We start from the raw sequence: 141,926 nt of genomic DNA on the forward strand, positions 1-141,926 counted from the left end.
AATCCCATGTTTCAACAGAATTATTAAGATCAAGGCTGAACACTTCCGATCTTACTGCGCCGCCCCAACTTGCCAAATGTGCACCTCTCAACCGCCATTCGCAGCTCTGCAGCGCTGCCCGTCGGTCACGCAACTCAACTGCTGAAAGAAACAAGCCAAAAAGCATCAAAACAAAAACCAGTTCTTCAGTGACCGTCACTTGGATCACAAGATTCGACAAGTAAAATTCGTGAACAATCGGGAGGCTGTCTTTCCCGAGGCCAGCCCTGCTTTCGTCGTGTTTGCCTATCGAGCGGTCACGCAGATCGAAATGTATCGACTGGTTTCAAGGCGCAAATGAACATTGGTGCGAATCGGACATCTGCCCAATCGAAACAGCGGTCGTCGCAGAGCAAACTTGAAGGCGTGAGATCATGAAAGTGAATGTTAGAGTCGGCAATGCCGCAGGAAAGTTTCCATGAAATTGAAAGAAGAAAGGAAAGGCGGCCGATTGACTGTGGAAGGAAGCAAAAGTGGGGAAAACAGGCTGGTTTGAACTGTCCAACATCAAGTGCTGGATTTGAAGGAATGGATAGGTTTTTGCCAGCAACAAAAAATATTTCTTTCTTGTGCAAAAGATTGATTTCTTGCTGCATTCTATTAGTGTATGTGGCAGAGAACAAAAGAGGTTAACGAAACTATACTGCAGCTCGTATTCAAACCAAACTTGCTGCGACCGCAACGCAGAGTATCAAACAGTGTCCGATCAAGGCGACGCGCATCAGGTGAGGCAGTCATGCCCGAACAACAGCAATGTCGCGCCCGGTGCTGCTTGGTGAAGAAGAATGTTTGGTGATGAGGACAAAATCGCAAACATTTTAAATGCTGGCAGCGGTGGGATTCGAACCCACGCACCCGCAGAGACTGGAGCCTAAATCCAGCGCCTTCGACCGCTCGGCCACGCTACCACCTGCCAGAAGTTTGCGTTCAGAATCTGATATCTGGTGAGTGGAATGTGGTTTTCTTGCATTTTGACCTTTGAGTCGAGGATTTTCCACTGAAAAAATCAAATAAATGGGCTTTCTGAGCAATATTCATGCGACGAGATGGCCGAGTGTTTGAGGTGATGGATTCCTAATCCATTGTACTCTGCACGCATGGTTTTGTATCTCATCCGCGCCATTATTGCATTTTCCGTTTGATGTGTTGGTTCCTTCCTCATATTCAACCAGAAGTCTTGGGACTCGCTCCAATCCGAAGCTACGGTGGATGAATTTTGCGTTGCTCGCTGAACTCTGCTCAAATCAGCAAGGTCCTGATTGGCACACGGAGCTGTTGCGAGTGTCAGATGTGAAGAACGTGAAGTCTCAATAAAGTGCACAACGACGCCCCGGTGAAGCGAGTATCTGTCCACAGATACGACCTGACCTGATGAGTGTTGCCAACAGTTTGTGGATTTACTTTTGAGCTATCACTACAGCCGTTTTCCTGACAACCTGAAACTTTCCTCAAGAGCGCTGCTTCAAGCACAACTTTCTTGTGCTCTTCTCACACACAACATCGCTCTTTAATTTCCGACACACGCGCTTTAAAATCTGGCTTATCCGCACACAGTTTCCTGCGCCACGAAAATTTGAAAGACCTTTTGCTCTTGGCCTGTAATCGCGACTTGTTCGCCACAGGCGCTCTTTACATTTATCCTCTACTCGATTCAATCGCATGTTTCAACAGAATTATTAAGATCAAGGCGGAACACTTCCGATCTTACTGCGCCGCCCCAACTTGCCAAATGTGCACTTCTCAACCGCCATTCGCAGCTCTGCAGCGCTTCCCGTCGGTCACGCAACTCAACTGCTGAAAGAAACAAGCCAAAAAGCATCAAAACAAAAACCAGTTCTTCAGTGACCATCACTTGGATCTCAAGATTCGACAAGTAAAATTCGTGAACAATCGGGCGGCTGTGTTTCCCGAGACCAGCCCTACTTTCGTTGTGTTTGTCTGTCGAGCGGTCACGCAGATCGAAATGTATCGACTGGTTTCAAGGCGCAAATGAACATTGGTGCGAATCGGACATCTGCCCAATAGAAACAGCGGTCGTCGCAGAGCAAACTTGAAGGCGTGAGATCATGAAAGTGAATGTTAGAGTCGGCAATGCCGCAGGAAAGTTTCCATGAAATGTAAGGAAGAAAGGAAAGGCGGCCGATTGACTGTGGAAGGAAACAAAAGTGGTGAAAACAGGCGAGTTTGAACTGTGGTGCATCAAGTACAGGCATGTGAGAGTGCTGGATTTGAAGGAATGGAATGGTTTTTGCCAGCAACAAAAAATATTTATTTCTTGTGCAAAAGATTGATTTCTTGCTGCATTCTATTAGTGTATGTGGCAGAGAACAAAAGAGGTAAACGAAACTCTACTCTAGCACGTATTCAAACCAAACTTGCTGCGACCACAACGCAGAGTATGGACCAGGATACGATCAAGGCGACGCGCAACAGGTGGGGCAGTCATGCCCCAACAACAGCAATGTCGCGTACGGGACTGCTTTGAAAAGAAGGATGTTTGTTGCTGAGGAAAAAATAGCAAGAACTTTAATTGCTGGCAGCGGTGGGAGCACCGACCTGTGGGGAACATTACTGCACACCTCCCTCCAATCCGAAAAACAACCGTTCATCACTCGTCTCTGGTACCTGTTACTGAGGCAATTTTGTATTCATGTTGCTACTGCTCCTTTTATTCTATGGGTATCAACATTGATGACAAGGCTATCATAAGGCACTTTATCAAACGCCTTTTGAAAATTTATATGCACCACATCAATCGCATTGCCCTCAGCATCCTTCTCCGTTATCTCATCAAAAATTCTATCAAGTTATTTCAAAACGGTTTGCCTTTAACAAAAGGACAAATTTATACAAGGAGTTCGAGCCTCATTGATTGAGGCTGGGAACTGCCCACGAACAGGGATGGGATTCCAGGTGCCTTTTATTCGTTTCCCCAACAGTTACAAACGAAAGGGACAAAAGTTCGAATTCCTCCAAGATTTGAATTCGAATCGCTACATTTAAAGTTCAGAGTGCTCAACATTACACCATGGAGCCCATTGATTAAAACAAGTGGCCCCCTCCCTTTAAAGATACTGGGCTCCTTTATCAGCATCGCCATGGCGCTGCATCATTGACTTCACGAGGCTCATGGCAAATCTCTGCCATCAGCAAAACTGCAAGCACTGGTCAAACCCAACCTGCCATTTTGGCTCCGCTCTTTCTCATCCACACTTTCAGCTTCCCAACGTTCCCCTCTGATAAGAATAGATGATTCTCCAATCACACAGCTAATGTCAAATCCACCGGTTCCCTCGTTGCTGCTTCTGTTTCACACTGCTCAGCGCAGCTCGACTTGTTGGTTAATCAGTGCATAAAGATTGCAAGGCACTGATGCATGAAGTTCGGGGTGAAATGAAAAGAGCTCGATCCTCACTGATTGAAGCTGCGAACTCCCCACCAACAGCGATTGGATTCCAAGTGCTTTTTCCTTGTTTGCCCTCAATTTGTAAATGAATTGGACAAACTTCGAGGTTTAATAGATAGTTGAATTTGGATCGCTGGAATCCAAGTCCTGAATGTTTACCATTGCACGATGGAAATTAACTCACATCTTTAATTGGGACCCACCAGTCAAAGACACTTAGCTCTTTTCTTAGCACTGCCATCATGCCACATCACTGACACCTCGAGGCTGCCAACAAACCTCTCCCATCATGAAAACTGCAACTTCTTGCAAAGAAAATGTAAACATTGCCCGAGGACATGATCCAAGCAATGCCTGCCTTTCAAGAAACAATGCTTTAAATTTCGACATGCTTGACTGCTGAATTCAGATCACAAAGAAAAGTTCAGCAAACACCATTCTTTGGTGCAGTGAAACTCAGCATTAAACAAAATACAACTTTCTCTTCTGCTGATTTGCGAAAGCAAAAGTCCGGTTGAGCTTTTGAACAGAAACCGATTGAAGCAACTGGAACCTCATTGATTGAGGCAGCAACTTCCCACCAGCAGGGAGTGGATTCCAACTGCATTTTATTTTTTCGCCCTGCAGTTGCAAACGAATGGGACATAAACAAATCAGGTTCTACCGAGATTCGAACTCTGATCACGAGATTCAGTGTCGAGAGTGCTCACCATTGCACCATGGAACCCATTTGTTAATGAAAGCCGCACCCTCCATCCAAAGACATTTGGCTCTTTTCTGAGCACTGCCATGTCGCTGCATCACTGACTTCTCGAGATTGTTGCCAACCATCTCCCATCAGTAAAACTGCAAGACATTGACAATTCCAAACTGCCACTTTGACTCGGCCCTTTCTCATCTCTTCCATCAGTTTCGACCCTTTTCCGTCTGCTTCGTATCGATGCTCAGCCAATCACACAGCTATTAGTCAAACCTGTCGCTTCCCTCGTCACTGCTTCTCTTTCAATCTGCTCAGCGCAGCTCCGATTCCAGTCTTGCCGGATAATCTGTGAATAAATATTGCAAGGCACTGATGCATGAAGATTGGCGTAAAACAAAATGTAACCTTTGGGCGAGGACACGATCCAAGCAATGCCTGCATTTCAAGAGACAGTGCTTTGAATTTCCACATTTTGCCTGCTGAATGCAGATTGTAAAGAAAAATTCAGCAAACTCCGTTTTTTGGTGCAGTGAAGCGCAGCGTTGCACATCATGCAACTTTGTCTTCTGAAGATTTAGGAAAGCAAAAGACAGGCTGAGCTTACAGACTCATAGAAAGGTGACAGCACGGAAGTCGGCCGTTCGGCGTATCGAGTCCTGCCAGCTCCATGCAAAAGCAATCCAGCCAATCCCACAATGTTGGAGGGGAGTTCACAGCTTCAATCAGTGAGGAGTCTTACAAAACCAGATTCCAGTCGAACAGCTTTATTGGATGAACAAGCTTGGTGTTGTCAGACTCCTCACATTTGTCCACCCCAGTCCATCACCGGCATCTCCACATCAATCAGTGAGGATCTAGCTATTTTCTTTTCACCCCGAACTTCATGCATCAGTGCCTTGCATTGTTTATGCACTGATTATCCAACAAGACGAGCTGCGTTGAGCAGTGTGAAACAGAAGCAGCAACGAGGGAACCGATGCATTTGCCAGTCGCTGTGTGATTGGCTAATCATCTATACTTATCAGAGGGGAAAGTGGGGAACCTGAAAGTATGGATGAGAAAGGGCGGAGCCAAAATGGCAGGTTGCGATTGACCAGTGCTTGCAGTTTTGCTGATGGCAGAGGTTTGCCTGTTGCCTCGTGCAGTCAATGATGCAGCGCCATGGCGATGCTGCTAAAGGAGCCAGTATCTTTGAAGGGAGGGGGCCGCCTATTTTAATCAATGGGTTCCATGTTGTAATGGTGAGCACTTCGGACGTTGAATCCAGCGATCCGAGTTCAAATCTCGGTGGAGCCTCAACTTTTGTCCCATTTGTTTGTCACTTTTGCGGAAACAAATTTCAGACACCTGGAATCCCATCCCTTTTTGTGGGCAGTTCGCAGCCTCAATCAATGAGGCTCGAGCTCCTTGTATAAATTTGGCCTTTTGTTGAAGGCAAATCTTATTGAATTTACTTGATAGAGTGTTTGATGAGTTGACGGAGAGGATTGATGAGGGCAATGCGATTGATGTGGTGTATATAAACTTTGAAAAGGCGTTTGATAAAGTGACTTTTCATCGCCTTGTCATCAAGATTGATACCCATAGAATAAAAGGAGCAGTAGCAACATGAATACAAAATTGCCTCCGGAACAGGAACCAGAGTGGAGTGATGAACGGTTGTTTTTTTCGGATCGGAGGGAGGTGTACAGTAATGTTCCCCACAGGTCGGTGCTCGCACCACTGCCCTTTTTGATAATTATTGATGACTTGGACTTGGGTGTACAGGGAACAATTTCCAAATTTGCAGATGACACAAACCTTGGAAGGAAAGTCAACATTGAGGTGGATAGTGATAGACTTCAAGAGGACATAGAAATTTAACGCAGAAAAATGCAAGCTGATACATCTCGGTAGGAAGAACGAGGAGAAGCAATATAAATTAGAGGGCTCAATTCGATAATGGGTGCAGGAACAGAGCGGTTTGGGGGTCTTTGTGCACAAATCGTTGAATGTAAGCGAGGCATGCTGAAAAAGCGGTTCAAAAAAGCATACGGAATCCTGGGCTTTATAAATAGAGACAAAGTGTACGAAAGCACGGAATTCATGATGAACCTTTATAAAACATCAGTTCGACCACAACTGGAATATTGTGTCCAGAGCTGGGCACCGCACTTTTGGAAAAATGTGAAGGCCTAAGAGAGGGTGCAGAAAAGATGAACGAGAATGATTCCAGGGATGAGGGACTTTAGTTACGTGGATAGACTGGAGAAGCTGGGGTTATTTTTCTTGGAACAGAGAAGATTGAGAGGAGATTTGATAGAGGTATTTAAAATCATGAGGGCTATTGACAGAATGGGTGGAGACAAACTGTTCCGATTGGCGGAAAGGTCAAGAACCAGAGGACACAGATTTAAGGTGACTGGCAAACGAATCAAAGGTGACTTGAGGAAAAACTTTTTTTTACACAGTGAGTGTTTAGGATCTGGAATGCACTGCCAGTGGTCGTGGTGGAGGCAGATTCAATCGTTGCTTTCAAGAGGAAACTGTAGAAATAATTTAAAGGAAAACATGCCGAGGGCGACGGGAATATGGCGAGGGAGTGGGATTGGCTGGATTCCTTTTGCATAGAGCTGGCAGGACTCGAAGGGCCGATCGGCCTACTTCGGTGCTGTAACCTTTCTATGAGTCTATTAGCTCAGGCTGTCTTTTGCTTTCCTAAATCTTCAGAAGACAAAGTTGCTTTGTGTGCAATGCTGCGCTTCACTGCACCAAAAAATGGTGTTTGCTGAACATTTCTTTGCAATCTGCATTCAGCAGGCAAACTTGCAGAAATCCAAAGCACTGTCTCTTGAAATGCAGGCATTGCTTGGATCGTGCCCTCGCACAAAGTTTACATTTTGTTTTACGCCAATCTTCACGCATATACCAAGAAAAGCAGTGGTACCAGCACCAACTACACGGCATCTACAACGTTGTCCAACGCCTCTAGATTGAAGCGGGATCACTTTTCCCTCGAAAACCAGCAACCCTGATGTTAAAATCATCTGCCAGATGAAGCCGCGATTTCAACACGGAGACACTGGGCCAGAGTAAAGTTCAGTTAATGTGATTGCCGAGTGGCAAGGGAGTCAAAGGAAATGGGGAAAAGGCGGAACAGTGGAGTTGAGGTAAAAATCAGATCCGCCATGATCTCATTAAATGGCGGGGCTCACAGGGCCAAATGGCCAAATCCTGCTCCAATCTCGTATGGTCTTATCTTCGGATGGTGATGGGAGGGTGGATTTGGAACTCCTGTGCGGCTGCTTTGCGCAGGTAACACGACTGGTTACAAACTAAACCATTCATTCACCGAGCTAAAGTTTGAGGTTGCAGCGACAAGAACCTGATGACATTAATTAAAGAAAACTAATGAAACTCTGTGAATGATGAATAATTGTTGTAATCGCCATTGATCATCCGATAACTTTCTGCTGCAGACTGACAGAAACACTGACATGGACACTGGGTGACAGTGAAATTTTAATCAGTTTCAACAACTACAAATACAACGCGCATTTATATCGCGCATTTAGTGTAGCAAAACGTCCCAAGGCGCTTCACTGGAACTTTATTGAACAACATTTGACACCGAGTCACATCAGGAGCTATTAGAAGCAAAATACTGCGCATGCTGGAAATCTGAACTAAAAATAGAAAATGCTGAAAAGACTCCACAATTCAGGCAGCGTCTGTCGAGAGAGAAACAGAGTTAACGTTAAGGTCGATGACCCTTCGTCAGAAATGGAAAAAGTTGAAGATTACATAGTTTTTAAGCAACTACAGAGCCAGGAACAGGGCTGGGGGTGGAGGGAGAAGGGAGGAAAGAACATAAGGGAAGGTCCCTGATAGGCTGGAGGGCAGGGGTGATTCAAAAATAAAAGGGGTCATGGTGCAAGAAGGGTAGTATTGGGAAAATTAAAGAAACAAATGATGGGTCTCTTGGAGCTGTAAATGGCACCATTAGAAACAACACTTGCTCTCCGAAAAAAATGGGAGCAATGGTTATGAGCTCAAATTATTGAAATCAGTGTTGACTTCAAAAGGTTGTAAAGAGACTAATCGAAAGATTAGGTGCTGTTTCTCGATCTTCCGTTGAGCTTCATTGGAGCAGTGACTGAGGCCGAGGACAGAGATGTCAGAGTGGGAGTGAGACGGGGAATAAAAATGGCAAACGACCAGCAGGTGTGGGTCAAGCTTGCGGACCGAGCAGAAGTGTTCAGCAAAACGGTCACCCAATCTGCGTTTGGTCGACCAACTGGAGAGGTGGCCGCATTGCGAGCAGCGAATACTGTATAGTAAATTGAAAGAAGTAAAAGTAAATCACTGTTTCACTGAGAAGCAATGTTTGGGGCCGTGATAGGTGGGGAAGGAGGAGGTGAACATAAGAACATAAGAAAAAGCAGCAGGAGTAGGCCAATCGGCCCCTCGAGCCTGTTCCGCCATTCAATAAGATCATGGCTGATCTGATCCTAACCTCAAATTTAAATTCATGTCCAATTTCCTGCCGGCTCCCCGTAACCCATAATTCCCTTTACTTCTTGGAAACTGTCTGTTTCTGTTTTAAATTTATTTAACGAATTAGCTTCCACAGCTTCCTGGGGCAGAAAATTCCACCGACCTACCACCCTCTGAGTGAACAAGTTTCTCCTCATCTCAGTTTTAAAAGAGCAGCCCCTTATTCTAAGATTATGCCCACTAGTTCTAGTTTCACCCATCCTTGGGAACATCCTTACCGCATCCACCCGATCAAGCTCCTTCACAATCTTATATGTTTCAATATGATCGCCTCTCATTCTTCTGAACTCCAATGAGTAGAGTCCCAATCAACTCAACCTCTCCTCATATGTTCGCCCCCTCATCCCCGGGATTAACCGAGTGAACCTTCTTTGTACTGCCTCGAGAGCAAGTATGTCTTTTCTTAAGCATGGACACCAAAACTGTATGCAGTATTCCAGGTGCGGTCTCACTAATACCTTATACAGCTGCAGCAATGCCTCCCTGTTATTATATTCTTTCCCTCTCGCAATAAAAGCCAACATTCCGTTGGCCTTCTTGATCACCTGCTGCACCTGCATACTAACTTTTTGATTGTCTTGCAATAGGACCCCCAGATCCCTTTGTACTGCAGTACTTTCCAGTTTCTTGCCATTAAGATAATAACTGGCTTTCTGATATTTACTGCTAAAGTGCATAACCTCACATTTTCCAATATTGTATTGAATCTGCCAAATCTCCACCCACTCACCCAGTCTGTCCACATTCCCTTGCAGATTTTTTTGTCCTCCTCACTCTCTACTTTCCCTCCCATCTTTGTATCATCTGCAAACTTTGATATGTTACACTCGGTCCCCTCCTCCAAATCGTTAATATAGATTGGATAGAGTTGGGGACCCAGCACCGACACCTGCGGAACAACACTGGCTACTGGTTACCAGTCCGAGAATGAACCATTTATCCCAACTCTCTGCTTCCTGTTAGATAACCAATCCTCCACCCATGCCAGAATATTTCCCCCAATCCAGTGATTCTTTATCTTGAGCAATAATCTTTTATGTGGCACCTTGTCGAATGCCTTCTGAAAGTCTGAATACACTACGTCCACTGGTTCCCCATTATCCACCCTGTAGGTTATGTCCTCAAAGAACTCAAGCAAATTTGTCAGACATGACTTCCCCTTCATAAAGCAATGCTGACTTTGTCCTATTAAATTATGTTTATCCAAATGTTCCGCTACTGTCTCCTTAATAATAGACTCCAAAATTTTACCCACCACAGATGTTAGGTCTATAATTTCTCGCCTTCTGCCTACTACCCTTTTTAAGTAATGGTCTTACTTTAGCAGTTTTCCAATCTGCCGGCACCTTTGCCGAGTCCAGAGAATTTTGGAAAATTATTACCAAAGCATCCACAATCCCCACTGTCACTTTCCTCAAGGCCCTCGGATGTAAGCCATCAGGTCCAGGGGATTTATCCGCCTTGAGTCCCATTAATTTACTTAGTACCAATTCCTTAGTGATTTTAATCGTATTCAGCTCCTCCCCGTCGAGAGCCCCCTTTTGATCCAGTGTTGGGATATTCTTGGTGTCCTCTACCGTAAAGACTGAAACAAAATATTTGTTCAGCATTTTTGCCATCTCCATGTATCCCACCATTAATTTTCCGGTCTCATCCTCTACGTTTGCATTAGCCACCCTTTTTCTTTTTATATAACGATTGAAAATCTTGCTATCTGTTTTAATATTTTTTGCTGATTTATTTTCATAATCTATCGTCCCTTTCTTAATCAATCCTTTAGTTACTTTTTGCTGTCTTTTGAAGACTTCCCAATCTTCTGTCCTCCCACTCAGTTTGGCTACCTTATATGTCCTTGTTTTTAGTCGGATACTATCCTTAATTTCTTTACTCAGCCACGGATGGCTGTTATTTATTTTACACCCTTTTTTCCTCAGTGGAATATATTTTTTTGAAAGTTGTAAAATAACCCCTTAAATGAACACCACTGCTCATGTACCGTCTTACCCTTTAATCTATTTTCCCAGTCCACTTTAATCAATTCCGCTCTCATACCATCATAGTCTCCTTTATTCAAGCTCAGTACGCTTGTTTGAGAACCAACCTTCTCACCCTCGAATTGGAAATGGAATGTTACCATGTTATGGTCACTCATTCCAAGGGGATCCTTAACTAGGACATTATTAATTAATCCTAGCTCATTACACAGGACCAGGTCCAAGGTTGCTTGCCCCCTTGTAGGGTCAGTAACATACTGCTCAAGAAATCCATCCCTAATACACTCAATAAACTCTTCCTCAAGCCTGCCCTGCCCAATTAGACTTGTCCAGTTAATATGATGGTTAAAATCCCCCATAATTATAGCTGTTCCATTATTACTTGCCCCGACTATTTCCTGATTAATACTTCTTCCAGCAGAGTTGCAACTATTCGGAGGCCTATTTACTACGCCCACTAGTTTTCTTTTCCCCTTATTATTCATTATCTCTACCCAAACTGTTTCATTGTCCTGATCCTTTGTCCCAATATCATTTCTCTGTAATACAGTGATTTCTTCCTTTATTAACATAGCCACCCCACCTGCCCTTCCATCCTGCCTGTCTTTCCTGATAGTCAAATACCCTGGCATATTTAATTCCCAGTTGTTGTCACACTCCAGCCATGTTTCTGTAATGGCCACAAGATTATACCCAAATGTAGTTATTTGTGCCGTTAACTCATCCATTTTGTCACGAATGCTCCATGTATTCAGATAAAGAACTTTCAAATATGTTTTGTTACACTTTGTTTCTGCTTGTTCCTTTTTTAACACTTTACCTTTTACTCCATACCTTCTGTCCCTTTCTTCTGTCTCCCTGCTCAGGTTCCAACCCCCTGCCACAGCTTTGATGCTGGGTTAATCGCCTTACGCCTTCTAGTTTTTATTTTATCTGTCGTGCCTAAAGTACACTTTCTTTCCGCTGCTCTCCGCTTTTCCCTTTCACTTGTTCTTGAACAACTGTTTGTACTATTTCTATTGTAGATTTCCCCTGGGTCTTCCCCTCTCTTGCTGCTCTCAACTTTATTCTCTTCTGACTCCCCGCTCAGGTTCCCATGCCCCTGCCACTCTCGTTTAAACATTCCCCAACAGCACCAGCAAACAGCCCCGCGAGTACATTGGTCCCGGTCCTGCTCGGGTGTAACCCGTCACGCTGGCAGAGGTCCCACCTTCCCCAGAACCGGTCCAAATGTCCCAGGAATCTAAATCCCTCCCTCCTACGCCATCCCTGCAGCCACGCATTCATGCTGTCGATTCTCCTGTTTCTCTTCTCACTGGCACGTGGCACCGGCAATAAACCTGAGATCACAACCTTTGAAGTCCTGCTTTTTAATTTATCTCCTAACTCCTTAAATTCACCTTGCAAGACCTCATCCCTTCTTTTACAAATGTCGTTGGTACCAATATGGACCACGACTACTGTCTGTTCACCCTCCCCCTCCAGAATGACCTGCAGCCGCTCCGTGACATCCTTGACCCTAGCACCAGGGAGGCAACATACCATCCTTGTGTCACGTTTGCCGCCTCAGAAAAGCCTATCTGTTCCCCTTACAATTGAATCCCCAATCACTATAGCCCTGCCACTCTTCTTCCTCCCATCCTGTTGCATCTCCTGTACTTGCATGGAAAGGTGCTGTGGGAGGAGGGCGGGTTTTGGGGGTGATGGAAGAGTGGACCAGCGTGTCGACGAGAGAGCAGTCACTTGAGAATGTTGAAAGGGGAGTGGAGGGGACGATGTGTTTGGTGGTGGGATTGTGCTGCAGGTGGTTGAAATGGGGGAGGATGGTATGTTGAATGTGGAGGCTGGTGGTGTGGAAAGGAAGGACAAGAGGAACCCTATCATGGTTCTGGGAGGGAGAGGGTGAGGGCAGAAGTGGAGGAACTGGGACGGACACGGTCAAGGGCCTGTTAACTTGAGTGGAGGGGAATTATCGGTAGAGGAAAAAGGAAGATATTTCGGAAGCACTGGTTTGGAAGGTGGCATCGTGAGAACAGATGTGAAGGAGACGGAGAAACTGGGAGAAGGGAAAAGAGTCCTTCCAGGAAGCGGGGTTGGAGGATGTGTAATCAAGGTAGCTGTGAGGGTCGGTGGGCTTATAGTTGACATTGGTTGACAGCCTATCCCTGGAAATGTAGATAGAGAAGTCGAGGAAGGGAAGGGACGATTCGGAGATGGACCGTGTGAAGGCGAGGGAAGGGTGGAAATTGGAAGCAATGTTCATGACATTTCCCAGTTCGGGGTTAGAGCAGGAAACGGCATTGAAACAGTCATCAATGCACCAGAAAAAGAGGTGAGGGAGGGGACCTGAGTCGGACTGGAACAAATGATCTTCCTCATATCCAACAAAAACAGGAAGGCATAGCTAGGACCCATAGAGGAGCCCATAGCAACACCTTTTATTTGGAGGAAATGAGTGGAGTCAAAGGAGACGTTGTTCAACGTAAGAACAAGTTCAGCCAGGCGGAAGGTGGTGGTGGATGGGGATCGGCTGGGCCTTCGTTTAAGGAAAAGGCCTGGGGCCCACAAGCCGTCCTGGTGAGAGGTGGATGTGCAGACGGACTGGACGTCCATGGTAAAAAGGAGAAAGTTAGGTCTCGGGAAAATAAACTGTTTAAGTGGTGGAGGGTGTCGGAAGAGTCGCGGGTTTTGGGACTGTGAGGTTGGAGGCCGTGGGTGGAAGATCTCCAGAGGAGATGAGGACAGTGAAGGTCTGGGAAACTATGGCTTGGTGTTCGGTGGTGGGATCACGGTCCAGGGGAAGGTAAGAGGGGGTATCGGAGAGTTGGCGTTCAGCCTCCGCAAGGGAGAGGTCTGTTCGCCTCATAACGATAACAGCGACACCCTTGTCAGCAGGTTTAATGACAATGTCAGGGTTGGACCTGAGAGAACGGAGTGCTGCAAGTTCAGAGGGAAGTAGATCATAGTAAATGAGGGGAGCAGAGAAATTGACACTGCCGATGTATTGCCGGCAGTTCCCAATGATAAGATCAAGTGAGGGGAAGAGGATAGAGGGAGGGGTCCAGGTGCACCGAGAATTGTGGAGATGGGAGCAAGGGTCCGCTGTGCGGAGGGAAGACTCCTGGCCAAAGAAATGGGCGCGGATGTGAAGGCCACCGAAGAAGAGCTCAGCATAATATCTTGCTCGAAACTCATTGAGTTGGGGCGTATGAGGATGACGCAGAGGCTTTTACTGAGGACTGACGTTCGGTTTCAGAGAGGGGAAGATCAGAGGGAAGAATGAAAATACGACAAAGAGATTGGAGGGAGGGATGGGGTCAGAGGAAAGTGAAGGGGAAGAAGAATCGGGAGGGGTGTGAATCGCATGTTCGTCGGAATAGACTGGAGGAGTGGAGAGAAAATAGAGACGGAATAGGAAGAAATTGGTTCCGTGGGACAAGAACTGGGTGAGACAATGGATCTACCAGGCCAGTCCTGTTTGTAGATCTTAGGAAGGAGGTAGAACTGGGCTGTGCAGGGTTTGGGGACTGTGAGGTTGGAGGCCGTGGGTGCAAGATCTCCAGAGGAGATGAGGACAGTGACGGTCTGGGAAACTATGGCTTGATGTTCGGTGGTGGGATCACGGTCCAGGGGAAGGTAAGAGGAGGTATCAGAGAGTTGGCGTTCAGCCTCCGCAAGGGAGAGGTCTGTTCGCCTCGTAACGATAACAGCGACACCCTTGTCAGCAGGTTTAATGACAATGTCAGGGTTGGACCTGAGAGAACGGAATGCTGCAAGTTCAGAGGGAAGTAGATCATAGTGAGTGAGGGTAGCAGAGAAATTGAGACTGCCGATGTCTTGCCGGCAGTTCCCAATGATAAGATTAAGTGAGGGGAAGAGGATAGAGGGAGGGGTCCAGGTGCACCGAGAATTGTGGAGATGGGAGCAAGGGTCCGCTGTGCGGAGGGAAGACTCCTGGCCAAAGAAATGGGCGCGGATGTGAAGGCCACCGAAGAAGAGCTCAGCATAATATCTTGCTCGAAACTCATTGAGTTGGGGCGTATGAGGATGACGCAGAGGCATTTACTGAGGACTGACGTTCAGTTTCAGAGAGGGGAAGATCAGATGGAAGAATGAAAATACGACAATGAGATTGGAGGGAGGGATGGGGTCAGAGGAAAGTGAAGGGGAAGAAGAATCAGGAGGGGTGTGAATCGCATGTTTCAACAGAACTATTAAGATCAAGGCGGAACACTTCCGATCTGACTGCGCCGCGCCAACTTGCCAAATGTGCACCTCTCAACCGCCATTCACAGCTCTGTCGCGCTGCCCGTCGGTCACGCAACTCAACTGCTGAAAGAAAAAAGCGAAAAAGCATCAAAACAAAAACCAGTTCTTCAGTTACCATCACCTGGATCACAAGATTCGACAAGTAAAATTCGTAAAGAATCGGGCGGCTGTCTTTCCCGAGGCCAATCCTGCTTTCGTCGTGTTTGTCTGTCGAGCGGTCACGCAGATCGAAATGTATCGACCGGTTTCATGGCGCAAATGAACATTGGTGCGAATCGCACATCTGCCCAAAAGAAACAGCGGTCGTCGCAGAACAAAATTAAAAACGTGAGACCATGAAAGTGAATGTTAGAGTCGGTAATGTGTCGGAAATCTTCCATGAAATGAAGTGAATAAAGTGAAGGATCAAGAAAGTGCACAATTACGCCCCGGTAAAGCGAGTATCTGTCCACAGATAATACCTGACCTGCAGAGTGTTGCCAGCAGTTTCTGGATTTATTTTTGAGCTTTCACTATAGCCGTTTTCCTGACAACTTGAAACTTTACTCAAGGGCGCAGCTTCAAGCACAACTTTCTTGAGCTCTACTCACACACAACATCGCTCTTTACTTTCCGACACACTCGCTTTAAAATCTGGCTTATCCGCACACAGCTTCCTGCGCCACGAAAATTTGAAACACCTTTCGCTCTTGGCCTGCAATCGCTCCTTTTTCGCCACAGGCGCTCTTTACATTTATCCTCTACTCGATTCAATCCCATGTTTAAACAGAACTATTAAGATCAAGGCGGAATACTTCCGATCTTCCTGGGCCGCCCCAACTTGCCAAATGTGCACCTCTCAACCGCCACTCGCAGCTCTGTCGCGCTGCCCGTCGGTCACGCAACTCAACTGCTGAAAGAAAAAATCCAAAAAGCATCAAAACAAAATCCAGTTCTTCAGTTACCATCACCTGGATCACAAGATTCGACAAGTAAAATTCGTGAACAATCGGGCGGCTGTCTTTCCAGAGGCCAGCCCTGCTTTCATCGTGTTTGTCTGTCGAGCGGTCACGCAGATCGAAATGTGTCGACTGGTTTCAAGGCGCAAATGAACATTGGTGCGAATCGGACATCTGCCCAATAGAAACAGTGGTCACAGCAGAACAAATTTAAACGCGTGAGATCATGAAAGTGAATGCTGGAGTCGGCAATGCCGCAGGATAGTTTCCATGAAGTGGAAGGAAGAAAGGAAAGGCGGCATATTGGCTGTGGAAGGAAGAAAAAGTGGGGAAAACAGGCCAGTTTGAACTGTGGAGCATCAAGTACAGGCATGTGCGCGTGCTGGATTTGAAGGAATGGTTAGGTTTTTGCCAGCAACAAAAAATATTTCTTTTTTGTGCAAAAGATTGATTTCTTGCTGCATTCTATTAGTGTATGTGGTAGAGAACAAAAGAGGTAATCGAAACTATACTGCAGCTCGTATTCAAACCGAACAAACTGCGACCTCAACGCAGAGAATGGACGAGGATACGATCAAGGCGAAGCGCATCAGGTGGGGCAGTGATGCCCGAACAACAGCAATGTCGCGCCCGGTGCTGCTTGGAAAAGAAGGATGTTTGGTGATGACGAAAATATAGCAAGTACTTTACATGTTGGCAGCGGTGGGATTCGAACCCACGCCCCCGAAGAGACTGGAGCCTAAATCCAGCGCCTTAGACCGCTCGGCCACGCTACCACGTGTCAAATCTCTGCCTTCAGAATCTGATATCTGGTGATTGAAATGTGGTTTTCTTGCATTTTGACGTTTGAGTCGAGGATTTTCCATTGAACGAATCAAATTAATGGACTTTCTGAACAATATTCATGCGACGGGGTGGCCGAGTGTTTGAGGTGATGGATTCCTAATCCATTGTGCTCTGCACGCATGGTTTTGTATCTCATTCGCGCCATTATTGCATTTACCGTTTGATGCGTCGCTTCCTTCCTGAAATTCAACCAGATGTCTTGGGCCTCGCTCCAATCCGAAGCCACGGTGGATGAATTTTGCATTGCTCGCTGATCTCTGCTCAAATCAGCAAGGAAAAATTGGTGCAAGGAGGTGTTGCGAGTGTAAGATGTGAATAACGTGAAGGATCAAGAAAGTGCACAATTACGCCCCGGTAAAGCGAGTATCTGTCCACAGATAATACCTGACCTGCAGAGTGTTGCCAGCAGTTTCTGGATTTATTTTTGAGCTTTCACTATAGCCGTTTTCCTGACAACTTGAAACTTTACTCAAGGGCGCAGCTTCAAGCACAACTTTCTTGAGCTCTACTCACACACAACATCGCTCTTTACTTTCCGACACACTCGCTTTAAAATCTGGCTTATCCGCACACAGCTTCCTGCGCCACGAAAATTTGAAACACCTTTCGCTCTTGGCCTGCAATCGCTCCTTTTTCGCCACAGGCGCTCTTTACATTTATCCTCTACTCGATTCAATCCCATGTTTAAACAGAACTATTAAGATCAAGGCGGAATACTTCCGATCTTCCTGGGCCGCCCCAACTTGCCAAATGTGCACCTCTCAACCGCCACTCGCAGCTCTGTCGCGCTGCCCGTCGGTCACGCAACTCAACTGCTGAAAGAAAAAATCCAAAAAGCATCAAAACAAAATCCAGTTCTTCAGTTACCATCACCTGGATCACAAGATTCGACAAGTAAAATTCGTGAACAATCGGGCGGCTGTCTTTCCAGAGGCCAGCCCTGCTTTCATCGTGTTTGTCTGTCGAGCGGTCACGCAGATCGAAATGTGTCGACTGGTTTCAAGGCGCAAATGAACATTGGTGCGAATCGGACATCTGCCCAATAGAAACAGTGGTCACAGCAGAACAAATTTAAACGCGTGAGATCATGAAAGTGAATGCTGGAGTCGGCAATGCCGCAGGATAGTTTCCATGAAGTGGAAGGAAGAAAGGAAAGGCGGCATATTGGCTGTGGAAGGAAGAAAAAGTGGGGAAAACAGGCCAGTTTGAACTGTGGAGCATCAAGTACAGGCATGTGCGAGTGCTGGATTTGAAGGAATGGTTAGGTTTTTGCCAGCAACAAAAAATATTTCTTTTTTGTGCAAAAGATTGATTTCTTGCTGCATTCTATTAGTGTATGTGGTAGAGAACAAAAGAGGTAATCGAAACTATACTGCAGCTCGTATTCAAACCGAACAAACTGCGACCTCAACGCAGAGAATGGACGAGGATACGATCAAGGCGAAGCGCATCAGGTGGGGCAGTGATGCCCGAACAACAGCAATGTCGCGCCCGGTGCTGCTTGGAAAAGAAGGATGTTTGGTGATGAGAAAAAAATAGCAAGCACTTTGCACACTGGCAGCGGTGGGATTCGAACCCACGCCCCCGAAGAGACTGGAGCCTAAATCCAGCGCCTTAGACCGCTCGGCCACGCTACCACGTGTCAAAGCTCTGCCTTCAGAATCTGATATCTGGTGATTGAAATGTGGTTTTCTTGCATTTTGACGTTTGAGTCGAGGATTTTACATTGAACGAATCAAATTAATGGACTTTCTGAACAATATTCATGCGACGGGGTGGCCGAGTGTTTGAGGTGATGGATTCCTAATCCATTGTGCTCTGCACGCATGGTTTTGTATCTCATTCGCGCCATTATTGCATTTACCGTTTGATGCGTCGCTTCCTTCCTGAAATTCAACCAGATGTCTTGGGCCTCGCTCCAATCCGAAGCCACGGTGGATGAATTTTGCATTGCTCGCTGATCTCTGCTCAAATCAGCAAGGAAAAATTGGTGCAAGGAGGTGTTGCGAGTGTAAGATGTGAATAACGTGAAGGATCAAGAAAGTGCACAATTACGCCCCGGTAAAGCGAGTATCTGTCCACAGATAATACCTGACCTGCTGAGTGTTGCCAGCAGTTTCTCGTTTTTTTTTGAGCTTTCACTATAGCCGTTTTCCTGACAACTTGAAACTTTACTCAAGGGCGCAGCTTCAAGCACAACTTTCTTGAGCTGTACTCACACACAACATCGCTCTTTACTTTCCGACACACTCGCTGTAAAATCTGACTTATCCGCACACAGCTTCCTGCGCCACGAAAATTTGAAACACCTTTCGCTCTTGGCCTGCAATCGCTGCTTTTTCGCCACAGGCGCTCTTTACATTTATCCTCTACTCGATTCAATCCCATGTTTAAACAGAACTATTAAGATCAAGGCGGAATACTTCCGATCTTCCTGGGCCGCCCCAACTTGCCAAATGTGCACCTCTCAACCGCCACTCGCAGCTCTGTAGCGCTGCCCGTCGTTCACGCAACTCAACTGCTGAAAGAAAAAATCCAAAAAGCATCAAAACAAAATCCAGTTCTTCAGTTACCATCACCTGGATCACAAGATTCGACAAGTAAAATTCGTGAACAATCGGGCGGCTGTCTTTCCAGAGGCCAGCCCTGCTTTCATCGTGTTTGTCTGTCGAGCGGTCACGCAGATCGAAATGTGTCGACTGGTTTCAAGGCGCAAATGAACATTGGTGCGAATCGGACATCTGCCCAATAGAAACAGTGGTCACAGCAGAACAAATTTAAACGCGTGAGATCATGAAAGTGAATGCTGGAGTCGGCAATGCCGCAGGATAGTTTCCATGAAGTGGAAGGAAGAAAGGAAAGGCGGCATATTGGCTGTGGAAGGAAGAAAAAGTGGGGAAAACAGGCCAGTTTGAACTGTGGAGCATCAAGTACAGGCATGTGAGAGTGCTGGATTTGAAGGAATGGTTCGGTTTTTGCCAGCAACAAAAAATATTTCTTTTTTGTGCAAAAGATTGATTTCTTGCTGCATTCTATTAGTGTATGTGGTAGAGAACAAAAGAGGTAATCGAAACTATACTGTAGCTCGTATTCAAACCGAACAAACTGCGACCTCAACGCAGAGCATGGACGAGGATACGATCAAGGCGAAGCGCATCAGGTGGGGCAGTCATGCCCGAACAACAGCAATGTCGCGCCCGGTGCTGCTTGGAAAAGAAGGATGTTTGGTGATGAGGAAAAAATAGCAAGCACTTTACACACTGGCAGCGGTGGGATTCGAACCCACGGCCCCGAAGAGACTGGAGCCTAAATCCAGCGCCTTGGACCGCTCGGCCACGCTCCCACGTGTCAAAGCTCTGCCTTCAGAATCTGATATCTGGTGATTGAAATGTGGTTTTCTTGCATTTTGACCTTTGAGTCGAGGATTTTCCATTGAACGAATCAAATAAATGGACTTTCTGAACAATATTCATGCGACGAGGTGGCCGAGTGTTTGAGGTGATGGATTCCAAATCCATTGTGCTCTGCACGCATGGTTTTGTATCTCATTCGCGCCATTATTGCATTTACCGTTTGATGCGTCGCTTCCTTCCTGAAATTCAACCAGATGTCTTGGGCCTCGCTCCAATCCGAAGCCACGGTGGATGAATTTTGCATTGCTCGCTGATCTCTGCTCAAATCAGCAAGGAAAAATTGGTGCACGGAGGTGTTGCGAGTGTAAGATGTGAATAACGTGAAGGATCAAGAAAGTGCACAATTACGCCCCGGTAAAGCGAGTATCTGTCCACAGATAATACCTGACCTGCTGAGTGTTGCCAGCAGTTTCTCGTTTTTTTTTGAGTTTTCACTATAGCCGTTTTCCTGACAACTTGAAACTTTACTCAAGGGCGCAGCTTCAAGCACAACTTTCTTGAGCTCTACTCACACACAACATCGCTCTTTACTTTCCGACACACTCGCTGTAAAATCTGACTTATCCGCACACAGCTTCCTGCGCCACGAAAATTTGAAACACCTTTCGCTCTTGGCCTGCGATCGCTGCTTTTTCGCCACAGGCGCTCTTTACATTTATCCTCTACTCGATTCAATCCCATGTTTAAACAGAACTATTAAGATCAAGGCGGAATACTTCCGATCTTCCTGGGCCGCCCCAACTTGCCAAATGTGCACCTCTCAACCGCCACTCGCAGCTCTGTAGCGCTGCCCGTCGGTCACGCAACTCAACTGCTGAAAGAAAAAATCCAAAAAGCATCAAAACAAAATCCAGTTCTTCAGTTACCATCACCTGGATCACAAGATTCGACAAGTAAAATTCGTGAACAATCGGGCGGCTGTCTTTCCAGAGGCCAGCCCTGCTTTCATCGTGTTTGTCTGTCGAGCGGTCACGCAGATCGAAATGTGTCGACTGGTTTCAAGGCGCAAATGAACATTGGTGCGAATCGGACATCTGCCCAATAGAAACAGTGGTCACAGCAGAACAAATTTAAACGCGTGAGATCATGAAAGTGAATGCTGGAGTCGGCAATGCCGCAGGATAGTTTCCATGAAGTGGAAGGAAGAAAGGAAAGGCGGCATATTGGCTGTGGAAGGAAGAAAAAGTGGGGAAACAGGCCAGTTTGAACTGTGGAGCATCAAGTACAGGCATGTGAGAGTGCTGGATTTGAAGGAATGGTTCGGTTTTTGCCAGCAACAAAAAATATTTCTTTTTTGTGCAAAAGATTGATTTCTTGCTGCATTCTATTAGTGTATGTGGTAGAGAACAAAAGAGGTAATCGAAACTATACTGTAGCTCGTATTCAAAACGAACAAACTGCGACCTCAACGCAGAGCATGGACGAGGAGACGATCAAGGCGAAGCGCATCAGGTGGGGCAGTCATGGCCGAACAACAGCAATGTCGCGCCCGGTGCTGCTTGGAAAAGAAGGATGTTTGGTGATGACGAAAATATAGCAAGCACTTTACATGTTGGCAGCGGTGGGATTCGAACCCACGCCCCCGAAGAGACTGGAGCCTTAATCCAGCGCCTTAGACCGCTCGGCCACGCTACCACGTGTCAAATCTCTGCCTTCAGAATCTGATATCTGGTGATTGAAATGTGGTTTTCTTGCATTTTGACCTTTGATTCGAGGATTTTCCATTGAACGAATCAAATAAATGGACTTTCTGAGCAATATTCATGCGACGAGGTGGCCGAGTGTTTGAGGTGATGGATTCCTAATCCATTGTGCTCTGCACGCATGGTTTTGTATCTCATTCGCGCCATTATTGCATTTTCCGTTTGATACGTCGCTTCCTTCCTGAAATTCAACCAGATGTCTTGGGCCTCGCTCCAATCCGAAGCCATGGTGGATGAATTTTGCATTGCTCGCTGATCTCTGCTCAAATCAGCAAGGAAAAATTGGTGCACGGAGGTGTTGCGAGTGTAAGATGTGAATAACGTGAAGGATCAAGAAAGTGCACAATTACGCCCCGGTAAAGCGAGTATCTGTCCACAGATAATACCTGACCTGCTGAGTGTTGCCAGCAGTTTCTCGTTTTTTTTTGAGCTTTCACTATAGCCGTTTTCCTGACAACTTGAAACTTTACTCAAGGGCGCAGCTTCAAGCACAACTTTCTTGAGCTCTACTCACACACAACATCGCTCTTTACTTTCCGACACACTCGCTGTAAAATCTGACTTATCCGCACACAGCTTCCTGCGCCACGAAAATTTGAAACACCTTTCGCTCTTGGCCTGCAATCGCTGCTTTTTCGCCACAGGCGCTCTTTACATTTATCCTCTACTCGATTCAATCCCATGTTTAAACAGAACTATTAAGATCAAGGCGGAATACTTCCGATCTTCCTGGGCCGCCCCAACTTGCCAAATGTGCACCTCTCAACCGCCACTCGCAGCTCTGTAGCGCTGCCCGTCGGTCACGCAACTCAACTGCTGAAAGAAAAAATCCAAAAAGCATCAAAACAAAATCCAGTTCTTCAGTTACCATCACCTGGATCACAAGATTCGACAAGTAAAATTCGTGAACAATCGGGCGGCTGTCTTTCCAGAGGCCAGCCCTGCTTTCATCGTGTTTCTCTGTCGAGCGGTCACGCAGATCGAAATGTGTCGACTGGTTTCAAGGCGCAAATGAACATTGGTGCGAATCGGACATCTGCCCAATAGAAACAGTGGTCACAGCAGAACAAATTTAAACGCGTGAGATCATGAAAGTGAATGCTGGAGTCGGCAATGCCGCAGGAAAGTTTCCATGAAGTGGAAGGAAGAAAGGAAAGGCGGCATATTGGCTGTGGAAGGAAGAAAAAGTTGGGAAAACAGGCCAGTTTGAACTGTGGAGCATCAAGTACAGGCATGTGAGAGTGCTGGATTTGAAGGAATGGTTCGGTTTTTGCCAGCAACAAAAAATATTTCTTTTTTGTGCAAAAGATTGATTTCTTGCTGCATTCTATTAGTGTATGTGGTAGAGAACAAAAGAGGTAATCGAAACTATACTGTAGCTCGTATTCAAACCGAACAAACTGCGACCTCAACGCAGAGCATGGACGAGGATACGATCAAGGCGAAGCGCATCAGGTGGGGCAGTCATGCCCGAACAACAGCAATGTCGCGCCCGGTGCTGCTTGGAAAAGAAGGATGTTTGGTGATGAGGAAAAAATAGCAAGCACTTTACACGTTGGCAGCGGTGGGACTCGAACCCACGCCCCCGAAGAGACTGGAGCCTTAATCCAGCGCCTTAGACCGCTCGGCCACGCTACCACGTGTCAAAGCTCTGCCTTCAGAATCTGATATCTGGTGATTGAAATGTGGTTTTCTTGCATTTTGACCTTTGAGTCGAGGATTTTCCATTGAACGAATCAAATAAATGGACTTTCTGAGCAATATTCATGCGACGAGGTGGCCGAGTGTTTGAGGTGATGGATTCCTAATCCATTGTGCTCTGCACGCATGGTTTTGTATCTCATTCGCGCCATTATTGCATTTTCCGTTTGATACGTCGCTTCCTTCCTGAAATTCAACCAGATGTCTTGGGCCTCGCTCCAATCCGAAGCCACGGTGGATGAATTTTGCATTGCTCGCTGATCTCTGCTCAAATCAGCAAGGAAAAATTGGTGCACGGAGGTGTTGCGAGTGTAAGATGTGAATAACGTGAAGGATCAAGAAAGTGCACAATTACGCCCCGGTAAAGCGAGTATCTGTCCACAGATAATACCTGACCTGCAGAGTGTTGCCAGCAGTTTCTGGATTTATTTTTGAGCTTTCACTATAGCCGTTTTCCTGACAACTTGAAACTTTACTCAAGGGCGCAGCTTCAAGCACAACTTTCTTGAGCTCTACTCACACACAACATCGCTCTTTACTTTCCGACACACTCGCTTTAAAATCTGGCTTATCCGCACACAGCTTCCTGCGCCACGAAAATTTGAAACACCTTTCGCTCTTGGCCAGCAATCGCTCCTTTTTCGCCACAGGCGCTCTTTACATTTATCCTCTACTCGATTCAATCCCATGTTTAAACAGAACTATTAAGATCAAGGCGGAATACTTCCGATCTTCCTGGGCCGCCCCAACTTGCCAAATGTGCACCTCTCAACCGCCACTCGCAGCTCTGTCGCGCTGCCCGTCGGTCACGCAACTCAACTGCTGAAAGAAAAAATCCAAAAAGCATCAAAACAAAATCCAGTTCTTCAGTTACCATCACCTGGATCACAAGATTCGACAAGTAAAATTCGTGAACAATCGGGCGGCTGTCTTTCCAGAGGCCAGCCCTGCTTTCATCGTGTTTGTCTGTCGAGCGGTCACGCAGATCGAAATGTGTCGACTGGTTTCAAGGCGCAAATGAACATTGGTGCGAATCGGACATCTGCCCAATAGAAACAGTGGTCACAGCAGAACAAATTTAAACGCGTGAGATCATGAAAGTGAATGCTGGAGTCGGCAATGCCGCAGGATAGTTTCCATGAAGTGGAAGGAAGAAAGGAAAGGCGGCATATTGGCTGTGGAAGGAAGAAAAAGTTGGGAAAACAGGCCAGTTTGAACTGTGGAGCATCAAGTACAGGCATGTGAGAGTGCTGGATTTGAAGGAATGGTTCGGTTTTTGCCAGCAACAAAAAATATTTCTTTTTTGTGCAAAAGATTGATTTCTTGCTGCATTCTATTAGTGTATGTGGTAGAGAGCAAAAGAGGTAATCGAAACTATACTGTCGCTCGTATTCAAACCGAACAAACTGCGACCTCAACGCAGAGCATGGACGAGGATACGATCAAGGCGAAGCGCATCAGGTGGGGCAGTCATGCCCGAACAACAGCAATGTCGCGCCCGGTGCTGCTTGGAAAAGAAGGATGTTTGGTGATGAGGAAAAAATAGCAAGCACTTTACACGCTGGCAGCGGTGGGATTCGAACCCACGCCCCCGAAGAGACTGGAGCCTTAATCCAGCGCCTTAGACCGCTCGGCCACGCTACCACGTGTCAAAGCTCTGCCTTCAGAATCTGATATCTGGTGATTGAAATGTGGTTTTCTTGCATTTTGACCCTTGAGTCGAGGATTTTCCATTGAACGAATCAAATAAATGGTCTTTCTGAGCAATATTCATGCGACGAGGTGGCCGAGTGTTTGAGGTGATGGATTCCTAATCCATTGTGCTCTGCACGCATGGTTTTGTATCTCATCCGCGCCATTATTGCATTTACCGTTTGATGCGTCGCTTCCTTCCTGAAATTCAACCAGATGTCTTGGGCCTCGCTCCAATCCGAAGCCACGGTGGATGAATTTTGCATTGCTCGCTGATCTCTGCTCAAATCAGCAAGGAAAAATTGGTGCACGGAGGTGTTGCGAGTGTAAGATGTGAATAACGTGAAGGATCAAGAAAGTGCACAATGACGCCCCGGTAAAGCGAGTATCTGTCCACAGATAATACCTGACCTGCTGAGTGTTGCCAGCAGTTTCTGGATTTATTTTTGAGCTTTCACTATAGCCGTTTTCCTGACAACTTGAAACTTTACTCAAGGGCGCAGCTTCAAGCACAACTTTCTCGAGCTCTACTCACACACAACATCGCTCTTTACTTTCCGACACACTCGCTTTAAAATCTGGCTTATCCGCACACAGCTTCCTGCGCCACGAAAATTTGAAACACCTTTCGCTCTTGGCCTGCAATCGCTCCTTTTTCGCCACAGGCGCTCTTTACATTTATCGTCTACTCGATTCAATCCCATGTTTAAACAGAAATATTAAGATCAAGGCGGAATACTTCCGATCTTCCTGGGCCCCCCCAACTTGCCACATGTGCACCTCTCAACCGCCACTCGCAGCTCTGTCGCGCTGCCCGTCGGTCACGCAACTCAACTGCTGAAAGAAAAAATACAAAAAGCATCAAAACAAAATCCAGTTCTTCAGTTACCATCACCTGGATCACAAGATTCGACAAGTAAAATTCATGAACAATCGGGCGGCTGTCTTTCCAAAGGCCAGCCCTGCTTTCATCGTGTTTGTCTGTCGAGCGGTCACGCAGATCGAAATGTGTCGACTGGTTTCAAGGCGCAAATGAACATTGGTGCGAATCGGACATCTGCCCAATAGAAACAGTGGTCACAGCAGAACAAATTTAAACGCGTGAGATCATGAAAGTGAATGCTGGAGTCGGCAATGCCGCAGGATAGTTTCCATGAAGTGGAAGGAAGAAAGGAAAGGCGGCATATTGGCTGTGGAAGGAAGAAAAAGTGGGGAAAACAGGCCAGTTTGAACTGTGGAGCATCAAGTACAGGCATGTGAGAGTGCTGGATTTGAAGGAATGGTTCGGTTTTTGCCAGCAGCAAAAAATATTTCTTTTTTGTGCAAAAGATTGATTTCTTGCTGCATTCTATTAGTGTATGTGGTAGAGAACAAAAGAGGTAATCGAAACTATACTGTAGCTCGTATTCAAACCGAACAAACTGCGACCTCAACGCAGAGCATGGACGAGGATACGATCAAGGCGAAGCGCATCAGGTGGGGCAGTCATGCCCGAACAACAGCAATGTCGCGCCCGGTGCTGCTTGGAAAAGAAGGATGTTTGGTGATGAGGAAAAAATAGCACGCACTTTACACGCTGGCAGCGGTGGGATTCCAAACTACGCCCCCGAAGAAACTGGAGCCTTAATCCAGCGCCTTAGACCGCTCGGCCACGCTACCACGTGTCAAAGCTCTGCCTTCAGAATCTGATATCTGGTGATTGAAATGTGGTTTTCTTGCATTTTGACCTTTGAGTCGAGGATTTTCCATTGAACGAATCAAATAAATGGTCTTTCTGAGCAATATTCATGCGACGAGGTGGCCGAGTGTTTGAGGTGATGGATTCCTGATCCATTGTGCTCTGCACGCATGGTTTTGTATCTCATCCGCGCCATTATTGCATTTACCGTTTGATGTGTCGCTTCCTTCCTGAAATTCAACCAGATGTCTTGGGCCTCGCTCCAATCCGAAGCCACGGTGGATGAATTTTGCATTGCTCGCTGATCTCTGCTCAAATCAGCAAGGAAAAATTGGTGCACGGAGGTGTTGCGAGTGTAAGATGTGAATAACGTGAAGGATCAAGAAAGTGCACAATGACGCCCCGGTAAAGCGAGTATCTATCCACAGATAATACCTGACCTGCTGAGTGTTGCCAGCAGTTTCTGGATTTATTTTTGAGCTTTCATTATAGCCGTTTTCCTGACAACTTGAAACTTTACTCAAGGGCGCAGCTTCAAGCACAACTTTCTTGAGCTCTACTCACACACAACATCGCTCTTTACTTTCCGACACACTCGCTTTAAAATCTGGCTTATCCGCACACAGCTTCCTGCGCCACGAAAATTTGAAACACCTTTTGCTCTTGGCCAGCAATCGCTCCTTTTTCGCCACAGGCGCTCTTTACATTTATCCTCTACTCGATTCAATCCCATGTTTAAACAGAACTATTAAGATCAAGGCGGAATACTTCCGATCTTCCTGGGCCGCCCCAACTTGCCAAATGTGCACCTCTCAACCGCCACTCGCAGCTCTGTCGCGCTGCCCGTCGGTCACGCAACTCAACTGCTGAAAGAAAAAATCCAAAAAGCATCAAAACAAAATCCAGTTCTTCAGTTACCATCACCTGGATCACAAGATTCGACAAGTAAAATTCGTGAACAATCGGGCGGCTGTCTTTCCAGAGGCCAGCCCTGCTTTCATCGTGTTTGTCTGTCGAGCGGTCACGCAGATCGAAATGTGTCGACTGGTTTCAAGGCGCAAATGAACATTGGTGCGAATCGGACATCTGCCCAATAGAAACAGTGGTCACAGCAGAACAAATTTAAACGCGTGAGATCATGAAAGTGAATGCTGGAGTCGGCAATGCCGCAGGATAGTTTCCATGAAGTGGAAGGAAGAAAGGAAAGGCGGCATATTGGCTGTGGAAGGAAGAAAAAGTTGGGAAAACAGGCCAGTTTGAACTGTGGAGCATCAAGTACAGGCATGTGAGAGTGCTGGATTTGAAAGAATGGTTCGGTTTTGGCCAGCAACAAAAAATATTTCTTTTTTGTGCAAAAGATTGATTTCTTGCTGCATTCTATTAGTGTATGTGGTAGAGAACAAAAGAGGTAATCGAAACTATACTGTAGCTCGTATTCAAACCGAACAAACTGCGACCTCAACGCAGAGCATGGACGAGGATACGATCAAGGCGAAGCGCATCAGGTGGGGCAGTCATGCCCGAACAACAGCAATGTCGCGCCCGGTGCTGCTTGGAAAAGAAGGATGTTTGGTGATGAGGAAAAAATAGCACGCACTTTACACGCTGGCAGCGGTGGGATTCCAAACCACGCCCCCGAAGAAACTGGAGCCTTAATCCAGCGCCTTAGACCGCTCGGCCACGCTACCACGTGTCAAAGCTCTGCCTTCAGAATCTGATATCTGGTGATTGAAATGTGGTTTTCTTGCATTTTGACCTTTGAGTCGAGGATTTTCCATTGAACGAATCAAATAAATGGTCTTTCTGAGCAATATTCATGCGACGAGGTGGCCGAGTGTTTGAGGTGATGGATTCCTAATCCATTGTGCTCTGCACGCATGGTTTTGTATCTCATCCGCGCCATTATTGCATTTACCGTTTGATGTGTCGCTTCCTTCCTGAAATTCAACCAGATGTCTTGGGCCTCGCTCCAATCCGAAGCCACGGTGGATGAATTTTGCATTGCTCGCTGATCTCTGCTCAAATCAGCAAGGAAAAATTGGTGCACGGAGGTGTTGCGAGTGTAAGATGTGAATAACGTGAAGGATCAAGAAAGTGCACAATGACGCCCCGGTAAAGCGAGTATCTGTCCACAGATAATACCTGACCTGCTGAGTGTTGCCAGCAGTTTCTCGTTTTTTTTGAGCTTTCACTATAGCCGTTTTCCTGACAACTTGAAACTTTACTCAAGGGCGCAGCTTCAAGCACAACTTTCTTGAGCTCTACTCACACACTACATCGCTCTTTACTTTCCGACACACTCGCTTTAAAATCTGGCTTATCCGCACACAGCTTCCTGCGCCACGAAAATTTGAAACACCTTTCGCTCTTGGCCTGCAATCGCTCCTTTTTCGCCACAGGCGCTCTTTACATTTATCGTCTACTCGATTCAATCCCATGTTTAAACAGAACTATTAAGATCAAGGCGGAATACTTCCGATCTTCCTGGGCCGCCCCAACTTGCCAAATGTGCACCTCTCAACCGCCACTCGCAGCTCTGTAGCGCTTCCCGTCGGTCACGCAACTCAACTGCTGAAAGAAAAAATCCAAAAAGCATCAAAACAAAATCCAGTTCTTCAGTTACCATCACCTGGATCACAAGATTCGACACGTAAAATTCGTGAACAATCGGGCGGCTGTCTTTCCAGAGGCCAGCCCTGCTTTCATCGTGTTTGTCTGTCAAGCGGTCACGCAGATCGAAATGTGTCGACTGGTTTCAAGGCGCAAATGAACATTGGTGCGAATCGGACATCTGCCCAATAGAAACAGTGGTCACAGCAGAACAAATTTAAACGCGTGAGATCATGAAAGTGAATGCTGGAGTCGGCAATGCCGCAGGATAGTTTCCATGAAGTGGAAGGAAGAAAGGAAAGGCGGCATATTGGCTGTGGAAGGAAGAAAAAGTGGGGAAAACAGGCCAGTTTGAACTGTGGAGCATCAAGTACAGGCATGTGAGAGTGCTGGATTTGAAGGAATGGTTAGGTTTTTGCCAGCAACAAAAAATATTTCTTTTTTTGTGCAAAAGATTGATTTCTTGCTGCATTCTATTAGTGTATGTGGTAGAGAACAAAAGAGGTAATCGAAACTATACTGTAGCTCGTATTCAAACCGAACAAACTGCGACCTCAACGCAGAGCATGGACGAGGATACGATCAAGGCGAAGCGCATCAGGTGGGGCAGTCATGCCCGAACAACAGCAATGTCGCGCCCGGTGCTGCTTGGAAAAGAAGGATGTTTGGTGATGACGAAAAAATAGCAAGCACTTTACATGTTGGCAGCGGTGGGATTCGAACCCACGCCCCCGAAGAGACTGGAGCCTAAATCCAGCGCCTTAGACCGCTCGGCCACGCTACCACGTGTCAAAGCTCTGCCTTCAGAATCTGATATCTGGTGATTGAAATGTGCTTTTCTTGCATTTTGACCTTTGAGTCGAGGATTTTCCATTGAACGAATCAAATAAATGGACTTTCTGAACAATATTCATGCGACGAGGTGGCCGAGTGTTTGAGGTGATGGATTCCTAATCCATTGTGCTCTGCACGCATGGTTTTGTATCTCTTTCGCGCCATTATTGCATTTACCGTTTGATGCGTCGCTTCCTTCCTGAAATTCAGCCAGATGTCTTGGGCCTCGCTCCAATCCGAAGCCACGGTGGATGAATTTTGCATTGCTCGCTGATCTCTGCTCAAATCAGCAAGGAAAAATTGGTGCACGGAGGTGTTGCGAGTGTAAGATGTGAATAACGTGAAGGATCAAGAAAGTGCACAATGACGCCCCGGTAAAGCGAGTATCTGTCCACAGATAATACCTGACCTGCTGAGTGTTGCCAGCAGTTTCTGGATTTATTTTTGAGCTTTCACTATAGCCGTTTTACTGACAACTTTAAACTTTACTCAAGGGCGCAGCTTCAAGCACAACTTTCTTGAGCTCTACTCACACACAACATCGCTCTTTACTTTCCGACACACTCGCTTTAAAATCTGGCTTATCCGCACACAGCTTCCTGCGCCACGAAAATTTGAAACACCTTTCGCTCTTGGCCTGCAATCGCTCCTTTTTCGCCACAGGCGCTCTTTACATTTATCGTCTACTCGATTCAATCCCATGTTTAAACAGAACTATTAAGATCAAGGCGGAATACTTCCGATCTTCCTGGGCCGCCCCAACTTGCCAAATGTGCACCTCTCAACCGCCACTCGCAGCTCTGTCGCGCTGCCCGTCGGTCACGCAACTCAACTGCTGAAAGAAAAAATCCAAAAAGCATCAAAACAAAATCCAGTTCTTCAGTTACCATCACCTGGATCACAAGATTCGACAAGGAAAATTCGTGAACAATCGGGCGGCTGTCTTTCCAGAGGCCAGCCCTGCTTTCATCGTGTTTGTCTGTCGAGCGGTCACGCAGATCGAAATGTGTCGACTGGTTTCAAGGCGCAAATGAACATTGGTGCGAATCGGACATCTGCCCAATAGAAACAGTGGTCACAGCAGAACAAATTTAAACGCGTGAGATCATGAAAGTGAATGCTGGAGTCGGCAATGCCGCAGGATAGTTTCCATGAAGTGGAAGGAAGAAAGGAAAGGCGGCATATTGGCTGTGGAAGGAAGAAAAAGTTGGGAAAACAGGCCAGTTTGAACTGTGGAGCATCAAGTACAGGCATGTGAGAGTGCTGGATTTGAAGGAATGGTTCGGTTTTTGCCAGCAACAAAAAATATTTCTTTTTTGTGCAACAGATTGATTTCTTGCTGCATTCTATTAGTGTATGTGGTAGAGAACAAAAGAGGTAATCGAAACGATACTGTAGCTCGTATTCAAACCGAACAAACTGCGACCTCAACGCAGAGCATGGACGAGGATCCGATCAAGGCGAAGCGCATCAGGTGGGGCAGTCATGCCCGAACAACAGCAATGTCGCGCCCGGTGCTGCTTGGAAAAGAAGGATGTTTGGTGATGACGAAAATATAGCAAGCACTTTACATGTTAGCAGTGGTGGGATTCGAACCCACGCCCCCGAAGAGACTGGAGCCTAAATCCAGCGCCTTAGACCGCTCGGCCACGCTACCACGTGTCAAAGGTCTGCCTTCAGAATCTGATATCTGGTGATTGAAATGTGGTTTTCTTGCATTTTGACCTTTGAGTCGAGGATTTTCCATTGAACGAATCAAATAAATGGACTTTCTGAACAATATTCATGCGACGAGGTGGCCGAGTGTTTGAGGTGATGGATTCCTAATCCATTGTGCTCTGCACGCATGGTTTTGTATCTCATTCGCGCCATTATTGCATTTACCGTTTGATGCGTCGCTTCCTTCCTGAAATTCAACCAGATGTCTTGGGCCTCGCTCCAATCCGAAGCCACGGTGGATGAATTTTGCATTGCTCGCTGATCTCTGCTCAAATCAGCAAGGAAAAATTGGTGCACGGAGGTGTTGCGAGTGTAAGATGTGAATAACGTGAAGGATCAAGAAAGTGCACAATTACGCCCCGGTAAAGCGAGTATCTGTCCACAGATAATACCTGACCTGCTGAGTGTTGCCAGCAGTTTCTGGATTTATTTTTGAGCTTTCACTATAGCCGTTTTCCTGACAACTTGAAACTTTACTCAAGGGCGCAGCTTCAAGCACAACTTTCTTGAGCTCTACTCACACACAACATCGCTCTTTACTTTCCGACACACTCGCTTTAAAATCTGGCTTATCCGCACACAGCTTCCTGCGCCACGAAAATTTGAAACACCTTTCGCTCTTGGCCTGCAATCGCTCCTTTTTCGCCACAGGCGCTCTTTACATTTATCGTCTACTCGATTCAATCCCATGTTTAAACAGAACTATTAAGATCAAGGCGGAATACTTCCGATCTTCCTGGGCCGCCCCAACTTGCCAAATGTGCACCTCTCAACCGCCACTCGCAGCTCTGCAGCGCTGCCCGTCGGTCACGCAACTCAACTGCTGAAAGAAAAAATCCAAAAAGCATCAAAACAAAATCCAGTTCTTCAGTTACCATCACCTGGATCACAAGATTCGACAAGTAAAATTCGTGAACAATCGGGCGGCTGTCTTTCCAGAGGCCAGCCCTGCTTTCATCGTGTTTGTCTGTCGAGCGGTCACGCAGATCGAAATGTGTCGACTGGTTTCAAGGCGCAAATGAACATTGGTGCGAATCGGACATCTGCCCAATAGAAACAGTGGTCACAGCAGAACAAATTTCAACGCGTGAGATCATGAAAGTGAATGCTGGAGTCGGCAATGCCGCAGGATAGTTTCCATGAAGTGAAAGGAAGAAAGGAAAGGCGGCAAATTGGCTGTGGAAGGAAGAAAAAGTGGGGAAAACAGGCCAGTTTGAACTGTGGAGCATCAAGTACAGGCATGTGAGAGTGCTGGATTTGAAGGAATGGTTCGGTTTTTGCCAGCAACAAAAAATATTTCTTTTTTGTGCAAAAGATTGATTTCTTGCTGCATTCTATTAGTGTATGTGGTAGAGAACAAAAGAGGTAATCGAAACTATACTGTAGCTCGTATTCAAACCGAACAAACTGCGACCTCAACGCAGAGCATGGACGAGGAGACGATCAAGGCGAAGCGCATCAGGTGGGGCAGTCATGCCCGAACAACAGCAATGTCGCGCCCGGTGCTGCTTGGAAAAGAAGGATGTTTGGTGATGACGAAAAAATAGCAAGCACTTCGAACCCACGCCCCCGAAGAGACTGGAGCCTAAATCCAGCGCCTTAGACCGCTCGGCCACGCTACCACGTGTCAAAGCTCTGCCTTCAGAATCTGATATCTGGTGATTGAAATGTGGTTTTCTTGCATTTTGACCTTTGAGTCGTGGATTTTCATTGAACGAATCAAATAAATGGACTTTCTGAACAATATTCATGCGACGAGGTGGCCGAGTGTTTGAGGTGATGGATTCCTAATCCATTGTGCTCTGCACGCATGGTTTTGTATCTCATTCGCGCCATTATTGCATTTACCGTTTGATGCGTCGCTTCCTTCCTGAAATTCAACCAGATGTCTTGGGCCTCGCTCCAATCCGAAGCCACGGTGGATGAATTTTGCATTGCTCGCTGATCTCTGCTCAAATCAGCAAGGAAAAATTGGTGCACGGAGGTGTTGCGAGTGTAAGATGTGAATAAAGTGAAGGATCAAGAAAGTGCACAATTACGCCCCGGTAAAGCGAGTATCTGTCCACAGATAATACCTGACCTGCTGAGTGTTGCCAGCAGTTTCTGGATTTATTTTTGAGCTTTCACTATAGCCGTTTTCCTGACAACTTGAAACTTTACTCAAGGGCGCAGCTTCAAGCACAACTTTCTTGAGCTCTACTCACACACAACATCGCTCTTTACTTTCCGACACACTCGCTTTAAAATCTGGCTTATCCGCACACAGCTTCCTGCGCCACGAAAATTTGAAACACCTTTCGCTCTTGGCCTGCAATCGCTCCTTTTTCGCCACAGGCGCTCTTTACATTTATCGTCTACTCGATTCAATCCCATGTTTAAACAGAACTATTAAGATCAAGGCGGAACACTTCCGATCTTCCTGGGCCGCCCCAACTTGCCAAATGTGCACCTCTCAACCGCCACTCGCAGCTCTGTAGCGCTGCCCGTCGGTCACGCAACTCAACTGCTGAAAGAAAAAATCCAAAAAGCATCAAAACAAAATCCAGTTCTTCAGTTACCATCACCTGGATCACAAGATTCGACACGTAAAATTCGTGAACAATCGGGCGGCTGTCTTTCCAGAGGCCAGCCCTGCTTTCATCGTGTTTGTCTGTCAAGCGGTCACGCAGATCGAAATGTGTCGACTGGTTTCAAGGCGCAAATGAACATTGGTGCGAATCGGACATCTGCCCATTAGAAACAGTGGTCACAGCAGAACAAATTTAAACGCGTGAGATCATGAAAGTGAATGCTGGAGTCGGCAATGCCGCAGGATAGTTTCCATGAAGTGGAAGGAAGAAAGGAAAGGCGGCATATTGGCTGTGGAAGGAAGAAAAAGTGGGGAAAACAGGCCAGTTTGAACTGTGGAGCATCAAGTACAGGCATGTGAGAGTGCTGGATTTGAAGGAATGGTTCGGTTTTTGCCAGCAACAAAAAATATTTATTTTTTGTGCAAAAGATTGATTTCTTGCTGCATTCTATTAGTGTATGTGGTAGAGAACAAAAGAGGTAATCGAAACTATACTGTAGCTCGTATTCAAACCGAACAAACTGCGACCTCAACGCAGAGCATGGACGAGGATACGATCAAGGCGAAGCGCATCAGGTGGGGCAGTCATGCCCGAACAACAGCAATGTCGCGCCCGGTGCTGCTTGCAAAAGAAGGATGTTTGGTGATGACGAAAAAATAGCAAGCACTTTACACGTTGGCAGCGGTGGGATTCGAACCCACGCCCCCGAAGAGACTGGAGCCTTAATCCAGCGCCTTAGACCGCTCGGCCACGCTACCACCTGTCAAAGCTCTACCTCCAGAATCTGATATCTGGTGATTGAAATGTGGTTTTCTTGCATTTTGACCTTTGAGTCGAGGATTTTCCATTGAACGAATCAAATAAATGGTCTTTCTGAGCAATATTCATGCGACGAGGTGGCCGAGTGTTTGAGGTGATGGATTCCTAATCCATTGTGCTCTGCACGCATGGTTTTGTATCTCATCCGCGCCATTATTGCATTTACCGTTTGATGTGTCGCTTCCTTCCTGAAATTCAACCAGATGTCTTGGGCCTCGCTCCAATCCGAAGCCACGGTGGATGAATTTTGCATTGCTCGCTGATCTCTGCTCAAATCAGCAAGGAAAAATTGGTGCACGGAGGTGTTGCGAGTGTAAGATGTGAATAACGTGAAGGATCAAGAAAGTGCACAATGACGCCCCGGTAAAGCGAGTATCTGTCCACAGATAATACCTGACCTGCTGAGTGTTGCCAGCAGTTTCTGGATTTATTTTTGAGCTTTCACTATAGCCGTTTTCCTGACAACTTGAAACTTTACTCAAGGGCGCAGCTTCAAGCACAACTTTCTTGAGCTCTACTCACACACAACATCGCTCTTTACTTTCCGACACACTCGCTTTAAAATCTGGCTTATCCGCACACAGCTTCCTGCGCCACGAAAATTTGAAACACCTTTCGCTCTTGGCCTGCAATCGCTCCTTTTTCGCCACAGGCGCTCTTTACATTTATCGTCTACTCGATTCAATCCCATGTTTAAACAGAACGATTAAGATCAAGGCGGAATACTTCCGATCTTCCTGGGCCGCCCCAACTTGCCAAATGTGCACCTCTCAACCGCCACTCGCAGCTCTGTAGCGCTGCCCGTCGGTCACGCAACTCAACTGCTGAAAGAAAAAATCCAAAAAGCATCAAAACAAAATCCAGTTCTTCAGTTCCCATCACCTGGATCACAAGATTCGACAAGTAAAATTCGTGAACAATCGGGCGGCTGTCTTTCCAGAGGCCAGCCCTGCTTTCATCGTGTTTGTCTGTCGAGCGGTCACGCAGATCGAAATGTGTCGACTGGTTTCAAGGCGCAAATGAACATTGGTGCGAATCGGACATCTGCCCAATAGAAACAGTGGTCACAGCAGAACAAATTTAAACGCGTGAGATCATGAAAGTGAATGCTGGAGTCGGCAATGCCGCAGGATAGTTTCCATGAAGTGGAAGGAAGAAAGGAAAGGCGGCATATTGGCTGTGGAAGGAAGAAAAAGTTGGGAAAACAGGCCAGTTTGAACTGTGGAGCATCAAGTACAGGCATTTGAGAGTGCTGGATTTGAAGGAATGGTTAGGTTTTTGCCAGCAACAAAAAATATTTCTTTTTTGTGCAAAAGATTGATTTCTTGCTGCATTCTATTAGTGTATGTGGTAGAGAACAAAAGAGGTAATCGAAACTATACTGCAGCTCGTATTCAAACCGAACAAACTGCGACCTCAACGCAGAGAATGGACGAGGATGCGATCAAGGCGAAGCGCATCAGGTGGGGCAGTCATGCCCGAACAACAGCAATGTCGCTCCCGGTGCTGCTTGGAAAAGAAGGATGTTTGGTGATGACGAATAAATAGCAAGCACTTTACATGTTGGCAGCGGTGGGATTCGAACCCACGCCCCCGAAGAGACTGGAGCCTAAATCCAGCGCCTTAGACCGCTCGGCCACGCTACCACGTGTCAAAGCTCTTCCTTCAGAATCTGATATCTGGTGATTGAAATGTGGTTTTCTTGCATTTTGACCTTTGAGTCGAGGATTTTCCATTGAACGAATCAAATAAATGGACTTTCTGAACAATATTCATGCGACGAGGTGGCCGAGTGTTTGAGGTGATGGATTCCTAATCCATTGTGCTCTGCACGCATGGTTTTGTATCTCATTCGCGCCATTATTGCATTTACCGTTTGATGCGTCGCTTCCTTCCTGAAATTCAACCAGATGTCTTGGGCCTCGCTCCAATCCGAAGCCACGGTGGATGAATTTTGCATTGCTCGCTGATCTCTGCTCAAATCAGCAAGGAAAAATTGGTGAACGGAGGTGTTGCGAGTGTAAGATGTGAATAACGTGAAGGATCAAGAAAGTGCACAATTACGCCCCGGTAAAGCGAGTATCTGTCCACAGATAATACCTGACCTGCTGAGTGTTGCCAGCAGTTTCTGGATTTATTTTTGAGCTTTCACTATAGCCGTTTTCCTGACAACTTGAAACTTTACTCAAGGGCGCAGCTTCAAGCACAACTTTCTTGAGCTCTACTCACACACAACATCGCTCTTTACTTTCCGACACACTCGCTTTAAAATCTGGCTTATCCGCACACAGCTTCCTGCGCCACGAAAATTTGAAACACCTTTCGCTCTTGGCCTGCAATCGCTCCTTTTTCGCCACAGGCGCTCTTTACATTTATCGTCTACTCGATTCAATCCCATGTTTAAACAGAACTATTAAGATCAAGGCGGAATACTTCCGATCTTCCTGGGCCGCCCCATCTTGCCAAATGTGCACCTCTCAACCTCCACTCGCAGCTCTGTAGCGCTGCCCGTCGGTCACGCAACTCAACTGCTGAAAGAAAAAATCCAAAAAGCATCAAAACAAAATCCAGTTCTTCAGTTACCATCACCTGGATCACAAGATTCGACAAGTAAAATTCGTGAACAATCGGGCGGCTGTCTTTCCAGAGGCCAGCCCTGCTTTCATCGTGTTTGTCTGTCGAGCGGTCACGCAGATCGAAATGTGTCGACTGGTTTCAAGGCGCAAATGAACATTGGTGCGAATCGGACATCTGCCCAATAGAAACAGTGGTCACAGCAGAACAAATTTAAACGCGTGAGATCATGAAAGTGAATGCTGGAGTCGGCAATGCCGCAGGATAGTTTCCATGAAGTGGAAGGAAGAAAGGAAAGGCGGCATATTGGCTGTGGAAGGAAGAAAAAGTGGGGAAAACAGGCCAGTTTGAACTGTGGAGCATCAAGTACAGGCATGTGAGAGTGCTGGATTTGAAGGAATGGTTAGGTTTTTGCCAGCAACAAAAAATATTTCTTTTTTGTGCAAAAGATTGATTTCTTGCTGCATTCTATTAGTGTATGTGGTAGAGAACAAAAGAGGTAATCGAAACTATACTGCAGCTCGTATTCAAACCGAACAAACTGCGACCTCAACGCAGAGCATGGACGAGGATACGATCAAGGCGAAGCGCATCAGGTGGGGCAGTGATGCCCGAACAACAGCAATGTCGCGCCCGGTGCTGCTTGGAAAAGAAGGATGTTTGGTGATGACGAAAATATAGCAAGCACTTTACATGTTGGCAGCGGTGGGATTCGAACCCACGCCCCCGAAGAGACTGGAGCCTAAATCCAGCGCCTTAGACCGCTCGGCCACGCTACCACGTGCCAAACCTCTGCCTTCAGAATCTGATATCTGGTGATTGAAATGTGGTTTTCTTGCATTTTGACCTTTGAGTCGAGGATTTTCCATTGAACGAATCAAATAAATGGACTTTCTGAACAATATTCATGCGACGAGGTGGCCGAGTGTTTGAGGTGATGGATTCCTCATCCATTGTGCTCTGCACGCATGGTTTTGTATCTCATTCGCGCCATTATTGCATTTACCGTTTGATGCGTCGCTTCCTTCCTGAAATTCAGCCAGATGTCTTGGGCATCGCTCCAGTCCGAAGCCACGGTGGATGAATTTTGCATTGCTCGCTGATCTCTGCTCAAATCAGCAAGGAAAAATTGGTGCACGGAGGTGTTGCGAGTGTAAGATGTGAATAACGTGAAGGATCAAGAAAGTGCACAATGACGCCCCGGTAAAGCGAGTATCTGTCCACAGATAATACCTGACCTGCTGAGTGTTGCCAGCAGTTTCTGGATTTATTTTTGAGCTTTCACTATAGCCGTTTTCCTGACAACTTGAAACTTTACTCAAGGGCGCAGCTTCAAGCACAACTTTCTTGAGCTCTACTCACACACAACATCGCTCTTTACTTTCGGACACACTCGATTTAAAATCTGGCTTATCCGCACACAGCTTCCTGCGCCACGAAAATTTGAAACACCTTTCGCTCTTGGCCTGCAATCGCTCCTTTTTCGCCACAGGCGCTCTTTACATTTATCCTCTACTCGATTCAATCCCATGTTTAAACAGAACTATTAAGATCAAGGCGGAATACTTCCGATCTTCCTGGGCCGCCCCAACTTGCCAAATGTGCACCTCTCAACCGCCACTCGCAGCTCTGTCGCGCTGCCCGTCGGTCACGCAACTCAACTGCTGAAAGAAAAAATCCAAAAAGCATCAAAACAAAATCCAGTTCTTCAGTTACCATCACCTGGATCACAAGATTCGACAAGTAAAATTCGTGAACAATCGGGCGGCTGTCTTTCCAGAGGCCAGCCCTGCTTTCATCGTGTTTGTCTGTCGAGCGGTCACGCAGATCGAAATGTGTCGACTGGTTTCAAGGCGCAAATGAACATTGGTGCGAATCGGACATCTGCCCAATAGAAACAGTGGTCACAGCAGAACAAATTTAAACGCGTGAGATCATGAAAGTGAATGCTGGAGTCGGCAATGCCGCAGGATAGTTTCCATGAAGTGGAAGGAAGAAAGGAAAGGCGGCATATTGGCTGTGGAAGGAAGAAAAAGTGGGGAAAACAGGCCAGTTTGAACTGTGGAGCATCAAGTACAGGCATGTGAGAGTGCTGGATCAGCAACAAAAAATATTTCTTTTTTGTGCAAAAGATTGATTTCTTGCTGCATTCTATTAGTGTATGTGGTAGAGAACAAAAGAGGTAATCGAAACTATACTGTAGCTCGTATTCAAACCGAACAAACTGCGACCTCAACGCAGAGCATGGACGAGAATACGATCAAGGCGAAGCGCATCAGGTGGGGCAGTGATGCCCGAACAACAGCAATGTCGCGCCCGGTGCTGCTTGGAAAAGAAGGATGTTTGGTGATGACGAAAATATAGCAAGCACTTTACATGTTGGCAGCGGTGGGATTCGAACCCACGCCCCCGAAGAGACTGGAGCCTAAATCCAGCGCCTTAGACCGCTCGGCCACGCTACCACGTGTCAAAGCTCTGCCTTCAGAATCTGATATCTGGTGATTGAAATGTGGTTTTCTTGCATTTTGACCTTTGAGTCGAGGATTTTCCATTGAACGAATCAAATAAATGGACTTTCTGAACAATGTTCATGCGACGAGGTGGCCGAGTGTTTGAGGTGATGGATTCCTAATCCATTGTGCTCTGCACGCATGGTTTTGTATCTCATTCGCGCCATTATTGCATTTACCGTTTGATGCGTCGCTTCCTTCCTGAAATTCAGCCAGATGTCTTGGGCCTCGCTCCAGTCCGAAGCCACGGTGGATGAATTTTGCATTGCTCGCTGATCTCTGCTCAAATCAGCAAGGAAAAATTGGTGCTCGGAGGTGTTGCGAGTGTAAGATGTGAATAACGTGAAGGATCAAGAAAGTGCACAATTACGCCCCGGTAAAGCGAGTATCTGTCCACAGATAATACCTGACCGGCTGAGTGTTGCCAGCAGTTTCTGGATTTATTTTTGAGCTTTCACTATAGCCGTTTTCCTGACAACTTGAAACTTTACTCAAGGGCGCAGCTTCAAGCACAACTTTCTTGAGCTCTACTCACACACAACATCGCTCTTTACTTTCCGACACACTCGCTTTAAAATCTGGCTTATCCGCACACAGCTTCCTGCGCCACGAAAATTTGAAACACCTTTCGCTCTTGGCCTGCAATCGCTCCTTTATCGCCACAGGCGCTCTTTACATTTATCGTCTACTCGATTCAATCCCATGTTTAAACAGAACTATTAAGATCAAGGCGGAATACTTCCGATCTTCCTGGGCCGCCCCAACTTGCCAAATGTGCACCTCTCAACCGCCACTCGCAGCTCTGTAGCGCTGCCCGTCGGTCACGCAACTCAACTGCTGAAAGAAAAAATCCAAAAAGCATCAAAACAAAATCCAGTTCTTCAGTTACCATCACCTGGATCACAAGATTCGACAAGTAAAATTCGTGAACAATCGGGCGGCTGTCTTTCCAGAGGCCAGCCCTGCTTTCATCGTGTTTGTCTGTCGAGCGGTCACGCAGATCGAAATGTGTCGACTGGTTTCAAGGCGCAAATGAACATTGGTGCGAATCGGACATCTGCCCAATAGAAACAGTGGTCACAGCAGAACAAATTTCAACGCGTGAGATCATGAAAGTGAATGCTGGAGTCGGCAATGCCGCAGGATAGTTTCCATGAAGTGGAAGGAAGAAAGGAAAGGCGGCATATTGGCTGTGGAAGGAAGAAAAAGTGGGGAAAACAGGCCAGTTTGAACTGTGGAGCATCAAGTACAGGCATGTGAGAGTGCTGGATTTGAAGGAATGGTTCGGTTTTTGCCAGCAACAAAAAATATTTCTTTTTTGTGCAAAAGATTGATTTCTTGCTGCATTCTATTAGTGTATGTGGTAGAGAACGAAAGAGGTAATCGAAACTATACTGTAGCTCGTATTCAAACCGAACAAACTGCGACCTCAACGCAGAGCATGGACGAGGATACGATCAAGGCGAAGCGCATCAGGTGGGGCAGTGATGCCCGAACAACAGCAATGTCGCGCCCGGTGCTGCTTGGAAAAGAAGGATGTTTGGTGATGACGAAAATATAGCAAGCACTTTACATGTTGGCAGCGGTGGGATTCGAACCCACGCCCCCGAAGAGACTGGAGCCTAAATCCAGCGCCTTAGACCGCTCGGCCACGCCACCACGTGTCAACGCTCTGCCTTCAGAATCTGATATCTGGTGATTGAAATGTGGTTTTCTTGCATTTTGACCTTTGAGTCGAGGATTTTCCATTGAACGAATCAAATAAATGGACTTTCTGAACAATATTCATGCGACGAGGTGGCCGAGTGTTTGAGGTGATGGATTCCTAATCCATTGTGCTCTGCACGCATGGTTTTGTATCTCATTCGCGCCATTATTGCATTTACCGTTTGATGCGTCGCTTCCTTCCTGAAATTCAGCCAGATGTCTTGGGCCTCGCTCCAATCCGAAGCCACGGTGGATGAATTTTGCATTGCTCGCTGATCTCTGCTCAAATCAGCAAGGAAAAATTGGTGCATGGAGGTGTTGCGAGTGTAAGATGTGAATAACGTGAAGGATCAAGAAAGTGCACAATTACGCCCCGGTAAAGCGAGTATCTGTCCACAGATAATACCTGACCTGCTGAGTGTTGCCAGCAGTTTCTGGATTTATTTTTGAGCTTTCATTATAGCCGTTTTCCTGACAACTTGAAACTTTACTCAAGGGCGCAGCTTCAAGCACAACTTTCTTGAGCTCTACTCACACACAACATCGCTCTTTACTTTCCGACACACTCGCTTTAAAATCTGGCTTATCCGCACACAGCTTCCTGCGCCACGAAAATTTGAAACAGCTTTCGCTCTTGGCCTGCAATCGCTCCTTTTTCGCCACAGGCGCTCTTTACATTTATCGTCTACTCGATTCAATCCCATGTTTAAACAGAACTATTAAGATCAAGGCGGAATACTTCCGATCTTCCTGGGCCGCCCCAACTTGCCAAATGTGCACCTCTCAACCGCCACTCGCTGCTCTGTAGCGCTGCCCGTCGGTCACGCAACTCAACTGCTGAAAGAAAAAATCCAAAAAGCATCAAAACAAAATCCAGTTCTTCAGTTACCATCACCTGGATCACAAGATTCGACAAATAAAATTCGAGAACAATCGGGCGGCTGTCTTTCCAGAGGCCAGCCCTGCTTTCATCGTGTTTGTCTGTCAAGCGGTCACGCAGATCGAAATGTGTCGACTGGTTTCAAGGCGCAAATGAACATTGGTGCGAATCGGACATCTGCCCAATAGAAACAGTGGTCACAGCAGAACAAATTTAAACGCGTGAGATCATGAAAGTGAATGCTGGAGTCGGCAATGCCGCAGGATAGTTTCCATGAAGTGGAAGGAAGAAAGGAAAGGCGGCATATTGGCTGTGGAAGGAAGAAAAAGTGGGGAAAACAGGCCAGTTTGAACTGTGGAGCATCAAGTACAGGCATGTGAGAGTGCTGGATCAGCAACAAAAAATATTTCTTTTTTGTGCAAAAGATTGATTTCTTGCTGCATTCTATTAGTGTATGTGGTAGAGAACAAAAGAGGTAATCGAAACTATACTGTAGCTCGTATTCAAACCGAACAAACTGCGACCTCAACGCAGAGCATGGACGAGAATACGATCAAGGCGAAGCGCATCAGGTGGGGCAGTGATGCCCGAACAACAGCAATGTCGCGCCCGGTGCTGCTTGGAAAAGAAGGATGTTTGGTGATGACGAAAATATAGCAAGCACTTTACATGTTGGCAGCGGTGGGATTCGAACCCACGCCCCCGAAGAGACTGGAGCCTAAATCCAGCGCCTTAGACCGCTCGGCCACGCTATCACGTGTCAAAGCTCTGCCTTCAGAATCTGATATCTGGTGATTGAAATGTGGTTTTCTTGCATTTTGACCTTTGAGTCGAGGATTTTCCATTGAACGAATCAAATAAATGGACTTTCTGAACAATATTCATGCGACGAGGTGGCCGAGTGTTTGAGGTGATGGATTCCTAATCCATTGTGCTCTGCACGCATGGTTTTGTATCTCATTCGCGCCATTATTGCATTTACCGTTTGATGCGTCGCTTCCTTCCTGAAATTCAGCCAGATGTCTTGGGCCTCGCTCCAGTCCGAAGCCACGGTGGATGAATTTTGCATTGCTCGCTGATCTCTGCTCAAATCAGCAAGGAAAAATTGGTGCACGGAGGTGTTGCGAGTGTAAGATGTGAATAACGTGAAGGATCAAGAAAGTGCACAATTACGCCCCGGTAAAGCGAGTATCTGTCCACAGATAATACCTGACCTGCTGAGTGTTGCCAGCAGTTTCTGGATTTATTTTTGAGCTTTCACTATAGCCGCTTTCCTGACAACTTGAAACTTTACTCAAGGACGCAGCTTCAAGCACAACTTTCTTGAGCTCTACTCACACACAACATCGCTCTTTACTTTCCGACACACTCGCTTTAAAATCTGGCTTATCCGCACACAGCTTCCTGCGCCACGAAAATTTGAAACACCTTTCGCTCTTGGCCTGCAATCGCTCCTTTTTCGCCACAGGCGCTCTTTACATTTATCGTCTACTCGATTCAATCCCATGTTTAAACAGAACTATTAAGATCAAGGCGGAATACTTCCGATCTTCCTGGGCCGCCCCAACTTGCCAAATGTGCACCTCTCAACCGCCACTCGCAGCTCTGTCGCGCTGCCCGTCGGTCACGCAACTCAACTGCTGAAAGAAAAAATCCAAAAAGCATCAAAACAAAATCCAGTTCTTCAGTTCCCATCACCTGGATCACAAGATTCGACAAGTAAAATTCGTGAACAATCGGGCGGCTGTCTTTCCAGAGGCCAGCCCTGCTTTCATCGTGTTTGTCTGTCAAGCGGTCACGCAGATCGAAATGTGTCGACTGGTTTCAAGGCGCAAATGAACATTGGTGCGAATCGGACATCTGCCCAATAGAAACAGTGGTCACAGCAGAACAAATTTAAACGCGTGAGATCATGAAAGTGAATGCTGGAGTCGGCAATGCCGCAGGATAGTTTCCATGAAGTGGAAGGAAGAAAGGAAAGGCGGCATATTGGCTGTGGAAGGAAGAAAAAGTTGGGAAAACAGGCCAGTTTGAACTGTGGAGCATCAAGTCCAGGCATGTGAGAGTGCTGGATTTGAAGGAATGGTTCGGTTTTTGCCAGCAACAAAAAATATTTCTTTTTTTGTGCAAAGGATTGATTTCTTGCTGCATTCTATTAGTGTATGTGGTAGAGAACAAAAGAGGTAATCGAAACTATACTGTATCTCGTATTCAAACCGAACAAACTGCGACCTCAACGCAGAGCATGGACGAGGATACGATCAAGGCGAAGCGCATCAGGTGGGGCAGTGATGCCCGAACAACAGCAATGTCGCGCCCGGTGCTGCTTGGAAAAGAAGGATGTTTGGTGATGACGAAAATATAGCAAGCACTTTACATGTTGGCAGCGGTGGGATTCGAACCCACGCCCCCGAAGAGACTGGAGCCTAAATCCAGCGCCTTAGACCGCTCGGCCACGCTACCACCTGTCACAGCTCTGCCTTCAGAATCTGATATCTGGTGATTGAAATGTGGTTTTCTTGCATTTTGACCTTTGAGTCGAGGATTTTCCATTGAACGAATCAAATAAATGGACTTTCTGAACAATATTCATGCGACGAGGTGGCCGAGTGTTTGAGGTGATGGATTCCTAATCCATTGTGCTCTGCACGCATGGTTTTGTATCTCATTCGCGCCATTATTGCATTTACCGTTTGATGCGTCGCTTCCTTCCTGAAATTCAACCAGATGTCTTGGGCCTCGCTCCAATCCGAAGCCACGGTGGATGAATTTTGCATTGCTCGCTGATCTCTGCTCAAATCAGCAAGGAAAAATTGGTGCACGGAGGTGTTGCGAGTGTAAGATGTGAATAACGTGAAGGATCAAGAAAGTGCACAATTACGCCCCGGTAAAGCGAGTATCTGTCCACAGATAATACCTGACCTGCTGAGTGTTGCCAGCAGTTTCTGGATTTATTTTTGAGCTTTCACTATAGCCGTTTTCCTGACAACTTGAAACTTTACTCAAGGGCGCAGCTTCAAGCACAACTTTCTTGAGCTCTACTCACACACAACATCGCTCTTTACTTTCCGACACACTCGCTTTAAAATCTGGCTTATCCGCACACAGCTTCCTGCGCCACGAAAATTTGAAACACCTTTCGCTCTTGGCCTGCAATCGCTCCTTTTTCGCCACAGGCGCTCTTTACATTTATCGTCTACTCGATTCAATCCCATGTTTAAACAGAACTATTAAGATCAAGGCGGAATACTTCCGATCTTCCTGGGCCGCCCCATCTTGCCAAATGTGCACCTCTCAACCTCCACTCGCAGCTCTGTAGCGCTGCCCGTCGGTCACGCAACTCAACTGCTGAAAGAAAAAATCCAAAAAGCATCAAAACAAAATCCAGTTCTTCAGTTACCATCACCTGGATCACAAGATTCGACAAGTAAAATTCGTGAACAATCGGGCGGCTGTCTTTCCAGAGGCCAGCCCTGCTTTCATCGTGTTTGTCTGTCGAGCGGTCACGCAGATCGAAATGTGTCGACTGGTTTCAAGGCGCAAATGAACATTGGTGCGAATCGGACATCTGCCCAATAGAAACAGTGGTCACAGCAGAACAAATTTAAACGCGTGAGATCATGAAAGTGAATGCTGGAGTCGGCAATGCCGCAGGATAGTTTCCATGAAGTGGAAGGAAGAAAGGAAAGGCGGCATATTGGCTGTGGAAGGAAGAAAAAGTGGGGAAAACAGGCCAGTTTGAACTGTGGAGCATCAAGTACAGGCATGTGAGAGTGCTGGATTTGAAGGAATGGTTAGGTTTTTGCAAGCAACAAAAAATATTTCTTTTTTGTGCAAAAGATTGATTTCTTGCTGCATTCTATTAGTGTATGTGGTAGAGAACAAAAGAGGTAATCGAAACTATACTGCAGCTCGTATTCAAACCGAACAAACTGCGACCTCAACGCAGAGCATGGACGAGGATACGATCAAGGCGAAGCGCATCAGGTGGGGCAGTGATGCCCGAACAACAGCAATGTCGCGCCCGGTGCTGCTTGGAAAAGAAGGATGTTTGGTGATGACGAAAATATAGCAAGCACTTTGCATGTTGGCAGCGGTGGGATTCGAACCCACGCCCCCGAAGAGACTGGAGCCTAAATCCAGCGCCTTAGACCGCTCGGCCACGCTACCACGTGCCAAACCTCTGCCTTCAGAATCTGATATCTGGTGATTGAAATGTGGTTTTCTTGCATTTTGACCTTTGAGTCGAGGATTTTCCATTGAACGAATCAAATAAATGGACTTTCTGAACAATATTCATGCGACGAGGTGGCCGAGTGTTTGAGGTGATGGATTCCTCATCCATTGTGCTCTGCACGCATGGTTTTGTATCTCATTCGCGCCATTATTGCATTTACCGTTTGATGCGTCGCTTCCTTCCTGAAATTCAGCCAGATGTCTTGGGCATCGCTCCAGTCCGAAGCCACGGTGGATGAATTTTGCATTGCTCGCTGATCTCTGCTCAAATCAGCAAGGAAAAATTGGTGCACGGAGGTGTTGCGAGTGTAAGATGTGAATAACGTGAAGGATCAAGAAAGTGCACAATGACGCCCCGGTAAAGCGAGTATCTGTCCACAGATAATACCTGACCTGCTGAGTGTTGCCAGCAGTTTCTGGATTTATTTTTGAGCTTTCACTATAGCCGTTTTCCTGACAACTTGAAACTTTACTCAAGGGCGCAGCTTCAAGCACAACTTTCTTGAGCTCTACTCACACACAACATCGCTCTTTACTTTCGGACACACTCGATTTAAAATCTGGCTTATCCGCACACAGCTTCCTGCGCCACGAAAATTTGAAACACCTTTCGCTCTTGGCCTGCAATCGCTCCTTTTTCGCCACAGGCGCTCTTTACATTTATCCTCTACTCGATTCAATCCCATGTTTAAACAGAACTATTAAGATCAAGGCGGAATACTTCCGATCTTCCTGGGCCGCCCCAACTTGCCAAATGTGCACCTCTCAACCGCCACTCGCAGCTCTGTCGCGCTGCCCGTCGGTCACGCAACTCAACTGCTGAAAGAAAAAATCCAAAAAGCATCAAAACAAAATCCAGTTCTTCAGTTACCATCACCTGGATCACAAGATTCGACAAGTAAAATTCGTGAACAATCGGGCGGCTGTCTTTCCAGAGGCCAGCCCTGCTTTCATCGTGTTTGTCTGTCGAGCGGTCACGCAGATCGAAATGTGTCGACTGGTTTCAAGGCGCAAATGAACATTGGTGCGAATCGGACATCTGCCCAATAGAAACAGTGGTCACAGCAGAACAAATTTAAACGCGTGAGATCATGAAAGTGAATGCTGGAGTCGGCAATGCCGCAGGATAGTTTCCATGAAGTGGAAGGAAGAAAGGAAAGGCGGCATATTGGCTGTGGAAGGAAGAAAAAGTTGGGAAAACAGGCCAGTTTGAACTGTGGAGCATCAAGTACAGGCATGTGAGAGTGCTGGATTTGAAGGAATGGTTCGGTTTTTGCCAGCAACAAAAAATATTTCTTTTTTGTGCAAAAGATTGATTTCTTGCTGCATTCTATTAGTGTATGTGGTAGAGAACAAAAGAGGTAATCGAAACTATACTGTAGCTCGTATTCAAACCGAACAAACTGCGACCTCAACGCAGAGCATGGACGAGGATGCGATCAAGGCGAAGCGCATCAGGTGGGGCAGTCATGCCCGAACAACAGCAATGTCGCGCCCGGTGCTGCTTGGAAAAGAAGGATGTTTGGTGATGACGAAAATATAGCAAGCACTTTACATGTTGGCAGCGGTGGGATTCGAACCCACGCCCCCGAAGAGACTGGAGCCTAAATCCAGCGCCTTAGACCGCTCGGCCACGCTACCATGTGTCAACGCTCTGCCTTCAGAATCTGATATCTGGTGATTGAAATGTGGTTTTCTTGCATTTTGACCTTTGAGTCGAGGATTTTCCATTGAACGAATCAAATAAATGGACTTTCTGAACAATATTCATGCGACGAGGTGGCCGAGTGTTTGAGGTGATGGATTCCTAATCCATTGTGCTCTGCACGCATGGTTTTGTATCTCATTCGCGCCATTATTGCATTTACCGTTTGATGCGTCGCTTCCTTCCTGAAATTCAGCCAGATGTCTTGGGCCTCGCTCCAATCCGAAGCCACGGTGGATGAATTTTGCATTGCTCGCTGATCTCTGCTCAAATCAGCAAGGAAAAATTGGTGCATGGAGGTGTTGCGAGTGTAAGATGTGAATAACGTGAAGCATCAAGAAAGTGCACAATTACGCCCCGGTAAAGCGAGTATCTGTCCACAGATCATACCTGACCTGCTGAGTGTTGCCAGCAGTTTCTGTATTTATTTTTGAGCTTTCATTATAGCCGTTTTCCTGACAACTTGAAACTTTACTCAAGGGCGCAGCTTCAAGCACAACTTTCTTGAGCTCTACTCACACACAACATCGCTCTTTACTTTCCGACACACTCGCTTTAAAATCTGGCTTATCCGCACACAGCTTCCTGCGCCACGAAAATTTGAAACACCTTTCGCTCTTGGCCTGCAATCGCTCCTTTTTCGCCACAGGCGCTCTTTACATTTATCGTCTACTCGATTCAATCCCATGTTTAAACAGAACTATTAAGATCAAGGCGGAATACTTCCGATCTTCCTGGGCCGCCCCAACTTGCCAAATGTGCACCTCTCAACCGCCACTCGCTGCTCTGTAGCGCTGCCCGTCGGTCACGCAACTCAACTGCTGAAAGAAAAAATCCAAAAAGCATCAAAACAAAATCCAGTTCTTCAGTTACCATCACCTGGATCACAAGATTCGACAAATAAAATTCGTGAACAATCGGGCGGCTGTCTTTCCAGAGGCCAGCCCTGCTTTCATCGTGTTTGTCTGTCAAGCGGTCACGCAGATCGAAATGTGTCGACTGGTTTCAAGGCGCAAATGAACATTGGTGCGAATCGGACATCTGCCCAATAGAAACAGTGGTCACAGCAGAACAAATTTAAACGCGTGAGATCATGAAAGTGAATGCTGGAGTCGGCAATGCCGCAGGATAGTTTCCATGAAGTGGAAGGAAGAAAGGAAAGGCGGCATATTGGCTGTGGAAGGAAGAAAAAGTGGGGAAAACAGGCCAGTTTGAACTGTGGAGCATCAAGTACAGGCATGTGAGAGTGCTGGATCAGCAACAAAAAATATTTCTTTTTTGTGCAAAAGATTGATTTCTTGCTGCATTCTATTAGTGTATGTGGTAGAGAACAAAAGAGGTAATCGAAACTATACTGTAGCTCGTATTCAAACCGAACAAACTGCGACCTCAACGCAGAGCATGGACGAGAATACGATCAAGGCGAAGCGCATCAGGTGGGGCAGTGATGCCCGAACAACAGCAATGTCGCGCCCGGTGCTGCTTGGAAAAGAAGGATGTTTGGTGATGACGAAAATATAGCAAGCACTTTACATGTTGGCAGCGGTGGGATTCGAACCCACGCCCCCGAAGAGACTGGAGCCTAAATCCAGCGCCTTAGACCGCTCGGCCACGCTACCACGTGTCAAAGCTCTGCCTTCAGAATCTGATATCTGGTGATTGAAATGTGGTTTTCTTGCATTTTGACCTTTGAGTCGAGGATTTTCCATTGAACGAATCAAATAAATGGACTTTCTGAACAATGTTCATGCGACGAGGTGGGCGAGTGTTTGAGGTGATGGATTCCTAATCCATTGTGCTCTGCACGCATGGTTTTGTATCTCATTCGCGCCATTATTGCATTTACCGTTTGATGCGTCGCTTCCTTCCTGAAATTCAGCCAGATGTCTTGGGCCTCGCTCCAGTCCGAAGCCACGGTGGATGAATTTTGCATTGCTCGCTGATCTCTGCTCAAATCAGCAAGGAAAAATTGGTGCTCGGAGGTGTTGCGAGTGTAAGATGTGAATAACGTGAAGGATCAAGAAAGTGCACAATTACGCCCCGGTAAAGCGAGTATCTGTCCACAGATAATACCTGACCGGCTGAGTGTTGCCAGCAGTTTCTGGATTCATTTTTGAGCTTTCACTATAGCCGTTTTCCTGACAACTTGAAACTTTACTCAAGGGCGCAGCTTCAAGCACAACTTTCTTGAGCTCTACTCACACACAACATCGCTCTTTACTTTCCGACACACTCGCTTTAAAATCTGGCTTATCCGCACACAGCTTCCTGCGCCACGAAAATTTGAAACACCTTTCGCTCTTGGCCTGCAATCGCTCCTTTATCGCCACAGGCGCTCTTTACATTTATCGTCTACTCGATTCAATCCCATGTTTAAACAGAACTATTAAGATCAAGGCGGAATACTTCCGATCTTCCTGGGCCGCCCCAACTTGCCAAATGTGCACCTCTCAACCGCCACTCGCAGCTCTGTAGCGCTGCCCGTCGGTCACGCAACTCAACTGCTGAAAGAAAAAATCCAAAAAGCATAAAAACAAAATCCAGTTCTTCAGTTACCATCACCTGGATCACAAGATTCGACAAGTAAAATTCGTGAACAATCGGGCGGCTGTCTTTCCAGAGGCCAGCCCTGCTTTCATCGTGTTTGTCTGTCGAGCGGTCACGCAGATCGAAATGTGTCGACTGGTTTCAAGGCGCAAATGAACATTGGTGCGAATCGGACATCTGCCCAATAGAAACAGTGGTCACAGCAGAACAAATTTCAACGCGTGAGATCATGAAAGTGAATGCTGGAGTCGGCAATGCCGCAGGATAGTTTCCATGAAGTGGAAGGAAGAAAGGAAAGGCGGCATATTGGCTGTGGAAGGAAGAAAAAGTGGGGAAAACAGGCCAGTTTGAACTGTGGAGCATCAAGTACAGGCATGTGAGAGTGCTGGATTTGAAGGAATGGTTCGGTTTTTGCCAGCAACAAAAAATATTTCTTTTTTGTGCAAAAGATTGATTTCTTGCTGCATTCTATTAGTGTATGTGGTAGAGAACAAAAGAGGTAATCGAAACTATACTGTAGCTCGTATTCAAACCGAACAAACTGCGACCTCAACGCAGAGCATGGACGAGAATACGATCAAGGCGAAGCGCATCAGGTGGGGCAGTGATGCCCGAACAACAGCAATGTCGCGCCCGGTGCTGCTTGGAAAAGAAGGATGTTTGGTGATGACGAAAATATAGCAAGCACTTTACATGTTGGCAGCGGTGGGATTCGAACCCACGCCCCCGAAGAGACTGGAGCCTAAATCCAGCGCCTTAGACCGCTCGGCCACGCCACCACGTGTCAACGCTCTGCCTTCAGAATCTGATATCTGGTGATTGAAATGTGGTTTTCTTGCATTTTGACCTTTGAGTCGAGGATTTTCCATTGAACGAATCAAATAAATGGACTTTCTGAACAATATTCATGCGACGAGGTGGCCGAGTGTTTGAGGTGATGGATTCCTAATCCATTGTGCTCTGCACGCATGGTTTTGTATCTCATTCGCGCCATTATTGCATTTACCGTTTGATGCGTCGCTTCCTTCCTGAAATTCAGCCAGATGTCTTGGGCCTCGCTCCAATCCGAAGCCACGGTGGATGAATTTTGCATTGCTCGCTGATCTCTGCTCAAATCAGCAAGGAAAAATTGGTGCATGGAGGTGTTGCGAGTGTAAGATGTGAATAACGTGAAGGATCAAGAAAGTGCACAATTACGCCCCAGTAAAGCGAGTATCTGTCCACAGATAATACCTGACCTGCTGAGTGTTGCCAGCAGTTTCTGGATTTATTTTTGAGCTTTCATTATAGCCGTTTTCCTGACAACTTGAAACTTTACTCAAGGGCGCAGCTTCAAGCACAACTTTCTTGAGCTCTACTCACACACAACATCGCTCTTTACTTTCCGACACACTCGCTTTAAAATCTGGCTTATCCGCACACAGCTTCCTGCGCCACGAAAATTTGAAACACCTTTCGCTCTTGGCCTGCAATCGCTCCTTTTTCGCCACAGGCGCTCTTTACATTTATCGTCTACTCGATTCAATCCCATGTTTAAACAGAACTATTAAGATCAAGGCGGAATACTTCCGATCTTCCTGGGCCGCCCCAACTTGCCAAAAGTGCACCGCTCAACCGCCACTCGCTGCTCTGTAGCGCTGCCCGTCGGTCACGCAACTCAACTGCTGAAAGAAAAAATCCAAAAAGCATCAAAACAAAATCCAGTTCTTCAGTTACCATCACCTGGATCACAAGATTCGACAAATAAAATTCGAGAACAATCGGGCGGCTGTCTTTCCAGAGGCCAGCCCTGCTTTCATCGTGTTTGTCTGTCAAGCGGTCACGCAGATCGAAATGTGTCGACTGGTTTCAAGGCGCAAATGAACATTGGTGCGAATCGGACATCTGCCCAATAGAAACAGTGGTCACAGCAGAACAAATTTAAACGCGTGAGATCATGAAAGTGAATGCTGGAGTCGGCAATGCCGCAGGATAGTTTCCATGAAGTGGAAGGAAGAAAGGAAAGGCGGCATATTGGCTGTGGAAGGAAGAAAAAGTGGGGAAAACAGGCCAGTTTGAACTGTGGAGCATCAAGTACAGGCATGTGAGAGTGCTGGATCAGCAACAAAAAATATTTCTTTTTTGTGCAAAAGATTGATTTCTTGCTGCATTCTATTAGTGTATGTGGTAGAGAACAAAAGAGGTAATCGAAACTATACTGTAGCTCGTATTCAAACCGAACAAACTGCGACCTCAACGCAGAGCATGGACGAGAATACGATCAAGGCGAAGCGCATCAGGTGGGGCAGTGATGCCCGAACAACAGCAATGTCGCGCCCGGTGCTGCTTGGAAAAGAAGGATGTTTGGTGATGACGAAAATATAGCAAGCACTTTACATGTTGGCAGCGGTGGGATTCGAACCCACGCCCCCGAAGAGACTGGAGCCTAAATCCAGCGCCTTAGACCGCTCGGCCACGCTATCACGTGTCAAAGCTCTGCCTTCAGAATCTGATATCTGGTGATTGAAATGTGGTTTTCTTGCATTTTGACCTTTGAGTCGAGGACTTTCCATTGAACGAATCAAATAAATGGACTTTCTGAACAATATTCATGCGACGAGGTGGCCGAGTGTTTGAGGTGATGGATTCCTAATCCATTGTGCTCTGCACGCATGGTTTTGTATCTCATTCGCGCCATTATTGCATTTACCGTTTGATGCGTCGCTTCCTTCCTGAAATTCAGCCAGATGTCTTGGGCCTCGCTCCAGTCCGAAGCCACGGTGGATGAATTTTGCATTGCTCGCTGATCTCTGCTCAAATCAGCAAGGAAAAATTGGTGCACGGAGGTGTTGCGAGTGTAAGATGTGAATAACGTGAAGGATCAAGAAAGTGCACAATTACGCCCCGGTAAAGCGAGTATCTGTCCACAGATAATACCTGACCTGCTGAGTGTTGCCAGCAGTTTCTGGATTTATTTTTGAGCTTTCACTATAGCCGCTTTCCTGACAACTTGAAACTTTACTCAAGGACGCAGCTTCAAGCACAACTTTCTTGAGCTCTACTCACACACAACATCGCTCTTTACTTTCCGACACACTCGCTTTAAAATCTGGCTTATCCGCACACAGCTTCCTGCGCCACGAAAATTTGAAACACCTTTCGCTCTTGGCCTGCAATCGCTCCTTTTTCGCCACAGGCGCTCTTTACATTTATCGTCTACTCGATTCAATCCCATGTTTAAACAGAACTATTAAGATCAAGGCGGAATACTTCCGATCTTCCTGGGCCGCCCCAACTTGCCAAATGTGCACCTCTCAACCGCCACTCGCAGCTCTGTCGCGCTGCCCGTCGGTCACGCAACTCAACTGCTGAAAGAAAAAATCCAAAAAGCATCAAAACAAAATCCAGTTCTTCAGTTCCCATCACCTGGATCACAAGATTCGACAAGTAAAATTCGTGAACAATCGGGCGGCTGTCTTTCCAGAGGCCAGCCCTGCTTTCATCGTGTTTGTCTGTCAAGCGGTCACGCAGATCGAAATGTGTCGACTGGTTTCAAGGCGCAAATGAACATTGGTGCGAATCGGACATCTGCCCAATAGAAACAGTGGTCACAGCAGAACAAATTTAAACGCGTGAGATCATGAAAGTGAATGCTGGAGTCGGCAATGCCGCAGGATAGTTTCCATGAAGTGGAAGGAAGAAAGGAAAGGCGGCATATTGGCTGTGGAAGGAAGAAAAAGTTGGGAAAACAGGCCAGTTTGAACTGTGGAGCATCAAGTCCAGGCATGTGAGAGTGCTGGATTTGAAGGAATGGTTCGGTTTTTGCCAGCAACAAAAAATATTTCTTTTTTTGTGCAAAGGATTGATTTCTTGCTGCATTCTATTAGTGTATGTGGTAGAGAACAAAAGAGGTAATCGAAACTATACTGTAGCTCGTATTCAAACCGAACAAACTGCGACCTCAACGCAGAGCATGGACGAGGATACGATCAAGGCGAAGCGCATCAGGTGGGGCAGTCATGCCCGAACAACAGCAATGTCGCGCCCGGTGCTGCTTGGAAAAGAAGGATGTTTGGTGATGACGAAAATATAGCAAGCACTTTACATGTTGGCAGCGGTGGGATTCGAACCCACGCCCCCGAAGAGACTGGAGCCTAAATCCAGCGCCTTAGACCGCTCGGCCACGCTACCACCTGTCAAAGCTCTGCCTTCAGAATCTGATATCTGGTGATTGAAATGTGGTTTTCTTGCATTTTGACCTTTGAGTCGAGGATTTTCCATTGAACGAATCAAATAAATGGACTTTCTGAGCAATATTCATGCTACGAGGTGGCCGAGTGTTTGAGGTGATGGATTCCTAATCCATTGTGCTCTGCACGCATGGTTTTGTATCTCATTCGCGCCATTATTGCATTTTCCGTTTGATACGTCGCTTCCTTCCTGAAATTCAACCAGATGTCTTGGGCCTCGCTCCAATCCGAAGCCACGGTGGATGAATTTTGCATTGCTCGCTGATCTCTGCTCAAATCAGCAAGGAAAAATTGGTGCACGGAGGTGTTGCGAGTGTAAGATGTGAATAACGTGAAGGATCAAGAAAGTGCACAATTACGCCCCGGTAAAGCGAGTATCTGTCCACAGATAGTACCTGACCTGCTGAGTGTTGCCAGCAGTTTCTGGATTTATTTTTGAGCTTTCACTATAGCCGTTTTCCTGACAACTTGAAACTTTACTCAAGGGCGCAGCTTCAAGCACAACTTTCTTGAGCTCTACTCACACACAACATCGTTCTTTACTTTCCGACACACTCGCTTTAAAATCTGGCTTATCCGCACACAGCTTCCTGCGCCACGAAAATTTGAAACACCTTTCGCTCTTGGCCTGCAAACGCTGCTTTTTCGCCACAGGCGCTCTTTACATTTATCGTCTACTCGATTCAATCCCATGTTTAAACAGAACTATTAAGATCAAGGCGGAATACTTCCGATCTTCCTGGGCCGCCCCAACTTGCCAAATGTGCACCTCTCAACCGCCACTCGCAGCTCTGTTGCGCTGCCCGTCGGTCACGCAACTCAACTGCTGAAAGAAAAAATCCAAAAAGCATCAAAACAAAATCCAGTTCTTCAGTTACCATCACCTGGATCACAAGATTCGACAAGTAAAATTCGTGAACAATCGGGCGGCTGTCTTTCCAGAGGCCAGCCCTGCTTTCATCGTGTTTGTCTGTCGAGCGGTCACGCAGATCGAAATGTGTCGACTGGTTTCAAGGCGCAAATGAACATTAGTGCGAATCGGACATCTGCCCAATAGAAACAGTGGTCACAGCAGAACAAATTTAAACGCGTGAGATCATGAAAGTGAATGCTGGAGTCGGCAATGCCGCAGGATAGTTTCCATGAAGTGGAAGGAAGAAAGGAAAGGCGGCATATTGGCTGTGGAAGGAAGAAAAAGTTGGGAAAACAGGCCAGTTTGAACTGTGGAGCATCAAGTACAGGCATGTGAGAGTGCTGGATTTGAAGGAATGGTTAGGTTTTTGTGCAAAAGATTGATTTCTTGCTGCATTCTATTAGTGTATGTGGTAGAGAACAAAAGAGGTAATCGAAACTATACTGTAGCTCGTATTCAAACCGAACAAACTGCGACCTCAACGCAGAGCATGGACGAGGATACGATCAAGGCGAAGCGCATCAGGTGGGGCAGTCATGCCCGAACAACAGCAATGTCGCGCCCGGTGCTGCTTGGAAAAGAAGGATGTTTGGTGATGAGGAAAAAATAGCAAGCACTTTACACGTTGGCAGCGGTGGGATTCGAACCCACGCCCCCGAAGAGACTGGAGCCTTAATCCAGCGCCTTAGACCGCTCGGCCACGCTACCACGTGTCAAAGCTCTGCCTTCAGAATCTGATATCTGGTGATTGAAATGTGGTTTTCTTGCATTTTGACCTTTGAGTCGAGGATTTTCCAATGAAAAAATCAAATAAATGGTCTTTCTGAGCAATATTCATGCGACGAGGTGGCCGAGTGTTTGAGGTGATGGATTCCTAATCCATTGTGCTCTGCACGCATGGTTTTGTATCTCATCCGCGCCATTATTGCATTTACCGTTTGATGTGTCGCTTCCTTCCTGAAATTCAACCAGATGTCTTGGGCCTCGCTCCAATCCGAAGCCACGGTGGATGAATTTTGCATTGCTCGCTGATCTCTGCTCAAATCAGCAAGGAAAAATTGGTGCACGGAGGTGTTGCGAGTGTAAGATGTGAATAACGTGAAGGATCAAGAAAGTGCACAATGACGCCCCGGTAAAGCGAGTATCTATCCACAGATAATACCTGACCTGCTGAGTGTTGCCAGCAGTTTCTGGATTTATTTTTGAGCTTTCACTATAGCCGTTTTCCTGACAACTTGAAACTTTACTCAAGGGCGCAGCTTCAAGCACAACTTTCTTGAGCTCTACTCACACACAACATCGCTCTTTACTTTCCGACACACTCGCTTTAAAATCTGGCTTATCCGCACACAGCTTCCTGCGCCACGAAAATTTGAAACACCTTTCGCTCTTGGCCTGCAATCGCTCCTTTTTCGCCACAGGCGCTCTTTACATTTATCGTCTACTCGATTCAATCCCATGTTTAAACAGAACTATTAAGATCAAGGCGGAATACTTCCGATCTTCCTGGGCCGCCCCAACTTGCCAAATGTGCACCTCTCAACCGCCACTCGCAGCTCTGTCGCGCTGCCCGTCGGTCACGCAACTCAACTGCTGAAAGAAAAAATCCAAAAAGCATCAAAACAAAATCCAGTTCTTCAGTTACCATCACCTGGATCACAAGATTCGACAAGTAAAATTCGTGAACAATCGGGCGGCTGTCTTCCCAGAGGCCAGCCCTGCTTTCATCGTGTTTGTCTGTCGAGCGGTCACGCAGATCGAAATGTGTCGACTGGTTTCAAGGCGCAAATGAACATTGGTGCGAATCGGACATCTGCCCAATAGAAACAGTGGTTACAGCAGAACAAATTTAAACGCGTGAGATCATGAAAGTGAATGCTGGAGTCGGCAATGCCGCAGGATAGTTTCCATGAAGTGGAAGGAAGAAAGGAAAGGCGGCATATTGGCTGTGGAAGGAAGAAAAAGTGGGGAAAACAGGCCAGTTTGAACTGTGGAGCATCAAGTACAGGCATGTGAGAGTGCTGGATTTGAAGGAATGGTTAGGTTTTTGCCAGCAAGAAAAAATATTTCTTTTTTGTGCAAAAGATTGATTTCTTGCTGCATTCTATTAGTGTATGTGGTAGAGAACAAAAGAGGTAATCGAAACTATACTGTAGCTCGTATTCAAACCGAACAAACTGCGACCTCAACGCAGAGCATGGACGAGGATACGATCAAGGCGAAGCGCATCAGGTGGGGCAGTCATGCCCGAACAACAGCAATGTCGCGCCCGGTGCTGCTTGGAAAAGAAGGATGTTTGGTGATGAGGAAAAAATAGCAAGCACTTTACACGTTGGCAGCGGTGGGATTCGAACCCACGCCCCAGAAGAGACTGGAGCCTTAATCCAGCGCCTTAGACCGCTCGGCCACGCTACCACGTGTCAAAACTCTGCCTTCAGAATCTGATATCTGGTCATTGAAATGTGGTTTTCTTGCGTTTTGACCTTTGAGTCGAGGATTTTCCATTGAACGAATCAAATAAATGGACTTTCTGAGCAATATTCATGCGACGAGGTGGCCGAGTGTTTGAGGTGATGGATTCCTAATCCATTGTGCTCTGCACGCATGGTTTTGTATCTCATTCGCGCCATTATTGCATTTACCGTTTGATGCGTCGCTTCCTTCCTGAAATTCAACCAGATGTCTTGGGCCTCGCTCCAATCCGAAGCCACGGTGGATGAATTTTGCATTGCTCGCTGATCTCTGCTCAAATCAGCAAGGAAAAATTGGTGCACGGAGGTGTTGCGAGTGTAAGATGTGAACAACGTGAAGGATCAAGAAAGTGCACAATTACGCCCCGGTAAAGCGAGTATCTGTCCACAGATAATACCTGACCTGCTGAGTGTTGCCAGCAGTTTCTGGATTTATTTTTGAGCTTTCACTATAGCCGTTTTCCTGACAACTTGAAACTTTACTCAAGGGCGCAGCTTCAAGCACAACTTTCTTGAGCTCTACTCACACACAACATCGCTCTTTACTTTCCGACACACTCGCTTTAAAATCTGGCTTATCCGCACACAGCTTCCTGCGCCACGAAAATTTGAAACACCTTTCGCTCTTGGCCTGCAATCACTCCTTTTTCGCCACAGGCGCTCTTTACATTTATCCTCTACTCGATTCAATCCCATGTTTAAACAGAACTATTAAGATCAAGGCGGAATACTTCCGATCTTCCTGGGCCGCCCCAACTTGCCAAATGTGCACCTCTCAACTGGCACTCGCAGCTCTGTCGCGCTGCCCGTCGGTCACGCAACTCAACTGCTGAAAGAAAAAATCCAAAAAGCATCAAAACAAAATCCAGTTCTTCAGTTACCATCACCTGGATCACAAGATTCGACAAGTAAAATTCGTGAACAATCGGGCGGCTGTCTTTCCAGAGGCCAGCCCTGCTTTCATCGTGTTTGTCTGTCGAGCGGTCACGCAGATCGAAATGTGTCGACTGGTTTCAAGGCGCAAATGAACATTGGTGCGAATCGGACATCTGCCCAATAGAAACAGTGGTCACAGCAGAACAAATTTAAACGCGTGAGATCATGAAAGTGAATGCTGGAGTCGGCAATGCCGCAGGATAGTTTCCATGAAGTGGAAGGAAGAAAGGAAAGGCGGCATATTGGCTGTGGAAGGAAGAAAAAGTGGGGAAAACAGGCCAGATTGAACTTTGGAGCATCAAGTACAGGCATGTGAGAGTGCTGGATTTGAAGGAATGGTTAGGTTTTTGCCAGCAACAAAAAATATTTTTGTGCAAAAGATTGATTTCTTGCTGCATTCTATTAGTGTATGTGGTAGAGAACAAAAGAGGTAATCGAAACTATACTGTAGCTCGTATTCAAACCGAACAAACTGCGACCTCAACGCAGAGCATGGACGAGGATACGATCAAGGCGAAGCGCATCAGGTGGGGCAGTCATGCCCGAACAACAGCAATGTCGCGCCCGGTGCTGCTTGGAAAAGAAGGATGTTTGGTGATGAGGAAAAAATAGCAAGCACTTTACACGTTGGCAGCGGTGGGATTCGAACCCACGCCCCCGAAGAGACTGGAGCCTTAATCCAGCGCCTTAGACCGCTCGGCCACGCTACCACGTGTCAAAGCTCTGCCTTCAGAATCTGATATCTGGTGATTGAAATGTGGTTTTCTTGCATTTTGACCTTTGAGTCGAGGATTTTCCAATGAAAAAATCAAATAAATGGTCTTTCTGAGCAATATTCATGCGACGAGGTGGCCGAGTGTTTGAGGTGATGGATTCCTAATCCATTGTGCTCTGCACGCATGGTTTTGTATCTCATCCGCGCCATTATTGCATTTACCGTTTGATGTGTCGCTTCCTTCCTGAAATTCAACCAGATGTCTTGGGCCTCGCTCCAATCCGAAGCCACGGTGGATGAATTTTGCATTGCTCGCTGATCTCTGCTCAAATCAGCAAGGAAAAATTGGTGCACGGAGGTGTTGCGAGTGTAAGATGTGAATAACGTGAAGGATCAAGAAAGTGCACAATGACGCCCCGGTAAAGCGAGTATCTATCCACAGATAATACCTGACCTGCTGAGTGTTGCCAGCAGTTTCTGGATTTATTTTTGAGCTTTCACTATAGCCGTTTTCCTGACAACTTGAAACTTTACTCAAGGGCGCAGCTTCAAGCACAACTTTCTTGAGCTCTACTCACACACAACATCGCTCTTTACTTTCCGACACACTCGCTTTAAAATCTGGCTTATCCGCACACAGCTTCCTGCGCCACGAAAATTTGAAACACCTTTCGCTCTTGGCCTGCAATCGCTCCTTTTTCGCCACAGGCGCTCTTTACATTTATCGTCTACTCGATTCAATCCCATGTTTAAACAGAACTATTAAGATCAAGGCGGAATACTTCCGATCTTCCTGGGCCGCCCCAACTTGCCAAATGTGCACCTCTCAACCGCCACTCGCAGCTCTGTCGCGCTGCCCGTCGGTCACGCAACTCAACTGCTGAAAGAAAAAATCCAAAAAGCATCAAAACAAAATCCAGTTCTTCAGTTACCATCACCTGGATCACAAGATTCGACAAGTAAAATTCGTGAACAATCGGGCGGCTGTCTTCCCAGAGGCCAGCCCTGCTTTCATCGTGTTTGTCTGTCGAGCGGTCACGCAGATCGAAATGTGTCGACTGGTTTCAAGGCGCAAATGAACATTGGTGCGAATCGGACATCTGCCCAATAGAAACAGTGGTTACAGCAGAACAAATTTAAACGCGTGAGATCATGAAAGTGAATGCTGGAGTCGGCAATGCCGCAGGATAGTTTCCATGAAGTGGAAGGAAGAAAGGAAAGGCGGCATATTGGCTGTGGAAGGAAGAAAAAGTGGGGAAAACAGGCCAGTTTGAACTGTGGAGCATCAAGTACAGGCATGTGAGAGTGCTGGATTTGAAGGAATGGTTAGGTTTTTGCCAGCAAGAAAAAATATTTCTTTTTTGTGCAACAGATTGATTTCTTGCTGCATTCTATTAGTGTATGTGGTAGAGAACAAAAGAGGTAATCGAAACTATACTGTAGCTCGTATTCAAACCGAACAAACTGCGACCTCAACGCAGAGCATGGACGAGGATACGATCAAGGCGAAGCGCATCAGGTGGGGCAGTCATGCCCGAACAACAGCAATGTCGCGCCCGGTGCTGCTTGGAAAAGAAGGATGTTTGGTGATGAGGAAAAAATAGCAAGCACTTTACACGTTGGCAGCGGTGGGATTCGAACCCACGCCCCAGAAGAGACTGGAGCCTTAATCCAGCGCCTTAGACCGCTCGGCCACGCTACCACGTGTCAAAACTCTGCCTTCAGAATCTGATATCTGGTCATTGAAATGTGGTTTTCTTGCGTTTTGACCTTTGAGTCGAGGATTTTCCATTGAACGAATCAAATAAATGGACTTTCTGAGCAATATTCATGCGACGAGGTGGCCGAGTGTTTGAGGTGATGGATTCCTAATCCATTGTGCTCTGCACGCATGGTTTTGTATCTCATTCGCGCCATTATTGCATTTACCGTTTGATGCGTCGCTTCCTTCCTGAAATTCAACCAGATGTCTTGGGCCTCGCTCCAATCCGAAGCCACGGTGGATGAATTTTGCATTGCTCGCTGATCTCTGCTCAAATCAGCAAGGAAAAATTGGTGCACGGAGGTGTTGCGAGTGTAAGATGTGAATAACGTGAAGGATCAAGAAAGTGCACAATTACGCCCCGGTAAAGCGAGTATCTGTCCACAGATAATACCTGACCTGCTGAGTGTTGCCAGCAGTTTCTGGATTTATTTTTGAGCTTTCACTATAGCCGTTTTCCTGACAACTTGAAACTTTACTCAAGGGCGCAGCTTCAAGCACAACTTTCTTGAGCTCTACTCACACACAACATCGCTCTTTACTTTCCGACACACTCGCTTTAAAATCTGGCTTATCCGCACACAGCTTCCTGCGCCACGAAAATTTGAAACACCTTTCGCTCTTGGCCTGCAATCACTCCTTTTTCGCCACAGGCGCTCTTTACATTTATCCTCTACTCGATTCAATCCCATGTTTAAACAGAACTATTAAGATCAAGGCGGAATACTTCCGATCTTCCTGGGCCGCCCCAACTTGCCAAATGTGCACCTCTCAACTGGCACTCGCAGCTCTGTCGCGCTGCCCGTCGGTCACGCAACTCAACTGCTGAAAGAAAAAATCCAAAAAGCATCAAAACAAAATCCAGTTCTTCAGTTACCATCACCTGGATCACAAGATTCGACAAGTAAAATTCGTGAACAATCGGGCGGCTGTCTTTCCAGAGGCCAGCCCTGCTTTCATCGTGTTTGTCTGTCGAGCGGTCACGCAGATCGAAATGTGTCGACTGGTTTCAAGGCGCAAATGAACATTGGTGCGAATCGGACATCTGCCCAATAGAAACAGTGGTCACAGCAGAACAAATTTAAACGCGTGAGATCATGAAAGTGAATGCTGGAGTCGGCAATGCCGCAGGATAGTTTCCATGAAGTGGAAGGAAGAAAGGAAAGGCGGCATATTGGCTGTGGAAGGAAGAAAAAGTGGGGAAAACAGGCCAGATTGAACTTTGGAGCATCAAGTACAGGCATGTGAGAGTGCTGGATTTGAAGGAATGGTTAGGTTTTTGCCAGCAACAAAAAATATTTTTGTGCAAAAGATTGATTTCTTGCTGCATTCTATTAGTGTATGTGGTAGAGAACAAAAGAGGTAATCGAAACTATACTGTAGCTCGTATTCAAACCGAACAAACTGCGACCTCAACGCAGAGCATGGACGAGGATACGATCAAGGCGAAGCGCATCAGGTGGGGCAGTCATGCCCGAACAACAGCAATGTCGCGCCCGGTGCTGCTTGGAAAAGAAGGATGTTTGGTGATGAGGAAAAAATAGCAAGCACTTCACACGCTGGCAGCGGTGGGATTCGAACCCACGCACCCGAAGAGACTGGAGCCTTAATCCAGCGCCTTAGACCGCTCGGCCACGCTACCACCTGTCAAAGCTCTTCCTTCAGAATCTGATATCTGGTGATTGAAATGTGGTTTTCTTGCATTTTGACCTTTGAGTCGAGGATTTTCCATTGAACGAATCAAATAAATGGTCTTCCTGAGCAATATTCATGCGACGAGGTGGCCGAGTGTTTGAGGTGATGGATTCCTAATCCATTGTGCTCTGCACGCATGGTTTTGTATCTCATCCGCGCCATTATTGCATTTACCGTTTGATGTGTCGCTTCCTTCCTGAAATTCAACCAGATGTCTTGGGCCTCGCTCCAATCCGAAGCCACGGTGGATGAATTTTGCATTGCTCGCTGATCTCTGCTCAAATCAGCAAGGAAAAATTGGTGCACGGAGGTGTTGCGAGTGTAAGATGTGAATAACGTGAAGGATCAAGAAAGTGCACAATGACGCCCCGGTAAAGCGAGTATCTATCCACAGATAATACCTGACCTGCTGAGTGTTGCCAGCAGTTTCTGGATTTATTTTTGAGCTTTCACTATAGCCGTTTTCCTGACAACTTGAAACTTTACTCAAGGGCGCAGCTTCAAGCACAACTTTCTTGAGCTCTACTCACACACAACATCGCTCTTTACTTTCCGACACACTCGCTTTAAAATCTGGCTTATCCGCACACAGCTTCCTGCGCCACGAAAATTTGAAACACCTTTCGCTCTTGGCCTGCAATCGCTCCTTTTTCGCCACAGGCGCTCTTTACATTTATCCTCTACTCGATTCAATCCCATGTTTAAACAGAACTATTAAGATCAAGGCGGAATACTTCCGATCTTCCTGGGCCGCCCCAACTTGCCAAATGTGCACCTCTCAACCGCCACTCGCAGCTCTGTCGCGCTGCCCGTCGGTCACGCAACTCAACTGCTGAAAGAAAAAATCCAAAAAGCATCAAAACAAAATCCAGTTCTTCAGTTACCATCACCTGGATCACAAGATTCGACAAGTAAAATTCGTGAACAATCGGGCGGCTGTCTTTCCAGAGGCCAGCCCTGCTTTCATCGTGTTTGTCTGTCGAGCGGTCACGCAGATCGAAATGTGTCGACTGGTTTCAAGGCGCAAATGAACATTGGTGCGAATCGGACATCTGCCCAATAGAAACAGTGGTCACAGCAGAACAAATTTAAACGCGTGAGATCATGAAAGTGAATGCTGGAGTCGGCAATGCCGCAGGATAGTTTCCATGAAGTGGAAGGAAGAAAGGAAAGGCGGCATATTGGCTGTGGAAGGAAGAAAAAGTGCGGAAAACAGGCCAGATTGAACTTTGGAGCATCAAGTACAGGCATGTGAGAGTGCTGGATTTGAAGGAATGGTTAGGTTTTTGCCAGCAACAAAAAATATTTATTTTTTGTGCAAAAGATTGATTTCTTGCTGCATTCTATTAGTGTATGTGGTAGAGAACAAAAGAGGTAATCGAAACTATACTGTAGCTCGTATTCAAACCGAACAAACTGCGACCTCAACGCAGAGCATGGACGAGGATACGATCAAGGCGAAGCGCATCAGGTGGGGCAGTCATGCCCGAACAACAGCAATGTCGCGCCCGGTGCTGCTTGGAAAAGAAGGATGTTTGGTGATGAGGAAAAAATAGCAAGCACTTTACACGTTGGCAGCGGTGGGATTCGAACCCACGCCCCCGAAGAGACTGGAGCCTTAATCCAGCGCCTTAGACCGCTCGGCCACGCTACCACGTGTCAAAGCTCTGCCTTCAGAATCTGATATCTGGTGATTGAAATGTGGTTTTCTTGCATTTTGACCTTTGAGTCGAGGATTTTCCAATGAAAAAATCAAATAAATGGTCTTTCTGAGCAATATTCATGCGACGAGGTGGCCGAGTGTTTGAGGTGATGGATTCCTAATCCATTGTGCTCTGCACGCATGGTTTTGTATCTCATCCGCGCCATTATTGCATTTCCCGTTTGATGTGTCGCTTCCTTCCTGAAATTCAACCAGATGTCTTGGGCCTCGCTCCAATCCGAAGCCACGGTGGATGAATTTTGCATTGCTTTCCGACACACTCGCTTTATCCGCACACAGCTTCCTGCGCCACGAAAATTTGAAACACCTTTCGCTCTTGGCCTGCAATCGCTCCTTTTTCGCCACAGGCGCTCTTTACATTTATCCTCTACTCGATTCAATCCCATGTTTAAACAGAACTATTGAGATTGATTTCTTGCTGCATTCTATTAGTGTATGTGTAGAGAACAAAAGAGGTAATCGAAACTATACTGTAGCTCGTATTGAAACCGAACAAACTGCGACCTCAACGAGGATACGATCAAGGCGAAGCGCATCAGGTGGGGCAGTCATGCCTGAACAACAGCAATGTCGCGCCCGGTGCTGCTTGGAAAAGAAGGATGTTTGGTGATGAGGAAAAAATAGCAACCCCTAACACGCTGGCAGCGGTGGGATTCGAACCCACGCCACCGAAGAGACTGGAGCCTTAATCCAGCGCCTTAGACCGCTCGGCCACGCTACCACGTGTCAAAACTCTGCCTTCAGAATCTGATATCTGGTCATTGAAATGTGGTTTTCTTGCGTTTTGACCTTTGAGTCGAGGATTTTCCATTGAACGAATCAAATAAATGGACTTTCTGAGCAATATTCATGCGACGAGGTGGCCGAGTGTTTGAGGTGATGGATTCCTAATCCATTGTGCTCTGCACGCATGGTTTTGTATCTCATTCGCGCCATTATTGCATTTACCGTTTGATGCGTCGCTTCCTTCCTGAAATTCAACCAGATGTCTTGGGCCTCGCTCCAATCCGAAGCCACGGTGGATGAATTTTGCATTGCTCGCTGATCTCTGCTCAAATCAGCAAGGAAAAATTGGTGCACGGAGGTGTTGCGAGTGTAAGATGTGAATAACGTGAAGGATCAAGAAAGTGCACAATTACGCCCCGGTAAAGCGAGTATCTGTCCACAGATAATACCTGACCTGCTGAGTGTTGCCAGCAGTTTCTGGATTTATTTTTGAGCTTTCACTATAGCCGTTTTCCTGACAACTTGAAACTTTACTCAAGGGCGCAGCTTCAAGCACAACTTTCTTGAGCTCTACTCACACACAACATCGCTCTTTACTTTCCGACACACTCGCTTTAAAATCTGGCTTATCCGCACACAGCTTCCTGCGCCACGAAAATTTGAAACACCTTTCGCTCTTGGCCTGCAATCACTCCTTTTTCGCCACAGGCGCTCTTTACATTTATCCTCTACTCGATTCAATCCCATGTTTAAACAGAACTATTAAGATCAAGGCGGAATACTTCCGATCTTCCTGGGCCGCCCCAACTTGCCAAATGTGCACCTCTCAACTGGCACTCGCAGCTCTGTCGCGCTGCCCGTCGGTCACGCAACTCAACTGCTGAAAGAAAAAATCCAAAAAGCATCAAAACAAAATCCAGTTCTTCAGTTACCATCACCTGGATCACAAGATTCGACAAGTAAAATTCGTGAACAATCGGGCGGCTGTCTTTCCAGAGGCCAGCCCTGCTTTCATCGTGTTTGTCTGTCGAGCGGTCACGCAGATCGAAATGTGTCGACTGGTTTCAAGGCGCAAATGAACATTGGTGCGAATCGGACATCTGCCCAATAGAAACAGTGGTCACAGCAGAACAAATTTAAACGCGTGAGATCATGAAAGTGAATGCTGGAGTCGGCAATGCCGCAGGATAGTTTCCATGAAGTGGAAGGAAGAAAGGAAAGGCGGCATATTGGCTGTGGAAGGAAGAAAAAGTGGGGAAAACAGGCCAGATTGAACTTTGGAGCATCAAGTACAGGCATGTGAGAGTGCTGGATTTGAAGGAATGGTTAGGTTTTTGCCAGCAACAAAAAATATTTTTGTGCAAAAGATTGATTTCTTGCTGCATTCTATTAGTGTATGTGGTAGAGAACAAAAGAGGTAATCGAAACTATACTGTAGCTCGTATTCAAACCGAACAAACTGCGACCTCAACGCAGAGCATGGACGAGGATACGATCAAGGCGAAGCGCATCAGGTGGGGCAGTCATGCCCGAACAACAGCAATGTCGCGCCCGGTGCTGCTTGGAAAAGAAGGATGTTTGGTGATGAGGAAAAAATAGCAAGCACTTCACACGCTGGCAGCGGTGGGATTCGAACCCACGCACCCGAAGAGACTGGAGCCTTAATCCAGCGCCTTAGACCGCTCGGCCACGCTACCACCTGTCAAAGCTCTTCCTTCAGAATCTGATATCTGGTGATTGAAATGTGGTTTTCTTGCATTTTGACCTTTGAGTCGAGGATTTTCCATTGAACGAATCAAATAAATGGTCTTCCTGAGCAATATTCATGCGACGAGGTGGCCGAGTGTTTGAGGTGATGGATTCCTAATCCATTGTGCTCTGCACGCATGGTTTTGTATCTCATCCGCGCCATTATTGCATTTACCGTTTGATGTGTCGCTTCCTTCCTGAAATTCAACCAGATGTCTTGGGCCTCGCTCCAATCCGAAGCCACGGTGGATGAATTTTGCATTGCTCGCTGATCTCTGCTCAAATCAGCAAGGAAAAATTGGTGCACGGAGGTGTTGCGAGTGTAAGATGTGAATAACGTGAAGGATCAAGAAAGTGCACAATGACGCCCCGGTAAAGCGAGTATCTATCCACAGATAATACCTGACCTGCTGAGTGTTGCCAGCAGTTTCTGGATTTATTTTTGAGCTTTCACTATAGCCGTTTTCCTGACAACTTGAAACTTTACTCAAGGGCGCAGCTTCAAGCACAACTTTCTTGAGCTCTACTCACACACAACATCGCTCTTTACTTTCCGACACACTCGCTTTAAAATCTGGCTTATCCGCACACAGCTTCCTGCGCCACGAAAATTTGAAACACCTTTCGCTCTTGGCCTGCAATCGCTCCTTTTTCGCCACAGGCGCTCTTTACATTTATCCTCTACTCGATTCAATCCCATGTTTAAACAGAACTATTAAGATCAAGGCGGAATACTTCCGATCTTCCTGGGCCGCCCCAACTTGCCAAATGTGCACCTCTCAACCGCCACTCGCAGCTCTGTCGCGCTGCCCGTCGGTCACGCAACTCAACTGCTGAAAGAAAAAATCCAAAAAGCATCAAAACAAAATCCAGTTCTTCAGTTACCATCACCTGGATCACAAGATTCGACAAGTAAAATTCGTGAACAATCGGGCGGCTGTCTTTCCAGAGGCCAGCCCTGCTTTCATCGTGTTTGTCTGTCGAGCGGTCACGCAGATCGAAATGTGTCGACTGGTTTCAAGGCGCAAATGAACATTGGTGCGAATCGGACATCTGCCCAATAGAAACAGTGGTCACAGCAGAACAAATTTAAACGCGTGAGATCATGAAAGTGAATGCTGGAGTCGGCAATGCCGCAGGATAGTTTCCATGAAGTGGAAGGAAGAAAGGAAAGGCGGCATATTGGCTGTGGAAGGAAGAAAAAGTGGGGAAAACAGGCCAGATTGAACTTTGGAGCATCAAGTACAGGCATGTGAGAGTGCTGGATTTGAAGGAATGGTTAGGTTTTTGCCAGCAACAAAAAATATTTATTTTTTGTGCAAAAGATTGATTTCTTGCTGCATTCTATTAGTGTATGTGGTAGAGAACAAAAGAGGTAATCGAAACTATACTGTAGCTCGTATTCAAACCGAACAAACTGCGACCTCAACGCAGAGCATGGACGAGGATACGATCAAGGCGAAGCGCATCAGGTGGGGCAGTCATGCCCGAACAACAGCAATGTCGCGCCCGGTGCTGCTTGGAAAAGAAGGATGTTTGGTGATGAGGAAAAAATAGCAAGCACTTTACACGTTGGCAGCGGTGGGATTCGAACCCACGCCCCCGAAGAGACTGGAGCCTTAATCCAGCGCCTTAGACCGCTCGGCCACGCTACCACGTGTCAAAGCTCTGCCTTCAGAATCTGATATCTGGTGATTGAAATGTGGTTTTCTTGCATTTTGACCTTTGAGTCGAGGATTTTCCAATGAAAAAATCAAATAAATGGTCTTTCTGAGCAATATTCATGCGACGAGGTGGCCGAGTGTTTGAGGTGATGGATTCCTAATCCATTGTGCTCTGCACGCATGGTTTTGTATCTCATCCGCGCCATTATTGCATTTACCGTTTGATGTGTCGCTTCCTTCCTGAAATTCAACCAGATGTCTTGGGCCTCGCTCCAATCCGAAGCCACGGTGGATGAATTTTGCATTGCTCGCTGATCTCTGCTCAAATCAGCAAGGAAAAATTGGTGCACGGAGGTGTTGCGAGTGTAAGATGTGAATAACGTGAAGGATCAAGAAAGTGCACAATGACGCCCCGGTAAAGCGAGTATCTATCCACAGATAATACCTGACCTGCTGAGTGTTGCCAGCAGTTTCTGGATTTATTTTTGAGCTTTCACGATAGCCGTTTTCCTGACAACTTGAAACTTTACTCAAGGGCGCAGCTTCAAGCACAACTTTCTTGAGCTCTACTCACACACAACATCGCTCTTTACTTTCCGACACACTCGCTTTAAAATCTGGCTTATCCGCACACAGCTTCCTGCGCCACGAAAATTTGAAACACCTTTCGCTCTTGGCCTGCAATCGCTCCTTTTTCGCCACAGGCGCTCTTTACATTTATCGTCTACTCGATTCAATCCCATGTTTAAACAGAACTATTAAGATCAAGGCGGAATACTTCCGATCTTCCTGGGCCGCCCCAACTTGCCAAATGTGCACCTCTCAACCGCCACTCGCAGCTCTGTCGCGCTGCCCGTCGGTCACGCAACTCAACTGCTGAAAGAAAAAATCCAAAAAGCATCAAAACAAAATCCAGTTCTTCAGTTACCATCACCTGGATCACAAGATTCGACAAGTAAAATTCGTGAACAATCGGGCGGCTGTCTTCCCAGAGGCCAGCCCTGCTTTCATCGTGTTTGTCTGTCGAGCGGTCACGCAGATCGAAATGTGTCGACTGGTTTCAAGGCGCAAATGAACATTGGTGCGAATCGGACATCTGCCCAATAGAAACAGTGGTTACAGCAGAACAAATTTAAACGCGTGAGATCATGAAAGTGAATGCTGGAGTCGGCAATGCCGCAGGATAGTTTCCATGAAGTGGAAGGAAGAAAGGAAAGGCGGCATATTGGCTGTGGAAGGAAGAAAAAGTGGGGAAAACAGGCCAGTTTGAACTGTGGAGCATCAAGTACAGGCATGTGAGAGTGCTGGATTTGAAGGAATGGTTAGGTTTTTGCCAGCAAGAAAAAATATTTCTTTTTTGTGCAAAAGATTGATTTCTTGCTGCATTCTATTAGTGTATGTGGTAGAGAACAAAAGAGGTAATCGAAACTATACTGTAGCTCGTATTCAAACCGAACAAACTGCGACCTCAACGCAGAGCATGGACGAGGATACGATCAAGGCGAAGCGCATCAGGTGGGGCAGTCATGCCCGAACAACAGCAATGTCGCGCCCGGTGCTGCTTGGAAAAGAAGGATGTTTGGTGATGAGGAAAAAATAGCAAGCACTTTACACGTTGGCAGCGGTGGGATTCGAACCCACGCCCCAGAAGAGACTGGAGCCTTAATCCAGCGCCTTAGACCGCTCGGCCACGCTACCACGTGTCAAAACTCTGCCTTCAGAATCTGATATCTGGTCATTGAAATGTGGTTTTCTTGCGTTTTGACCTTTGAGTCGAGGATTTTCCATTGAACGAATCAAATAAATGGACTTTCTGAGCAATATTCATGCGACGAGGTGGCCGAGTGTTTGAGGTGATGGATTCCTAATCCATTGTGCTCTGCACGCATGGTTTTGTATCTCATTCGCGCCATTATTGCATTTACCGTTTGATGCGTCGCTTCCTTCCTGAAATTCAACCAGATGTCTTGGGCCTCGCTCCAATCCGAAGCCACGGTGGATGAATTTTGCATTGCTCGCTGATCTCTGCTCAAATCAGCAAGGAAAAATTGGTGCACGGAGGTGTTGCGAGTGTAAGATGTGAATAACGTGAAGGATCAAGAAAGTGCACAATTACGCCCCGGTAAAGCGAGTATCTGTCCACAGATAATACCTGACCTGCTGAGTGTTGCCAGCAGTTTCTGGATTTATTTTTGAGCTTTCACTATAGCCGTTTTCCTGACAACTTGAAACTTTACTCAAGGGCGCAGCTTCAAGCACAACTTTCTTGAGCTCTACTCACACACAACATCGCTCTTTACTTTCCGACACACTCGCTTTAAAATCTGACTTATCCGCACACAGCTTCCTGCGCCACGAAAATTTGAAACACCTTTCGCTCTTGGCCTGCAATCACTCCTTTTTCGCCACAGGCGCTCTTTACATTTATCCTCTACTCGATTCAATCCCATGTTTAAACAGAACTATTAAGATCAAGGCGGAATACTTCCGATCTTCCTGGGCCGCCCCAACTTGCCAAATGTGCACCTCTCAACTGGCACTCGCAGCTCTGTCGCGCTGCCCGTCGGTCACGCAACTCAACTGCTGAAAGAAAAAATCCAAAAAGCATCAAAACAAAATCCAGTTCTTCAGTTACCATCACCTGGATCACAAGATTCGACAAGTAAAATTCGTGAACAATCGGGCGGCTGTCTTTCCAGAGGCCAGCCCTGCTTTCATCGTGTTTGTCTGTCGAGCGGTCACGCAGATCGAAATGTGTCGACTGGTTTCAAGGCGCAAATGAACATTGGTGCGAATCGGACATCTGCCCAATAGAAACAGTGGTCACAGCAGAACAAATTTAAACGCGTGAGATCATGAAAGTGAATGCTGGAGTCGGCAATGCCGCAGGATAGTTTCCATGAAGTGGAAGGAAGAAAGGAAAGGCGGCATATTGGCTGTGGAAGGAAGAAAAAGTGGGGAAAACAGGCCAGATTGAACTTTGGAGCATCAAGTACAGGCATGTGAGAGTGCTGGATTTGAAGGAATGGTTAGGTTTTTGCCAGCAACAAAAAATATTTTTGTGCAAAAGATTGATTTCTTGCTGCATTCTATTAGTGTATGTGGTAGAGAACAAAAGAGGTAATCGAAACTATACTGTAGCTCGTATTCAAACCGAACAAACTGCGACCTCAACGCAGAGCATGGACGAGGATACGATCAAGGCGAAGCGCATCAGGTGGGGCAGTCATGCCCGAACAACAGCAATGTCGCGCCCGGTGCTGCTTGGAAAAGAAGGATGTTTGGTGATGAGGAAAAAATAGCAAGCACTTCACACGCTGGCAGCGGTGGGATTCGAACCCACGCACCCGAAGAGACTGGAGCCTTAATCCAGCGCCTTAGACCGCTCGGCCACGCTACCACCTGTCAAAGCTCTTCCTTCAGAATCTGATATCTGGTGATTGAAATGTGGTTTTCTTGCATTTTGACCTTTGAGTCGAGGATTTTCCATTGAACGAATCAAATAAATGGTCTTCCTGAGCAATATTCATGCGACGAGGTGGCCGAGTGTTTGAGGTGATGGATTCCTAATCCATTGTGCTCTGCACGCATGGTTTTGTATCTCATCCGCGCCATTATTGCATTTACCGTTTGATGTGTCGCTTCCTTCCTGAAATTCAACCAGATGTCTTGGGCCTCGCTCCAATCCGAAGCCACGGTGGATGAATTTTGCATTGCTCGCTGATCTCTGCTCAAATCAGCAAGGAAAAATTGGTGCACGGAGGTGTTGCGAGTGTAAGATGTGAATAACGTGAAGGATCAAGAAAGTGCACAATGACGCCCCGGTAAAGCGAGTATCTATCCACAGATAATACCTGACCTGCTGAGTGTTGCCAGCAGTTTCTGGATTTATTTTTGAGCTTTCACTATAGCCGTTTTCCTGACAACTTGAAACTTTACTCAAGGGCGCAGCTTCAAGCACAACTTTCTTGAGCTCTACTCACACACAACATCGCTCTTTACTTTCCGACACACTCGCTTTAAAATCTGGCTTATCCGCACACAGCTTCCTGCGCCACGAAAATTTGAAACACCTTTCGCTCTTGGCCTGCAATCGCTCCTTTTTCGCCACAGGCGCTCTTTACATTTATCCTCTACTCGATTCAATCCCATGTTTAAACAGAACTATTAAGATCAAGGCGGAATACTTCCGATCTTCCTGGGCCGCCCCAACTTGCCAAATGTGCACCTCTCAACCGCCACTCGCAGCTCTGTCGCGCTGCCCGTCGGTCACGCAACTCAACTGCTGAAAGAAAAAATCCAAAAAGCATCAAAACAAAATCCAGTTCTTCAGTTACCATCACCTGGATCACAAGATTCGACAAGTAAAATTCGTGAACAATCGGGCGGCTGTCTTTCCAGAGGCCAGCCCTGCTTTCATCGTGTTTGTCTGTCGAGCGGTCACGCAGATCGAAATGTGTCGACTGGTTTCAAGGCGCAAATGAACATTGGTGCGAATCGGACATCTGCCCAATAGAAACAGTGGTCACAGCAGAACAAATTTAAACGCGTGAGATCATGAAAGTGAATGCTGGAGTCGGCAATGCCGCAGGATAGTTTCCATGAAGTGGAAGGAAGAAAGGAAAGGCGGCATATTGGCTGTGGAAGGAAGAAAAAGTGCGGAAAACAGGCCAGATTGAACTTTGGAGCATCAAGTACAGGCATGTGAGAGTGCTGGATTTGAAGGAATGGTTAGGTTTTTGCCAGCAACAAAAAATATTTATTTTTTGTGCAAAAGATTGATTTCTTGCTGCATTCTATTAGTGTATGTGGTAGAGAACAAAAGAGGTAATCGAAACTATACTGTAGCTCGTATTCAAACCGAACAAACTGCGACCTCAACGCAGAGCATGGACGAGGATACGATCAAGGCGAAGCGCATCAGGTGGGGCAGTCATGCCCGAACAACAGCAATGTCGCGCCCGGTGCTGCTTGGAAAAGAAGGATGTTTGGTGATGAGGAAAAAATAGCAAGCACTTTACACGTTGGCAGCGGTGGGATTCGAACCCACGCCCCCGAAGAGACTGGAGCCTTAATCCAGCGCCTTAGACCGCTCGGCCACGCTACCACGTGTCAAAGCTCTGCCTTCAGAATCTGATATCTGGTGATTGAAATGTGGTTTTCTTGCATTTTGACCTTTGAGTCGAGGATTTTCCAATGAAAAAATCAAATAAATGGTCTTTCTGAGCAATATTCATGCGACGAGGTGGCCGAGTGTTTGAGGTGATGGATTCCTAATCCATTGTGCTCTGCACGCATGGTTTTGTATCTCATCCGCGCCATTATTGCATTTCCCGTTTGATGTGTCGCTTCCTTCCTGAAATTCAACCAGATGTCTTGGGCCTCGCTCCAATCCGAAGCCACGGTGGATGAATTTTGCATTGCTTTCCGACACACTCGCTTTATCCGCACACAGCTTCCTGCGCCACGAAAATTTGAAACACCTTTCGCTCTTGGCCTGCAATCGCTCCTTTTTCGCCACAGGCGCTCTTTACATTTATCCTCTACTCGATTCAATCCCATGTTTAAACAGAACTATTGAGATTGATTTCTTGCTGCATTCTATTAGTGTATGTGTAGAGAACAAAAGAGGTAATCGAAACTATACTGTAGCTCGTATTGAAACCGAACAAACTGCGACCTCAACGAGGATACGATCAAGGCGAAGCGCATCAGGTGGGGCAGTCATGCCTGAACAACAGCAATGTCGCGCCCGGTGCTGCTTGGAAAAGAAGGATGTTTGGTGATGAGGAAAAAATAGCAACCCCTAACACGCTGGCAGCGGTGGGATTCGAACCCACGCCACCGAAGAGACTGGAGCCTTAATCCAGCGCCTTAGACCGCTCGGACACGCTACCACCTGTCAAAGCTCTGCCTTCAGAATCTGATATCTGGTGATTGAAAAGTGGTTTTCTTGCATTTTGACGTTTGAGTCGAGGATTTTCCATTGAACGAATCAAATAAATGGGCTTTCTGAGCAATATTCATGCGACGAGGTGGCCGAGTGTTTGAGGTGATGGATTCCTAATCCATTGTGCTCTGCACGCATGGTTTTGTATCTCATCCGCGCCATTATTGCATTTACCGTTTGATGTGTCGCTTCCTTCCTGAAATTCAACCAGATGTCTTGGGCTTCGCTCCAATCCGAAGCCACGGTGGATGAATTTTGCATTGCTCGCTGATCTCTGCTCAAATCAGCAAGGAAAAATTGGTGCACGGAGGTGTTGCGAGTGTAAGATGTGAATAACTTGAAGGATCAAGAAAGTGCACAATGACGCCCCGGTAAAGCGAGTTTCTGTCCACAGATAATACCTGACCTGCTGAGTGTTGCCAGCAGTTTCTGGATTTATTTTTGAGCTTTCACGATAGCCGTTTTCCTGACAACTTGAAACTTTACTCAAGGGCGCAGCTTCAAGCACAACTTTCTTGAGCTCTACTCACACACAACATCGCTCTTTACTTTCCGACACACTCGCTTTAAAATCTGGCTTATCCGCACACAGCTTCCTGCGCCACGAAAATTTGAAACACCTTTCGCTCTTGGCCTGCAATCGCTCCTTTTTCGCCACAGGCGCTCTTTACATTTATCCTCTACTCGATTCAATCCCATGTTTAAACAGAACTATTAAGATCAAGGCGGAATACTTCCGATCTTCCTGGGCAGCCCCAACTTATCAAATGTGCACCCCTCAACCGCCAATCGCAGCTCTGGAGCGCTGCCCGTCGGTCACGCAACTCAACTGCTGAAAGAAAAAATCCAAAAAGCATCAAAACAAAATCCAGTTCTTCAGTTACCATCACCTAGATCACAAGATTCGACAAGTAAAATTCGTGAACAATCGTGCGGCTGTCTTTCCAGAGGCCAGCCCTGCTTTGATCGTGTTTGTCTGTCGAGTGGTCACGCATATCGAAATGTATCGACTGGTTTCAAGGCGCAAATGAACATTGGTGCGAATCGGACATCTGCCCAATAGAAACAGTGGTCACAGCAGAACAAATTTAAACGCGTGAGGTCATGAAAGTGAATGCGGGAGTCGGCAATGCCGCAGGATAGTTTCCATGAAGTGGAAGGAAGAAAGGAAAGGCGGCATATTGGCTGTGGAAGGAAGAAAAAGTTGGGAAAACAGGCCAGTTTGAACTGTGGAGCATCACGTACAGGCATGTGAGAGTGCTGGATTTGAAGGAATGGTTAGGTTTTTGCCAGCAACAAAAAATATTTCTTTTTTGTGCAAAAGATTGATTTCTTGCTGCATTCTATTAGTGTATGTGGTAGAGAACAAAAGAGGTAATCGAAACTATACTGCAGCTCGTATTCAAACCGAACAAACTGCGACCTCAACGCAGAGCATGGACGAGGAGACGATCAAGGCGAAGCGCATCAGGTGGGGCAGTCATGCCCGAACAACAGCAATGTCGCGCCCGGTGCTGCTTGGAAAAGAAGGATGTTTGGTGATGAGGAAAAAACAGCAAACACTTTACACGCTGGAAGCGGTGGGTTTCGAACCCACGCCCCCGAAGAGACTGTAGCCTTAATCCAGCGTCCTAGACCGCTCGGCCACGCTACCACCTGTCAAAGCTCTGCCTTCAGAATCTGATATCTGGTGATTGAAATGTGGTTTTCTTGCATTTTGACCTTTGAGTCGCGGATTTTCCATTGAACGAATCAAATAAATGGGCTTTCTGAGCAATATTCATGCGACGAGGTGGCCGAGTGTTTGAGGTGATGGATTCCTAATCCATTGTGCTCTGCACGCATGGTTTTGTATCTCATCCGCGCCATTATTGCATTTCCCGTTTGATGTGTCGCTTCCTTCCTGAAATTCAACCAGATGTCTTGGGCCTCGCTCCAATCCGAAGCCACGGTGGATGAATTTTGCATTGCTCGCTGATCTCTGCTCAAATCAGCAAGGAAAAATTGGTGCATGGAGGTGTTGCGAGTGTAAGATGTGAATAACTTGAAGGATCAAGAAAGTGCACAATGACGCCCCGGTAAAGCGCGTATCTGTCCACAGATAATACCTGACCTGCTGAGTGTTGCCAGCAGTTTCTGGATTTATTTTTGAGCTTTCACTATAGCCGTTTTCCTGACAACTTGAAACTTTACTCAAGGGCGCAGCTTCAAGCACAACTTTCTTGAGCTCTACTCACACACAACATAGCTCTTTACTTTCCGACACACTCGCTTTAAAATCTGGCTTATCCGCACACAGCTTCCTGCGCCACGAAAATTTGAAACACCTTTCGCTCTTGGCCTGCAATCGCTCCTTTTTCGCCACAGGCGCTCTTTACATTTATCGTCTACTCGATTCAATCCCATGTTTAAACAGAACTATTAAGATCAAGGCGGAATACTTCGGATCTTCCTGGGCAGCCCCAACTTACCAAATGTGCACCCCTCAACCGCTAATCGCAGCTCTGGAGCGCTGCCCGTCGGTCACGCAACTCAACTGCTGAAAGAAAAAATCCAAAAAGCATCAAAACAAAATCCAGTTCTTCAGTTACCATCACCTGGATCACAAGATTCGACAAGTAAAATTCGTGAACAATCGGGCGGCTGTCTTTCCAGAGGCCAGCCCTGTTTTCATCGTGTTTGTCTGTCGAGCGGTCACGCAGATCGAAATGTATCGACTGGTTTCAAGGCGCAAATGAACATTGGTGCGAATCAGACATCTGCCCAATAGAAACAGTGGTCACAGCAGAACAAATTTAAACGCGTGAGGTCATGAAAGTGAATGCTGGAGTCGGCAATGCCGCAGGATAGTTTCCATGAAGTGGAAGGAAGAAAGGAAAGGCGGCATATTGGCTGTGGAAGGAAGAAAAAGTGCGGAAAACAGGCCAGTTTGAACTGTGGAGCATCAAGTACAGGCATGTGAGAGTGCTGGATTTGAAGGAATGGTTAGGTTTTTGCCAGCAACAAAAAATATTTCTTTTTTGTGCAAAAGATTGATTTCTTGCTGCATTCTATTCGTGTATGTGGAAGAGAACAAAATAGGTAATCGAAACTATACTGTAGCTCGTATTGAAACCGAACAAACTGCGACCTCAACGCAGAGCATGGACGAGGAGACGATCAAGGCGAAGCGCATCAGGTGGGGCAGTCATGCCCGAACAACAGCAATGTCGCGCCCGGTGCTGCTTGGAAAAGAAGGATGTTTGGTGATGAGGAAAAAATGGCAAGCACTTTACACGTTGGCATTTAAACCACGCCCCCAAAGAGACAAGAGCCTTCATCCAGCGCCTTGGACCGCTCGGCCACGGTACCAGCTATCAAAGCTCTGCCTTCAGAATCTGATATCTGGTGATTGAAATGTGGTTTTCTTGCATTTTGACCTTTGCGTCGAGGATTTTCCATTGAACGAATGGAATGAATGGGCTTTCTGAGCAATATTCATGCGACGAGGTGGCCGAGTGTTTGAGGTGATGGATTCCTAATCCATTGTGCTCTGCACGCATGGTTTTGTATCTCATCCGCGCCATTATTGCATTTACCGTTTGATGTGTTGTTTCCTTCCTGAAATTCAACCAGAAGTCTTGGGCCTCGCTCCAATCCGAAGCCACGGTGGATGAATTTGGCATTGCTCGCGAGTATCTGACGCGTATCTGTCCACAGATAATACCTGACCTGCTGAGTGTTGCCAGCAGTTTCTGGATTTATTTTTGAGCTTTCACTGTAGCCGTTTTCCTGACAACCTGAAACTTTCCTCAAGGGCGCAGCTTCAAGCACAACTTTCTTGTGCTCTTCGCACACACAACATCGCACTTTACTTTCCGACACACGTTTTAAAATCTGCCCAATCCTCACACAGTGTCGTGCAGCACAATAATTTGAAAAACTTTCGCTCATGGCCTGTAATCGCTCCTTTTTCGCCATAAGCTCTCTTTACATTTATCCTCTGCTTGATTCAATCGCATGTTTGAACAGAACTATTAAGACCAAGGCGGAACACTTCCGATCTTGCTGCGCCGCCCCAACTTGCCAAATGTGCACCTGTCAACCGCCATTCACAGCTCTGCAGCGCTGCCCGTCTGTCACGCAACTCAACTGCTGAAAGAAACAAGCCAAAAGCTTCAAAACAAAAACCAGTTCTTCAGTGACCATCACCTGGATCACAAGATTCGACAAGTAACTTTTGGACTGAATCCGATTGAAACAACTGGAACCTAATTGATTGAGGCAGCAACTTCATACCAGCAGTGAGTGGATTCCAGCTGCATTTTGTTTTTTCGTCCTGCAGTTTCAAACAAAAGAACCAAAAACATAACAATCTCCACCAAAATTCGAACTCGGTTCGCTAGATTCAGAATTTAATGTGTTTCACTTTGAACCATGGAACCCATTCATGAAAATATGCCGCAACCTCCATCCAAAGACACTTCACTCTTTTCTCAGCACGGCCATGTCGCTGCATCACTGACTGTTGCTGAACCTCTCCCATCAGCAAAACTGCAAGAAGTGGACAATTCCAAACTGCCACTTTGACTCGGCCCGTTCTCATCGATACCTTCAGCTTCCACCCTTTCCCTTCTGCTTCGTTCCGAAGCTCTGCGAATCACACAGCTGCTCGTCAAACCCATTGCTTCCCTCGTGACTGTTTCTGTTTCAATCTGCTCAGCGCAGATTCTGCTCCTATTACAATCTTGCCGGATAATCTGTGAATAAATATTGCAAGGCACTGATGCATGAACATTGGCGTAAAATAAAATGCAAACTTTGCCCGAGGACACGATCCAAGCAATGCCTGCATTTCAAGAGACAGTGCTTTGAATTTCGACATGTTTGCCTGCTGAATGCAGATTGCAAAGAAAAATTCAGCAAACACCATTCTTTGGTGCAGTGACGCGCAGCGTTGCACATGAAGCAACTTTCTCTTCTGAAGATTTGAGAAAGCAAAAGATAGGCTGAGCTGAGAGACTCATGGAAAGGTTACAGCACGGAAGGAGGCCGATCGATACATCGAGTCCTGCCAACTCTGTGCAAAAGCAATGCAGCCAATCCCACTTCCTCGCCCTGTCCCCGTGGCCCAGCACATGTTTTCCTTTCAAGTATTTTTCAGTTCCCCTTTGAAAGCCACGATTGAATCTGCCTCCACCACGCCCCCTGGCAGTGCATTCCTGATCCGAACCACTCACTGACTAAAAAAGCTTTTTCCTCAAGTCAGCTTTGGTTCTTTTGCCAGTCACCTAAATCGATGTCCTCTGGTTCTTGACACTTCCGCCAATGGGAAAAGTTTGTCTCCATCTATTCTGTCAACACCGCTCATGATTTTAAATACCTCTCTCAAATCTCCTCTCAATCTTCTCTGTTCCAAGAAGAACAACACCAGCTTCTCCAGTCTATCCACGTAACTAAAGTCCCTCATCCCTGGAATCATTCTCGTTCATCTTTTCTGCACCCTCTCTTAGGCCTTCACATTTTTCCAAAAGTGCGGTGACCAGAATTGGACACAATACTCCAGTTGTGGTCGAACTCATGTTTTATAAAGGTTCATCATGAATTACGTGCTTTCGTACTCTATGCCTCTATTTATAAAGCCCAGGATCCCGTCTGCTTTTCTGAACCGCTTTCTCAGCCTGCCTCGCTACATTCAACGATTTGTGCACATAAACCACCAGATCTCTCTTTTCCAGCACCCCTCTTCGATTTGAGCACTCTAATTTATGTTGCTTCTCCTCCTTCTTCCGACCAAGGTGTATCACCTTGCATTTTTCTGGGTGAAATACCTATATCCACTTGCAGTCTATCACTATCCTCCTCACTGTTCACTATACTTCCAAGATTTGTCTCATCTGCAAATTTGGAAATTGTGCCCTGTACACCCAAGTCCAAGTCATTAATAAATGTCAAAAGCGGCAGTGGTGCGAGTACCGACCTGTGGGAAACATTACTGTACACCTCCTTCCAATCCGAAAAACAACCGATCATCAATCCTCTCTGGTTCCTGTTACTGAGGCAATTTTGTATCCATGTTGCCACTGCTCCTTTTATTCTATGGGTATCAATCTTGATGACAAGCCTATTATGAGGCAATTTATCAAACGCCTTTTGAAAGTTAAAAAACACCACATTAATCGCATTGCCCTCATCAACCCACTCCGTTGCCTCATCAAAAACTCTATCAAGTTAGTTCAATACGATTTGCTTTGAACAAAAGGCCAAATTTATACAAGGAGCTCGAGCCTCATTGATTGAGGTTCCACCGAAATTTGAATTCGGATCGCTGGATTCAAAATACAGAATGCTCACCATTACACCATCAAACCCATTTATTAAAACAGGCGGCCACCTTCCTTCAAAGATACTGGGCTCGTTTATCAGCATCGCCATGGCGCTGCATCGTTGACTGCACGAGGGCACTGGCAAACCTCTGCCATAAAAAAAACTGCAAGCCCTGGTCAATCCCAACCTGCCACTTCGGCTCCGCCCTTTCTCATCCAGACGTTCAGCTTCCCCACTTTACCCTTTGATAAGTGTCGATGCTTTGCCAATCACACAGCTGCTGTCAAATCCATCGCTTCGCTCGTTGCTGCTTCTGTTTCACACTGCTCAGCGCAGCTCGTCTTGTTGCATAATCAGTGCATAAACATTGCAAGGCACTGATGCATGAAGTTCGGGGTAAAAAGAAAAGAGCTCGATCCTCACGGATTGAAGCTGCGAAATCCCCACCAACAGGGATTGGATTTCAAGTGCGTTTGACTTATTCTGCCCTAAACCTGCAAACGAATCGGACAAAATTCGAGGTTTAAATTTGGATCGCTGGAGTCCAAGTCCAGAAGGCTCACCATTGCACGATGGAATCCAACTGATTACTTCTGCCGGCACCCACCAGTCAAAGACACTTGGCTCTTTTCTTAGCACTGCCATAATGCCATATCACTGACACCTCGAGGCTACCGACAAAGCTCTCCCATCAGCAAAACTGCAACTTCTTGCAAAGAAAATGTAAACTTTGCCCGAGGACATGATCCAAGCAATGCCTGCCTTTCAAGAAACAATGCTTTGAATTTCTACATGCTTGACTGCTGAATGCAGATTACAAAGAATAGCTCAGCAAACACCATTCTTTGGTGAAGTGAAACTTAACATCAAAGAAAAAACAACTTTCTCTTCTGCTGATTTGGGAAAGCAAAAGTCCGGTTGAGCTTTTGAACTGAAACCGATCGAAGCAACTGAAACGTCATTGATTGACGCAGCAACTTCCCACCAGCAGGGAGTGCATTCCAGCTGCATTTGTTTTTTCGCCCTGCAGTTGCAAACGAATGGGACAAAAACAAATCAGGTTCCACCGAGATTCGAACTCAGATCGCTAGATTCAAAGTCTAGAGTGCGCACCATTACACCATGGAACCCATTCCATAAGAAATGTCGCACCCTCCATCGAAAGATACTTGGCTCTTTTCTAGAACTCGGGGACGTCGTCGATAAATTGGAGCCAGCGCTTTCAGGAGTGAAGTTGGCAACAATTCTGCACGAAAACGTTTGGTTAAGGTAGGCTCTTTCTTTTGCAAATGACAGTTAATGCTAGCGCCATTGTTAATTTTAAATCTGTGATTTGGAGATGCAGTTGATGGACTGGGGTTGTCAAATGTAAGGAATCTTACAACACCAGGTTTTCGTCCAACTGTTTTGTTTGAAAATCACAAGCTTTCGGAGGCTTTCTCATTCGTCAGGTGAGCGAGTGTGGGATTCCATGGAAGGTTACCGTCTTTACAGTCAGAGAACAATACCTGGTGATTACAGATAATCTTTCCAACTGCCCGTTGTCAAGGCAAACAAAGTGTTCAGACAGAGTGATGTTACCTGCAGGACGACCGAATACACAAACGGCCAGAACAAAAGACAGACAGAGAGAGAGAAACATCCGAAAGGAAGAGAAAGACAGAGAATGAACTGTTGTGTTAAAAACAGAGAACTTTCTTTCGCTGGTGGAGTTACCTGCAGCGTGACATGAACACAAGATCCCGGTTGAGGCCGTCCTCATGGGTGCGGAAATTGGCTATCAATTTCTGTTCGACGACTTTGCGTTGTCGTGTGTCTCGAAGGCCGCCTTGGAGAATGCTTACCCAAAGATCGGTGGCTGAATGTCCTTGACTGCTGAAGTGTTCCCCGACTGGGAGTGAACCCTCCTGTCTGGCGATTGTTGCGCGGTGACCGTTCATCCGTTGTCGCAGTGTCTGCATGGTCTCGCCAATGTACCGTGCTCTGGGTCATCCTTTCCTGCAACGTATGAGGTAGACAACGTTGGCCGAGACACAGGAGTCTGAACCATGTACCTGGTGGGTGGTGTCCTCTCGTGTGATGGTGGTGTCTGTGTCGATGATCTGGCATGTCTTGCAGAGGTTGCCGTGACAGGGTTGTGTGGTGTCGTGGACGCTGTTCTCGTGAAAGCTGGGTAATTTGCTGCGAACGATGGTCTGTTTGAGGTTGGGTGGCTGTTTGAAGGCGAGTAGTGGAGGTGTGGGGATGGCCTTAGCGAGGTGTTCGTCGTCATCGATGACATGTTGAAGGCTGCGGAGAACATGGCGTAGTTTCTCCGCTCCGGGGAAGTTCTGGACGACGAAGGGTACTCTGTTTGTTGCGTCCCGTGTTAGTCTTCTGAGGAAGTCTTTGCGATTTTTCGCTGTGGCCCGTCGGAACTGTCGATCGACGAGTCGAGCGTCATATCCCGTTCTTACGAGGGCGTCTTTCAGCGTCTGTAGGTGTCCATCGCGTTCCTCCTCGTCTGAGTTGATCCTGTGTATTCGCAGGGCTTGTACATAGGAGATGGCATCTTTGACGTGGTCAGGGTGGGAGCTGGAAAAGTGGAGCATCGTGAGGTTGTCCATGGGCTTGCGGTAGAGTGAGGTGCTGAGGTGCCCGTCTTTGATGGAGATTCGTGTGTCCAAGAAAGAAACCGATTCTGAGGAGTGGTCCATGGTGAGCTTGATGGTGGGATGGAACTTGTTGATGTTATCGTGTCCTCTCTTCAGTGATTCTTCGCCATGGGTCCATAGGAAGAAAATGTCGTCGATGTATCTGGTGTATAGCGTTGGTTGGAGGTCCTGTGCAGTGAAGAAGTCGTGCTCGAACTTGTGCATGAAAACTTTGGCGTATTGGGGTGCGAAATTGGTCCCCATGGCTGTTCCTTGTGTTTGGGTAAAGAACTGGTTGTCGAATGTGAAGACATTGTGATCCAGGATGAAGCGGATGAGTTGTACGATGGCGTCTGGGGATTGGCTGTTGTTGGTGTTGAGTACTGATGCTGTTGCAGCGATGCCGTCATCGTGGGGCATACTTGTGTAGAGTGCCGAGACGTCCGTGGTCCGTGGGTGCTGAGTTTTTCTTGGAAGTCTGCAGTGTCGCGACAGAAGCTGGGGGTTCCCTATACGATGGGTTTCAGGATGCCCTCGACGTATCCAGAGAGGTTCTCACACAGGGTTCCGTTGCCTGATACGATAGGCCGTCCGGGTGTGTTGGCTTTGTGTATCTTTGGGAGGAAGTAGAAGTCTCCCACGCGGGGAGTACTTGGGATGAGAGCGCGTTGGATGCTTTGAAGGTCTATCGAAGGTCTTGATCAGTTGATTGAGCTGGTGGTTGTGTTCCTTCTTTGGATCTGCGGGTAACCGTCTGTCGTATACCTCGTTGTCCAGTTGTCGGTATGCTTCCGTTCATCCCACTAAATATTTTTTGCCTCTTCTCGAATGCCTCTATGTCCTTTTTTTATAATATGGAGACCAGAACTTTTCCCAATACTCCAAGTATGGTCCAAACAAGGTTCTACACAAATTTAATATAACTTCTCTGCTTTTCAATTCCATCCCTCTAGAAATAAACCGCGATTCTTGGTTTGCTCTTTTATCGCCTTACGAACCAACTTCGCTACTTTAATCATCTGTACGCCCAGATCACTCTGCTCCTCTATCCTTTTTTTATTCCTTCATGGGATGGGGGCGTTCGATGGCGAGGCCGGCATTTATTGACCATACCTAATTGCCCTTGAGAATGTGGTGGTGAGCCGCCTTCTTGAACCGCTGCAGTCCGTGTGGTGAAAGTTCCCCCACAGTGCTGTTAAGGAGGGAGTTCCAGGATTTTGACACAGCGAGGATGAAGGAATGGGGATATATTTCCAAGTCGGGATGGCATGTGACTTGGAGGGGAACGTGCAAGTGGTGTTGTTCCCAAGTGCCTGCTGCTCTTGTCCTTCTAGGTGGTAGAGGTCGCGGGTTTGGGAGGTAGCCTCGAAGAAGCCTTGACTGGTTGCTGCAGTGCATCCTGTGGATGGTACACACTGCAGCCACAGTGCGCCGGTGGTGAAGGGAGTGAATGTGGAGGGTGGTGGATGGGGTGCCAATCAAGCGGGCTGCTTTGTCCTGGATGGTGTCGAGCTTCTTGAGTGTTGTTGGAGCTGCACTATTCCAAGAAAGTGGAGAGTATTCAATCCACTCCTAACTTGTGCCTTATCGATGGTGGAAAGGCTTTGGGGAGTCAGGAGGTGAGTCACTCGCCGCAGAATACCCAGCCTCTGACCATTTAGACTCTTATTATCCAAGCAGTATGTCGCCCCTTATTATTTATAACGAAATGTAATATCTCACACTTATCTATATTGAAATTTATTTGCCAATTACTTGCCCATTCTGCAACGTTATTAATGTCTTCCCGCATTTTGTTGCAGTCCTCCTTTATATTAACGATGACAGCCCCGCCCACCGCAAAAAAAATGATGTCATCTGAAAATTTTAAAACTGTGCTTCCGATTCCCGAGTACAATTCGTTTATTTAAATGGTGCACATCAGTGGTCCCAGCACCCATCCCTTCGGAACACCACTTTCCACCTTTTGCCAACCTGAGTAACTACCTTTAACCCTTCTCTCTGCTTTCTGAAGCCAGCTTGCTACCCTTTCTGCTACTTGTGCCCTGACTCCACATGCTCTGACATTAGTCATGATTCTACTATGCAGTACCTTATCGAAGGCATTTTGAAAATCCAAATACTTTTCATCGTCGACATCATCCTTGTCTACCCTTTCTGTCACTTCTTCAAAGAATTCATTAACGTTGGTCAAAGGTGACCTTCCTTTTTGCAATCCTTGCTGACTATTCTTTTTTTATATTTTAAGTTCCTGACGTTTTTCTATTACATCTTTGAATAAAAGATTCTATTATCTTTACTACCATCAAAGTTAAGCTAATTCTGCTATAGTTCCCTGGACAGCTTCTATTTCCATCTTTAAATTTAGCAATCACATTAGCTGTCTGCCAGTCCTCTGACAATATACACTGTTCTAATGATTTGTTCAATATATATGTAATAGCTCCTCTGCTATTGCTTGCCTTGCTTCTTTTACGATGCACGGATGAAATCCACCTGGAACAGGGATTGTATCCTATCTGGATTTGGTTAGTTTTTCAATTATCTCCCCCCTTTCTATCTTAAATGTCTTTTTACATTTTTATTGCTTCTTCTAATATCATCCTTACCATGTTAGTCTCCCTGGTAAATACTGAGGCAAAGTAATTATTTCATGTTTCTGCCATATTGCTGTCATTACCTGTGAGTTTATCGTGTGTATACCTTAGTCCCCCTATGTCTATCCCGATTTTTCTTTTGCCAGTTGTGTGTCCGTAGAATACTTAATTATTTCTTTTTATATTGCTTAATAATTCAATTTTGTAGATTCTCTTTGCCTTCCTGCTTGTTATTATTACCCTTTCCCTGACTGTTTCGTAATCCGTTTTGTCATCCTCTCCTTTGTTGTCTATGTATTTCGTGTATTCCTTTTTTAGTTTCAGTTGAGCACTTATTCCTTTCTTCTTCCATGGTGTATCATTAATGGCTGGTTTTTCTTGTTTTTCAGCAGGATATATTTCTCCTGGACTCCATATATCATCATTTTTAAACATTTTCCACTTCTGTTCGTTTTGTTTTGTTTATCAGTATTTTTTACAGGTTATTTTTCCCATTTCCATTCTCATCCCCTGAAAACGTACGTTCTTCCAATTCATCTTGTTGGTCTTTGACTTACTTATGTGCTTCACAATCTTTACTTAGACCTTATTATGTTGTGATCGCTATTGCCTGGATGCACCCGGAAACTAACTTCTATTTTCTGTTCTTGTTCGTTTCCCATTACTAGACCCAGCAGTGCATCCTCTCTTGTTGGGCTGTTTACAGACTGGGTAAGAAAGGAGTCCAGCACACATTGTAAAAACTCCATTCCGTGTATCACTTCACCGACCTCTTCTTGCCAGTTCATCTGGGGATTGTTAAAATCTCTCATCATTATTATCCTATGTCCTTTACTCGTTTCACAAATGTGCTTGCATATTTCTTCCTTCACCTCCTCTCCGCGATAAGGTGGTCTGTCGTATACCCCTATTAGCATGATCGATCCCTTCTTACCTCTTGTTTCAATCCATATGGATTCTGTTTCTAGCCTTCAGTTAGTTATATATATATATATATATATACATACATATATAAAGCAATGGCCCTAGTAACGACACCTGGGGAATGTAGAATCATAGAATATTTACGGCGCCAGCCGAAAGTGGGCCACGCAGCTTAGTCCCACTTTCCAGCACTTGGTTGATAGCCTTGTCGGTCGCTGCACTTCAGGTGCACATCCACGTAATATAAATGAGCTGATGGTTTCTGCTTCTACCATCCGTTCACACGCCACTGTCTACCGTCCTCCAGTCCGAAAAAAAACTGTTCACCACAATGTCTGTTTCCTATCACTTAGCTAATTTCGATCCATGCTGCCACTGCCCCTTTTATTCCACGGGCTTCAATTTTGCTTACAAGCCTATTAAGTGGCACTTTATCAAACGCGTTTTAAAAGTCCATAACACAACATCAACCGCATTGCCCTCATCAACCCTCCAGTTTGCCTTATCAAAATACGCAATCAAGTTTAGCAAACCCATGCTGGTTTTCCTTTAATAATCCACACTTGTCCAAACGACTATTAACTTTGTCCCACATTCTCGTTTCTAAAAGCTTCATGCACCTATTATTAATTTGCTTGTATCATTTTGATGCTTTTTATAGCTCGCCCATTCCACTTTTCCTGTATTTGTGTAAGACTTTTCTTTTAGCTCGATGCTGCCTCTTAATTCATCCGTTTGTCATGGTTGCTTAACTACACAAGGAGAGTTTTTGCATTTTATCAGTGTGTATTGGTTTTGGATTATACAAATAATCATATGAATACTTACTACCTTGGTCTGCATGGTTCCCCTTTAACAGCGCAGTCCAGTTTACTCTGGACAATTTATTTCTTATCCCCTCGATGATTGCCATATTTAAATTTAAAGATGGCAGTTTTAAGATGGCTCCTAGGCTGTTAGCTCCATGGAGAGCTCCTTTGCTGTTCAACACGATCCTTGGCCATCCTTTGCCATCCGAATCCCTTTCTCCCCAAATCCCCTCTCTTACCCTGTTTAACGTTCACTGGCTCTTCTGGTGGGCATGATGTGGAGATGCAGGTGATGGACTGGGGTGGACAAATGTAAGGAATCTTACAACACCAGGTTATAGTCCAACAAATTTATTTTAAAATCACAAGCTTTCGGAGATTATCTCCTTCATCAGATGAATGAATGAAAAGGTTCTCAAATCGCATATCTTATACTATGTTGGGACAGCATCACACCAATCAAAAGGTGTCGTTGTTATTCAAACAGGCCAGTCACGGAGAACAGCACGTCCCAGTACACTAGATATAAATTGTGTCTATTACACAGGCAGGCAGAAAGAAACTCAAAATGGCAGAGAGAGAGAGAGAGAATTTTAAAAAACATATAAATTGTTTCCCCTTTTTTGCTGGTGGGGTTACGTGTAGCGTGACACGAACCCAAGATCCCGGTTGAGGCCGTCCTCATGGGTGCGGAACTTGGCTATCAACTTCTGCTCGACGATTTTGGTTTGTCGTGTGTCTCGAAGGCCGCCTTGGAGAACGCTTACCCGAAGATCGGTGGCTGAATGTCCTTGACTGCTAAAGTGTTCCCTGACTGGGAGGGAATCCTCCTGTTTGGCGATTGTTGCGCGGTGTCCGTTCATCCGTTGTCGCAGCGTCTGCATGGTCTCGCCAATGTACCATGCTCCGGGGCATCCTTTCCTGCAACGTATGAGGTACACAACGTTGGCCGAGTCACAGGAGTATGAACCATGTACCTGGTGGGTGGTGTCCTCTCGTGTGATGGTGGTATCCGTGTCGATGATCTGGCATGTCTTGCAGAGGTTGCCGTGGCAGGGTTGTGTGGTGTCGTGGACGCTGTTCTCCTGAAAACTGGGTAACTTGCTGCGAACGATGGTCTGTTTGAGGTTGGGTGGCTGTTTAAAGGCGAGCAGTGGAGGCGTGGGGATGGCCTTAGCGAGGTGTTCGTCGTCATCGATGACATGTTGAAGGCTGCGGAGAACATGGCGTAGTTTCTCCGCTCCGGGGAAGTACTGGACGACGAAGGGTACTCTGTTGGTTGCGTCCCGTGTTTTTCTTCTGAGGAGGTCTATGCGATTCTTCGCTGTGGCCCGTCGGAACTGTCGATCGACAAGTCGAGCGTCATATCCCGTTCTTACGAGGGCGTCTTTCAGCGTCTGCAGGTGTCCATCGCGTTCCTCCTCGTCTGAGCAGATCCTGTGTATTCGTAGGGCCTGTCCATAGGGGATGGCCTCTTTGACGTGGTTGGGGTGGAAGCTGGAAAAGTGGAGCATCGTGAGGTTGTCCATGGGCTTGCGGTAGAGTGAGGTGCTGAGGTGCCCGTCTTTGATGGAGATTCGTGTGTCCAAGAAAGAAACCGATTCTGAGGAGTAGTCCATGTTGAGTTTGATGGTGGGTGCATTTTCGCCCGAACTACAAGTTGAAGCTGCAACTATAAAGTTACCTGGGCCCACTCCCCGACCATGTCTGCTCTTTGTTTTAATCAGTGAGCACTGGTTCTTTGCTCAACTTTGGCTTCCAAATTCCTGGAATTTCCTGGACATCAAGACGACGCCACTCCACTGGACTGCACTTGAATGCACTGGATTGCATTGTTACCCTTAGCTGCTGTGATTGATGCCCACCTTCCACCACTGCTAATATCTGCTGAGCTTATGACTATCCTACTGGTCCTACTATTATTTTTTATCTTTATTTTGCTTCAGTTCCTGGTTCTTGGTTATAAATTCAGTCCCTGGGCCACATTCAATTTCTCCGCCGTTTCTTGATCTTCTAATGACCTTCAATTTCCCCACTGTTTTTCTGCCCGTGATTCGTTGTGCACACCTCCGAGCACTTTATTCGCACAGAAACACCTCCAGCAATGCCCCCTCTGTTACTCTTCCCTTCAAATAACTTCTGGACTCACTCGCTCTCCCCACCTGCCTCCGAAACTGGACATCAGTTCGTCGATGCTCCAAGCTGACTCCACCATACCTACATCAAATTTACCCTGCTCCGGTACTTCTGGCTTTAAATTTGGACTCCCGCCTATTATCTCATTGTCTCCTCTCTATTCCCCATTTATTAGCAGGACATTTAGGGATGGACAATAAATGTTGGCCTTGCCAGCGACTCCCACATCCCATGAATGAATACAAAATATCCACTTATATCGTCCAAATGGAATACCAGAAGGTATTTGATAAGGTTCCTCTCAAGAGATTGTTAGCGAAATTTAAAGTGCATGGAATTGGAGGTAAGCTTGTGAAATATGTTCGTAATTGGTTAAAAGGTAGGAGACAGAGAGTCGGTGCACATAGACGAAAGAAGGAGGGGCCGTTCTCTTGGAGCAGAGAAGGTAAACGGAAGATTTAATGGAGGTGTTCTTAATCATGAAGTGTTTTGATAGAGCAAATAAGGAGAAACTTTATCCAGAGGCAGAAGGGCCTGTAACCAGAGGACGCAGATTGATAGTATTGGCAAAAGAACCAGAGGCGAGGTGAGGAGAACTTGTTTTTAAAACAGCGAGTTGTTATGATCTGCAACGCAGTGCATGAAAGGGTGGTGGAAGCAGATTCACTAATAACTTTCAGAAGAGAATTGGATAAATATTTGACGAGCGAAAATTTGTGGACAGGACAGGGGAATGAGACGAATTGGACACTTTTTCAAAGAGCCGGTTCAGGCACGAAGACCGAATGGCCTCCTTCTGTGCTGTATCATTCTATGATGCTATGATTCTATGAATGCATTCTGATTGGCAGAATGTGGCAAATGGCGGTGAACGAAGGAATCGAGAGTTATCTGTCCAAATTTTCACGTAACACTAAATTAGGAGGCATGGTAACGTGTGTAGATTGGAGCAGGAAGTTACGAACGGACATTGCCAGACAAAGAGAGTGGGCAAAAATATGGCAGATGGAGCTTAATTTGAGGAAGTGTGAGGTCATCCACTTTGGATCCAAGAAAGAAAAATCTAAATATTTTCTTTGTGGCGAGAGACTAGGAAGTGTGAAGGAGTAAAGATATTCGTGTGTCAAGGAACACAAATCATTAAAAGCTGCTATTGAGGTACAAAAAGCAATCAAAAAGGCTAATGAAGTGAAAGCCTTTATCTTAAGTCGGCTGGAAAACAAAAGTGAGGAAATGATGCTTCAGATGAACAGATCCTTGTTCATATTCCATCTGGAGAACTTCGTTCAGTGTTGGGCACTGCAACTCAGGAAGGGTTGGAGGGAGTGTAGCACAGATTCAACTGAATACGTGGGCATAAAAGGGGAAATTATGTCGACAGGTTGCATAAAGCTGACTTGTATTCCCTTGAGTTTATACGGTGGGAGGGCCATTTAATCGGCGTTTAAACTGGTGAAGAGATTCGATAGGGTAGTTACATATAAACCATTAGCTCTGGTGCAGCGATATCGAACAAGTGAGCAAATTCTTACAATTAGAGCTCGGCCGTTCATGAGTGATATCAGGAAGCACGTTGGACACACAAAGGGCAGTGAAAATCAGTGGATGCTGGCTCAATTGAAATTTTCAAGAATGCGATAAATTGAGATTTGTTTGGTAAGAGTATCAAGGGAAATGGCTTGAAAACGTCTAAATGGAGTTCAGGTACAGATCAGCCATTATATGATTGAATGACGGAACAGGCCAGAGGGACTGCATGGCGTCCTCCTGTCACTGTGATCCTGTGTAAGTAACTGAGTTTATAAAAACACTTCTCCAGCGGAGGATACTCGACACACGTCATCGACTCATTCCCTGAGATAAAAACAGGAAATGCAGGAAATACTCAACGGGTCAGGCAGCATCTGTGAAAGGAGGAAGGTAGAATAATTTTTCAATCGATGATCTTTCGCCGGAAGGTTATCCCACGTTCGTCTCCACACAGACGTTCTCTGACCTGCTGAGTTTTTCCAGCAGTTTCTCTTATTATTTCAGATTTCCAGCATCTTACTTCATACATTCTGTCCGCACATTAAAGGTGCAGTTTGGCACCGCTGTATTTGATGAATTCCGAAGAATCTCAAAGCCCTCGCTTAAAAGTCTCAAATAGGGAAATGGAACCAAGGTGAAAAGAATGAGATCCCCCTGGGATTTGATGCCAGGAACTCCTGCTCATTAGACAGGCTTTTTAAGCAACTAAGGCATGGAGCCCTGAGGTACATCCTAGACACCGCATCCGGTCATTACAAACGCTAGCAGCCTCTTGTTGCTGTCTTTTAGGGTTTAAGTCAAGTTTTTGTCATCAAATCGCTTTGTCCTTCTCTTTCTCTTATCTATTTCCACGTGTTTCGAAACACTGCCTGTATCTCGGCTCTGTTTAACCCTGTGACCATCTCTGGTTAATTCTGGGTCAATCCGTGTGTCTGGGTTTGTTTCTGAGTGAGCCGGAGGCTTTAAGAAATGTTCTCAAACTTCCCCAATGAATCACTCAGAGGTGACAAATTTACCCGAGATTTTTCTACCGTAATTAGCAGAGCAGATCAGACACTTCACTCCCTTAAACTGGGAAAAGAATGGGACGAAACTTCAGACAATGTTCCGTGTACCGGGAGGCAGCAGATAAAGCATTCGGTCTCGAATCATTAGTCTGACGATACCGGATTCTTTACTCTTCGTCTGGTTCAGCAAAAACTGAAAGCGAATGCACTTGAAAGTTTTAACACAATTTTATTAGCTGCAGCTGACCCATCTATAGAATTGATTTCAACTCTTGACAGAGTCTGGTCAATCTCATAGAACAGGCAAATTACACAGTCAAAGTTCACACAATGATGCATTTTCAGAGTGGGGAGGGACATGAGTAGCAAGGGGTTAAAACCAATCATAAGCTGAGTCTGGGCAAGCTATCCTAACTGACATCATGACCGACCACTCACAGGTGATACCTGTTCATACGTAGGTCACAGGAAAGGGAGTCTCACTTATCTCAGGCCTGGCATGTTTTTCGACCTTGTCCGAAATAAGGATCCATTCATTCGGTAGCTGCAAAACAACACTCCCTACACCTGCTTACCCCAGAATTCAGCTTATCATATCGCTTTGCTTGATTCATAATAAAGCATACATTTTCATACAGGAAATTAATAACATAAACGAATGGTCAAGGATAAGCTCATTTGAAAAGCTCATTGTTCTCATTCTAGCTAGCAAAATGGGCCACTTATATTAACCCTTGGTTTACCATACTGCCATTTTGTTATGGAGGCATCTTATTGAGCTACTGAAAGCTTACGACATATGCATTTCATTGGAGGGGCACCTCGTAGGTATTCTCATTCCCCCCTTTTATCATTTATGATAACTAATCTTTGCTCAATCAACAGTTCTGATTGGTCAAGGCTCTATACTCGGATTTGGTTGATGGCTATCTTGCAGACAATTTTGATGCTAAGAACGGTTATGGCGAAAATGAGTATTGCTGCAATTAGGATAACCAATCAATGCACTAGATACGCTCCCCATGAGGTACCGAAAAGCCAGTCTAACCAACCCTTCCTTGGGGTTTGGAGTAATTTCTTTACTTCGTCCCGTATGTGCTTAGCCAGATTAGTTATATTTTCTGAGTTATCTGGTATGTAGGTGCAGCACTCTGATCCAATCAGCGCACACGTTCCCCCTTTTTCGGCCAACAGATAGTCGAGAGCCATGCGATTTTGCAAGGCCACTGTACGCATGGCTATCATTTCGGCGTTAATGTCCTGCAGTGCGTCTGCTGTTTCATTAGCTACCTGTTCTAAGACGGAAGCGATAAGCCGAATTTCCTTGATTGTCCTGCCCACCCCATACCCAGGGAACAAAATAGCGAAGTATCGTTCTGTCTCTGTGATTTCCCTTTTGAGTCGGTAATGGCGATGATCTGCTAGGGAGGGCAAGTGATGGATATATGGTACCACATATCCCAAAAAGCAGGACCCAGTCCATTTCTGAGGCAACCATGAGTATGCCTTATGGCCGCATATGAAATACGTACCATTGTAGGCTATCAGATTGGAGGGCAATTCCGTGAATGGCGGCACCCCGTCAGGTCCCAGAGGTTGTTCCCCACCCCCCGGAGTCTGTGCTGCAATACTGACCCATTTCCACAGCCGGTCCATTGGATGGTACTGGGGCTGGCGTATATTGTCACATTGATGTATTGAGTACATCTGCTCCATCCCATTACCTGTCCACCCGTGGTGTTTTTAGACAGGCATATTACCCCCTGAGGCCTTGACGTGTTGGTGAGCATCAGGAATGGGGGCTTATAGGTACGATTGTAATTGGGTTGGTACCACCCCTTAAATTTGATCCCACACTTGGTGTGGTTGGTGTATTTTCTCCATTGCTCCCCCACTGGAACTTGCACTGTTAAATCGTATGCTCGTACATAGCCATTGTCTCTAATACCGTTCCCGTCAGTTTCATTCCGATTTATCACCCATTCTGCCATTTCTGGGGAAGTTAGGGGAATCGGCCTTAGAGGGATACCTCCCTTGGAATGGGTAGGGATATGGGAGCACACCCAGCAGGAGGACATGTTTAAGCTTTGCGCATAGAGATGAGACATACAGAGAAAAGTATTCAAATACAGTCCCCTAGACACCCGAGTCACGGAGCGCCTGATCCCTCCTTTAGAGCATGGATCTGGGGCTGGGAATTCACTTTCGTTTCGGTGGCAAACAAAATCAAATTTGCATTTAGTCCGATAACATGGTAAGTGACTGTTCCTTTGTTGTGCTCCCAATATCAGCGTCCGGTAGGGCTGCCGCAAGAGCCCGGTAGAGGCGTCCACCTGGGTGACGTTCCATATTCCGAATCCATCTGGGTCGTTGCATCGAAGTACGTCTCCTGAGCATAGGTGGTATATGCGTTCAGGCTGGTCGCGCTGACAGGTATCCTGTTTGTTCACTCCCAGGGTGAAGCAGAGTAGAATAGGGGAGATCCGTAGTAAGGCTTTCATGGCTGGTCACGACACCTGTATAGGAAAGATTTCATGAAAGAAAAGAGAAGTTAGCATTTTAAATTTAAAACGTGGGACTGATAGTTTTACAGTGGTGGAGGTGAACCCAAGCACTCTTCCCCTCTACTTTCACAGCGGTAGGGGTGGTGAGTCAGACTTGATAGGGCCCCTCCCAACGAGGTTCCAGTCCTTTCCTTGTCCAATTCCTGATTAACACATACATTCCCGGTTCGATTTTAGATGGACTGGTTATAGGAGGAAGTTCGATGTAGGCAGCTGGTACCCGAGAGTGAAGGCTTCTCAATGCCTTAGTTAATGACAAAACATCGTTAGTCATTTCTGTTGTCTGTTGTCATGTGGTGAAAATGGACAGTCTTCGGAACGTTTTGATTCCACGGGGTCTTGAGGGGTCTACCGTATATAATTTCAGCAGGACTTAACCGCATTGCCCCAGCCGGGGTAGTACGTGTCTGAAATAAGGCTATAGGAAGAAGTTTGAGCCAAGTAGTACCAGTCTCAGCCTGCAGCTTGGCCAGTTTATTTTTCAAAGTCTGGTTAGCACGTTCAACCAACCCAGCGGCCTGTGGCCTGTAGGCACAATGTAGCTGTTGTTTGATGCCCATCTGGGTGCAGAATTCCTTATTCACCTGGCCTACAAAATGAGGGCCGTTATTTGAACTCAATTGATTTGGGATTCCGTATCTAGGAATGATCTCTTTCATCAGAACTTTTACAACAGTAGAGGCTTTATTATCCGTTGTCGGATAGGCCTCTATCCATTTACTAAATACATCAACAATAACTAAAACATATTTATAACCCTGACATCTTTGCAGCTCAATGTAGTCCATTTGGAGGGTCTCAAAGGGACCTTCAGGTAGAGGGGTTTTTCCCTTTTCGCAAGACACTGCCTTTCCAGGGTTGTGTTTCTGACAAATAAGGCAACGACTGCTGATGCCCTGGGCTAGGGCTTGCAACCTAGGATGCCACCAAGTGGCCAGCAGCGTATCGCTTGCAGCTTTGGCCCCACAATGAGTTGCAAAGTGTACACATTCAATAACCCATACTGCTAATTCATACGACATACAAGTCTGCCCCGCAGGGGTGACCCACAATTTAGATACACAGTCATAAGTACAACCAAGTTGTTCCCACAATTGCTTGTCACAGCCAGGAGCGTCCTCCTGTAATTTAATGACGTCTTGGATGGTTGGCATTTGTTTATCAGAGGGAGACTTGCTCTTGTTTGAGCTTTTAGTCTGACTCATCATTCTAGGGACAACCACCCTCTGTGTCTGGGACGCTTCCTTTGCTTCCCGATCAGCATATCTATTCCCTATATCTACTGAGGTCTGTCCTGTCGTGTGGGCGGAGCATTTCATAACCGAGATCTGTCTTGGTAGCATAAGGGCTTGTAATAAATCTCAGACTAACTTCTGATGGGAAATCTGCGTACCTGCAGAAGTCAGAAATCCCCTGTTTTTCCATAATTGTCCAAAATCGTGAACTACCCCGAAAGCGTATCTCGAATCTGTACAGATGTTCACTCTCAAGTTTTTTCCTAAAATGCAGGCTCTTATTAATGCAAACAGTTCCGCTTGTTGGGCAGAATATGGAAATTCAAAAGCAGCAGATTCAATAGTTTCACGGTATTGATTCACGACTGCATATCCCGAAAGTTTCTCCCCAAAGGAACCAACAGAGGCACTCCCTTCTACATACATAGTTAAGTCTGGATCCTTTCTTGGGACATCAGACAGATCGTCTCTGACAGAGGTGTCTTCCTTAATCAAAGATAAACAATCGTGTCCTGGATCAGTCTGTTCAAGGGGTGGCTCTGTGAGAAAACATGCTGGATTGATGGTCGTACAATGTTTAAATTGCAGCTTAGGATTATTCAGCAAATATATCCCATACTTATTCTGTCGAGCCATGGTAAGATGTTGAGTCTGCAGCTGGCCTAATAATGCAGTTACCGAGTGTGAACTGTATACAGTGATGTCCTGTTGTAAAGTCAGATTAGCAGCCGACTGCAGGCTATTGTAAATGGCCGTTAAAATCTGAGTACAAACTGGATGTCCCAGTGCTACCGGGTCTAGCATCGAAGAGTAGTACGCCACCGGTCTATGCTTGTCTCCATGTTTTTGAGTCAGAACAGCAGTCGAGCAATCAGTGAAGATAGTACAGTACAACTGAAAGTGTCTGTCGTACAGGGGTCTCCCCAATGCGGGTGCTTGTGACAAAGCTGCCTTTAATCTCTTGAATGCCTCTAAAGCTTCGGAATCTTGTTGAAATTCGCCCTCTTTGTTGGTATATGGCGTTAATAATTTAGTGTCCAAGGCAATATTAGGGATCCACTGTCTGCAATAGTTTATCATTCCCATCCACTGCCGTACCTCCTTTGCAGTGCGAGGTACAGGGAATTGACAGATTGGTTCAATCCTGCTTCTTTCTTAGCCTCGCTCAGTTGCTGAGAGCAAGACGCCAAGAAACTTAACCCTCTGTTGGGCCACCAGTACTTTCGACTGGGATACTATGTACCTCAGCGAGGATAAGTGATTTAGCAGTTGGGCAGTGTCTTCCCGGTTACTCTGCTCATCAGGGCTGGCTATCAACAGATCGTCCACATACTGGACTAGCGCAGACCCTTGTTTTAAAGTCAATGTCTGTAATTGCTCCTGTAGGCATCTAGAAAACAACGTTGGGGAGTTAACGAAGCCTTGTGGCAGTCGGGTCCACGGATATTGCTGTCCCTTGTAAGTGAAGGCAAAAAGATACTGGCTAGATGGGTCTAGCGGCAAGGCGAAAAAGGCATGTTGGAGATCAACTACTGCAAAGATTTTAGCTGCTGCCGGGACTTGAGCCAGAATATGGGTCGGATTGGGTACAAGTGCGTGTAGCGATTGTACAATAGCATTAATAGATCGTAAGTCCTGTACTAATCTGTACTGGTCTGGTTTCGCTGGCTTCGGAACTGCAAGGATGGGCGTGTTACACGGGGACTGACATTTAATCAAAATCCCTTGCTTTAATAATCCAGCGATCAGTTTGTCAATGCTTGGTATTGCCTGTTGCTTTAGTGGATATTGTCGAATAGAGGGTAATGCAACATTGTCCTGCAGGGCCACATGAATAGGAGTCATCTTAACGCATCCAACCTGTGTGGGGTCCTCTGCCCACACTTGCGGATTGACATATTCTGGTTTTTCTTTGCCCACATGGTGGTGCAATTGTGCCCTTTTAACCTTTGGTTTCTGATAAAACAGAATAGTCCGGCCATTTGACAGGATCTGCTTCTGCCGGTTATTTGGATCAGCTTGTTTGACTGCCCGATTTACCATGGGTCCTAGATTCCTCGCATGGTGCGGGTAATTCACCTCCCGGGTGATATGTGGGGCTCCTTTTATTTCAAAGTATCCTGGATCCCATCCCATTGTTTTTGCAGCACGTCGAGCGATGTAACCTGTAATAGGTGCTTCCTTCCATAACTCTGAGGGGATCTCAACATACTCTGCTCTCCCTTCTGGTCCTGCAACCATAGCTCGACGGATAACTTCCCATTCCGTTCCTACATAGCTTCGGTAAAAGTACTCCAATTCCTTATTCTTCCCACTCATATCGTAAGCCAAGGTTACATGAAGGGGACCCTCATGCTTAAAATCTAGAGACCACCATTGTGGGGTGATAGAAACATAAAACTGCCTTTTGGGGGCCCATGGTTTCACAGTCAGTCCTTCGTCCCCGCACTCAATGCTCAGGCGAAATGTACAGAGCAAGTCTCTAGCCATGAGGTTACAGTCTGGTCCATTTGTGATTATAAATTGGTGTTTTACTGAGTCATTTCCAAAATATACTTCCACTGGTTCAGATATCGGGTATTGGTTCACTTGTCCCTGGAAACCAGACAGACTCTGTCTTTCCCCGGACTCAGGGAGATTGAGCTCCGATCGGACAGATGACATAGTTGCTCCGGTGTCTACTAAGAATGTATGTGGGTTTCCTTCGATCATTAATGACAGAACGGGCTCCTGTTCTGACTGGATCCCGTTCACCACAAGGTTAGCTCGTCAATACTGGGGGAAGGGATTATTTTAGGAAAAGTCCGTATATCTTCCTCGTCCTTGACTCCCTTGCCAACCTCCTCTTCGCTGCCCCTGCATCTGTTCCCCTCTTTGTTGTCTACGGGAGGGACATTCCTTGCTCCAATGGCCCCGCTGACCACAATTGAAACAGCCATCTGACCCTGTCTGTCTAACTCCTCCTCTTCTCGGGGGAACATAGGGTGGGCCATAATTAGGGGCGGTTGGTCCGTTAGGATGTGTAACATATCCATTCCCTTCCCTGTCCACCCATCCTGGGACACAAGACTGAGGCTCCATCTGATATCCTGTTATGAGTTTTGGCTCTTCCTTTTTCATCACATACTCAGTCTTGACCCTAACTTGGGCTTGACCTTCCTGGTGCTTATTATTCGTCCAGTAGTATTTTACTGCCCTATTCATCTGGGTGGGAGTATTCTCTGACCAGTTCATATTATTAGTCTTAATTGCTTGAGCAACCTGACTCGGTAGGCAGTTCAATAGCATAGCGCAGTACTGTGGCGAGTCCTTTTTGTCACGGTATGCTACATCCCCTGACTGATTCTGGTATATTTCAGAGAATCTTTCCAAATATTCTTCTGCTCCCTCTCCCTTTTTAGGCTTGGTGTCTAAGATCTTGGTTATGTCAACTGGTTTTTGTAGAATAGCACTAAGGGCAGCAAAAAGACGCTGCTGGCGGTGTTCATCATTTGCTACCTGTTCCACCAGTGCGGCATGATTCTGATAGGTCAACTTTGCTAGGAATTTATTATGTTCAGCAGGGGTTAAAACTTGCTGTATTAGCGACCATAAGTCCCTTGATTCGGCATTATAGACGGAAATGGTAGTACGAAGAAAGTCCACGAATGAGGTAGGTGCTTGTTTTCTATCCGGTATCCCGGTTAGAATGGCCATTATTTCGTGGGGTCTCCATGGACAGTACACATTTATCGTTTGGGGGTTGTCAGCGTCTCCGGCGTTAGCCGCGACATAGGCGGGGTTCGGCACCTGTCTCATTGGTAACTGACGAGGGGTCGGTTCATATCTAACTAGTGTCTCAGTATTACGTCTTGAGTCGAGTGATATCAAGTCGTCATCCGGCTCTCTAGTGTCTGTGTCTCTAAGTCACTGACTGTCCAGTCTCAGCTGCTGTCCGGAACTAGGTGGGTTGGCTGAGGGTTTAAAAATTGGAGCCAATAAGCCCTTAGTTTGACTTCTGGTACGGGAGGAGACTGGGGAAACAATTTGAGGCGTTATGACAGCGGTTTGAACAACCGGTCTCGGAGCTGCTGAGGGATAGAGGCTACTGTATGCAGGAGGAGCACTAGGACCCTGGGGAGTGACATGGGACCTGAAGTTCCATTCATCGAATTCATCGTCTTCCCCGGTCAAAGCCATGCCAACCATTGGATTACGTAATCCACTCCTATCAAGTGTTTTAGACTCGACCGAAGTCTTTTCAGACTCCCGTTCTGCATGAGCACATTCTTTTTCTAGGAGTTCTACAGACTTAACTATTCCTCCTTCAGTGAGTCCTATTCCTAACTTTAACGCGTTATCTTGCCAGCTGGCTAATACTGACGCTCCTCTCAATTCCTGACAGTACTGTTTCCATAAAGCAATTAACCCTTTGGCTGGTTTACCTCCGTTATTTTTCCAAATTAGTTCCTCAGCCTCAGTGACGGCATCTAGGTTTTTACTGCCCCCCAATGGCCATTTCTCATTGCCCCGTCTTTTATTCAGCCCCACTGACAACTGTCTTAATTGTTTTACCTTGTCTGGATATTTTTCACACAAAATTTGTAAGGGACTTCCCGGTTCCGTAGTGACATCCAAACAATTACCCATCTTATCTTGTTTTGTTACCCTTAGTCGACCAGTTAACACAACTGTATTGGTCGCTACCCAGTCAAGTCAACTAGTTAACGCGACCGTATGTCGCCACCCAGTTACTTACTGGATTTAATGAAGGTCCTGACTGCTTGTGCCTCACAATCCTAAGTGCCCTTTGTGCCTACACCCACTTCAGGGTCCTGACCTTCGCGTGGAGGATCTCCTCTCTTAACAACCAGTCTAAGGCGGGGTGTGTGACAGGCACTTCCTTCTGTAGTCGATCAGCACAAGCAATCAGTTCCTGTTTGTATCCAATCCCCAAGGATTCAAAGTAATGGTTTATACCCAATCACCAGAGACTTGAAACCTAACCCTTAGTGATATTGATCACTGACCCACCGTGTTCAAAGGTCCTGTTTATATCCAATCACCAGGAACTCGAACCGAGTGATATTTTGATCACTAACGCACCGTATTCGCACTTCCTGTTTATTTTCAATGACCCGGAACGCGAACTGGACTCAGTGATGTTTGTTGATCACTGACCTACCGCTTCAGAGTTTCGGTTTATACTCAATCACCCGGAAATCAAAGCCTGACCCAGTGGTGTGTTGATTACCACTCCCTCAGTACGCCGACTGAACCTTAGTGATATTAATCACTAACCTATATCCGTGTATTCGCCAGACTAGTGTACTAGGCTGAATCTCGTAAGGACGCCACGCAAGAGTTGGCGATGGGACGATTCGTCGTCAGACGTGACAGATTTAGGAAAGCCGGAGTGGTAAAGAAGTGTTTACTCACCCGGGGCGCCCTCTCCTTCGTCCGTGTCCAAAACAATTCGTCTCTTACGCCGCGAACTCTCGGTGATCGACCGTTGAGATCCCGGACTAGCCCCCAAATGACGATACCGGATTCTTTACTCTTAGTCTGGTTCAGCAAAAACTGAAAGCGAATACACTTGAAAGTTTTAACACAATTTTATTAGCTGCAGCTGACCCATCTATAGAATTGATTTCAACTCTTGACAGAGTCTGGTCAATCTCATAGAACAGGCAAATTACACAGTCAAAGTTCACACAATTATACATTTTCAGAGTGGGGAGGGACATGAGTAGCAAGGGGTTAAAACCAATCATAAGCTGAGTCTGGGCAAGCCATACTAACTGACATAATGACCGACCACTCACAGGTGATACCTGTTCATACGTAGGTCACAGGAAAGGGAGTCTCACTTATCTCAGGCCTGGGATGTTTTTCGACCTTGTCCGAAATAAGGATCCATTCATTAGGTAGCTGCAAAACAACACTCCCTACACCTGCTTACCCCAGAATTCAGCTTATGATATCGCTTTGCTTGATTCATAATAAAGCATACATTTTCGTACAGGAAATTAATAACATAAAGGAATGGTCAAGGATAAGCTCATTTGAAAAGCTCATTGTTCTAATTCTAGCTGGCAAAATGGGCCACTTATAATAACCCTTGGTTTACGATACTGCCATTTTGTTATGGAGGCATCTTATTGAGCTACTGAAAGCTTACTACATATGCATTTCATGAGAGGGGCACCTATTAGATATTCTCAAGTCCATGAATGTTTTTTGTCATTTGAAGTAAGAAAGCTTCGGAACTTTTCACAAGAGGAGAACAATAAACATTGAACATTTTCATTTTAAACTTTGCACTCTGGGCCAGTGAGTTCTGGTCGGTATTTTCAGTTCTATTCTTGCCAGTTCTATTTGAAGGCAGAATAAAACAGCTTTCAGATGTTTATTTTCGCCGCCTGAGATTGCTCCCATCGGCTGTACGAATAAAAGCCTCCATTCTTTGCAGGACTCTAATGGGCATCAATCGGCCTGGAATGAAGTATCCAGCCTGAGAGGAATGGCACAGTGTGAGCACCAGCTGGCATTTGAAGAGAAATCATTTGACATTTTCCAATATTCTTCATCGGCAAAGATTGGACAGAAAAGGAAATCTGTCTTATACAGCGCTTCAACTGAACGAAAACCAGGTTCTGCTGCGCCTGTCACATGAAGCCCAGAAGAGCAGGAAGCTCAATGAGGGAAGAAAGAAAGAGAACAGAACAAGTCCAGATTATGAGCCGAGATGGATCCTTTCAACTTAAGAATTAACATTCACTGCAAGGAAACATTCCGTCATTGCGCAATGCGCTGGACTAAAACTCCAATTACGTGGATTGCAGTAAATGCTCACGTTGCGGTAGGAAATTTGAATGTTGAACTCGAGAATCGAACTGTGTCCACATTGTAAAAAGTGTCTTCTTTGATATGGGAAACATAGAGATCGACTCAAAACAGGTGTGACAGAGATTTAAACGCGCATCACTGGATTCAAAGTCCACAGTGCTCACCATTACACCATGTAAACAACGCAGGGATTGCGTTGAGCAAACACTATTCAAAGAATCCTGGCTCCTTTCTCAGCACCTGCACACATACACGCACACATACGCAGACATACGCACTGACATGCACACAGACACACAGATGTGCACTCACAAGCAGGTACATAGACACACATATACACACAAACGCGTTCACATGCATGCGCTCACACCTCGACACAAAAACACGCATACCCATATTCACGCATACATACATATGTGCCACACATACACACGCATCCACACAATCAAATTGGCACACACAAATGCTCACAGATACATGCACGCACAAGCACACACATACACACATGCGTATGCACACACACAAACTTGTGGAACTGCTCCCTGTGAGGAAACGTGCTCTTGAGATATATCTGCTGATATTCCAATGTGGTACATCAGAAGATAAGATGCCGAACTGTAGACTCATGGCCAAGGATCTGAGCATGTCGAGTCAGGGTACAGGTAGTAGAATGGAGAGCAAGCTGGCTACAAAACAGGAAACAGAGAAGAGAGGTTAAGGGTAGCTACTCACACAGGCAAAGGTGGGCAGTGGTGTTCCACAGGGATCGCTGGTGGGTCCATTGTTGTTCATAATTTACATTAACTATTTGGATTCGGGAATCAGAAGTACAATTTCAAAATTTTCGGGCCGCAACAAATTGGGAGGGATAGTTAAAACAAAGGAAGATTGCGTTAAAATTCAAGAGGAAATTAATGAACTTGCAGAATGGGCATGTAATTGGAAAATGAATTTCAATATAGATAAGTGTGAGATGTTGCATTTTGATAGGAAGATTAAGGAGGCCACATATTGCTTCATTTTGAATAGTCTAAATGGGATAACGGAATAAAGGGGTACTGATGCACAATTCACGGAAAGTAGCAACACAGATTAATAAGACCAGAAATAGGGTAAATCAAGAATTGGGTTCATTTGTAGAGGGTTAGAATTGAAAAGCATAGAAGTTATTTTAAACTTCTACAGAACCTTCTTAGGTCACACTTGGAGTACTGTGCACAGTTATGATCTCCATACTATAGAAAGGATATACAGGCATTGGAGAGGGCGCAAACAAGATTCACAAGGATGATGCCAAAAATGAGAGCACATCCTTATCAGGAAAGGCTGAACAGGTTGGTTCACTTTTCTCCAGAAATGAAAAGGTTGAGGCGTTCGGGTTTCTGAGCATGTCCAAAGTTAGAGGTCATCAATAAAAAATAGTCGCCAAGAAATCCAATCGGGAATTCAGGAGAAACTTCTTTACTCAAAGAATGGTAATAGTGTGGAACGCACGACCACAAGGAAGAGTTGAGCAAATCGCACAGATGCATTTAAGGGGGAGCTAGATCAGCACATGAGGGAGAAAGCAATTGAAGCGTATCCTGATAGGGTTAGACGAAGTAAGGAGGGAGGAGGGTCGTTCGCATCATAAATAGACCAGTTGGGCTGAATGGCCTCTTCCTGTGTTGTGGGTTCGATGTAACTCGATACATGACTGAGAAGTACTCCGTGCTGAAAATGTAGTAAAATGCCGTGACGAAGGACCAATATTGGGGATTGAGAATTGCCGCCGTCAAACTGGTCACATTCTTGGCTCCGTTTGATTTTCCGAATCAACATTCTCAGCAATCACTCTGAAGAAGCCGAAATTCCTATTGTAGCTTATGGGCTACAATCGAAAAGTTTCCCTAAGATATGCCGTGCCTGACCAATTGATGCCGGAATTGGAAATTTTGATGAAAGTGAAGGGCTGCAAAATTTTGCGTTGAGTTTTGATAGATGTTTGCTTAATAAATAGACGTGTGTGAAGTAAAAGAAAGAGTGGAAGAATTTGCATTTATATAGCGCCTTCCACGACCTGAGGATATCTCAAAGCGCTTTACAGAAAATGAAACATTTTTGAAGTGAAGTCACGGTTGTAATGTCGGCAATACGGTATATAATGCTGATAATATATAAAGGAGAAGTACATTTAGTTGTGGAGTGTGACTGTTTTTAAGGTGCTTCGACTGCACTGAGTAAAAGTGGACAAAAGAGAATCGCTGCAACTGCACATTTAGCAACTATTTTGCTTTTGCACCAATCGAGAAATTCTTACTGCTCCTTCCTATTTCGTTGCTCTCTCTGAGAGAAAGTGGTGAACTTCAGTGGCGGTAAAATCACCCCGGCTTCGGGCTGAACAAGATGCAACTGGCGACACCCGTATCTGAGAGGCTGAAAAGGTTAACATTGTTGCCGAGTTTCAGTAAGTGACAGGACGGAAAGATTTGTAGCGCTGAATGTCTCTGTATCCTATCACCCACCCGGATGGTGATTGAAGTGAGAGTGTGGGTGGTAAAAAGTATCAGACTTGTGAGAAAAAAAATCAGATCAACCCAACCGAACTCAGTATTAACCACTCAATTGGCAAATTTCAAATACAAGTTGTCTTTCTAACTCTCCAAATGTTTCTGGTAAAAGTGCTGATCAGAGAACAAAGCCATTTTCTCAGCTGCTCACCAGAGTTGACAATGCAGCGTCTTGGCCGGACGGAGAGAAATTGTCTGCTGTTTTATCACTCTCCTGAGGCTGAACCAGGCTGTTCGCAATCTTGGCATTCTATTTGACACTGAGCCGAGCTTCCGACCCCACGTCCGCTCCACCACTAAGACTGCCGACTTCCAGCTCCATAACATTCCTGGCCGAGAGTCCTGCCTCAGCTGATCTGCTGCGGAAATACTCATCCATGCCTTTGTTACCTTCAGACTCGGCGACTAAAATACTCTCCTCTCCGGCCTCCCACCTTTCACACTCCCAAAAATAGAGCTCATCCAAAACTCTTGCTGACGGTATCTTAGCTCGCACCAAATCCCGTTCACCCATCACCCCTGTGCTCGCTGACCTACATTGGCTCCCGTTCCGGCAAAGCCTCAATTTTAAAATTCTCATTGTTGTTTTCAATTCCCTCGATGGCCTTGCCCGTCCCAAATCTGTAACCTCCTCCTACCCTACAACACTTCGAGATCTGTCAGTTCCTCCAATTCTGACCTCTTGTATATTCCCAATTCCCTTCGGTCCAGCACTGGTGTCTTTCCTTCTGCTGCCTCGGCCATAAGTTCTGGAATTCCTTCCCTAAACCTTTCCACCTCTCTGTCCTCATTGATGATGCTCGTGAAAATCTATCACTTTCACCAAATTGTTGGTCACCTGTAGTAATATCTCCTCATGTGGTCTGGTGTCAAATAATGTTTGCTAATCGCTGCTGTGAAGCGCCATGGGACTTTTTACTACGTTATTGGCGCGATATACAAAAGCAAGTTGTTGTTTTAAAGGACTTGACCGATGACTGTCAGTTCACTGCCTCGTTAATCATTTCACTTTGGAGACGGAGATATTTCAGCGCCACGTTTGCATAGAATACTCAGAATTTACAGCACAGAAACAGGCCACGCGGCCCAACTGATTGATTCCAGCTTTTATGTTCAACACGAGCCTCCACACACCCATTCGAATTTTATCAATCCGCTTCATTTGTGGCCTCTTAATTTTCAGAGTCCAAATACACGTCAGGGACCCTTTTCAAATTTCCCAGAAACGTGTTCAGGAGAATCCTTGGTTCTGTTTCTGATGTAGGAAACATGGACAGATAACCCATGAGTTCCACATCTTCTCATTTGTGACAAACGTTTTCTCATTGTTTGGAACCAATTAAAAAGAACACTTTATTAAGTGGTTAAAACGCTAAACCTTTCCCACACGGGAACTGGAAAAGGCCGCTCGACCTTTCAGCGGATCATTAACTCTGAGCTGAGTCATTTCACCCGTTTACACCATGACACCAGGCAGCATCTTTTCCTTCCCAATTTCACGACATGACAGTTCAAAGGGACGTATATCTGCTTCACGAATATAGAAATCGTATATTTGGTTCTTCAGATTTCAAGACCTGTGGCCTGCCATTTCACCTCATCAATTGTCGCCAATCGCCCCACTCCCCCCGATAAACAAGTAACACTAAAACGCTGCTTTAAAACTCTCATCTGTTATTGTAACACCGTAGGCTGGAGGAACCTAAGGGTCCACAGGGCAACAATAATAAATGGATTCTTTTTGGAAAATACCAATTGTATTATCAACTGGAATGGTACCAGATATGAGGGACTTCAGTTATGTGGAGAGATAGAAAAGCTGGGATTATTCTCCTGAGAGCATCGATGGTTAAGAGAAGGTTGATCAGATGTGTTCACAATGATGAGGGATTGTGATAGACTAAATAAGGAGAAACTGTTTCCACCGGTAGGAGATTTGGTAACTGGAGGATATAAATATAAGTTAAGTGCCAAAAATTCAATGGGGCAGACGAGGATTGTGGTCTACTGGAATATGATGTACCGCGAGACATGAGTGTGCTAAACTGGGATATGGGAGTGTGGTGTACCGGGACAGAGGAGTGTGCTATACCGGGACCCCGGTGTGTGATAAACCGGGACCTGGGAGTGTGCTATATTGGGACCCGGGACCATGCTGTACCGGACTCGGGCAGTTTGCCGGAAGGGGACTTGGGAGTGTGCTGTTTCTGGATCCGGGATCGTGCATACCAGGACTCTGGACTGTATTGTACCTGGACCCTGGAGTGTGCTGTTGTCGGACCTGGGAATTTGCTGTACCGGGGCACGGGAGAATGCTTTTCCGGGAGCGGGGAGTATGCTCTACCGGAACCCGTGATTGAGCGGTACCTGGATCCAGGATTTTGCTGTCCCGAGACACGGGAGTATGCTGTACCTGGACACCGGAGCGTGCTGTCCCGGGACCCGGAAGTGTGCAACACAGGGACCCGGGAGTGTGCTGTGCCAGGACCGGGGAGTGTGCTGCACTGGGATGGTTCAGTGTCCAGTGCCGGGACACGGGAGTGTGCTTTACCGGGTCCCGGAAGTGGAGCAATATTGATCTGCTAGCGATATCTTTGTCCTCTTACAATCTCTGCAACGGTGGACCAATTTATCACTTGGCGAAATGTCTTTGAGATCCATTCACAATCTGCTTTATTCAACAACAGGTAAAAGATACAGAACATTGAACACGATTAAATACTTTCGATGTAATCAGTTCAACATCCGCACGGAAACTGGTAAATAAATGTAACACACTTTGACTAAGGCGCACGGGTTGATTGGAAATAATCTAGAAACATTGATTATTTTTCTCTTTTTGTCCCAGTGACGGTGCACAGATTAATAACCTCCACAGTCAACCCGATGCATTGACTATTTTCTGGTGTCTATCTTGACATCCATAAAGTCTTCCTTCCAACATTGGCAGAGATTAGAAAAACTTATCAACACTGAGGTACTAAACATCCCCTGTCTGACCGGACATTGTTCACTTGGATTATTTTTGGGAAATAATCACAACAAGGGGTCATTTCCAAAACACCCCAGACTGTGAGCTGAGCACAGGACTGTCTAAAGCAGTTAACCGCTCTTGGGCATGTATATGGTAAAACCGTCCTCGACAGAGATCATGTCTGTATCCTATCTCGTGAAGAATGGCTACATTAACCTACCTTTAAGACTGGACCAGATTGTGATATGTTTCAGGAAATGTGAAGAGATATGAACATGAAACAAAAATTACATGATAAAGTTAGAAAGTGTGAGGTCTTCTCATCTAATTAATTTGACCATCATTGCGAGGGGATATTTCAATCCATTCCTCAACTCCTCTCTGAATTTCCTTTGGGTCACTGCATAAATAAAAGTGTTCGTGCAGCAACTCAGGAGCTGGAGCATGAAGCCGATTTCTCGTAGGCAGGGGAACAGGATATCCCAAATAATCCAACCGTCTCAATATTGAACACACCATGAACAACACCCACAACAGGATGAAATTCCCAGATATAACAAACAGTACAACGATGGATTTCCTTCGGTTCTCCATCTCTGGGTCACTGGAACTCTCCCCACTGCTCGGACCCCGAATTCTCCTGCGAGCTCTGCTGGCCACTAAAATGTGTCTGACCGTTAATACATTGAACAGTACAATCAAAAGAAATGAAATAAACGGGGTTAACATGTAATGGAATAATGCAATAACCGCCCAGGCCAGCGAACGAGATACTTCAGGTTCCACGCGGCAAAACCAGGGAGTATTAGAAAGCCAATACTCATTTGTATTCAGAAAATACCAGAAAATGTTCTTCAAGCCGCTCAGCACAGTCACTGTTCCGAGAACCACAGCCGCCATCTTCTTGGTGCAGTATTTCGTTTGCAGCTTCTGACAACAAATGGCCACACATCGATCAAAGGTGAAAGTGACCGTGAACCAGACAGAACAATCCGTGACTGCATAGAGCAGGACGGCGTGGATATTACACAGTCCAACGTGCCACAGAAATCTAAATTCGTCCCAATAAGCAATCGGAACCTGCCTTAATATCAGATCCACGATAACGACCAGTAGATCTGCCGCTGCCATCGCCACCAGATAGCGAGTGACACATTTGGAGAGACCGCACTTTCCCCGAGACAGGATCACAATCGTCACCACGTTAACTGTAAACAAGACGGAAATAGGGAAATGATTCACCAGACTCAGGAAAAACACTAATTTGATGCGTTTCCAGTGGAATAACAGATCAGGTTACAGAACAGGGACATTAATGTTCTTCACAATAACCTGAAATGCGGTATGAAATTTGCATCTTTGCTCTGCGTCCAGTGATGGAATCCGATTCTATTAGCTGTGACGGACTTTGTAATCAGAGTAATGAATCGGCAAATAAGTGAAGCAACGCGATCAAATTAAATATGGTTACAAACAGAAACTTAGTTTAGAATGATTACAAAAGTAACTAAACGGAAAGCGAGAGCCTCACCGACACCTGAGCCGGCGGGGGGAGGAAAAGGTGAGATGTTTGCATGTTTGAATTGCGGCGTATGTGCGTCAGCTGCTGGAGTGATACCGGGATTTAATCCCCCCAGGTTGGAAAGGGACAATAGGGCCCTGGGAGGAAGAGGATTGGTGGAATCGCTGGTGCCCTTTGAATGGAATAGTGAGCTAACAACGCCCATTGTCTGTGCTCATACATTGTTCATGGTCACTTGTTCAAGGCATTAAGAACATCGATACAATGACAGAAATCAATCCCGCCCATCCAATGTTTCAATGTACATAAGAGATAGGAGTATAGGAACATAGAAATTGCTAGATCAAAAAACACCAAGCTTCATCGAGTGCAGCTTCCACCTTCCCGGTAGTCGCATGATACAACAATAATGGAGATGGCGAAAAATCATAGCAATCAATCTCTATCAATTAATGTACACAGACCCAGACAAGAGGTGAGCAAAGCCCCAAGTTTGGAAAATTTTGAGAACCTTATATCCAAAATCACCTTTAGCCTCCCAAGCATGTTACACTGACCGTCTGTCATGTCTCTTATTACTCATCTACTGTACCCAAAATGTTATTTTCTGAAAGAAACCTCGCTGATGAATCAATGCTAACTGTTTCCATAGTCTCCCTCCGGAGCATATTCTATAGATTGGCCATTCAAACACAGAAATATTTTTTTCTGCAGCTTAGTTTTGACTTTACCCCCCAACTAACCCTTCAATTACAGGCCTTGCCCTCTACTGTGCTATTGCTCTGGACAAGGTGAAACAGAAACAGCCTGCCGTGCTCCACATTATCGAGTGTCGAGATAATTATTCCACCTTTCTGCTCCTGGTCTAAACTACTAAATATTTCAATCCATGTTTGTGTTATATATTACAAGTGAAACTCAGTGAGATACTCTGCCCTCTGATTCCCAATGGTCAATCGTTGCATGAACTGAGTTACAGTCACGCTAAGCTCCATGCATGGTAATTCGATATTCAGGTTCATGTGTGATGCTCCGCACCAAGAATACAAAGGTCGAAAATGATAATATAATGTCGTTAATTTTGCAAGCAAGTTTTCTAATTACATTACAGGTCACACTTGTAAAAACGATCATTTAATTTAAATCGTGGAATAATGTGACCGGTAATAAAATACACCATAGAATCATAGAATGTTACGACACAGAAGGAGGAGATTGGGCCCATCGTGCCCGTGCCGGTCGAAACGAGTTAACCAGCTTAATCTCACTCTCCAACACTTGGTCCGTGGCCATGTAGGTTACGGCACTTCAAGTGCACATCTATACTTTTTAAATCAGTTCAGGTTTCTGCCTCTCCCACCCTTTCAGGCAGCGAGTTCCGGACTCACTTCACCCTGTGGGTGAAAACAATTTTCCGCAGTTACCCTCTAATCCTTCAAACCAACTTGTGATTACAAATCGATCTGTATTCCAGTCAAATACTGTTAATCTTTTTCTTTCTCTTCCGTAGTGCGAATTCTATAATTTCCAATTCATACAAGGATTAATGCACAATTTAATATTGAATGAGTTTCACTATCAGAATATGACCCTTGCTTTGATTGTGGGCCCTGATCAGAGAAACGAAGAACTGTACCAGCCAGGCACGGGAATAGATTGTTAATGAAGATTAATTATTAGAACTGAAAACATTAAATGATCTGAATAAAATAAATAGTAGCTCACTGAACCATTCTAATTTAACCATTCAGAGACAGTGACACCAATGTAGACCATGAAGCGGTGGAAAGCGAGAGAGTTGAACGAGATTGGATCATCAATGCAATTTTCATTTATCTGGTCGGACTCATCTGTAGAACTAAATAACTAAATATATCTGCCGAAATTGCAGACCGTGTGAGATAATAAAACGTTTCTCACTTGTCAGTCGGACTCAGTATTTACAGCAGAATGCACACTTCTAATTAACAGAAAGATCCAGTCACATGACTTGTGCTGTCGTCTGAAAGAAGACCGGGATCTTAATAAGATCGCCTGAAATGATACTAATAATGGCAACTAAGGGCACACTTTTCATTTGAACTGACACCAATGAATGGGAATTCACATCAGTGGAGCATGGGCCATTATCAAACACACACAAGAGCAATGGAAAGAAAGAAAGAAACAATTGCATTTTCAAAGCGCCTTTCACAACCTGAGAAGCTCCCAAATTGGTTCACAACCAATGAAGTTGGCAGTGTAGTCACTGTTATAATGTAGGGAGAGTAAAACAATAAATAGCTGGACAGGAGGACTAAAAGACCGCGTACAGATAAACTCAGCTTCCTGAAGTTCCAGGTGCAGATAGTAACTTACCCGGGACACCGAACGCAGCCAGGAAAGGATAGTAAATATTTTGTATATCATAAAGCGCCCTTAGAATCTGGAACTTGATCATAAAACTAAGAGACATTATTTCTCCTTCAGTTAGAAGCGATGATTCGATGGTTGGTCCTGATGCTGGGATCAATTCTCCGATTGAGACATTGAGCGGATTATCCTTAATTATAGCAGAGGGAATTCAACCGTTCGGAAAAAGAAGTCCCGCGCTGACTGGGTTTAATTACAGTCACTGAACAAACACTCTGTTTACACAGGAGCTACTTCAGAACTTGTCTTCCTGGAGACGTGAATGTCCCCGAAAAACCTAAAAATATAGGTTGGTGATACTGAGCAACCCCGGAAAACCTCGATATTTTGACTGGCGGTAACAACATACGCCGGTAAACCCAGATATATCAGCTGGTAATCCCAGTAAACCGCGATGAATACAGATGTATAGGCTGGTGATCCCTGTAAACTCTGATCAACTCAGATATATTGGCTGGTGATCCCAGCAAACCCTGATAAACCAGATATGCATGTTGTTGATCTCAGTGAACGCCGATAGACTCCTATATGTTGGCTGGGATTGCAGGAAAACCTGCTAAGCCCCAACACTAATAGAGTCATAGAGTCATAGAGTTATACAGCACGGATAGAGGCCCTTCGGCCCATCGTGTCCTCGCCGGCCATCAAGCCCTGTCTACACTAATCCCATATTCCAGCATTTGGTTCGTAGCCTTGTATGCTATGGCATTTCAAGTGCTCATCCAAATGCTTCTTGAATGTTGTGAGGGTTCCTGCCTCCACAACCCTTTCAGGCAGTGAGTTCCAGACTCCAACCACCCTCTGGGTGAAAAAGTTCTTTCTCTAATATATCCAGATATGTGGGCTGGTGTGTCAGCAAACCGTGATCAACCCAGAGACACGAAACAGAGAGTAGTGGTGAACAGTTGTTTTTCGGATTGGAGGGAGATGTACATTGGTGTTCCCCACGGGTCGGGACTGGGACCATTGCTTTTCTTCATATATATTAATACCTTGGACTTGGGTGCACAGGGCACAATTTCAAAATTTGCAGATTAAACAAAACTTGGAAAGGTAGTAAACAGTGATAGACTTCAAGAAGTTATAGGTTGGCTGGTGGCATGGCCTACACGTGGCAGATAAAATTTATCGCAGAAAAATGCGAAGTAGTACAAATTGGTAGGAAGAACGAGGAAAGGCAATATAAACTAGACGGTCTCACTCTAAAAGGGCTAGAGAAAGAGAGAGATCTGGGAGTATATGTGCACAAATCGTCGAAGGTGGCAGCGCAAGTTGAGAAAGCGGTTAAAAAATCAGACGGAATCCTGGGCTTTATAAATAGAGGCATAGAGTACAAAAGTATGCAAGTCATGATGAAACTTTATAAAATATTGGTTCGGCCACAACGGGTGCATTGTTTCCAGGTCTGGGCACCACACTTTAGGAAAGACGTGAAGGCCTTAGGGAGGGTGCAGAAAACATTTATCAGAATGATTCCAGGGGTTTTAGTTACATGGACAGACTGGAGAAGCTGGGGTTGTTCTCCTTGGAACAGAGACAGTTGCGAGAAGATCTGATATACGTATTCAAAATCACAGAGAGGGTAGACATTATCGAGAGAGAGAAACTGTGCACATTGACGGATAGACCAAGAACCAGAGGACATAGATTTAATGTGATTGACAAAGAACCAAAGGTGACATGAGGAAAATCTTTTTTCGCACAGCGAATCGTTGGGATCTGGAATGCACTGTCCAAGGAGGTGGTGGAGGCAGAATTAATCATGGCCTTCTAAAGGAACTGGATGATTAATTGAAAGGAAAAAAAAATGCAGGGCTCCGGGGACAGGACGTAGGACTCGGACTGGCTGGATTGTTCTTCCATAGAGCTGGCGCAGTTTCGATGAGCCAAATGGACTCCTTCCATGCTGTAATCTTTCTGTGATTCGATGACTTGATGTCGATCACAGTAATCGGTAATAAATGACGATATACACGCTGGTGATCATAGTTAACCACAATCAATCTATATATTTATATATATGATGGTGACCTCGGCAAACCCTGATAATCCGATGTTAAAAGTCTGGTAATCCCAGTGAATCCAGTGATAAACCCAAATGTATGGATCGATCATGCGAGAAAACCCAATGATGAAGCCAGATACATGGGCTGATCATTCCAGTAAATACGATAAGCCCAGATATATAAGATGATGATCCAAGTAAACCCTGATAGACCCAGATACATAAGCTGGTGATTCCAGTAAACCCGATCAACTGAGATATATAGGCTGGTGATTCCCGTCAGCTGATCAACTGATCAACCCAAACATATAGTTTGGTGAACCCAGTAATCCCTCATAAACCCAGATATAGAGTCTGGTGATCTCAGTAAACCCCGATAAACCGAGATATATCGGCTGGTAATGCCAGTGAACCCCGATAAACGTAGATATATGATGATGATCTCAGTAAATCCCGAATGAACCCATATAAATAGGCTGGTGATCGCAGGAAATCGCCCATTTAAACACAGATATATCGGCTGGTTTTCCCAGCAAATGCCGATATACGCCAACATGTCGGCTGGTTATTGAAGGAATTGCCGATAAACCCCGATGTATTGTTTGTTGATACCAATAAATTGATCCGCTTACGCCCCCACCTCAATGAATTTCGAGCTCGACACGTTGCTCAGCTCTTCTTCCGTCGCCTTTGCCTCCGCGCCCACTTCGTTGGACAGAAATCTTCCCCCGAACAGCGGACCCTTTCTCCCGTCTTCAGAATTCTAGTTCCACCCGGACCCCTTCCTTTGGCCTCTAACCCTCTCTTGAACTTTTCCTTGGGAACTGCCGGAGTGACATCGGCCGTTTCAATTTCTATGCTCCCCACACACGCTCTAATCCACCTCCACCTGAAATTACAGCATTCCGTTCTCTCAGGTCCAACTCTGACATTGTCATTAAACCTGCTGAAAAGGGCAGCGCTGTTGTTGCGTGGCGAAGAGACCTCCAACATGAGGAAGCTGAAGGACAAATCTCCGACACCTCCTCCTACCTCCCCCTGGCCCATGACCCCACCGCCCAACATCAAGCCATAGTTTACCATGCCGTCAATTACCTCATCTCCTCTCAGATCTTCCCCACACTTCATCTAACCTCATATTCCCCCAACCCGGCATAGCCCGCTTCTACCTCCTTCCCACGATCGACGAACAGGACTGCCCCGGGAGACGCGTCATTTCAGACTGTTCTTCCCACACGGAACTTATTTTTTCCCAAGCTCGACCATAATTTTTCTGCCTTTGTTCAATCTCTTCCGACTTACTTCTGCTTCTCCTCCGACGCCCTCCACCACATTAACAGTTTTTAGTTCCAAATCCCGAACCATCTCCTTTTCAGCATGGAACTCCATCCCCCACCGTGGGGGCCTGCGGGCCTTCCGCTTCTTCCATCCACCACCAGCCTTCTCCGCCTGACTGAACTTGTCCTTATGTTGAACAACTTCTCCTTTGACTCCACTCAGTTCCTCCAAATAAAAGTTGTCGCAATGAGAACCCGTATGGATCCAAGCTCTGCCTGCCTTTTTGTGGGATACGTGGGACATTCCATGTTCCAGTCCTAAGCAGGTCACCACCCTGAACACATTTTTCCCGCTGCATTGATGTCTATATCAGTGCCGTTTCCTGCTTTCGCTCGGAAATGGAAAATGTCATCAACTTTTCTTCCAAGTTCCACACTTCCCTCGCCTTCAACGGTCCATCTCCGACTCATCCCTTCCTTTCCTCGGCTTCTCCATCTCAATTTCCGGGGATAGGCTGTCAACCAATATCTATTATAATCACACCGTTTCCAACGGCTACCATCATTACACTTCCTCCCACCCCGCTTCCTGGAAGGATTCTAATCCCTTCTCCCAATTCCTCCATCTCAGTCGCACCTCTTCTGATGATGCCACCTTAAACACCGATGCTTCTGATATGTCTTCCTTTTTCCTCAACCGAGGACTCCCCTCCACTGTAGTTGACAGGGCCCTCGATCGTGTCCAACCCATTTCCTGCAATTCTGCTCTCACCCCTTCCCCTCCCTCCCAGAACCATGATAGTGTCCCCCTGTCCTCACCTTCGACCCCACCAGCCTCCACATTCAACGTGTCATCCACCGCAATTTCCTCCACCTTCAGCGTGATCCCACCGCCAAATACATCTTCCCCTACCCTCCCCTTTCATCATTCCAAGGGGACCTTTCCCTCCGTGACATCCTCGTCCACTCTTCCATCACCTCCAACACCCGCTCTCCTCCCCACGGCACCTTCCCGTGCGAGCGCAGGAGATGCAATGCCTGCCCTTTCTCACCGTCCAGGGCCCCAACCATTGCTTCCAAGTGAAATAGCAATTTACGTGCACTTCATTCAATTTAGTATATTGTATTCGCTGCTCTCACTGCGGTCTCCTCTACATTGGGGAGAACAAACGCAGATTGGGTGATCGCTTTGCTGAACACCTCCGCTCTGTCAGCAAGCGTGACCCTGACCTGCCGGTCGCTTGCGAATTTAATCCCCCGTCCAACTTCCACTCTGATCTCTCTGTCTGCGGCCTCTTCCACTGTTCCAATGAAGCTCAATGGAAGCTCGAGGAACAGCACCTCGTCTTTAGTTTAGGCACTTTCAAACCTTCAGGACTCAACATTGATGACAATAATTTCAGACCATAACCACTGCTCCCATTTTTAAAATGTGTATATATATTTATTTATTGGACTGCAGCTGCTCATGATGTTGCTGCTGTTGCCATTTACAGCTACTCCATACCGATTTTTTGCTTCTTAACTTGTCCCATTAAAAGCGTCCTTGCCTTGCACCATCATTTCTTTTATTATTTAATCACTCTTGCCCTCTGTCCTATCATAGACCTTCCATTTTGTCCTTTCCTCCCCTCCTCTCCCTCCTCTCTTTCCCTTAATCTGTACTTGCTTAAAAGCTTTGACTCTTTAACATCTTTCTGTTCTGGCCATCGGCCTTCAACATGAAAACTTCAATCTGTTTCTTTCTTCACGGATGCTGCCTCACTTGCTGAGCTTTTCCGCATTTTCTGTTTCTATTGCAGATTTCCAGCACACGATTTATAAAAAGGCACCTGGGATCCAATCCCTGTTGTTGGGCAGTTCGCTGCCTCAATTAATGCGGATCGAGCTCCTGATACAGATTTCAGTTCATTCGCTCAGCCAGTCTTTTCCTTTCCCGAATCAGCAGAAGGGAAAGTTTTTTTTTGAAATGCTTCTTTTCACTGCAACAAAGAATGTTGCTGCTGATTTTTTTTCTTTTAATCTGCATTCAGCAGGCAAACATGTAAAAATTCAAAGCACCATTTATTGAAATGCAAGGACTTGCACAACACCAGGTTATAGTCGAACAGTTTTATTTTAAATCACAAGCTTTCGGAGCTTACCTCCTTCGTCAGTTGAGTGAAGGGTTCTAAAAACGCACAGCATATATCGTCAGAGAACAATGACTGGTGATTACAGATAATCTTTCCAACTGCCCCCTATCAAATCTCGGCTGGGAGAGAGTCACAGAAATCAATGGTGTCGTTGGTGTTCAGACAGGTTAGCCACGGAAAACATTACATCCCAGTATACTGAATGCACACTGGGTCAGATTACAAAGACAGAGAGAGAAAGAGACCCGAAAGGCAGTGAGAGAGAATGTCCAGTTGTACTAAAAACAGATAATTTTTTTCGCTTGTGGGGTGACATGTAGCGTTACATGAACCTAAGTCCCGGTTGAGGTCATCCTCATGGGTGCGGAACTTGGATATCAATCTCTGCTCGACGATTTTGCGTTGTCGTGTGTCTCGAAGGCTGCCTTGGAGAACGCTTTCCCGAAGATCGGAGGCTGAATGTCCTTGACTGCTGAAGTGTTCGCTGACTGGGAGGGAACCCTCCGTTAACTACACTGTAGCTCGTATTCAGACCGAACTGACTGCGACTTCAACGCAGAGGATGGACGAGGATACGATCAAGGCGACGCACACCAGGTGGGGCAGTCATGCCCGAACGAAAACAATGTCGCGCCCGGGACTGCTTGGAAAAGAAGGATGTTTGGCGATGAGGAAGAAATAGCAAACACTTTAAATACTGGCAGCGGTGGGATTCAAATCCACGCCCCTGCAGCAACCGTAGCTTTAATACAGGGCCTTAGACCGCTAGGCCACACTAGCACCTGTCAGAAGCTTGCGTTCAGAATCTGATATCTGGTGATTGAAATGTGGTTTTCTTGCATTTTTACCTTTGTGTCGAGGATTTTCCATTGAACGAATGAAATAAATGGGCTTTCTGAGCAATATTCATGCGACGAGGTGGCCGAGTGTTTCAGGTGATGGATTCCTAATCCATTGTGCTCTGCACGCATGGTTTTGTGTCTCACCAGCGCAGTTACTGCATTTACTGTTTGATGTTTTGCTTCGTTCCTTATATTCAACCAGAAGTCTTGGGCCTCGCTCCAATCCGAAGCCACGGTGGATGAATTTTGCATTGCTCGCTGAACTCTGCTCAAATCAGCAAGGTCCTGATTGGCGCACGGAGGTGTTGCGAGTGTAAGATATTAATGACGTGAAGTATCAAGAAAGCGCACAATAACGCCCCGGTAAAGCGAGTATCCGTCCACAGATACGACCTGACCTGCTGAGTGTTGCCAGCAGTTTCTGGATTTATTTCTGAGCTTTCACTGTAGCCGTTTTCCTGACAACCTGAAACTTTCCTCAAGGGCGCAGCTTCAAGCACAACTTTCTTGTGCTCTTCTCACACACAAGATCGCACTTTACTTTCCGACACACGTTTTCAAATCAGCCTTATCCGCACACAGCGCCGTGCACCACGAGACTTTGAAAGATCTTTCGCTCATGGCCTGTAATCGCTCCCTTTTCGCCAGAGGCGCTCTTTACTTTTATCCTCTGCTCGATTCAATCACATGTTTAAACAGAACTATTAAGATCAAGGCAGAACAACACCGATCTTAATGCGCCGCCCTAACTTGCCAAATGTGCACCTTTCAACTGCAATTCGCAGCTCTGTCGCGCTGCCCATTGGTTACGGAACTCAACAGCTGAAAGAAAAAAGCCAAAAAGCATCAAAACAAAAACCAGTTCTTCAGTTAACATCACCTGGATCACAAGATTCGACAAGTAAAATTCGTGAACAATCGGGCGGCTGTCTTTCCAGAGGCCAGCCCTGCTTTCGTCGTGTTTGTCTGTCGAACGGTCACGCAGATCGAAATGTATCGACTGGTTTCAAGGCGCAAATGAACATTGGTGCGAATCGGACATCTGCCCAATAGAAACAGCGGTCGTAGCAGAGCAAACTTGAAGGCGTGAGTTCATGAAAGTGAATGTTAGAGTCGGCAATGCCGCAGGAAAGTTTCCATGAAATGGAAGGAAGAAAGGAAAGGCGGCCTATTGACTGTGGAAGGAAGAAAAAGTGGGGACAACAGTTGAGTTTGAACTGTGGAGCATCAAGTACAGGCAGGTGAGAGTGGTGGATTTGAAAGAATGGATAGGTTTTCGCCAGCAACAAAAAATATTTCTTTCTTGTGCAAAAGATTGATTTCTTGCTGCATTCTATGAGTGTTTGTGGCAGAGAACAAAGGAGGTAAACGAAACTATACTGTAGCTCGTATTCAAACCGAACTTGCTGCGACATCAACGCAGAGTATCCACCACGATCCGATCAAGGCGACGCGCATCAAGTGGGGCAGTCATGCCCGAACAACAGCAATGTCGCGCCCGGTGCTGCGTGGAAAAGAAGGATGTTTGGTGATGAGGAAAAAAAAGCAAGCACTTTAAACAATGGTAGTGGGATTCGAACCCACGCCCCCGCAAGCACTGGAACGTTAATCCAGCACCTCAGACCCCTCGGACACGCTAGCACCTGTCAAATATTTGCGCTCAGAACCTGATATCTGGTGATTGAAATGTGGTTTTCTTGCATTTTGACCTTTGAGTCGAGGATTTTCCATTGAGCGAATCATATTAATGGCCTTTCTGACCAGTGTTTGAGGTGATGGATTCTTCACCCATTGTGCTCTGCACGCATGGTTTTGTATCTCCTCCGCGCCATTATTGCATTTACCGTTTGCTGTGTTGCTTCCTTCATGACATGCAAACAGAAGTGTTGGGCCTCGCTCCAATCCGAAGTCACGGTGCATCAATTTTGCATTGCTCGCTGAACTCTGCTCAAATCATCAAGGTCCTGATTGGCGCACGGAGGTGTTGCGAGTGTAAGATGTTAATAACGTGAAATATCAAGCAAGTGCACAATGACGCCCCGGTAAAGCGAGTGTCTGTCCACAGATACTACCAGACCTGCTGAGTGTTGCCAGCAGTTTCTGGATTTTTTTTTGAGCTTTCACTGTAGCCATTTTCCGGACAAACTGAAACTTGCCTCAAGGTCGCAGCTTCAAGCACAACTTTCTTGTGCTCTTCTCACACACAACATCGCACTTTACTTTCCTTCACACGCGCTTTAAAATCTGCCTTATCCGCGCACATCTTCCTGCGCCACGAGAATTTGAAAGACCTTTCGCTCATGGCCTGTAATCGCTACTTTTTCGCCACAGGCGCTCTTTCCATTTATCCCCTACTCGATTCAACGGCAAGTTTCAACAGAACTATTAAGATTAAGGCGGAACACTTCCGATCTTGCTGCGCCGCCCCAACTTGCCAAATGTTCATATTTCTACCGCCATTCGCACTTCTGTAGCGCCCGTCGCTCACGCAACTCAATTCTTAGAGAAGAGAGCCATCATGCTCTCCACAGACACTGTGATTTATTTATTTATGCAAATATCATTTGCGAAATGACCGAATGTATTTATTTATATTCCTGTACGGGTAAGGAAAACCCCATATTGATCATTTCCAAGAACGAGTCAAGTACATAAATTACTTTGTCAAACTCAAACCAACCGCTTGGATTTGCTGATTGAAAATTTCAATGGAAATCGAGACCGTCACGAAGTATCGGAACAAATATACCCGCTGGGGTTTCGGGATTGTTACCGCTTTATTTATATCACTCAGGAACCCATTTTAAACTCGGCAAGGCGCAAATCTATCGGTAAGAGTCTGTGTTGGATAAGGAACAGAATAAAGTATCAAGCATGGAATTTGCTGCCCCAGGAAGATGTGGAAGCTACATCATTAAATACATTTAAAACAGAAATAGACATTTTCCTAGAAGTAAAGGGAATTAGGGGTTACGGGGAGCGGGCAGTGAATTGGACATGAATTGAGATTTGAGGTTAGGATCAGATCAGAGGGTATTAGGTATGTGGAATTTGCAAATTCCACAGACCTAATACCCTCTGAGTGAAGAAGTTTCTCCTCATCTCAGTTTTGAAAGAGCAGCCCCTTATTCTAAGATTAAGCCCCCTAGTTCTAGTTTCACCCATCCTTGGCAACATCCTGACCGCATCCACCCGATCAAGCCCCTTCACAATCTTATATGTTTCAATAAGATCGCCTCTCGTTCTTCTGAACTCCAATGAGTGGAGTCCCAATTCACTCAACCTGTCCTCATATGTCCGCCCCCTCATCCCCGGGATTAACCGTGTGAACCTTCTTTGTACTGCCTCGTGAGCAAGTATGTATTTTCTTAAGTATGGACACCAAAACTGTATGCAGTATTCCAGGTGCGGTCTCACCAATACCTTATATAACTGCAGCAATACCTCCCTGTTTTTAAATTCTATCCCCCTAGCAATAAAAGCCAACATTCCGTTGGCCTTCTTGATCATCTGCTGCACCTGCATACTAACTTTTTGATTTTCTTGGACTAAACCCCCAGATCACTTTGTGCTGCAGTGCTTTCCAGTTTCTCGCCATTAAGATAATAACTTGTTCTCTGATTTTTCCTGCCAAAGTGTATAACCTCACATTTTCCAACATTGTATTGCAATATTGACTTAAAGAGGATATAGAAATTTAACTCAGAAAAAATGCAAGGTGATACATCTCGGTAGGAAGAACGAGGAGAAGCAATATATATTAGAGGGCTCAATTCGAAAAGGGGTACAGGAACAGAGAGATCCGGGGGTATATGTGCACAAATCGTTGAATGTAGCGAGGCATGTTGAGAAAGCGGTTCAAAAAAGCATACGGGATTATGGGCTTTATAAATCGAGGCATAGAGTACAAAAGCATGGAATTCATGATGAACCTTTATGAAACATGAGTTCGACAACAACTGGAGTATTGTGTCCAGATCTGGGCACCGTACTTTAGGAAAAATGTGAAGGCCTAAGAGAGGGTGCAGTAAAGATGAACGAGAATGGTTCCAGGAATGATGGACCTCAGTTACGTGGATAGACTGAGAAGCTGTGGTTGTTCTTCTTTTTTTTTATTCGTTCACGGGATGTGGGCGTCGCTGGCAAGGCCGGCATTTATTGTCCATCCCTAATTGCCCTCGAGAAGGTGGTGGTGAGCAGCCTTCTTGAACCGCTGCAGTCCGTGTGGTGACGGTTCTCCCACAGTGCTGTAAGGAAGGGAGTTCCAGGATTTTGACCCAGCGACAATGAAGGAACGGCGATATATTCCCAAGTTGGGATGGTGCGGACAGCACGGTTGTGAGGACAACACAGTGTGCTGAGAGTTCGGTACGTGTGGGAGTTTGGTAAAGTGGGGGAAGGAGGTGCTGCTTTGCCTTGCTTTTCCTGCAGAGCGGTAGTGGACCTGAGAGCGGTGAGCGGCGGTAAAGAGCGAGACCAGAGCGGGGATAAAAACAGCGCAGAGAGAGCGAGAGTCCAGTCGGTGAGCGGCGGGAGAGAGCGAGACCAGAGCGGAGATATAAACAGCGCGGAGAGAGCGAGACCAGAGCTTGCTCTGAGAGCGAGACTCTGAGACCAGCGGCAGTTCGGGGTGACGTCACCAGTCAGAAAGTGACGCGGCACAGGGGAGGCAGCTGATTGGTGAGTAGGTTCAGGTGAGTATTTCTACCATTTTACTGCAAGTAAAGTAATAAGAAAGGGAAAATCTGCAGGTTTTATAGCAGATAGTGTTTTTTTTTTAGTGAACCTAGGTCCCTAGTATAGTTAACATTTTCTAATTTCAACGTAATTTAAAAGGGGTAACTCAGCTAAGGCAAGTCATGGCAGCAGACCTCGCACCCGTGATATGCTCCTCCTGCAAGATGTGGGAAGTCATGGACACTACCAGTGTCCCTGCCGACCATGTGTGCGGGAAGTGTGTCCACCTGCAGCGACTGACCGATCGTATCTCGGAGCTGGAGCTGCGGGTGGACTCACTGTGGAGCATCCGCGATGCAGAGAAACTCGTGGATAGCACGTTTAGCGAGTTGGTCACACCGCAGGTAAAGGGTATACAGGCAGGAAGTGAATGGGTGACCACCAGGAAGAGTAAGAGATGCAGGCAGGTAGTGCAGGGGTCCCCTGTGTCCATCCCCCTCTCAAACAGATATGCCACTTTGGATGCTGTTGGGGGGGATGAATTATCAGGGGAAGGCAGCAGCAGCCAACTTCCTGGCACCACGGGTAGCTCTGCTGCACAGGCTGGGAGGAAAAAGAGTGGCAGAGCTATAGTGATAGGGGACTCAATTGTAAGGGGAATAGACAGGCGTTTCTGCGGCCGCAACCGAGACTCCAGGATGGTGTGTTGCCTCCCTGGTGCAAGCATCAAGGATGTCTCGGAGCGGCTACAGAACATTTTGGAGGGGGAGGGCGAACAGCCAGCTGTCGTGGTGCACATAGGCACCAACGATATAGGTAAAAAAGGGGATGAGGTCCTAAAAGCAGAATATATGGAGTTAGGAGGTAAATTAAAAAATAGGACCTCAAAGGTAGTAATCTCAGGATTGCTGCCAGTGCCACGTGCTAGTCAGAGTAGAAATAGGAGGATATTTCAAATGAATACGTGGCTAGAGGAATGGTGCAAGGGGGAGGGATTCAAATTCCTGGGACACTGGAAACGGTTCTGGGGGAGGTGGGACCAGTACAAACCGGACGGTCTGCACCTGGGCAGGGCCGGGACCGCTGTCCTAGGAGGAGTGTTTGCTAGTGCTGTTGGGCAGGGTTTAAACTGAAGTGGCAGGGGGTTGGGAACCTGAGCAGGGAGAGAGAGGAAAGCGTAACAGGAAGGGACAGAAGGTATGGAGTAATAGGTAAAGTGTTAAAAAAGGAAAAAGCAGGAACTAAGCGTCACAAAACAGATTTGAAAGTTCTTTATCTGAATGCACGTAGCATTCGTAATAAAATGGACGAGTTAACGGCACAAATAACTACGTATGGGTATGATCTTGTGGCCATTACAGAAACATGGCTGCAGGGTGACAACGACTGGGAATTAAATATGCCAGGGTATTTAACAATCAGGAAGGACAGGCAGGAAGGAAGGGGAGGTGGGGTGGCTATGTTAATAAAGGAAGAAATCACTGTAATACAGAGAAATGATATTGGGACAAAGCATCAAGATAATGAAACAGTTTGGGTGGAGATAAGGAATAATAAGGGAAAAAAAACATTAGTGGGCGTAGTATATAGGCCTCCTAATAGTTGCAACTCTGCTGGAAGAAGTATTAATCAGGAGATAGTCGGGGCATGTTATAAGGGAACAGCCATAATTATGGGGGATTTTAATTAACATATTAACTGGACAAATCAAATTGGGCAGAGCAGCCTTGAGGACGAGTTCATTGAGTGCATCAGGGATGGATTTCTTGAGCAGTATGTAACTGATCCTACAAGGGGGCAGGCAACCTTGGACCTGGTCCTGTGGAATGAGTCAGGATTAATTAATAATGTCCTAGTTAAGGATCCCCTTGGAACGAGCGACCACAACATGGTTGAATTCCATATCCAATTAGAGGGTGAGAAGGTTGATTCTCAAACAAGCGTACTGAGCTTGAATAAAGGAGACTATGATGGTATGAGAGCGGAATTGATTAAAGTGGACTGGGAAAATAGATTAAAGGGTACGACGGTACATGAGCAGTGGTGTTCATTTAGGGAGTTATTTTACAACTTTCAAAATAAATATATTCCACTGAGGAAAAAAGGGTGTAAAAGAAATGACAGCCATCCGTGGCTAAGTAAAGAAATCAAGGATAGTATCCGACTAAAAACAAGGACATATAAGGTAGCCAAACTTAGTGGGAGGATAGAAGATTGGGAATTCTTCAAAAGACAGCAAAAAGTAACTAAAGGATTGATTAAGAAAGGGAAGTTAGATTATGAAAAGAAATTAGCAAAAAATATAAAAACAGATAGCAAGAGTTTCCATAGTTATATAAAAAGAAAAAGGGTGGCTAAGGCAAACATAGGTCCCTTAGAGGATGTGACCGGGAAATTAATGGTGGGAAACATGGAGATGGCAAAAATGCTGAACAAATATTTTGTTTCAGTCTTTACAGTAGAGGACACTAAGAATATCCCAACACTGGACAAACAGGGGACTCTCGGGGGGGAGGAGCTAAATACGATTAAAATCACTCAAGAGATGGTACTCAGTAAAATAATGGGACTCAAGGCGGATAAATCCCCTGGACCTGATGGCTTCCATCCTAGGGTCTTGAGGGAAGTGGCAGTAGGGATTGTGGATGCTTTGGTGATAGTTTTCCAAAATTCCCTGGACTCAGGAGAGGTCCCGGCAGATTGGAAAACTGCTAATGTAACACCGTTATTTAAAAAGGGTAGTAGGCAGAAGGCTGGAAATTATAGACCAGTTAGCTTAACATCTGTGGTGGGTAAAATTTTGGAGTCTATTATTAAGGAGACAGTAACGGAACATTTAGATAAGCATAATTTAATAGGATAAAGTCAGCATGGCTTTATGAAGGGGAAGTCATGTCTGACAAATTTGCTTGAGTTCTTCGAGGATATAACGTATAGGGTGGATAAAGGGGAACCAGTGGACGTAGTGTATTTAGACTTCCAGAAGGCATTCGACAAGGTGCCACATAAAAGATTATTACTTAAGATAAAAAATCACGGGATTGGGGGTAATATTCTGGCATGGGTGGAGGATTGGTTATCGAACAGGAAGCAGAGAGTTGGGATAAATGGTTCATTTTCGGACTGGCAACCAGTAACCAGTGGTGTTCCACAGGGGTCGGTGCTGGGTCCCCAACTCTTTACAATCTATATTAACGATTTGGAGGAGGGGACCGAGTGCAACATATCAAAATTTGCAGATGATACAAAGATGGGAGGGAAAGTAGAGAGTGAGGAGGACATAAAAAACCTGCAAGGGGATATAGACAGGCTGGGTGAGTGGGCGGAGATTTGGCAGATGCAATATAATATTGGAAAATGTGAGGTTATGCACTTTGGCAGAAAAATCAGAGAGCAAGTTATTTTCTTAATGGCGAGAGACTGGAAAGTACTGCAGTACAAAGGGATCTGGGGGTCCTAGTGCAAGAAAATCAAAAAGTTGGTATGCAGGTGCAGCAGGTGATCAAGAAAGCCAACGGAATGTTGGCTTTTATTGCTAGGGGGATAGAATATAAAAACAAGGAGGTATTGCTGCAGTTATATAAGGTATTGGTGAGACCGCACCTGGAATACTGCATACAGTTTTGGTCTCCATACTTAAGAAAAGACATACTTGCTCTCGAGGCAGTACAAAGAAGGTTCACTCGTTTAATCCCGGGGATGAGGGAGCTGACATATGAGGAGAGGTTGAGTAGATTGGGACTCTACTCATTGGAGTTCAGAAGAATGAGAGGCGATCTTATTGAAACATATAAGATTGTGAAGGGTCTTGATCGGGTGGATGCAGTAAGGATGTTCCCAAAGATGGGTGAAACTAGAACTAGGGGGCATAATCTTAGAATAAGGGGCTGCTCTTTCAAAACTGAGATGAGGAGAAACTTCTTCACTCAGAGGGTGGTAGGTCTGTGGAATTTGCTGCCCCAGGAAGCTGTGGAAGCTACATCATTAGATAAATTTAAAACAGAAATAGACAGTTTCCTAGAAGTAAAGGGAATTAGGGGTTATGGGGAGCGGGCAGGAAATTGGACATGAAGCTGAGTTCGGATCGGTCAATGCCCTGTGGGTGGCGGAGAGGGCCCAGGGGCTATGTGGCCGGGTCCTGCTCCGACTTCTTGTGTTCTTTAGATTTGTGGTTGGGATCAGATCAGCCATGATCTTATTGAATGGCGGAGCAGGCTCGAGGGGCCGATTGGCCTACTCCTGCTCCAATGTCTTATGTTCTTATGTTCTTATGTGTGTGACTTGGAGGGGAACGTGCAGGTGGTGTTGTTCCCATGCGCCTGCTGCCCTTGTCCTTCTAGGTGGTAGAGGTCGCGGGTTTGGGAGGTGCTGTCGAAGAAGCCTTGGCGAGTTGCTGCAGTGCATCCTGTGGATGGTGCACACTGCAGCCACAGTGCGCCGGTGGTGAGGGGAGTGAATGTTTAGGGTGGTGGATGGGGTGCCAATCAAGCGGGCTGCTTTATCTTGGATGGTGTCGAGCTTCTTGAGTGTTGTTGGAGCTGCACTCATCCAGGCAAGTGGAGAGTATTCCATCACACTCCTGACTTGTGCCTTGTAGATGGTGGAAAGGCTTTGGGGAGTCAGGAGGTGAGTCACTCGCCGCAGAATACCCAGCCTCTGACCTGCTCTTGTAGCCACAGTATTTATATGGCTGGTCCAGTTAAGTTTCTGGTCAATGGTGACCCCCAGGATGTTGATGGTGGGGGATTCGGCGATGGTAATGCCGTTGAATGTCAAGGGGAGGTGGTTAGACTCTCTCTTGTTGGAGATGGTCATTGCCTGATACTTATCTGGCGCGAATGTTACTTGCCACTTATCAGCCCAAGCCTGGATGTTGTCCAGGTCTTGCTGCATGCGGGCTCGGACTGCTTCATTATCTGATGGGTTGCGAATGGAACTGAACACTGTGCAGTCATCAGCGAACATCCCCATTTCTGATCTTATGATGGAGGGAAGGTCATTGATGAAGCAGCTGAAGATGGTTGGGCCTAGGACACTGCCCTGAGGAACTCCTGCAGCAATGCCCTGGGGCTGAGATGATTGGCCTCCAACAACCACTACCATCTTCCTTTGTGCTAGGTCTGACTCCAGCCACTGGAGAGTTTTCCCCCTGATTCCCATTGACTTCAATTTTACGAGGGCTCCTTGGTGCCACACTCGGTCAAATGCTGCCTTGATGTCAAGGGCAGTCACTCTCACCTCACCTCTGGAATTCAGCTCTTTTGTCCATGTTTGGACCAAGGCTGTAATGAGGTCTGGAGCCGAGTGGTCCTGGCGGAACGCAAACTGAGCATCGGTGAGCAGGTTATTGGTGAGTAAGTGCCGCTTGATTGCACTGTCGACGACACCTTCCATCACTTTGCTGATGATTGAGAGTAGACTGATGTGGCGGTAATTGGCCGGATTGGATTTGTCCTGCTTTTTGTGGACAGGACATACCTGGGCAATTTTCCACATTGTCGGGTGGATGCCAGTGTTGTAGCTGTACTGGAACAGCTTGGCTAGAGGCGCAGCTGGTTTTAGAGCATAAGACTTCAGCACTACAGCTGGGATGTTGTCGGGGCCCATAGCCTTTGCTGTATCCATTGCACTCAGCCGTTTCTTGATATCACGTGGAGTGAATCGAATTGGCCGAAGACTGGCTTCCGTGATGGTGGGGATATCGGGAGGAGGCTGAGATGGTTTATCCACTCGGCACTTCTGGCTGAAGATGGTTGCAAACGCTTCAGCCTTGTCTTTTGCACTCACGTGCTGGACTCCGCCATCATTGAGAATGGGAATGTTTGCAGAGCCTCCTCCTCCCGTTAGTTGTTTAATTGTCCACCACCATTCACGACTGGATGTGGCAGGACTGCAGAGCTTTGATCTGATCCGTTGGTTGTGGAATCGCTTAGCTTTGTCTATAGCATGTTGCTTCCACTGTTTAGCATGCATGTCGTCCTGATTTGTCGCTTCACCAGGTTGGCACCTCATTTTTCGGTACGCCTGGTGCTGCTCCTGGCATGCTCTTCTACACTCCTCATTGAACCAGGGTTGATCCCCTGGCTTGTTGGTAATGGTAGAGTGAGGAATATGCCGGGCCATGAGGTTACAGATTGTGCTGGAATACAATTCTGCTGCTGCTGATGGCCCACAGCGCCTCATGGATGCCCAGTTTTGAGCTGCTAGATCTGTTCTGAATCTATCCCATTTAGCACGGTGGTAGTGCCACACAACACGTTGGATGGTGTCCTCAGTGCGAAGACGGGATTTCATCTCCACGAGGACTGTGCGGTGGTCACTCCTACCAATACTGTCATGGACAGATGCATTTGCGACAGGTAGATTGGTGAGGACGAGGTCAAGTAAGTTTTTCCCTCGTGTTGGTTCGCTCACCACCTGCCGCAGGCCCAGTCTAGCAGCTATGTCCTTCAGGACTTGGCCAGCTCGGTCAGTCGTGGTGCTCCCGAGCCACTCTTGGTGATGGACATTGAAGTCTCCCACCCAGAGTACATTTTGTGCCTTTGCTACCCTCAGTGCTTCCTCCAAGTTGTGTTCAACATGGAGGAGGACTGATTCATCAGCTGAGGGAGGACGGTAGGTGGTAATCAGCAGGAGGTTTCCTTGCCCATGTTTGACCTGATGCCATGAGATTTCATGGGGTCCAGAGTCAATATTGAGGACTCCCAGGGCCACTCCCTCCTGACTGTATATCACTGTACCGCCACTTCTGGTGGGTCTGTCCTGCCGGTGGCACAGGACATACCCAGGGATGGTGATGGAAGAGTCTGGGACGTTGGCTGAAAGATATGATTCTGTGGTATGGCTATGTCAGGCTGTTGCTTGACTAGTCTGTGGGACAGCTCTCCCAATTTTGGCACAAGTCCCCAGATGTTAGTAAGGAGGACCTTGCAGTGTCGACTGGGCTTGGTGTTTTGCCGTTGTCGTGTCCGGTGCCTAGTGTTCCGATGCCGGGTATCCGTCCGGTTTTATTCTTATTATGACTTTTCGTAGAGAGATTTTACAACTGAGTGGCTTGCTGGGCCATTTCAGAGGGCAATTAAGAATCAACCACATTGCTGTGGGTCTGGAGTCACATGTAGGCCAGACCGGGTAAGGGCGGCAGGCTTCCTTCCCGAAAGGACATTAGTGAACCAGATGGGTTTTTACGACAATCCGGTGGTTTCATGGCCATCATTACTGATACTAGTATTTTAATTCCAGATTTTTATTTAATTAATTGAATTTAATTAATTAATTTAATTTAAATTCGCCAGCTGCCGTGGCGGGATTTGAACTCATGACTCTGGATTTTTTTCTTGGAACAGGGAATGATGTGGAGACCCCACCAGCGAATAAAAGTTAACTGTTTTTAACACAACGGGTCATTCTCTGCCTTTCTCTTCCTTTCGGATGTTTCTCCCGCTCTCTCTCTGTCTTGTGATCATATTGAATGGCGAAGCAGGCTCGGGAGGCCGATTGGCCTACCCCTGCTCCTATTTCGTCTGTTCTTATGTTCAATCAATAACCTACTCACAGTTCACTACATTTCAAAGGTTTGTGTCATCTGCAAATTTGGAAATTGTGCCCTGTAAACCCAAGTCCAATTCATTAATAAATATTAAAAAGGCCAGCCGTGCGACCATCGACCTGTGGGGAACATTACTGAACACCTCGCTCCAATCCGAAATACAACCGTTCATCACTCCTCTCTGGTTCCTGTTACTGAGGCAATTTTGTATCCATGTTGCGGCTGCTCCTTTTATTCTTGGGTATCAATCTTGATGACAAGTCAATTATAAGGCACTTTATCAAACGCCTTTTGAAAGTTGATATACACGACATCAATCGCATTGCCCTCATCAACCCTCTACGTTACCTCATCAAAAACTCTATCAAGTTAGTTCAATACGATTTGCCTTTAACAAAAGGCCAAATTAATACAAGGAGCTCGAGCCTCATTGATTGAGGCTGCGAACTGCCCACGAACAGGGATGGGATTCCAGGTGCCTTTTGTTTGTTTCCGCAAAATTTACAAACGAAAGGGACAATAATAGTTGAGATTTTACCGAGATTTGAACTCGGATCGCTGGATTCAAAGTCCAGAGTGCTCACCATGACACCATGGAACCCATTCACTAAAACTTGCGACGCCCAACCTTCAAAGATACTGGGCTCGTTTATCAGCATCGCCATGGCGTTGCATCATGAGCTGCACGAGGCGAATGGCAAATGTCTGCCATCAGCAAAACTGCAAGCACTGGCCAATCCCAACCTGCCAATTTGGCTCCGACCTTTCTCATCCATACTTTGAGCTTCCCCACTTTCCCCTCTGATAAGTATGGGTGATTAGCCAATCACACAGCGACGGTCAAATCCATCGCTTCCCTCGTTGCTGCTTCTGTTTCACACTGCTCAGCGCAGCTCGTCTTGTTGGATAATCAGTGCATAAACATTGCAAGGCACTGATGCATGATGTTCGGGGTGAAAAGAAAAGAGCTCGATCCTCACTGATAAAAGCTGCGAACTCCCCACCAACAGGGATTGGATTCGAAGTGATTTTTACTTGTTTGCCCTCAATTTGCAAACGAATAGGACAAAATTCATTCGAGATTTAAATTTGGATTGCTGGAGTCCAAGTCCTGAATGCTTACCATTGCACGATGGAAACTCATTGATTACTTCAGCTGGCACCCACTACTCAAAGACACTTGGCTCTTCTTTTAGCACTGCCATAATGCCACATCACTGACACCTCGAGGCTACCGACAAAGCTCTCCCATCAGCAAAACTGCAACTTCTTGCAAAGAAAATGTAAACTTTGCCCGAGGACATGATCCAAGCAATGCCTGCTTTTCAAGAAACAATGCTTTGAATTTCTACATGCGTGACTGCTGAATGCAGATTACAAAGAATAGCTCAGCAAACACCATTCTTTGGTGCAGTGAAACTTAGCATCAAAGAAAAAACAACTGTCTCTTCTGCTGATTTTTGAAAGCAAAAGTCCGGTTGAGCTTTTGAACTGAAACCGATCGAAGCAACTGGAACGTCATTGATTGAGGCAGCAACTTCCCACCAGCAGGGAGCGCATTCCAGCTGCATTTGGTTTTTCGCCCTGCAGTTGCAAACGAATGGGACAAAAACAAATGAGGTTGCACCGAGATTCGAACTCAGATCGCAAGATTCAAAGTCTAGAGTGCGCACCATTACACAATGGAACCCATTCCACAAGAAATGTCGCACCCTCCATCGAAAGAACTCGGGGACGTCGTCGATAAATTGGAGACAGCGCTTTCAGGAGTGAAGTTGGCAACAATTCTGCACGAAAACGTTTGGTTAAGGTAGGCTCTTTCTTTTGCAAATGACAGTTAATGCTAGCGCCATTGTTAATTTTAAATCTGTGATTTGGAGATGCAGTTGATGGACTGGGGTTGTCAAATGTAAGGAATCTTACAACACCAGGTTTTCGTCCAACTGTTTTATTTGAAAATCACAAGCTTTCGGAGGCTTTCTCATTCGTCAGGTGAGCGAGTGTGGGATTCCATGGAACGTTACCGTATTTACAGTCAGAGAACAATACCTGGTGATTACAGATAATCTTTCCAACTGCCCGTTGTCAAGGCAAACAAAGTGTTCAGACAGAGTGATGTTACCTACAGGACTACCGAATACATAAACGGCCAGAACAAAAGACAGACAGAGAAACATCCGAAAGGAATAGAAAGACAGCGAATGAACTGTTGTGTTAAAAACAGATAACTTTCTTTCGCTGGTGGAGTTACCTGTAGCGTGACATGAACACAAGATCCCGGTTGAGGCCGTCCTCATGGGTGCGGAAATTGGCTATCAATTTCTGTTCGACGATTTTGCGTTGTCGTGTGTCTCGAAGGCCGCCTTGGAGAATGCTTACCCAAAGATCGGTGGCTGAATGTCCTTGACTGCTGAAGTGTTCCCCGACTGGGAGTGAACCCTCCTGTCTGGCGATTGTTGCGCTGTGTCCGTTCATCCGTTGTCGCAGTGTCTGCATGGTCTCGCCAATGCACCGTGCTCTGGGGCATCCTTTCCTGCAACGTATGAGGTAGACAACGTTGGCCGAGACACAGGAGTGTGAACCATGTACCTGGTGGGTGGTGTCCTCTCGTGTGATGGTGGTGTCCGTGTCGATGATCTGGCATGTCTTGCAGAGTTTGCCTCTCCCATCATCAAAACTGCAACTTCTTGCAATGAAAATGTAAACATTGCCCGAGGACATGATCCAAGCAATGCCTGCTTTCAAGAAACAATGCTTTGAATTTCTACATGCTTGATTGCTGAATGCAGATTACAAAGGAAAGTTAGCCAAACACCATTCTTCGGTGCAGTGAAACTGAGCAGTAAACAAAATACAACTTTCTCTTCTGCTGATTTGGGAAAGCAAAAGTCCAGTTGAGCTTATGAACTGAAACCGATAGAAGCAATTGGAACCTTATTGATTGAGGCAGCAACTTCCCACCAGCAGGGAGTGGATTCCAGCTGAATTTTGTTTTTTTCCCCCTGCAGTTGAAAACGAATGGGACAAAAACAAAACAGGCTCCACCGAGATTCGAACTCGGATCGCTGGATTCAGAGTCTTGAGTGTTTGCCGTTACACAATGGAACACTTTTGTTAAAAAAAAGCCGCACCCTCCATCCAAAGACATTTGGATCTTTGCTCAGCACGGCCATGTCGCTGCATCACTGACTTCTCGAGGCTGTTGCCAACCCTCTCCCATCAGCAAAACTTCAAGAACTGGAAAATTCCAAACTGCCACTTTGACTCGGCCCTTTCCTTCTGCTTAGTTTCGATGCTCAGCCAATCACACAGCTACTCGTCAAACCGATCGCTTCCCTCGTCACTGCTTCTGTTTCAATCTGCTTCGCGCAGCTCCGATTACTGTCTTGCCGGATAATCTGTGAATAAATATTGCAAGGCACTGATGGATGAAGATTGGCGTAAAACAAAATATAAACTTTGTGCGAGGACACGATCCAAGCGATGCCTGCATTTCAAGAGACAGTGCTTTGAATTTCCACATGTTTGCCTGCTGAATGCAGATTGCAAAGAAAAATTCAGCAAACACCATTTTTTGGTGCAGTGAAGCGCCGCGTTGCACATGAAGTAACTTTGTCTTTTGAAGATTTCGGAAAGTAATAGACAGACTGAGCTGATAGACTCATAGAAAGGTTACAGCATGGAAGTAGGCTGTTCGGCCCATCGAGTCCTGCCAGCTCTTTGCAAAAGCAATCCAGCCAATTCAACTCCCTCGCCCTATCCCCGTCGCCCTCGGCATGTTTTCTTTAAAGTATTGATACAGTTCCCTCTTGAAAGCCACGATTATATCTGCCTCCACCACGACCCCTAGCAGTGCATTCCAGATCCTAACCACTCACTGTGTAAAAAAGGTTTTTCCTCAAGTCACCTTTGGTTCTTTTGCCAGTCACCTTAAATCTGTGTCCTCTGGTTCTTGACCTTTCCGCCAAAAACAACAGTTTGTCTCCATCTATTCTGTCAATAAGCCTCATGATTTTAAATACCTCTATCAAATCTCCTCTGTTTCAAGAAGAACAACCCCAGCTTCTCAACTCTATCCACGTAACTAAAGTCACTCATCCCTGGAATCTTTCTCGTTCATCTTTTCTGCACCCTCACTTAGGCCTACACATCTTTCCTAAAGTGCGGTGCCCAGATCTGGACACGATACTCCAGTTGTGGTCGAACTGATGTTTGATAAAGGTTCATCATGAATTCCGTGCTTTTGTGCTCGATGCCTCTATTTCTAAAGCCCAGGATCCCGTATGCTTTTTTGAACTGCTTTCTCAACCTGCCTCGCTACATTCAACGATTTGTGCACATATACCTCCAGATCTCTCTGTTCCTGTACTCCTTCTCGAATTGAGCCCTTTAATTTATATTGCTTCTCCTCGGTCTTCCGACCGAGATGTATCACCTTGCATTTTTCTGTGTTAAATTTCTATATCCTCTTGAAGTCTATCACTATCCTCCTCATTGTTCACAATGCTTCCAGGGTTTGTGCCATCTGCAAATTTGGAAATTGTGCCCTGTACACCCAAGTCCAAGTCATTAATAAATATCAAAAAGGGCAGTGGTGCGAGCACCGACCTGTGGGGAACATTACTGCACACCTCCCTCCAATCCGAAAAACAACTGTTCATCTCTCCTCTCTGGTTCCTGTTGCTGAGGCAATTTTGTATCCATGCTGCTACTGCTCATTTTATTCTATGGGTATCAATCTTGTTGACAAGGCCTTCAAAATGCACTTCATCAAACGCATTTTGAAAGTTTCTGCACACAACATCAATCGCATTGCCCTTTGCAACCCTCTCCGTTACCTCATCAAAACTCCATCAAGTTAGTTCAATACGATTTGCCTTTAACAAAAGGCCAAATTTATACATGGAGCTCAAGCCTCATTGATTGAGGCTGCGAAGTTCCCACGAACAGGGATGGGATTCCAGGTGCCTTTTCTTTGTTCACCCAAAAGAAAGAAACGAATGGGACAATAGTTGAGGGACCACCGAAATTTGAACTCGGATCGCTGGATTCAAAGTCCAGAGTGCTTACCGTTACACCATGGAACCTATTCATGAAAACAAGCGGCCCCCTCCCTTCAAAGATACTGGGCTCGTTTATAATCATCGCCATTGCGCTGCATCATTGACTGCTCGAGGCGAATGGCAAACTTCTGCCATCAGCAAAACTGCAAGCCCTGGTCAATCCCAACCTTCCATTTTGGCTCGGCCCTTTCTCATTCACACTTTCAGCTTCCCCACTTTCCCCTCTGATAAGAATAGATGATTTTCCAATCACACAGCTACTGTCAAATCCATCGGTTCCATCGTTGCTGCTTCTGTTTCATACTGCTCAGGGCAGCTCGTCTTGTTGGATAATCAGTGCATAAACATTGCAAGGCACTGATGCATGAAGTTCCGGGTGAAAAAAAAGAGCTCGATCCTCACTGGATTGGATTCCTAGTGTATTTTTCTTGTTTACCCTCAATTTGCAAACGAACAGGACAAAATTCGAGTTTAATCGAAATTTGAATTTGGATCGCTGGAGTCCATGCACAGAATGCTTACCATTGCACGATAGAATCCAACCGATTACTTCAGCTGACACCCACCAGTCAAATACACTTGGCTTTCTTCTTAACACTGCCATAATGCCACATCACTGACAACTCGAGGCGACCGACAAACCTCTCCCATCAGCAAAACTGGAACTTCTTGCAAAGAAAATGTAAACTTTGTCCGAGGACATGATCCAAACAATACCTATCTTTCAAGAAACAGTGCTTTGAATTTCGAAATGTTTGACGACTGAATGCAGATTGCAAGGAAAAGTTCTACAAACACCATTCTTTGGTGCAGTGAAACTCAGCATTAAACAAAAAACAACTTTCTCTTCGGCTGATTTGGAAAGCAAAAGTCCGGTTGATCTTATGAACTAAAACCGATAGAAGCAACTGGAACCTCATTGATTGAGGAAACAACTTCCCAGCAGCAGGGAGTGGATTCCAGCTGAATTTGTTTTTTCGCCCTGCAGTTGCAAACAAATGGGACAAAAACATATTTGAACTCGGATCGCGAGCTTAAGAGTTTATAGTGCGCACCATTACACCAGGGAACTCATTCACTAATGAAAGCCATGATGTGGAGATGCCGGTGATGGACTGGGGTTGACAAATGTAAGGAATCTTCCAACACCAGGTGAAAGTCCAACAGTTTTATTTGAAAATCATATGCTTTCGGAAGCTTTCACCTTCGTCAGGTGAAGTGTGGGATTCCTTGAACGTTGCTGCATTTATAGTCAGAGAACAATGCCTGGTGATTACAGATAATTTTTCCAACTGCCCGTTGTCAATATGACGCTCGACTCGTCGATCAACAGTTCCGACGGGCCACAGCGAAAAATCGCATCGACCTCCTCAGAAGACTAACACGGGACACAAGCAAAAGAGTACCCTTCGTCGTCCAGTACTTCCCCGGAGTGGAGAAACTACGCCATGTTCTCCGCAGCCTTCAACATGTCATCGATGACGATGAAAACCTCGCTCAGGCCATCCCCACACATCAACGACTCACCTTCAAACAGCCACTCAACCTCAAACAGACCATCGTTCACAGCAAATTACCCAGCTTTCAGGAGAACAGCGTCCACGACACCACACAACCCTGCCACGGCAAACTCTGCAAGACATGCCAGATCATCGACACGGATACCACCATCACACGAGAGGACACCACCCACCAGGTACATGGTTCATACTCCCGTGACTCGGCCAACGTTGTCTACCTCATACGTTGCACGAAAGGATGCCGCGGAGCATGGTACATTGGCGAGACCATGCAGACACTGCGACAACGGATGAACGGACACCGCGCAACAATCGTCAGGCAGGAGTGTTCCCTCCCAGTCGGGAAACACGTCAGTAGTCAATGACATTCAGCCACCGATCTTTGGGTTAGCGTTCTCCAAGGCGGCCTTCGAGAAACACGACAACGCAAAATCGTCGAGCAGAAATTGGTAGACAAGTTCCGCACCCATGTGGACGGCCTCATCCGGGATCTTGGGTTCATTTCACGCTACACGTAACCCCACCAGCGAAAAGAAGTTATTTATTTTCAATACAACGGGTCATTCTCTGTCTTTCTCTTCCTTTCAGATGTTTCTCTCACTCTCTGTCTGTCACTTGTTCTGGCCGTTTGTATGTTCGGTGGTCCACTAGGTAATGTCTCTCTGTCTGAACACTTTGATTGCCTTCACAACGGGCAGTTGGAAAGATTATCTGTAATTACCAGGCATTGTTCTCTGACGATAAATGAAGTAACGTTCAAGGAATCTCACACTTCACCTGACGAAGGAGAAAGCCTCCGAAAGCTTGTGAATTTCAAATAAAACTGTTGGACTATAACCTGGTGTTGTAAGATTCCTTACATTAATGAAAGCCGCAGCCTCCATCCAAAGACATTTGGCTCTTTGCTCAGTACGGCCATGTCGCTGCATCATTGACTTCTCGAGGCTGTTGCCAACCCTCTCGCATCAGCAAAACTGCAAGAACTGGACAATTCCAAACTGCCACTTTGACTCGGCCCTTTCTCATCTCTTCATTCAGCTTCCACCCTTTCACTTCTGCTAAGTATCGATACTCAGCCAATCACACAGCCGCAAGTCAAACCTGTCGCTTCCCTCGTCGCTGCTTCTGTTTCACTCTGCTCAGCGCATCTCCAATGATAGTCTTGCCGGATAATCTGTGAATAAATATTGCAGGGCACTGATACATGAAGATTGGCGTAAAACAAAAGGTAAACTTTGCCCGAGGACACGATCCGAGCAATGCCTGCATTTCAAGAGACAGTGATTTGAATTTCTACAGCAATGTGGGCCTCTTAAAAACTGACAATGGGGATATTGTAAATTAAAATAAGGAAATGGCGGACATGTTAAATAATTACTTTGCATTACTGTTTGCAGTAGAGGAAGAGGATAGCATTGCTGGACACCCCGAGGAAACTAGGTTTGAATCAGGAACGGGGGCTCACCAAAATTAACGTTCGAAAATTAGCAGTAGTGAAGAAAATAATGGGACTAAAGAGTGACAAATCCATCGACCAAATGGTTTCCATCCCAGAACTTTAATGGAAGTAGGTGACATCATTGCAGAGGCCCGAACTGTAATCTCCTAAGGTTCACCTGATTTGCGTTGTTTGACTAGAATCTTTGGAGCAAAACCAGACGGAGACGGAGCTGCTGACAAATTTAAAGTTTATGAGAAAGTTTTGTGCACAAAGGGAGAGTGGGAAGCTTCCTCAAGCTCGCACCTAACTCGCAAAGGACAATCAGCACTACAAGCAAGTTTATACCTTTCAACAAGCAACACCCACTTGCTGTGAAAGGTGGGGGTACATGTTTACGTAACTACAGTGGGTTTCATTGGGTGGTATAGTCTGCCACTCACTTGTCAGGGGCTACGTTGTGTCGTCCCGTGACATTAAACATCTCACATTCCTGAGGAGGACCCTTATCAGTAAACACATAAGTCCCAGACATTGAGACTACACTGGCGGTCTTCACAAGTCCTGATCACCTCATCCCTTACTCCCTTTTGTGCTGGGGTGACCTTGGAGATCTCCACCGCTCCTCCCTTAATCATCCGAAGTAAGCTGGTTCGGATAAACAATGTCAGCATCGGTCTTGGGTAAACATCCCTTAATGTGTTCTGGAGATAATCGAGGTGGTGGCCATAAATCCAACAAACCTGCCTTTGTCAGCTTTTGCACTGTGAGTTACGAACTGTTCCCATAATGGTCAAGTATCCCATCATGCTTTGCTGCCGCCTAAATGCTACATGTGCGATTTAACTACTTATGTATGTGAGGATAGGAGTGGTTTATCATTCTTTAAAATATATGTATATGTATATCAGGTTCGGTAAGGGGAGGCTGGAGGTTTTGGATTTCTGTTCACAAGCCTATTTTTCCAGTCCAACAGTCCCCCCTTCCAACCCCCGAAAAACACCTTTGCAGTGGGTTTGCAAATTGAATTATTCAGGGAAAAGCAAGAGCGCAAGTGACTGAGGTTTTGCAAAATAATCAACCTAATTTACTCCCCCTCTCCCCTCCCCATCCCACTGGCTATTCCAGGGGGATCCTCGATTGGTCACAGATGATCCGGCATGAGTCCTGTCGAGGCGGCCGCCCGTCGATGCACCGGGTATGCATCAAAAGAGGGTAATTAGTCATTTACATTA

At 46.1% G+C, this 141,926-nt stretch overlaps 37 non-coding genes across 37 annotated transcripts; all 37 read right to left on the bottom strand.

Annotated features, from left to right (window-relative positions):
• Positions 1-865: 865 nt before the first annotated feature.
• trnal-uag (transfer RNA leucine (anticodon UAG)) lies at positions 866-947 on the bottom strand. The gene has a single exon. It is a non-coding gene; the product is annotated as a tRNA-Leu (tRNA).
• Positions 948-16,576: 15,629 nt separating this feature from the next.
• Positions 16,577-16,658, bottom strand: trnal-uag (transfer RNA leucine (anticodon UAG)). Its single transcript has one exon. It is a non-coding gene; the product is annotated as a tRNA-Leu (tRNA).
• Positions 16,659-18,283: 1,625 nt separating this feature from the next.
• On the bottom strand, positions 18,284-18,365 carry trnal-uag (transfer RNA leucine (anticodon UAG)). The gene has a single exon. It is a non-coding gene; the product is annotated as a tRNA-Leu (tRNA).
• A 1,624-nt stretch (positions 18,366-19,989) lies between these two features.
• On the bottom strand, positions 19,990-20,071 carry trnal-uag (transfer RNA leucine (anticodon UAG)). The gene has a single exon. It is a non-coding gene; the product is annotated as a tRNA-Leu (tRNA).
• Positions 20,072-21,694: 1,623 nt separating this feature from the next.
• trnal-aag (transfer RNA leucine (anticodon AAG)) lies at positions 21,695-21,776 on the bottom strand. The gene has a single exon. It is a non-coding gene; the product is annotated as a tRNA-Leu (tRNA).
• A 1,624-nt stretch (positions 21,777-23,400) lies between these two features.
• On the bottom strand, positions 23,401-23,482 carry trnal-aag (transfer RNA leucine (anticodon AAG)). Its single transcript has one exon. It is a non-coding gene; the product is annotated as a tRNA-Leu (tRNA).
• Positions 23,483-25,107: 1,625 nt separating this feature from the next.
• trnal-aag (transfer RNA leucine (anticodon AAG)) lies at positions 25,108-25,189 on the bottom strand. Its single transcript has one exon. It is a non-coding gene; the product is annotated as a tRNA-Leu (tRNA).
• Positions 25,190-28,521: 3,332 nt separating this feature from the next.
• On the bottom strand, positions 28,522-28,603 carry trnal-aag (transfer RNA leucine (anticodon AAG)). Its single transcript has one exon. It is a non-coding gene; the product is annotated as a tRNA-Leu (tRNA).
• Positions 28,604-30,227: 1,624 nt separating this feature from the next.
• On the bottom strand, positions 30,228-30,309 carry trnal-uag (transfer RNA leucine (anticodon UAG)). Its single transcript has one exon. It is a non-coding gene; the product is annotated as a tRNA-Leu (tRNA).
• Positions 30,310-31,934: 1,625 nt separating this feature from the next.
• Positions 31,935-32,016, bottom strand: trnal-uag (transfer RNA leucine (anticodon UAG)). Its single transcript has one exon. It is a non-coding gene; the product is annotated as a tRNA-Leu (tRNA).
• A 3,308-nt stretch (positions 32,017-35,324) lies between these two features.
• On the bottom strand, positions 35,325-35,406 carry trnal-aag (transfer RNA leucine (anticodon AAG)). Its single transcript has one exon. It is a non-coding gene; the product is annotated as a tRNA-Leu (tRNA).
• Positions 35,407-37,031: 1,625 nt separating this feature from the next.
• trnal-uag (transfer RNA leucine (anticodon UAG)) lies at positions 37,032-37,113 on the bottom strand. Its single transcript has one exon. It is a non-coding gene; the product is annotated as a tRNA-Leu (tRNA).
• A 1,625-nt stretch (positions 37,114-38,738) lies between these two features.
• trnal-uag (transfer RNA leucine (anticodon UAG)) lies at positions 38,739-38,820 on the bottom strand. The gene has a single exon. It is a non-coding gene; the product is annotated as a tRNA-Leu (tRNA).
• A 1,601-nt stretch (positions 38,821-40,421) lies between these two features.
• Positions 40,422-40,503, bottom strand: trnal-uag (transfer RNA leucine (anticodon UAG)). The gene has a single exon. It is a non-coding gene; the product is annotated as a tRNA-Leu (tRNA).
• Positions 40,504-42,128: 1,625 nt separating this feature from the next.
• Positions 42,129-42,210, bottom strand: trnal-uag (transfer RNA leucine (anticodon UAG)). The gene has a single exon. It is a non-coding gene; the product is annotated as a tRNA-Leu (tRNA).
• Positions 42,211-43,811: 1,601 nt separating this feature from the next.
• trnal-uag (transfer RNA leucine (anticodon UAG)) lies at positions 43,812-43,893 on the bottom strand. Its single transcript has one exon. It is a non-coding gene; the product is annotated as a tRNA-Leu (tRNA).
• A 1,626-nt stretch (positions 43,894-45,519) lies between these two features.
• trnal-uag (transfer RNA leucine (anticodon UAG)) lies at positions 45,520-45,601 on the bottom strand. The gene has a single exon. It is a non-coding gene; the product is annotated as a tRNA-Leu (tRNA).
• A 1,625-nt stretch (positions 45,602-47,226) lies between these two features.
• trnal-uag (transfer RNA leucine (anticodon UAG)) lies at positions 47,227-47,308 on the bottom strand. The gene has a single exon. It is a non-coding gene; the product is annotated as a tRNA-Leu (tRNA).
• Positions 47,309-48,933: 1,625 nt separating this feature from the next.
• On the bottom strand, positions 48,934-49,015 carry trnal-uag (transfer RNA leucine (anticodon UAG)). The gene has a single exon. It is a non-coding gene; the product is annotated as a tRNA-Leu (tRNA).
• Positions 49,016-50,616: 1,601 nt separating this feature from the next.
• trnal-uag (transfer RNA leucine (anticodon UAG)) lies at positions 50,617-50,698 on the bottom strand. The gene has a single exon. It is a non-coding gene; the product is annotated as a tRNA-Leu (tRNA).
• A 1,625-nt stretch (positions 50,699-52,323) lies between these two features.
• On the bottom strand, positions 52,324-52,405 carry trnal-uag (transfer RNA leucine (anticodon UAG)). The gene has a single exon. It is a non-coding gene; the product is annotated as a tRNA-Leu (tRNA).
• A 1,601-nt stretch (positions 52,406-54,006) lies between these two features.
• trnal-uag (transfer RNA leucine (anticodon UAG)) lies at positions 54,007-54,088 on the bottom strand. The gene has a single exon. It is a non-coding gene; the product is annotated as a tRNA-Leu (tRNA).
• Positions 54,089-55,714: 1,626 nt separating this feature from the next.
• On the bottom strand, positions 55,715-55,796 carry trnal-uag (transfer RNA leucine (anticodon UAG)). Its single transcript has one exon. It is a non-coding gene; the product is annotated as a tRNA-Leu (tRNA).
• Positions 55,797-57,394: 1,598 nt separating this feature from the next.
• trnal-aag (transfer RNA leucine (anticodon AAG)) lies at positions 57,395-57,476 on the bottom strand. The gene has a single exon. It is a non-coding gene; the product is annotated as a tRNA-Leu (tRNA).
• A 1,625-nt stretch (positions 57,477-59,101) lies between these two features.
• trnal-aag (transfer RNA leucine (anticodon AAG)) lies at positions 59,102-59,183 on the bottom strand. The gene has a single exon. It is a non-coding gene; the product is annotated as a tRNA-Leu (tRNA).
• Positions 59,184-60,803: 1,620 nt separating this feature from the next.
• Positions 60,804-60,885, bottom strand: trnal-aag (transfer RNA leucine (anticodon AAG)). Its single transcript has one exon. It is a non-coding gene; the product is annotated as a tRNA-Leu (tRNA).
• Positions 60,886-62,510: 1,625 nt separating this feature from the next.
• Positions 62,511-62,592, bottom strand: trnal-aag (transfer RNA leucine (anticodon AAG)). Its single transcript has one exon. It is a non-coding gene; the product is annotated as a tRNA-Leu (tRNA).
• A 1,620-nt stretch (positions 62,593-64,212) lies between these two features.
• On the bottom strand, positions 64,213-64,294 carry trnal-aag (transfer RNA leucine (anticodon AAG)). The gene has a single exon. It is a non-coding gene; the product is annotated as a tRNA-Leu (tRNA).
• Positions 64,295-65,919: 1,625 nt separating this feature from the next.
• trnal-aag (transfer RNA leucine (anticodon AAG)) lies at positions 65,920-66,001 on the bottom strand. Its single transcript has one exon. It is a non-coding gene; the product is annotated as a tRNA-Leu (tRNA).
• A 708-nt stretch (positions 66,002-66,709) lies between these two features.
• Positions 66,710-66,791, bottom strand: trnal-aag (transfer RNA leucine (anticodon AAG)). Its single transcript has one exon. It is a non-coding gene; the product is annotated as a tRNA-Leu (tRNA).
• Positions 66,792-68,411: 1,620 nt separating this feature from the next.
• On the bottom strand, positions 68,412-68,493 carry trnal-aag (transfer RNA leucine (anticodon AAG)). Its single transcript has one exon. It is a non-coding gene; the product is annotated as a tRNA-Leu (tRNA).
• Positions 68,494-70,118: 1,625 nt separating this feature from the next.
• On the bottom strand, positions 70,119-70,200 carry trnal-aag (transfer RNA leucine (anticodon AAG)). Its single transcript has one exon. It is a non-coding gene; the product is annotated as a tRNA-Leu (tRNA).
• Positions 70,201-71,825: 1,625 nt separating this feature from the next.
• trnal-aag (transfer RNA leucine (anticodon AAG)) lies at positions 71,826-71,907 on the bottom strand. The gene has a single exon. It is a non-coding gene; the product is annotated as a tRNA-Leu (tRNA).
• Positions 71,908-73,527: 1,620 nt separating this feature from the next.
• trnal-aag (transfer RNA leucine (anticodon AAG)) lies at positions 73,528-73,609 on the bottom strand. The gene has a single exon. It is a non-coding gene; the product is annotated as a tRNA-Leu (tRNA).
• Positions 73,610-75,234: 1,625 nt separating this feature from the next.
• trnal-aag (transfer RNA leucine (anticodon AAG)) lies at positions 75,235-75,316 on the bottom strand. Its single transcript has one exon. It is a non-coding gene; the product is annotated as a tRNA-Leu (tRNA).
• A 708-nt stretch (positions 75,317-76,024) lies between these two features.
• trnal-aag (transfer RNA leucine (anticodon AAG)) lies at positions 76,025-76,106 on the bottom strand. The gene has a single exon. It is a non-coding gene; the product is annotated as a tRNA-Leu (tRNA).
• A 7,417-nt stretch (positions 76,107-83,523) lies between these two features.
• Positions 83,524-83,595, bottom strand: trnaq-uug (transfer RNA glutamine (anticodon UUG)). The gene has a single exon. It is a non-coding gene; the product is annotated as a tRNA-Gln (tRNA).
• Between the last annotated feature and the right edge of the window lie 58,331 nt (positions 83,596-141,926).

This window comes from Heptranchias perlo, chromosome 35 (genome assembly GCF_035084215.1).
Source record: "Heptranchias perlo isolate sHepPer1 chromosome 35, sHepPer1.hap1, whole genome shotgun sequence".
Taxonomy (NCBI): domain Eukaryota; kingdom Metazoa; phylum Chordata; class Chondrichthyes; order Hexanchiformes; family Hexanchidae; genus Heptranchias; species Heptranchias perlo.